This window comes from Henckelia pumila, chromosome 2 (assembly GCF_033568475.1).
Source record: "Henckelia pumila isolate YLH828 chromosome 2, ASM3356847v2, whole genome shotgun sequence".
Taxonomy (NCBI): domain Eukaryota; kingdom Viridiplantae; phylum Streptophyta; class Magnoliopsida; order Lamiales; family Gesneriaceae; genus Henckelia; species Henckelia pumila.
In genome coordinates, this window is record NC_133121.1 from 147,286,225 (window position 1) to 147,430,403 (window position 144,179).

The window sequence follows — 144,179 nt, forward strand, 5'->3', positions numbered from 1 at the left end:
TATGCCTTGGGCTTAAGATAGGTGTCGGGGCCTGGAACCTCCCGGGCTTATATATGCCTTGGGCTTATGATGGGTGCCGGGACCTGGAACCTCCCGGGCTTATATAATGTCAAGGGCTTATATATGCATTGGGCTTAAGATGGGTGCCGGGGCCTGGAACCTCCCGGGCTTATATAATGCCAAGGGCTTATATATGCCTTGGGCTTAAGATGGATGCCGGGGCCTGGTACCTCCCGGGCTTATATAATGCCAAGGGCTTATATATGCATTGGGCTTAAGATGGGTGCCGGGGCCTGGAATCTCCCGGGTTTATATAATGTCAAAGGCTTATATATTCCTTGGGCTTAAGATGGGTGCCGGGGCCTGGAACCTCCCGGGCTTATATAATGTCAAGGGCTTATATATGCCTTGGGCTTAAGATGGGTGCCGGGGCCTGGAATCTCCCGGGCTTATATAATGCCAAGGGCTTATATATGCCTTGGGCTTAAGATGGGTGCCGTGGCCTGGAACCTCCCGGGCTTATATAATGCCAAGGGCTTATATATGCCTTGGGCTTAAGATGGGTGCCGGGGCCTGGAATCTCCCGGGCTTATATAATGCCAAGGGCTTATATATGGCTTGGGCTTATGATGGGTGCTGGGGTCTGGAATCTCCCGGGCTTATATAATGCCAAGGGCTTATATATGCCTTGGGCTTAATATGGGTACCGGAGCTTGGAACCTCCCGGGCTTATATAATGCCAAGGGCTTATATATGCCTTTGGCTTATGATGGGTGCCGGGGCCTGGAACCTCCCGGGCTTATATATGCCTTGGGCTTAAGATGGGTGCCGGGGCCTGGAACCTCCCGGGCTTATATAATGTCAAGGGCTTATATATGCCTTGGGCTTAAGATGGGTGCCGGGGCCTGGAATCTCCCGGGCTTATATAATGCCAAGGGCTTATATATGTCTTGGGTTTAAGATGGGTGCAGGGGCCTGGAATCTCCCGGACTTATATAATGTCAAGGGCTTATATATGCCTTGGGCTTAAGATGGGTGCCGGGGCCTGGAACCTCCCGGGGCTTATATAATGCCAAGGGCTTATATATGCCTTGGGCTCAAGATGGGTGTCGGGGCCTGGAATCTCCCGGGCTTATATAATGTCAAGGGCTTATATATGCCTTGGGCTTAAGATGGATGTCGAGGCTTGGTACCTCCCGGGCTTATATAATGCTAAGGGCTTATATATGTCTTGGGTTTAAGATGGGTGCCGGGGCCTGGAATCTCCCGGTCTTATATAATGTCAAGGGCTTATATATGCCTTGGGCTTAAATGGGTGCCGGGGCCTGGAACCTCCCGGGCTTATATAATGCCTTGGGCTTAAGATGTGTACCGGTGCCTGGAACCTCCCGGGCTTATATAATGGAAATCCTTCTTTCATGATAAAACTCCTCCATTAATAAAACATTGAATACAAAACATTACACAAAATACTTCTTCAAATGTAAAGCATTCCATGGTCACTTGAGGGGGCGTCCCTGGCTGGTGGTCTCCAGGTGATGTTTGATCATGAGAAGCCATATCTACGTCTATAGAACAAGCTTTCCCACAGACGGCACCAATGATGATGGTTTTGTAAAACCAGGGCCCGGGCTATCAGGGTAGTGATGTGGGCCTGACGTGGTGACCGGGCTAATGGAGGTAATATATGAGTTGTCCTTCCTTAATCAAGATGATCTGTACACCAATGAAGGGAATAAAAAGCACGTTAGTGGGGCGCTGGAGGAGTTTTCGGCGGGCCACTCCGATGCTTAAATTAGACTTAAAAATAGAGTGGGCTTTTTAGAGAAATGAGTATAGTGCTTTTGAAGTTTAGATGAACATACCTCTACAAATATCTGTGACCAGGTATTTATAGGCCTTGGAGTGAGAGTGTCACTCCGCAATTTCAGGGTAGTGGCCACGATCTGGATCGTGGGTGCGGTAGTTGCCCACGTTTGCCTGTCACGTACGATGAACCCGGAAAGCTCGGGTTTATGATAATCGTGGAGATCATGCCCCTAAAATACGGGCCTTATCTAAGTCCTGCAGACCTGGTTTCCCGGGCTCCTGAGGCTCCTGGCCTGCCTTAATACGGCCCTGCCACTCCGGGGCATTCGTGGCCCTGCCCCCCTGACTTACCGGGGCATCATAAATATATTGCAACATTATTGTGCTCTTCTAGCTGCGTCGCATTAGGTTAGCATCATGATTTTTTTATTATCTGTTCGATTTGTGGTGTAGTTTAGATAGATTATGAGTTTTTAATTGAAGTTTTATTTTTTGTTGGCTTTATACTTTTGGACTTGGTGATCGTTTGCTTTTGGGCATTGTAAGATGACAGACCTGAGTAAACACCTTATTGAGGTGACCCATGCCTAGTATATATATAAATTATATACATGTCTAGTTCACGCTCTTCATCTCTTGGTCTTTGCTTTCGGCCTCTGCGGTTCTGCCCTCTCACACTTTGCTCTCGGCCTCTCGCTGGCCGATTGAAAGTTTGAAATTCCACATCTTTGTATTAATTCTGTTGTGTTTCGGGTTGGTTATTGTCTTCTTATTTTCTTTTTTTTTTTTTATTTTTTTTTTCTCTCAATTATGGGTGTTTTAGTTTATGTTTCTCTGTACCTTGTGTTTTTATATTTGAGAAGTTTGTCGGGTATCCGACAGTAACTATCCGAATCCGAGGAACCCGACCTGACCCGACGCCCACCATCATAGTAATGAATGACCAGGACTGACTCATAAAAGCTTTTATCTTAGTGTGAAGTGCGATTAGGGTTGACGAAATTGGTGGGTAAATTTAGGTGTTGATTTTTGGCAGCACACTGAAAGCGAAAGGTTTGGGTGTTAATAACACGTGGGTTACATATATAACCCTATTATTAACACTCACGCACCCACACTGAAAAAGGGTGGCCACAGTCTATTAAGCTCGAAAACGAACAAAAAGTAGGGGGCGATTCAACGGGAGCCGAACCTCTTCTATTCACGCTGTTTTCCGAGTGTTCTTTGCATTCATCCACTCAGGTATTACTTTCTTGGTTCTTATTTTGTTTGGAAGTTTCTGTGGTTTTTTTTTGGTGGATTTTAGGGCCATAATCGGTTCTTCTGGCTTAGTGCAGGTTAATGCCCCAAATTGGAAATCGTTAAACCCCAATTTAGGGTTTTACCAAGGTTTCGAATTTAAAGAATTTGCACTCTTTCAACGCACAAAACTCGATGAAGGGCATTCAATTTTCACTGAGCAAAAACCAGAATCTTAGACTCGAGAGAGCTTTAGAGCAACTGGAATCGCTATCCTCAAAAGAAAATTCCGACGCCTCCGTCACCGTGGCCGACGATATTTCTGTCAATAATGAAGACGCCATTCTCAAGTATTTTCAACTACATCTTATTCCCCCACTTTTTTCATTTACTATATGGAAGAACCGTATCTGATTTTGATTTTTGCTGGTATTAAGGGGTCATGGGACGGCTGAGATAGATGGACGCGTCGTGGCAACCATATGCGGAGTTGTTGAGCGCGTGAACAAGCTTGTTTATGTTAGGGCTTTGAGAGCCAGGTTTAATTGTTGTTTATCACCTGTAAAGTCTAATCTTTAGTATTGTATTTTTATCTTTGTGTTTCATTTTGTTGTAGGTACAAGCCTGAAATTGGTGATATCGTAGTTGGCCGTGTTATTGAGGTAGATATTTTTTTTCTTCGAGTTGTTCTTGATCGTAAGATGATACACCTATTTTAATGAGTGTGGTTGATATCTTTTAGACCTGAGTTGACATTAATAACATTTATATTCTACAATATTTTGTTCCCTGACATTAATAACATTTATATTCTACCATATTTTGTTCCCTTATATGCTATTAATCTGTTCCTTTATGTGAATTCTTAATAAGATACATCGCTCGCAGCAGATTTTTTTTTATTAATCTGCTTTTCTTAAAGAGAACCCTGAGCTATGGGGGACTACGGAGACATCAGACATGTCTATAAAAACGAAGCATGAGTACACTAAGAGGAAGCAAACCTTATTGAAAAGCTTTGTTCTTTTTTAATTTAAGGTTGCACCAAAGCGCTGGAGATTGGAGATCAACTTTAGGCAGGATGCAGTGTTGATGCTCTCTTCAATGAACCTACCCGATGGCATCCAGGTACTATTGGTGCTTGTGAGTTTAAATATCGTGAACATTATGCAAGAAGTACTGATGGTTTGGGTTCTTTTGATGGCTGTTGTGTCATCTTTTTGCTGTTTTATATGGGTCAATATGCACTTCTGAATATAAACTGTACACTGACCGGATTAAGTTAATACAACAGTCCTATTGAAGTTATCACGTGTTATCCATTTGCAATTTCTACAAGTAATTGGTTGCAATCCGACAACTGCAGTTTGTTGGGCCTGATTCATGCTTACTTCTCTGTTTCTGATCCCATGCCTTTGGCTTTCAGAGACGAAGAACTGCAGTTGATGAACTCAATATGCGCAGTGTTTTTGAAGAGAATGATGTTATCTGTGTAAGCTCCTTGAATATTCTCATGCACATACCAATCTGATCTCACATTTTAATTGTTATGTGGTTAGTTTTCTTGAGATTAATGCCGGTAAAACCCACTATACGAAGAAACCAAGGATGGCACTTATTTTCATTGTGACATTATATATTGCCTTTCAAGTTTGTAACTGATTCCAGGCTGAAGTTCGTGGCTTTCAGCATGATGGCTGCCTACACCTACAAGCAAGAAGCCAAAAGTATGGAAAGGTGTGTTTATAATTCTCGCGTATTTCCCAGAATCAATGCTTGTCCTTCTCGATAATTCTTGTCAAAATTCAAGCAATCAGACGGCGATCTCTGTATTAATATGCATATGACAATTATCGAAGGAACTATAACTAGTCGACTCAAAAGATTATAGTGGTTCAGCTGATATAACCTACATAAACTTGGAGCACTTTTTATTGATTCACTCAAGATGAAAGATACAAGGGATAGAGGCAGAAAAAGCATGAAGCATAAGAAAATGAAGAGAGGTCGATACTTTCCTATACTAATCAACGCATATATGCTTGATGTTAACCAGCTGTAGTACACTACTCTATAACTAACTTGACCCTCACTTAGCTAATCCACATAAATGGTCCAGTAGTCCCCTAGCTATTTCCCTCAACCCTAAAGCACCCAAGCTCCAAGCATTGCCCGCTCTTATATGCATTAGCCAGTGAATCCTTCTTATGTTTTGATCCCAATCTCACAATAATGTTGGCTCAAGATAGTTGCAGTAAGTTCTCAGGGTGACCATAAACTCAACCATCCTCATATCTAATCTAAAATTATTTAATTTTATGTAACTCAATTACCTTCCCTTTTTGTTTCAGCTCAAGAGTGGTCAGTTACTTTCTATTCCTCCTTATCTAGTGAAGAAACGTAAACAGCATTTCCACCATCTGGACCAATATGGAGTTGATTTGATACTGGGTTGTAATGGATTCATTTGGGTTGGTGAACATGTTGAAGTGAGAGAGGAAATGGTAGAGGATCTTTCAAATAAACCTGAACAAAGAAATATGAAATCTTGGAACATGATAAACGATGAAGAAACAGAAGAAACATACACGCCCCTTGAGACGAGAGGGCACATATGCAGGACGGCAAATGCCATCCGAGTGTTGTCTACCTTAGGTTTCATGATCACAGTTGAAAATACAATGGAAGTCGTTAATCTAAGCATAGCTTTGAATGTTGACGTACATGAGATGCTTGGTGCGGAGTTCTATGTTGTCGTTGCTGAGAAAGAAGCTGAACGTCGAAGCTCGGTAACAAAAAGGAGATGATTTAATATATCCAAAGTTTATTGGGGAAGGATGTCACTTCAGAATTTGCTTGGACAGATTTTGCAAGTCTTACACGGGTGAAACTATTTTATGGTTAACCCAATTTATTGTATGGAACAAATCTAATTTACATGCTTGCAAGTTTGAACATTTCGAAATGCAATATGCTTGTGCTTAGGTACCTAGAGTTTCATTTGAAGGGTGAAAGATGCCTTTTCGAATAGAAAAGATCTAATTTTATATATAATTGTTTAAGAAGCAGCGTGTTACCCGATCACACATTAAGTAGCATCACACTAGCTACATACTTGGTGGATTTGTTGATGCTATAGATGGTACCTCAATGCTTGCTCAAAAGGACAACAAAGAGGCCGCATTTTTATTTTTATTTTTATTTTTATTTTTTCCATGTAATGCAATGCTTGAGTTCTTATGAAAAAAATACATGTAGTTGTAGTCTTTTTAACACTTAGATCAAGATTTGGAGACCCATAAGATAGCATGGTTCTGGGTTCTCCTCTGCCTTACTATGTGCCCAACATTTACACTCGTTTGACATGGGTCCTATCACATAATTTTTGTTTCGGGTTTTGCCCCAATCTCGTATTTGATGTTTGGATTTCATCCTATTTACTTATTAATAATTTCAAATTTTTGCCAATTTAAGATTTTATGTGTCACTTTTCACCCCTAGATAGTTCAATTCAATGTTAGAACTTACTACTTATCCCCTCCCACCGACGTGTTTATTGCGTTTTTACGTTCCCTCGGAACAAATGGACTATGTAATGATATTTGTAAAATTTATGGAATCTCTCAAATTAATTCATAGACGAAATTTCTGTTTATAATGTATTTTTGTTTTTGTCGGTGTGTGTGTGTTCTTTTTTTTTTAATAAAGGGGGTGGGAGGGCTCGAACCCGAGCCAATTCATGGGAAATAGAAGGTGAAATCATTGGAGCAATCCCCGTTTCCGGGGTGTGTGTTTTTTAATCTTACAAAATATCTAGAATGTCCTTTAATGGTTCATTAATTCCATGGTAGACATTATTTAAAAAACTATTCGATTTAAGTATGTGTGTTTATGCGTATATATAAATATTATTTTCATTTATATTACGATGACAGTCGCTTTAATTCAAATGGTTAACAAAATGAATAACTAATAAAAAACTGCTTGATGATTGTAATTTCAAATAAAAAAATTATTTTGGTAATTCATTTCAAATATATACTCATTTCTAGTTTCAAATTCAATTATTTTCTTTTTGAAGTATTTCTAGTTCCAATTATAAGTATTAGTTTTTTTTTTTGAAGGCAATTATAAATATCAGTGAACTCAAATAAAGATCTATTTTTTTTATTTTTTTATTTATTTCTCCACAAAAAAAAAAAAAATTACTCGGATGAACAAAAATAAAATGGAATCCAGGTCTTCAATACATTACTTTCCTACAAAAGTTTTGAGTTTGAAACTTGCTGGAACGATATCATTCTACTTTCTTGTACTTGTAAGGGACTGTTTGGCAGTTAAGATGAGATTATTAATAGAAATATGATATCAAGGATAAATAATTTTCATATAAGGATTTTTAGCACCCGAGATAAAATAATTTTGTGTTTGGTTGATTTATTGTGAGTAGGATGAAAGCTTGGAAAATATTTCATATCACTAAATTACTCTTCTAATTTTCAAATTTACGCGAAAATATAGCCAAAAAATGAAGAAATGACACCCAAAACATCATCTCCAGCATCAGCAACACCCACGCCCCCACCAAGCAAAGAACTTGTTGCAGCTAGGATCGGAGTCGGCAACCCACTTCAGGATCTTATGCCTCAGCGGGAGGGCTCGGGTTGGGTCCTGGTCGTGGCAGCAGGTTCAATATCTTTGACGACTCGGATTAATTTTTGATGATGAAAAAGTAGCGTGGAGCTAGGGAGAATTAGCTACCAAAACTATAAGAATCAAGCTTATAAGAAAGATTGTTCTTACATGAGGTGGAGAATTTGTTGTAAGAGCCGAGGCTTGAGTTGCCAAACTCATGTTAATTAAAATTAAGCACTTCGGTGCCCGTACCCAAAAGAAGAAATAGGCAACAACAACTTGCTGGTTAGCTGCAGAATCAACATCGGCAGCAGCAAGATGAAGAAAATAGAGGTTAATATTGTACGACGACAAAATGGTACATTGGAAAGGAAAGTCATTGTCCCATTTATTGTAGAAGAAAGATGAGACTGAAAATACCTTATTCCATTAGGGATTCTTTTCTTGCATTTTCACACGTGAACAGTAAGATTATCCCGGGCCGAAGGTTCCTTCTTTTGTTAAAAACCAGTCAAACAATTGACTATTTATGTTATCCTATGCTACCAAACGTGGTCTTATATGTTGTTGGTAAAAGTGGGAGTAAGTAATTTGATAGTATGATTTGTTAATAAAAGGAGCATATGATGCTCAAATAATAATAAAAATAATAAAATGTAAAATACCGCATGAAAAGACATCAAGTTTATTATGATTTATGAGACAATCTCATAAATATATATTCGTGAAAACAGTTGGCTTGTCCATATCGTCTATAAATATTAATACTTTCGACACAACAAGTATGAGTAAAAAATTTGTGTCATAAAATTGACTGATAAAATAATCGTGTGAGAGTTTTTGTGTACCAAAAATTACCCTCGTTGTTACAGTTAATTATAAAGAGTATTTAGTAACTTTAGGGTCCGTTTGGTTTGAATGATAGGATAGTGAAAGGATATGTAATTGAAGTGATAATATATTGAGATGTAAGGACAAATAATGTATCGTGATAAAATATATGATGTTTGGTATGATTTTAATATGATTGATTAATTTTGTGTATTACCTCAAAATGACAAAAATACCCTCAATAATAAAAAAATATATAATAACTAGTATAAATAATAATAAATGAAAATAAATGTGATAATAATATGATGATATTAATATTAGTAACAACATTATCATAAATTTTAAAATTTTATTTTTTTATTATGCAGTTTAATTCTCATTTTAACTTTTAAGAATATGAAATATTTTTATAATAAATAGTGATGGAACTCTTAATATTTTTATTATTTGAAATTTAAATTATTTTTTAATTTTTAAATTTAATTTAAATATTAATATTCATTATTTTTATTATTTTATTGATATGTATTTCTTACTTAAAACGTATACTTCATCTTAACTATCTTTGTCAATATTAGTTAAATAAATTTGTTTCTTATCATCCATCAATAATTTGTTCTTATTAGATAATGGTATAATTAATAGAATATTATTAAATGAATTCATATTAATTTAATTAATATTTCTCATTATTTCATTTTTTATTATTGATTTTTAATTAATCATTTTATATGTTATTATTCTCGTTAATAATATTATCTGAAAAATAAATTAAAATTAAAAAATGGGTAGTAAATCTGTTCATTGGGTTTAGCACAATTTTCGAAAAGAACATATATTATTATTATTAGTTTTGAAGATTTCATTCACTCCCAGTAGCGTATTGTACAAGACAAACAATTTGAAAAGTTTTTTTGAATTTTATATTCATTTATAAAGGGTAAAATAGTAAATATGCACTTTATCCTTGCCCCAACATAAATAATCAGGTGGCTCAGTAGGGTTAAATTATCTGCCATTTTAGGTGTACAGTGCGGGCCATTGAGATAGCCAAAAAACGTACCAAACAAATGATAATGACTGATTATTAATTAATCAACCCCTTATCCTGTTTACCAAACAGGCCCTTAAAATCTTAATGTAAATATAATTTTTAAAATTTATACACATATATTATCCCCTGCTAGAAAATATTGTACACAAAGTGTGTTAATATATTTTTTTAATGACGTGAAAATTAATTTTAATTTTTTGATGTGTACTGAATAAATTAGAGGTGTCAAAATGGACTAGGCCCATCGGGTTGGCCCGCCCCACTATACAAAATAGGTGGGTTGGGTTGACATTTTACCAACCCGCCTAAAGGTGGGCCGTCCGGCCCCGCCTAGTGGTGGGTTGGAGTGGTTTGCGGGTTGACCCATCAAAACCCGCCAAATTATACTTAGGCCCGCTGGGTTGACCCGCCCTACCACTTAAAATAGGTGGGTTGGGTTGGTATTTTCTCAACCCGCCTAAAAGGTGGCCCGTCCCGCTGACCCGTTTTGACATATTTAGAATAAATGTCGAACTAATTCGACAAGTCATAGAAACCGATTAATTGCATACGCTACCCTGTAAAATCTTGATTTTTGAAAATCCCTATAAATATTATATTCATGTATTTTCAAAATTTGAGTACAAACACCCTTTGTACAAACAAGAGATTTAATGTTCAAAATATGAAAATATAGGCATGTATGTGCTCAATTAGAAAACACGAGTGTTAATAGGCCATTATTTTTTTATAAGAATCTTTAGCAATTTCAAAATTTTACAAGGATAACATATGCAATTAACTACACATAAATTTGTCCAAAATTTATGTACTCAACCAATTCGAATACTCAAAGTGATGGACGGGAGTGTGTTCATTCTTGATTTATCCCAACATTGTCAAGGTTAAGTCAACCCCTGGTTAGGTTACTTGTGGGGCTGGCATCATTAATTAGTGTGAAGTGCAATTAGGGTTTACGAAATTGGTGGGCAAAAATAAATTGGGTGTTGATTTTTGGCAGCGCGGTGAAAGCAAAAGGGTTGGTGGTTAATTACACGTGGGTTACATATATAACCCTATTATTAACACTCACACCCCCCACACCGAAAAAGGATGGCCACAGTCTAATAGAGGGAGCTCGAAAACGAACAAAAAGTAGGGGGCGCTTGTGGCCGTGTTTGTACCAGAAAGCACAAACGGTAGCCGAATCTTTTCGATTCACGCTGTTTTCCGAGTGTTCTTTGCATTCATTTGCTCAGGTATTACTTTCTTGGTTCTTATTTTGTTTGGAAGTTTTCTGTGGTGTTATGTTTTAATATGTGTGTGTTTTTTTCTTTTTCTTTTTTGGTGGATTCCTTTCTGAATCAGGGCTTGATATCTTTGTTTTGTAGCATTGGTTTTACTGGGATTTGTGATTGGGTTCTGTTCTTGGTGTTTTCTTTCTGTTTTAGGATTTTTATGTGTTTTTTTTGGTGAGGTGGGCGAGCTTAAATATTTTTAACCTGAGTGTGAATTTGTGTCTCTTGGTGGTTTGTAGTCATTTCAACGCCGCCGGACAATCTTGAAAATTTTTAAGATGTCAAGCATCCCAGGTGTTATTACTTATTTATTGTCATAGTGAAATTACTGATTATCGAGTGGTGTGCTACTTGATTGTTGGTTTTCTCACTTTGATCGTTACCAATTGGCTGATTGATTATAAGTGACTCATGGAATTGTGTTGGTTGGCACAGGATAAGAATATGGGTGAACATGGTCAAATTGAGGGTGGCATTGAAGGACCATCTACTGGTTTGGTCAAGGAGAAGGGAAGTAGAAACAAGAGAAAATTTTTATCTAATTTGTCGATAGACATTCCAGTTGATGTAACAACCTTGTCTCGGACAGAATTCCCTAGGCATGAAATGCTGCAGGAGAAATTCCGGAATGCTTTGAGCAATTTAGGTTCACTCATTGCGAGATCTGCAGACACAAGCGACGAGCAGGAATTCAAAAAGTTTCTACAGGCTGATTGGGACAATCCTATAGCATGTCAGCTCGAGGAACTTCTTACCAATAATTTGCTTGCCACTTTCCGTAGTGCCATAAAGCAGATAGCAGAATGCGGGTACACTGAGGAAGCTGCTGAGTGGGCTGTTTTAAATAGCGGTCTGTATCATGGAATTAAAGATGCTGTATCTAATGTTGTGGATGGTGCTTTGGCTTTACTGAGCGAGAAGGAGTTTAACACATCAAATCATCCACTATTCAGTGGACTACAGAATCTGGTAGATTACACGATACTAGAGATGATACATGTACTCCGGGAGGTTAGGCCAGCCTTGAGCATTGCCGAAGCAATGTGGTATCTTTTAATAAGTGATATGAACCTTGTAAACGCGTGTGTAATTGAGGGAGTCACCTCTGGTAGTTCATGTGTTCTAGAAAGTCCTGGAGAAAGATCAGTAGCAACCATTTCTCAGTCCAAAGATGGAGTTTCTGTAAACAGTCATTTAGGATCTAAGACTTGTGATAATCCAAGACAATTAATGCCCCATTCTCAAAGCTCTCCACCCGAATCCCCTGTTTCTTTACCGGTGCGTCAATTTCCCAATTCTAAACCCCGCGCAGGTGAACTTGCTAGTGCTGTTAAGGAAGGTTCAGTTGCTCCTCAAGAAGTCAAGGGAAAGTTTTCGGCTATCACCAGGGAGAAAATCCAGACTTCATCCCCATCAATGACAGTGGATGAGAAATCAGGAGGCAGTAAAAAGGGTCCATCTGGTAGTTCGAAAAGAGACTTGCTTCGTCAGAAGACATTTCAGTTTGAGAAAAGCTACAAGGGTCGCATGTCAAAGGGAGCCTTTAAGGCAAAAGTTGCTGCCTGGGGAAGTATGGTGTTGGACAAATCGTCAAAGTCACAATCTGGTTCTAGTGTGGTAATGAAAGGAACTTATACAAAGGTGACTGGAATTAAAGACTCCGTTGTGGAAGGAAAACGTCACCTTTCAAGTAATTCACAACGTGATGGGCATGCTGGAGTCTTGCCTACTAAAGATCCTGTATTTGCGTTGCCTGCAGTAATATCCAAATCTTCTGCATCACTGGTCCCAGATTCTAATTCCTTGTCAACTGGTGAGCCATCTGTTGCTGGCCCTCATAAATCTACTGATTATTTTGCTGCAATTCCATATGATGAAACTCTCCAGAAGTACGTCCCTCAGGATGACAAAGATGAAACAATCCTGATACTAGTACCTCATAAAAAAGCGCTGGAGAGTGAACTACAAGGTTGGACTCACTGGGCCAATGATAAGGTTATGCAGGCTGCTCGGAGACTTGGTAGTGACCAGGGAGAGTTGAAATTGTTGAGGCAAGAGAAGGAAGAGATGGAGAAACTGAACAAGGAGAGACAAACTTTGGAGGAGAATACTTTGAAGCGGCTAACTGAAATGGAAAATGCATTGTCTAATGCCAGTGGCCAGATTGAAATGGCTAACTCTGCAGTTCGGCGGCTTGGAGAAGAGAATTCTTTGTTGAAGAAGAAGATGGAGGATGCTAAGTCGCAAGCTCTACGGGCTGCCTCTAATTTGCAGGAAGCTGTCCAGAGAGAGCAGGACGCTCTGAAGAAATCTCAGTTGTGGAATGCAGAGAAGGGATTAATCCTGGAGCAACTTACAGATCTGAAGCGGCAAGTAGCTGATTTGAATAACCGACTAGACAAAGCTAAAGAACTAGCGGATCAGTTCAAGGTAGCCATTATAATAAACCATGCTGCATGTGTACTTAAGCTACATATTACAATTTTTTCCATTTGTAAGCTGAAACTTGCAAGGTTCCAGGTTCTGTTGAAACAGGAAGACAAGGAGAAAATTAAAGCTGCTACACATATAGATTCCTTGAGGCGGAAAAAAGAAGAAGATGATGCTGTGACAGAAGAAGAGGAGGACAAAATCAAACAAAGGGGAGAACTGAACTTGCAGAAATGCAAAGAAGCCATTAAAAATCTGGAGAGTGCAATCTCTGAGTTGAGATTGGAGTCCGATAAATCAAAGATAGCAGCTCTTAATGTGGGTTATGGTAGCTGCTTAACTGGTCGTGAGGATGCCTCTACATTCCCTGGATTGCAGCTTCCTAAAATCACGAAGAGATTGGCAGTCTTTCAAGAGAACTTTGGGGCTGGAAGTGTTAGACCAGAAAGGGAATGTATTATGTGTATGACAGAGGAGATTTCTGTGGTTTTTCTCCCTTGTGCGCATCAAGTTCTTTGCGGGCAATGCAGCAAACTCCATGAAAATCAAGGAATGAATGATTGTCCTTCTTGCAGAACAACAATAAATAAACGGATATCTGTTGGTTATCGTGTCAATTGATTATGGACAGCATTGGGCTGAAGCTGGTGATTTTAGAACCATCAGCTATCCATTTTGGTACTGTTCGGTAAATCTTACCTCTACATTAGTTTGTGGCCCATATTTTGGCTCTATTTTACGTTTGAAGGAGGAAAACAATCTAAAAGTTGAGAAAATGCATATAAACTTAGAAATTAATGTGTCAAAGGTGTACAGTCTGACCATCTTCTACCTGTTAATCCTTTTTTAACCAGTTTTACAATGTTGAGTACAGATCAAAATTTCCCTTTCTCTTCCTGATCTTGACTTGAAGTGTGATCCCATAGATGGAAATTATCTGTTTCCAGGAGATTGATAAAAGAATCAAACATTTCGATTGTCTGTTGAAAGCTTAAGAGGTTAGAACTGATAATGACTGCCAAGTTAAAGGTCGGTAAGGATAGTTCCAGCTGACATTCTTGGAAATCATCCCCTCCAAAATGATTAATTGCTGATGTCTTATTTTGATTTCTTTGTTTATCATGAGTTTTGACATGCTTTCTGGAAAAAAAAAAAAAAAGAAATTTGTGCAAGGTTTTTTCAAATCAAGGCTTGTTCCATGGGCAAATGATATGTGAAGTCAATCACATGCAGTTTCGTTTAAGCCTTGTTTGTTGCTAGAGTAGTGGATGTCAAGACTTGATTGCAGTTCCTAATGTTTTTCTTTTCTTTTTTGCTGGTAATAAAAAAGTGAATACACTTGTTTGTGCCACAATATGAGAGATTAAATGAGACAATAGTTGGTGATGCTTGGCTGTTTGTGGCCCTGGGGGGAATTTAGTCCATCCATGTATGGCTCCCAAGTGACCCCAAAATTTATTATTTCCATCATAGCTGTTGTACTTTGAAGACAACATTATGGGAACAGCTTCATTAAGGTTTGAAAACTGGAAAATCTAAATCCATATAGATTCTATGCATTAATGAAGTTTTGGGGACCTTGTGTGGCCACTTCTTTGTCTCCATCCTTGGTTGGATGAGTTGGTTTTCTGTGATTGTGATATCTTACAAACATGAATGAACCGGTTATTTGAAACCCGGTTCTATGAAATCCAAGGGTTGGGCAGATGGGGTTTTTCCTGTCTGCGGGTTAGCTGTTACTGTTACTGCTTGGTTTCTTGCTAATTATTCTTTTAAAAAAGTTGTTAGTCATCGTGGTTAGAATGACATAATCTTCTTCCCTTCACGGGATAGACTAGAGTAGGGGTGCAAACGAACCGAATCGAGCCGAATAATGTTAAAATTTTAAGGCTCGAATTCGGCTCGATATAAGTATTTTCGAGCTCGATTCGAAGCTCGATAATTTCAAATATTTTGGCTCGAATTCGGCTCGAAATGGAGTTCGAGTTCGAGTTCGGCTCGAATATTCGAACATATTCGTGAATTATTGCTCAGATATTATGGTTCGAAAAGCTCGAAATGTATATATATTTATTATATATAATTATATTATATTAATTAAATATTAAAGCTCGTGAACTATTCACGAACTATTGAACAAAATAATTTAAGCTCGAGCTTGGCTCGAAAAAAAAATTCGAACATGTTCGAATTTGGCTCGAGTTTGATAAGTTCGAATACGAATCAAATATTTATCGAGCCGATTTGAAAAACTCGCAAACATGTTTGGTTCGTTTACAACCGTTGATCATAGTTTGAACACCCCGGGTCCAATTCTCAAAAATCAAAACCCATCAAGAATATTATATAATCATATTTATTTACAGGAAAGGATTAAAAACAAATTAATGGAATCAATGCCACGGTGGAAATGTACGCCAATGGATTGCAATCATTTAGTGGTACGATTTATTTATTTATATGCATCGTCAGAAGCAGAATCTCAGTGAATGCTGGTAAAAAAGTTGGCACTCAGATGCACATGATTGCTACATCACATCTACCCCATCGCCATTAATTTAATTCTCTAAACTTTTGTAATTATATTATAAATTGGAAAAGTGGGAAGATTAAACTTATGCTTCTTTTGGGATCTAATTCTTAAATAAAATAAAGCATTAATGTTTTGTCTCTAAACTAATTATTACTTAAAAACGTGTTTTATAAGTGAAAACTTAAAAATATGTATTTAGATGATATTTGTACTCACTCTTTTTGATTTTTTTTTGTTGTAAAAAAATGTGTTCAAAGTATAGTTTTTAAAAAATAATTGAGATGTGCTTGAATTAAAAATTTTCGGATTAGCACAATAGTTTGCGATTCACGCTAGTTAGATAAATCGCACTGAGCGTTATTTGTGTGACAGGTTAATTCAAAAGAAATGTAGATAGAAAAAATCAAATACATAACTACTGATCAAATTATGTTCACAGCATTCCATCAACTTGAACAGCCGATCGAAGGCTCGAAGCCATTAATTTTGCTTTCAGGCTTGCAAAGTTGATATCTTGGTGTCTTTATATGGGACGACAACTGTATAGCACGTACCCAAAGTAACCATTACCGCGGCGCATAACCAGATAAGTGTTAAAGACAATTTGTTGCATTTCTATTTTTCGATATACCAATTTATTTCTGTTAAAATATAATACATTGTCTTTTAATTCTCATGTGATCATCTTTTTTGAGAAAAAAAGGTCACTATCATAAATTATTGCAGGAATTATTTTTGATATTTTATAAAAATTACACCGAATTGATAGGCAAGACAAACATAATAAACCTCAATAACTTTGTTAAATAGTGTTATTTAATTCATTAGGATCAAACGTTTACTGATAAAATAAAAATTATATGGAGAGGTGTTTTTTTTTTTTTATGTATTTTGTTATATTGTGGCAGCACAAAGCCCTGTATTAGTGATGCTTGAATAATATGGTCTATTTAATCCAACATTGACGTATCCAAAAATTAAACCTGGAGTTGACTTGAACTTAATATAATAACTATGTATTTTATGTAAAAATGTAATATATTATTATATATTATATCTTCATCTCAAATATAAATGTAAGATTTCTTTTTTATACGTCTCAAATATGCATTCCAGTTTCCGTATTTAAATACAAAAATTTTTGGCAATTAGATACTGTTTAATAAGTCGCAAAACCATCGTTAATTTCAATTAGCAATGGTTTTGCGACTAAATGACAAAACATCCATGTTTTCTTCGTCACTGAAATGTAAAGACGCGTCGCAAAATTAACGACACTTGCTTTCAAAATCTTTGCTATTTTTTGCGATTTTTATACATTTTTCGTCTTTAAGTTCGCCGTCTTTTCATTTAGCGCTGGTATATTGGAAAACCGTCGCAATTAACGACCGTTTAGCAGAAACCGTCTCTAAAGCTAGGAACGAAAAATTTATTAATTTAGTCGCTAATCACCGTGTTTTCTTGTAGTGTTTTGATTTTATTTTTCCAAAGCCATCAGTATCATCATTTTTTGCCATCGATACTATGTCTACCAAAGACCAGTCTTGCGATTTAGTGGCTCCACAAAATTTTTTAGGGATCACGCAGACAACATCGCCAACAATTTGATGCTATCTACTGCAAGAGCTTCTATAAAGAAGCCATTAATTCATCTCACTATTCTTTTACTCAACACTCTTAATCCAATACTAATTATTATAATATCAAAAATATATTAAATAAAAAATTCTGAAAAATCAAATAGGTAATCTGTTTAAATTAACTTTAAAAAATGGATGACCTTTCCAAAAGTTTTGCTTTATCATATCATATGTACGCAAGAAGTGGCCCTTCAAATTGACGTGATGGATTTTGTTAATTATATTTGTATGGAGTATTTCAATGGGAATCATGACATATATAATTCCAATTTATTGTACCCTAAAATGGAGGAAAAGCAACAGTAGACCAAAAATGAACACATATTACTAATATAATTAATAAAATTAGGATAGTTCGAAATCATATCTCAATCAATGATTTCTGTTCCTTTCACCATTAAAGTATAAAATTAATTTATGGTGGAACCATCTAGTTCTGGGAAATGTATATATAATTTATGGTAATTGAGGTTGACTTGGGCATGGTACTGTGGGCCTAGTCAACTAATTGCATGCATGCATTAATAATTCAAAAATTAATTAATTATAGCTTAATCTGCAATTAATTAAAATTTTACATTGAAATTGATGATGCTGCTGTCTAACACACAATTACTTCTTAATTAGTTAGCTGGCCTCTTACGCACCCATTAAAATAAATAAATGATGACACGCAAATACATAAATATTTAATATGACTCTAAATTAGTTTGCTGGCCCCTTCCGCACCTATATTTGGTTGTGTCAAATACGTATATCTATATGAAAGGGGGAATGGTTTTTTCTCAGATTCAGACCACGCCTTATGACCAAAGAGGGCAGATTCTCGGCTGGCCACTAACTAAGGATGGCCAAATTTTATATTCAATATAATAGTAGTATTTTTTAAAAAATTTATTCAATATAACAGTGGTATTTTTTAAAAAATTTATTAATATATCTGTTGGAACACTCATAGTTTCGCTGTTGCCAAACTATATATGTAAAATCATCAGGTGAGTGACTTTGTTCACGATTGAAATTAAAGACATCAACTATACAAGTCAACTGAATATAGCTAGCTAACCAGTCTCTAAAGCTAACTGGATTCAGTAGTGCAGAGTTAAACTAAATTATTAGAACTGGATAACCACATAAACTGATCAATTGACCAAACTACAACTGAAGTCATAAGTCTACCTTAGCGATTGGATAAAGTTTTTCGTCCAAGAATGACACTGCCGAGCTACAGAAACATCAGTGTACTTTGTGTCAGAAAAGGTACAAGTTGAATCAAGTTACCGTTGGAGTTGAAAGTTATAAATAGAAGATCATCCGTGCCAACAAGAGAGGACAAGGAGTGAACACAACAAAAGACGAGATCAATTCAAGATCCATCAAATATCACCCTGCACCACAAAACAGCTCACACCTCAACTGATATTGTACACGCTTCATAGAATAATTTGTTCAAATGTATGATCAATTTGTGCTAAGTTATCGAGTTGTAACATTTTAGTAATAGATCAGTTGATCTGCTCCAAACATCGTTGTAAGATCATGAATCAATCGAGGGTTGCATTCAGTCGAGGCTAGGAGTTTCATTTTAGGCAATGTGTAAGACCTACAATTGAATTGGGTCTGGGCAAGCTGTTGTATAGATTAAAGTCTTCTAGTGAATCATTCAAAGAGAAAGAAGGGGTGACGTAGAATCAATTGAGTATCCGAACATCTAGAAATAAATACTCAAGTTCTTACATTTCAGTCTGCCCTTTTTTTTTACATCAGTTTAGATCATTTAGAGATATTATTCTAATCTCAGTTGATCTTATTTTACAAACTTTTATATATTTGTTGTTCAATTGACATAAATAGTCCAAAAACAAACATTTCAATTGTCAACCACACCAGCTGAACTCAATTTAGTATCTGATGGTGGTCAAGCGATCAAGTCCAAAAGAGTCACTACCCGATCCTACAACATGTCGTTAACTAAATTTTAAAAAACTTATTATAATAATGTTTTCTTTACTTATTATATGCTTGTATTTACTCAGTCTCTGAAAAAATATATATTGAAAACTATAACTACCCAGCAGCAACTACTCGATAAATTATTGTATCGAACAGTACTCGTCGTGTAAGGAGTCAGAATATCGATTTTAAAAATATTTTTTGAAAAAAAATGTGTTTACTTTATTTTCTATTAAGTTAATTGGCCCAAAGCACGAGGGTCACACAAGAACGGGAAGCTAATTTCGCCGAAGGAGATTATGCTTTAATTAATTAGTTTGGACCCAGCTCAACTTCTATTATGTGATTGAGAATTTATCCTGAAATTTGAGGAATTCTTTTTGAACTCAAAAATCCACCAGCAAAAGAAAAAACGTAACATGCGTGTATTATATAATATATATCTGATTTAAAAATGTGATTGAGAATTTATCTTGAAATTTGAGGAATTCTTTTTGAACTCAAAACACTCCACCAGCAAAAGAAAAAACGTAACATGCGTGTATTATATAATATATCTGATTTAAAAATCTTGATATAGAAAATATTCTAATTCGACAATAAGATGCTGAGCACTTAAATCAACAAGAGGTCTCGAATTTGATTTCTCGATCATTTTTTTTAAACGAGCTTGCGTACATGATCACTTGCCTATTAAAACTTGGTTGGCGTGATTTGTGGACTATTTCATTAGTCGAAGATTTAATCAATATGTACTTAAAAATAGCGAATATGCGATAAGTTCTTCGTAAAAAAACAAAGAAGAAAAATTTATATTTCAACGTAGTATTATGATATAAATGTTCTATAAAATTAATACATGTTGGGAACAGCTTTGAAAAGCTGTTTGTCACATTTAATTTGTAAGTTCTGATAAAAATAAGATGATATTTTATTAGTCGCACTTGTTTAATTAGAAAGCAGGTAGTAAATGTCTGATCTCTTCTTCCTTTTTCATTTGACAAAAGCAAAAGCTAGAAAGGACAATGAATGCTGTCCAAACAGATACACACACTACACTCTACTTTTGATCTTCACCATGTTTTCCTCCTCGGAGCAGTTGGCCTTCGCCTTCCATATCTTCACTATGAAATCACAATCGAAAATTAATTAATTTTAAATTAATATCGACCTGCCAAATGGCACCCCCACATTTTCATCCATTCAACCTCAAGAACTTGACTACATACACCACCTTCACACTCCCAATAAATCATCCATTTTTCATGCTACTGATAATGGCGTTGACTCCATAACTGAACCTCCCTTTTCTTGAAGCAGCTATAACGGTAATGGACATGTTCAACGCCAAACTGAAGCGCCTCTGTTCTAGATTGGGATGGCCGGATGGCCGCCGCCGCCGTTGCTCCAAGCCTAAAATCACCGTGAAAAGGCTCGGCTCCAGGAATCACACAGTAGATGCTGCTTCTGCCGTGATTCATCCCAGTAATGACTCCGGTGGCGTGAAATCCGATAGGTCGTTTAGAGTTGCCACATTTAATGCTGCCCTCTTCTCCATGGCACCAGCGGTCCAGGATTCGTCTCACGTTAATGGGTTCGAAAATCAAGAAACCGTGAGGAGGAATCTCGGGTTTGATGATCACAATTCAAGAGGGGGGAAATTGATGATCGGCAATAATCGTCCGAAAAGCATACTGAAACAATCCCCACTGCATCCCATGAACAATAGTAGTAGTACTAGCAATGAGAATCTCTCCAAGCAGCAAAAGTTTGCCAAATCGAGATTGAGGGTCTCCATAAATTTACCCGACAACGAGATTTCTTTGAAGAGAAGCGGGCAGTTGAGCTACTACGCCGATAGTGAACAGATGGAAGGGATTCTTAAAGGAAAAGCTCCGTTGATAAGATCACACAGCATGCATTCGAGCACGATGAGTGGGAGGACGGAATACAAGAGCAGGAGGGCGATTTTCGAAGTGTTGAAAGAGCTGAATGCAGATGTGTTGGCTTTGCAAGATGTGAAGGCAGAAGAGGAGAAGGATATGAAGCCTTTATCTGATTTGGCCGATGCTTTGGGGATGAAATATGTTTTTGCTGAGAGTTGGGCTCCTGAATATGGAAATGCCATTCTCTCAAAGTGGCCGATTAAGAGATGGAAGGCTCAGAAAGTCTTTGATGACACTGATTTCAGGTTTCTTGATTTCTTCTATCTTTGTTCAAAGATATTAAACCATCAATTTTTTTTTTTAAAAGCTTCTGCAAGAAATTTTTGCTGAATGAACAGAGTACTTCATTTTCTTGATGAAATCAAAGCATGTGATTGAGCCTGTAAAATGGTGATATGGGTGTTTTTTTTAGTTGAGAACATGATATGATGTGTGGTTGTGGAATTGGATCGATGCAGAAATGTACTGAAAGCCACCATTGATGTGCCTCAAGCTGGAGAAATCAACTTCTTCTGCACTCATCTGGACCATTTGGACGAGAACTGGAGGATGAAACAGATCAACGCGATAATCGAATCCACTGAGGTTCCCCATATCTTAGCCGGAGGACTAAATTCTCTGGACGAAACAGATTACTCTCAAGAAAGATGGACAGATATTGTAAAGGTGACAACTTTCCTATCGTTTGGCGTAATTTCAAGAAATTATGTTATATATGTCTAATATTTAGCATGATCTTACTTCATATATGTTGCAGTACTATGAAGAAATGAGAAAACCAACGCCTAAAGTGGAGGTGATGAAGCACCTGAAGAGCAAACAATACACAGATGCTAAAGATTTTGCCGGCGAATGCGAGTCTGTTGTCATGATCGCCAAAGGACAGAGTATGATCGACCTATTTCACAAAACTTCAGACACGAGAACGTTTTCGAACTGCTTGATTTGAATCTATGTATGTATGATTTGTGCAGGTGTACAAGGAACGTGCAAATACGGGACTCGAGTAGACTACATACTATCATCATCAAACGCACCCTACAAGTTTGTTCCGGGATCATACTCAGTCTTATCTTCGAAAGGGACATCAGATCATCATATTGTGAAAGTTGATGTGATCAAAGGAGATAGCAGCACACAACAATGCACAAGCACGAATCTTAGGCAGCAGAGTCGACAAACGGTTAAGATCACATACTCTTCTTCTCCATCAAAGGGTATATGGAAAGTACATTCTTGAGAAAATTAAATTAGTCTCGTTTTCTTCCTCGTCTGTTGTTTCTGTTCCATGTTAGTTTAATGTATACATTGTACAATACATGTAGCTCTTTAATTTCTTTAACAGAAAATATGAGTTGAAGACATGGAAAGAAACACAAGGGACTAAGTTTTCCTATATCTCATATAAATTCTCATTCACCACAACTAAGAGATCAATATTTATTAGTACTGCTAGCAAAGATTATTAAATTAAAACAAAATCTCTTCCAAAGGGACGAGCCCTATTGGAATTAAACACGAATTAAAAGAAATGGGATTTGCTATTATTCGTGAATTTATTTGAACAAAAAAGCTGTATTGATCAAGAAACTTAATGATCGGATGATTTTTTATTTTTTTAACGATTCCTTCTCTTCATTTTCTTGAACCATTTTGAACTATATATCATGCATTAATAATGCCTAGTTTTCCTCCCAGTGGATATATGTTTGTGGGTTAATGATGGGAACCCAAAATTTATGGGTATGTATTCTTCCAATTTTATTTTTTTTTTGAGATATATTCTTCCAATAACTATAACTAAAAAAAAGGATAATCCGAGGTTTCTTAATAAATCAATAATGATGACAATAGTAGCCTCTTTATTTTTATCAACTAATTACTGACTGAATAATTATTATTTTGTGCTAATAATTAAACACTTTTGTTTTTTGAAGACTAATAATTAAACACTTCAAAACTAGTTTTCAGGAGTCTGAAGAATACGCTGCTGTTATTCCAATTTGAATTTGTATGCAGATATGTAGGGCTGAGATACCGATCTAAAATATCGACTTTTCGAGATACCGTACCGAACTTTTTTCGAAATATAGACTTTTTTTTTGTATATTGAATTTTTTTTCGGTATCTATACGGTACCAATATGGATTTTTTCCATACCAACATTTAAGAATTTCGATATCGATACCAATATAAATTTTTTTCATGTCAATATTTTTTATACAGTATACCGAAAACCCACCCCTACAGATATGTGGTCCAAAAAAGCCCCATGTGGGGGCCACTGTTGTCCCACCGTTAGCCTGTGTACTTGAACTCGGGTCTAGTTGAACGGGTCGGGGAGCCCAATAAATTTTGAAGGGTCCGATCCAATCCAATGCATCATACATATATTATTGGGCCGAACCATTTTTGTATGCTAAGAAAGCCTTGATGTTTAATTGGCTTTAATACTGTGCAAAATGTAGAGCACTTTTACAGCTGCTGCTTTAGCATGCTTGGAGTACGTTGATTTGGCTTTTTTCAACTCTTTAGGAAACTTTAATTTTTCTTTTCAGAGTTATCAGATTGCACAAAAGTTTGTTCGTTCTTTCCTCTCCATTCTATACCCAAAAACAAATCCCATACATTTTACAGCTGTTCCCAAATCGCATTCATCATTAATTTTTCTCACGAGTCCCTGCAAGCCCATCCACCAAAAAAAAAATATAAGACTTATTTATAGTATCACAAAAATAGTGAGAATGTAATAACAACATGGAAAAATTGCAATATTTGTCAAAGTCTATATATGAGTACTGTTCGGGTCCTAGTACTCCTACACACAAGAGTATTGCCAGCTAAAAACCGAAACCTGTGTACCAAAAACGGAGTATTGAAAGGGAACAGCGGTATATACGTATGGTTCAACGCACCATAAATTTTCGAGTTATTTTAATGTACAATGAACGTTACACAAGCTGTTATATGTTATTTTTGAAATTACAAAACTGAAAAAGTTATATCTTTGTAATTTCAAAATACATGTAACATTTTCCTAAATTTGATTTTTTTTCCACATACTAACAGGAAATTAATGGCAGCCCCATTTAATTACAAGCACGCCATGTTCCATCTCGTCCAAAACAAGATAATACATGCATGTAAATATGAAGAAGGTAAGTGGACACCTAGCTAGCTATTCAGTAATTGTATTTATTAAAGTGATGTAGTGTAGCTGTGTGAAAGAGACTTGAGACCTAAACTCTATTAATACTCACACATGACACCACTTTCATCGAACTCTAACCCACAAAAAAAAAAAAAAGAACAAAGAAATGGGAATTACATTGTAATATTACATTGGCTTCGAGCTTAATTCAATATCTAAATTTTGGGACATACCAAATGCGATGAGCCATTTTAAATTTGCATGAAGTCATCGACAGTAGAATCTGTTCACGGAAATCAATCATTCACAAGCCATATATATATATAATTTTATGAATAAACAAATGATCACGTTTATATAATTGTACATTTTTGTTCAAAATTAATTCATTAGAATAACATGGGATTATGAAGACGAATTTGAGTCATAACATGTGGCCATCCATGGGTACGTAGAGTTTGGGCATATCATATTATAGGCTTATTCTATGCTGCACCGGGCGAAATTCACCCGGTGCAGCATCTATCGTCTAAACAGCCCGGGTCCCACATAATTATGTGGGGCCCGGGCTCCTATTCATGGGATCCGACCTCATGAACGGCCCAGATTCACCGGGTGAAATTCACCCGGATTTCACCCGATGGATCATAGCACTTCCCCATATTATATAGCCTTGCATATTCGCATATGATGAGATGTGGGTAGTTGGGGTTTGTTGAATGATCACACTTTACCATGCAATAACTCACTGAAAGGGCCATTTGAGAAGGCTTGCCACGCTGTCACCCCACACATATATAAAAACTAGTCGAGTGAGGCACCCATGTTGCTTGTGTATTGAATTTTTTTTTTTTTTTAGTAATAGATTAATATTCAAGTAATCGTAGTCTGTAGATTAACTAAAAATAAGAAATGGCATGGAAGGAAAAACTTAAAATTGAAAAATATTCACCAAAAGTTCGTCTATATTCATTATATATACTAGCGTTTTGCACACACAATGCGTTTATTTATCAAATTATTATATTAAAAAATAATTAATGATAAAATTTGTATTTTTTTTAAAAAAAATTAGAAATTAATTATGTCATGTAGATAATATTATATGTGAGAGTTAATTTTTGAATTTTGAAATTAAAATATGTCACACGTGAAGTATGAAATAGTGAAATATTTGTATGAAAATAAATTAAAGTTCATTTGAAAGTTCATTTGAAAATATCAAAATTTATAGTTACTCTAACATGCTCTTACTTTATTAATAGTAATAGAGATATATTTTATTTCTTTTCCATTTAATCTATTCACGGAAATCAATCATTCACAAGCCATATATATATATATATATATATATATATATACTATTAATAAAGGAAGGGTCCCTTTTAAAAAGTGTTTTTTGTGAATTTTTTTTTTTTTTTCCAAAAATACTCTTATCTTTTCACTTTCAACTTTTTTAACCGGTCATCATTTTGCTTATAAGTTTTATGTAGTAACCAATTTCATTTTCCTAAATTGATAAACTTGATTTTTATTTTTTCAAGAAAAAAAGTTTCATTCTCCTTTTTTTTCACGAGCAGCGGTTTTTTTATACACACATATCGTGTGAGCCATTGTCGCTAGTATATATTAATTTGTGAATGACATATTCACAATAAAACATGTTTATTGTGAATGACATATTCGCATGAATATAGATGACATATATAAACATGTTTTATTTCTTTCCATGATATAATGAAATTTAAGTTTCCGATAATTGAAACGATATCAACTGTTTTTTTTTAAGACTGAGGGTGAATTTTGGGAATCTTTAACTAATTTGTGTTGACCAAAACTAAATATTAGTTGTTATATCTCTACTATTTTATAATAGTTGAGGACATTAGAAAAACTATTTTTGGTGTGGCATGAGCACACCAAAAATTCTTTCTTATTTTGCCCTTCTCTTAAGTAATTTTTATTTTTTTATAAAAGTCTCTTAAATAAATTTATACAAAACTTCTCCACTAAAAAAAAAAATTCAACGACCGTAAAAAAAATAAAAAAAATACATAATTATTTTATAAAATTAGATTTTCGATCCACAAATTTTATATATATATTATGTTACACGCAACACGTGTGCTGCTGTGACTAGTATCATTTAATTGTTATAGGGGTTACAAACCAATTCGATGTATGTCGTAGAATATACTTATTTTGCGTGACCACGTTGATTATTTAATTGTTTATTCATACATATCTACATGACAGCGAATATATCCTCGTTCCCACGCTTTTTTAATTTCAGAGAAGAAAACTATTTGTAGTTTTTTATGCAAATACTATGTAAAGTTTTGACGAGTACTCCTCTTTTGCATACTATCAATTTCACCTAAATTAATTAAAATAATCCTAAAAACCGCATGCTTGACTTGTGCGTATGTATATTCAAGTTTGGTAAAAATATTATATTGTACTTTTATATATATCATAAGATATATAATATATTAATAATGATGGAGTTAATAACTATTATTTGCTTCAAATTAATCTCATATTTAGTTTTTGTTAATTGAGTATGCTTAGCTTTTTTATCAAGAAAATAATGGTACGTGAGAAAAGTGCATTCTTCTTCTTCTGTTTTTTTTTGGAGTCATGGAAAAGTGAATTCTTTATTTTCTTTTCTCTCTTTTTTTTTTGTTTGCTACAATGAAAAGTGCAATATATATTTTTGAAAATGAAAAGTGCAATATTCTGATAAAAAGAAAATTGGTACTTTTTGGAGACCTAGAGTAGTGAACATATATAAATTTTTGGTTCCTAGCTCTAAAGTAGTGAATATAGGTTTTCATGTTTAATAAAACACACACACACACACAATGTTATCACTTATCAATACAATTTTTTTTCATTTTTTAAATGAATGTTTTCTTTTATGTATATAATTTTAATTTAATTTGAGTTATGTAAGTAATTAACCAATTTGGTAAGTGTAAAAAACGATTGGGAGAATAAAATTTCATATATTACAAAATAAGGAGACAAAATATGTTTATATCATCTGAATCACTCAAATATTATCTACTCGGATTTTCATATTACTTGCCTGAGCAGTCGCCCGCCCCGACTATCTGATTGTTCCTAGGCATCATCATTGGCGCCGTCTGTGGGAAACCAAGTATATAGACGTAGATATGGATTCTCATCAAGAACCACCTCAGAGGGTTCTCGGCAGAATATCGTCATCTCTGCTGAGCAGCTCGAATCACTTATCAATGCAGCTGTACAAAAAGCTCTGGCTTCTCAACCACCTCCAAAGGAGAGGGAGATAGAGGTGGAGGAGGAAGAACCCCAGGGTAACTCACACCGTGAGGATAAATCCAAGAGAGGAGGAGAGACTTCTTATATGGACTCCATGGATACTACAGTAGCAAAAGAGCTCAAGGAGAAAATTCAGAAATTAAAGGAGACAGGTTTTCGGACAGCTCAACAAATCAAAACCTGTAGTTGTCCTTTCTCCTCGGAGGTGATTAATGAACCATTACCTGCTCATTATAAGTCCGCCAAAGTTTGAGAGTATGACGGGATCATTGACCCGGAGGAGCACTTGGCCAGATTTGAAATCATGGCCATGTTGCATTGCTAAGAAGACAGAATCAAGTGTAAAGCCTTTTTGACCACCCTGGTTGACTCTGCTAAGAGGTGGTTCGAGAAGCTGGAGCCCCAAAGAATCCGTTCTTTCGTGGAATTCAGAGAAGTCTTCCTGCAGCATTTCAGCAGAAGTAAGAGATATAAGAAGACTGCCTTCCGTCTGTTCGAGGTAAGGCAGTCCGAGGAAGAGTTTTTACGAGCTTACATCTGGAAATTTAATAAGGTTTCCCTAGAGGCCCCCACCTGTGCCCAGGATACCAAAACCACAGCCTTCACCCCAAGGACTTCGGGAGGAGGAGTTCTTCAGGTCCTTGGTGAAGAAAAATCCTCGGGATTTTGAGGACCTGTTGGCTCTGGCAGAAAAATATATTAATATGGAGAAAGCCCAGAAACAGAAGAGGGAAATATCCCGAAGAGAAGAAGGGAGAGATCGGGGAGCGAAAGGATGACACTCGAGTGCCGGGAGCGATCATTTGAGGTGACTTGCCCAATATGCCCCTTTGAAAGCTGCTCGGGATTGAGTGACAATGTTTGTGAGAAAGAGCAGATATCCCAGGATCCATCTCGGGGGAAGGAGTCGAAAAACTATTGCGCGTGTCATCAAGAATGCGCCCATGACACTAGTGAGTATAGGAAGCTCAAACAGGAGCAGAAGAGGCCTAATCCAAGAGAGGATAGACAGGCAGGGAAAAAACCTCGAGTATCCTCCTGGATTCAGGGTCCTCATACATTTGTCCCCTCTAAGCCCGTTTTCTCCAACCAGGTGAATAGAGGGGATCGGGAACCAACTCCTCGGAAGAAAGATAAGCAGCAGGATGATACGATAGCTCGGGGGGTTATCAATATGATCGCGGGAGGATCAACTGATAGAGATTCTAATCGGGACGGGAAAGCATGGAGTCGGAGAGAAAGTTTGGGAATGGAAATAGGCGGACGAATAAAAAGCCCGGTCATAACCTTTGGCCCTATGATTTGGAAGAAGTATGCGCCCCACATAATGATGCCCTACTCATTCAAGCTATAGTAGCTAATTATGATGTGCGTAGAGTGGTTGTGGATTCGGGAAGCTCGATGAATGTTATCTTTCAGGAGGCATGAGCCCCTGGCACACTCTAAAGCTCGAGAAACATGAGGCCCCGGAACCTCTTAAACTCCAGGAGGCATGAGGCCCTGGAACACTCTAAAGCCTGGGAGACATGAGGCCCTAGCACCTTTTATAGAAATCATAAGGCCTCAGTGCCGTCTATCTAGGAGCACCGTATATTTTTAAATGGAAGTATCGGCATCTGTCGTATATGACTACTGCATCTAAATATAGATACAATAGGAAGAGCATTCGTACTTCCTTTTCGTCTAGTCATATATCCACACAGTCCACAGCACTTGGTATAATTCATCATTGTGCCCCGATGAAATCACATCATCCTTGGCAAACACTATGTCTCGATAGAACATTTTAGGAAATACATCTAGAATTATTCAATTGGAAACATGCATAATTCAATCATAATTATACACATGTTTAAACAAAAGACTGATCATTTATCCAATATAATCAAGATAATCCCAAAGATTACAATTTCAATACTTGAACCACTTATTCTAGGTTCTATACAATCTTTATCGCAATCTCATATAATAAACAATTACATCCAATTACATCGAAAGATGTACAATGAAAAGTTAACTGATACATCAAAATGTCTAGAATCATTAATAGATCTGATTCAAGTACTTACAACTGAAATATTGTTTACAACAAAACTTAATACAATATTTAAAACTCAATACAACCGAAATCTTACAATCTGACTAAATGCGGAAATATTTCATTTCATTTACTGATCTTGAACATGAGGTTTTCCGTCTGCTACACACAAAAGCATCAATACAGGCATGTCAACAGACCTTCTTTCTCGCAAGATCTAAAATATTATATCCTACTAGAGATTTCCAAAGCTTCCTGAGGCATTCTCTTGGCAGGATCATCGGACAATCTCTCCAACTACTCGTGGAGAGTCTTCCTTTGGTTAAAGATGGATGGATAGTCATACACCATGCGCTCCAACCAATCTTGAGAAGTGACTAGCGTTGAAAACTGGATCTTTTCTTCCAGCTACATCCTGTTGGGATCCACATAATACGAAACTCTGATGCCAACCTTGGCAATGACAATCTTGGAAAAGCCTAAGTATCCTGCTATTCCAATTCCTGATACTACTATTGTCATTGAATCCACCTTGTAATCCTACAAAGGAGAACCCAGTATCAACACTATGTCCTAAAGAATCTTATTGCATGCTCTGATATCATAAATGTAGTGACCCACACCGTGATCACCTACTAATCAGAAGCTTAAGCATGCAATTAAACAAATAAATAATCTTAATCGAAGATAACTGCGGAAACTTAAATAACTAAATACCAGCATGGTAAAACCTAGTGGCTAACCCTGCAATCCTACCTTGGTCACCACCCAATCTCCATATCCCTAGGAGAACTACCTGCAACTGCCTCGTTGAATGGGGTTAGACCTGGCCACGGGCCGGTTCCGGTCCGGTTTCGGGTCAGAACCGCCGGGTCCGGGTTGGTATTTTACCAACCCTTAACCGGCCCTCCCTTGGCCGGTTCCGGTCCGATTTGGTGAACCGGCGGTTCCGGTCCGTGTCCGGTTAACCGCCGGTTCCGGGTCCGGGTCAACCCTTGCATTTTTTTAAAAAAAAAAAAAATTTAAAAAAATTTTACAATTAAAATTTTAAAACTCTATCAAATATTTCATTATCTCAATAAAAAATATATAAATTTATTAAATAAAAATATATACATTTAAACTTTTAACATCTTCTAATATTATATTTATTCAATAAAAAATATATGACATTTCAACTTTCAACATTTTATATTAAAAACTATGTCTATCTCAATAAAAAAAAATATATTATATTTATTAAATAAAAAATATATTACATTTCTTATATTAAAAATTATATATATTTCAATAAAAAATTTATTACATTTATTCAATAAAAAATATATTATATTTCAACTTTCAACATCTTATATTAAAAACGAGTAAAATTAATTTTGATACACGAACTATTGGTAAAATGTCAAATTTGTACATAAACTATTGAAAATGGTTTAATTGGTACATAATCAACTTATAAAGTCAATTTTATCCTTCACCTACATTATTTTAAAGTCTAATATTTTTGTTAAATTAAAATAAATACACAAATTATTTTTAAAAATTATTTTATTCATACAATTATAAATATAAATTTATATTTATTTAAATTTTATATATAGAAAAGAGATCGTACTCATTGTACGAAATATTATAAATATTAATTAATACAAACATGCACATACACACATATATATAACAATTGATAAATTATATATTCAAAAATAATATATATTAAAAATATATAATAAAAGATATTTTTTTTGTTTATCTATGTTATAATATTATTATTTATATTAATCAAATTAAAAATTACATATGTGTGTGTCTTTCATTTATAATTTATAAATTTTATGTTGAATGTTTTTTCGTATAATGATATATATATAATATTCTTTTTATTGTATAGTAATTAGTAAATATGAATTTATATTTATACTTGTGATTAATATAATAATTTAAAAGACAAAATATGTATATAGTTCAATTAATCAATTTAATAACAATATTCAATTTTAAAAAAATTTAAGTAAAGGGCAAAACTGACTTTTGAGTTTTATTATATACCAATTAAACCATTTTTAATAGTTCATGTACCAATTTGACATTTTATCAATAGTTCATGTACGGAAATAATTTTTACTCTATTAAAAACTATACCTATCTCAATAAAAAATCTATTACATTTCAATTTAAACATCTTGTATACAAATTTATTACATTTAATTATTTTCAATCACAATCTAATATCAAATGATCTAATGGTCTAGTGGCAAGAGCGATGCCTCAATATCAATTGGTCTTGGGTTCAAATCCAACATGTGTAGGTTTTAAATATATTATTTAAAATTTTAACAAAATAATAAATATATTATTTAAAAATAGGCCGACCTGCCGGGTTGACCCAGGTTAACCCGCCGGTTCAGACCCGGGTCAGAACCGCCGAGTCGGCGGGTTTCAAAAGGTAATACCGTTGACCCGGTTAACCGACCGTTGACCACGGGCCGGTTCCGGGTCGGGTCCGGGTTTGACCCGGCCCTTGGCCAGGTCTAAATGGGGTGTCCAGACAAACAGAAAACAACTGGACTTGAGCATAAAACGCTCAGTATGCTAGTACAGGTAAACGCACAAATATGATGCATGCAAATGAAATGACTGGGTTAATCATATCTGGGAAGAGGCGCCTAGATAATGAGTGGTACCAAACTTGGGATCAAACCACGGGATACGTCACTCATTCCTAACTGGACGTGGACCAAGAATGTCCCCTTGAAAACACTAGAGACGGAATGACCTGTCGGTCGAGTGACTCTCAATGCCCAAAACGTCCTAACAAGGGTTGAGCACCCTCAGAAGCATAACTTATCTCGAAGGAGATACATGCTCAATATGAAATGCAAATGCATCATAATAATCTCACAGTAGTAAAACATGGATCATGCTTTCATAATAATCATGGCACATAAATGCAACACATAAGCATGCATACCCACTGGCAATCTCAGTCAGTACTTACGTACCTTACTAAGACAGATCCTAAAAGCTCTCATCTAGGTTTCAAGCCTACCATGCAGCACTACAATACATAATAACCATGCATTATCTAACATTCCAAAAATCACCTATCATGCTCTAAAAGCTTTAATTAAACTATAACATACTCCCTATTTTCTATAAGGATCCAGAGCTATACCTTCGTCCGTCGTCAGCCTGCTGATGTCGAATGCCCCAGAGCTTGGGCACAACCTTGCTACGACTCCTGGACACCTCGCCAGAGCTCCGCCGCCTGGCCACTACTACGGACATTGTCCGTTATATAAAAACTACTACCTACTCCAACTCTTAAAATAAGAGTACCCAAAAGCTCATAAAAACGAGCAAACATGGGCCAAGGAGAGGTTTGATTTTGCATCCAAATGAGGCCATTCTTGGCCCTATTTATAAACCTCGATCGGACGGTCTGATCCCCAGTTCGGACGGTCCGATCCTTGCATGATATCCATGTTTCATGCATGCGAGTCGGACGCTCCGATCTCTTACGTCCGAAACACTTGTACAATTCTTCTCGCCACTTGTCCCGATGACACATTGGATGGTCCGATCCAACACATCAGAGCGTCCGATCTGGCTAGGGGTGGCAAATTTTCAAAAAATCCCGACCCGTCCCGATTCCCAACCCGTTCCCATCCCGAATTTTTCCCGTCCCGAACTTTTCCCGACCCGAGTGTTCGGGATTTTTCCCGACCCGATCAATGTCGGGATCGGGATCAGGATAGGCAACCCTTCCCGATGGGATTCCCGACCCGACCCGAATATAAAAATAATATTTTTTTAATAATATTTTTTAATTAAATATTTTTTTTAATTTTATGTTTTAATATTAATGTTTTATAATTATATACCATATAATTTTTTTTATATTTATATTTTTTAATATTAACATTGAGTTATAATTTTTTATTTTGTTTTTTTTATTATTATGAATAATTATATGTTTTTTTATTAATCAAGTAGTTGTTTTAGTTTATTTGTAATGTACTAAAAAAATGTTTTAGTTTTTTAATGGTTATATATAAAGAAATTTTAATTTATTTGTAATGTATTAAGAAATTGTTTGATTTTTTTCATAAATTTTTTTCAAAAAAATATTTTCATAGAATTTTTTTTTTAAAAAAATATTATTCGGGATTATCCTCTCCCGACCCGACGGGATCCCGAACATTCGGGTCCCGACACATCTCGGGTGCGGGATCGGGAGAAAAAAAATATCTCAATTCCTATCGGGACGAGAATCGGGTAAGGGGGTTACGGGACAGGTCCCGACCCGATTCCACCCCTAGATCTGGCCATGTGACGTCAACCACGACATCATATCCTACACGAGATTTAGACACATGTCCTTAGTGAGTTCGGACCGTCCGATCTCTTGATCGGAGCGTCCAATCTAACCCAACTTCCAAACTAAATTCGTGCTTCCGAACTCTCATAGTTCGGATGGTTTGATCTAGGGTTCGGATGGTTCTATCTGCCCTAACCCTAGGACCCCTTTCGGACTATATTGGACATTTTGGATCCGATTTATTGGTCCGTTAAATCATATTAAAATCTTTCGATCATGATTTATTAAATCTAAACATGATTAGTAAATTAATCTTGTAAAATAAAATCTGGCTATTAAAGGCGTGACCCTCAATGCCAGTAGTCTATGCTCTGAAAGCCTATCGTGCTTTAGAGTCTGGCGGGGAAGGTACCTTATCTACGCGATTGATGCATCCTTAGAGGGTTTGGATATTCAGGAGATACCAGTGGTTTGAGATTTTTCGGATGTGATTTCTGATGAGATTTCAGGATTGCCATATGTTCAAGAGGTAGAGTTTAGCATAGAGTTGTTGACAGGGACAACGTTGATTTCTAGAGAAACTTATCGTCTGGATCCGTCAGAGATGAGAGAGTTGCAAAAGAAATTGCAGGATATTCTTGATAAGGGCTACATTCAACCCAATGTTTTGCCTTTGGGAGCCCAGTGCTGTTTGTCAAGAATAAGGATGGTTCGATGCGTCTTTTTATAGACTAGGGGTACAATCGAGCCGAGCCGAGCCCGATTAGAATATTACTCGAGCTCGAGCTCAACTCGTATTTAACTACTCGAGCTCAATCGAGTAGTTAGTTTCGTACTCGAGCTCGTCTATAGCTCGAGCTACTCGAGCTCCAAAATTATATATATATATATATATATATAAAATATATGAATAAATAAATAAATAAAATATTATATACATTATATTTGTATATATATTTATATTATATTTTATATACATGTGTGTTATCAAGTAGCTCATGAGCAACTCAAACACATATATTTGAAGCTCAAGCTCAATTCGATCTTTGACCGAGCTACTCACGAGTTGCTCATGAGGAGCTCGGCTCGTTTGCACCCCTAGTATAGACTACAGAAAACTGAACCAAGTGACTGTAAAGAACAAATATCTTCTTCCGCGGATAGATGATCTGTTTGATCAGATTCAGGAGACTTCTGTCTATTCTAAGATTGATTTGCAGTCAAGGTATCATCAGTTACGAGTTAAGAGATGAGGATATTCATATGACGGCTTTTCACACAAGGTATGGTCACTATGAGTTTTTAGTGATGCCGTTTGGATTGACGAATGCTCCTGATGTTTTCATGGACTTGATGAACATGGTTTTCTGTGAATTCTTGGATAAATTTGTGGTAGTGTTCATCGATGACATATTGGTTCTCACAGCGTGGACGAGCATGCCTATCATCTCCGTATTGTTTTGATATTGAGAGAGCGACATTTATACTCTAAGCTCAGTAAGTGTGATTTCTGGATTTATCAAGTTGTTTTCATTGGTCATGTGATTTCTAAATATGGTGTGGTGTTTTGCTCGCAAGCGCACGATTATCAAGTTTTAATATAGAGTGAATAGATATCGTTTTCACGAGGAGTATGCTTGAAAATTATATGGTACTTGTAATTAAAATAGGCTAAAATTTATTTAGAAAATTAAATAAAGATATTTTTTTTTCAAATTAAAATAAATTAAATAAAAAAACTAATGAGCAAATAACACACTTGAGAGAAAATCAATGAGAGAAAATATCTAAAGGATTTGATTTCACTTAGTTTCAACAACGACTACTTTTAATTAATTTATGCACATGAATTCCTTTCATCTAATAACAAAAAACACTTAAGTATTTCTATTTTCCTCTTCCGAGCTACAAATAGAATGTATCAAATAAAATTTTATTTCAATATCCCTATCAAAAATCTGTGCCTAATGATATATGATAAACGATGTTCTTACACAAGCTCTGTTAAAGTTATACATCCTCCTGAGCTATATAAATATTAACAATGTATTTTCTAATGATCCTATTCAAAATCCCCTCTCTCAAGCACCAATTTCAAATAAATATGACAATTCAATTATTGATCAGGTAATTGAAAGACAATCAATTTTAAAACACACAATTAAATGATGGGAATTCAATCCAATATATTAAAGAGTCGTAAAAGTCGTCTCTACTAAACTACATCATACTCTAGACTTAATAAATTTAGTTCATGATCAAAATATTGCGAAAAAAAATCATGTTCTTTAAACTAAACATCAATTCAGAATTAAAGAAGTAAAGATAAAGAGAAACAAAGACGAAGTAGCGTTCGTGTCCTTCGTTTTCGAAGTTTCTCTTCTTGTTCCAGATTGTTCTTCAAGAGTTGTGCAGATTTTTCCACCTTCAAAACCTCTCTCAATATCTCGATTTTGTTCTGTGATTTCTCCCTCTGAACGTGCGGCTGATCTCCCTTCTTAGTGCTCTTAAATTCCCTTTTATATGTGCTCAAAAGCCCTCTAAACAAAGCCAGATGATCGCGTCTTTTAATTACCAAAATCTGATTTTTTTTTCATTCTCGTGCTGTAGCGCAGAATCGCTTCCTTCACGTCAATCTAACGCAGAATCGCTTCCCTCACGTTAAGATAGCGCAGAAGCTCTTCTTTTCTTGCGATTCTGCTCTACTGCTTCATGTGTCAAGAGCGCAACATTATTTCAAAAATTATATCTCATTTTTTAACAGTCGGATCGAGCTGAAATTTTGAAAAAAGTTTTAAACATATTGAAATTTATTTTAAACGGTGGAAATTGAATTTGGATGTCTCCAGTATTTTCGATAAATTTTGAAATTTTTTTGCTCTGTAATTTCTTCTTCCGGCTCTTCTCGTTACTTAACTTCCAATCTTTGCAAATCACAAAAATTACAATAAATACGCATAAAACCCGCTCAATACATCACAAAATTCAAGTTAAATCATATACAAATTAAGTGTATAAATTTCACTTATCATGTGGCAGTTGATCCTAGCAAGACAGAAGCTATTCTTAATTGGTCACGTCCGACGACAACTTCTGAGCTCCGTTGTTTCCTGGGTTTGGCACGATACTATCGTCGATTTGTGGAGAATTTATCTCAGATAGCCAGGCCATTGACACAGTTGACGAAGAAGGATGTTCCTTTCGTATGGTCTGCAGAATGTGAAGAAATTTTCTGCGAGTTGCATCTTCGTCTGACGACAGCACCAAATCTAGCATTAACGTCTGGATTTGGTGGTTTCATAGTCTACACTGATGCTTCAATTCAGGGATTTGGATGTGTGATTCATGCATCCAGACAGCTGAAGACTCATGAAGAGAATTATCCCGTGCATGATTTTGAGCTTGAAGTCATTGTCTTTGCTCTTAAGATTTGGCTTCATTATTTGTACGGTGAGAGATTTGAAATCTTTACGGATCATAAGAGCTTGAAGTATCTGTTCACTCGGGCTGATTTGAACATGAGACAGCGTTGTTGGATGGATCTGTTGAATGACTATGATTGCGAAATCAAGAATCATCTAGGCTATTCGAATCCGATTGCTAATTCTCTTAGTCGCAAAGAGCATTTGAGTTCCCTGCGTACCAGTGTTTTGCGAGTGGTACAGATGTATTGTTACTTGGGTTTCACTTTTCGTCATAAGAAGGAGCAGCAGGGAGTTTGCATTTCGTCGGTGCTTTCCGAGCCAGCATTGTATACTCGGATCAAAGAGGCGCAGAGTACCGATTTTAAGACTAAAAAATTAGCACAATTGGCTTAGGGTGAGAATACTTCTGGCTTTCATCTTCAGGAAAATGGTTTGTTATGTCTTTTCGACCGTGTGTAGTTCCTGATGATTCCGCACTGAGAGATGAGATCATGTCGCAGGCTCATCGTAGTAGATTCTCTGTTCATCCAGGAACATGAAAATTTATAAGGATCTACGAACGAGATTCTGGTGGAAATGGATGAAGCAAATCATGTACCAGTTCGTGTCTCGATGCCTTGTGTGTCAGCAGGTCAAGGTAGAATTCCGACGACCCGAAGGTTTGCTCCAGAGTTTAGAGATTCCTGAGTGGAAGTGGGAACATGTGACTATTTATTTTGTCACCCACTTGTCGTTGTCTTCCAGGAACTGTGATGCGATCTGGGTTGTAGTTGATCGATTGTCAAAGTCCGCGCATTTTCTTTCCTATAACTGAGATTTCACATTTGATCGGATGGCACGTCTGTATGTGCAGGAGATAGTCCGACTGCATGGGATTCCACTGAGCATTGTTAGAGACGGAGATCCGAGGTTTACCTCTAAGTTTTGGGGTAGTTTTCAGTGTGCTCTAGGTACTACTTTGAGCTTGAGTACCGCCTATCATCTGGAAACCGATGGACAGACTGAGAGGATGATTCACGCTCTTGAGGATATTCTTAGAGCTACTGTGATGGATTTGAATCCAACTTGTCATGACCATCTGGTGTTGGTTGAGTTTGCGTATAACAACAGCTACCATCACAGTATTGGCATGACACCTTTTGAAGCCTTGTATGAATGTCGTTGCCGTACGCCTTTGTTTTGGGACGAGGTTGGGGAGCGTCAGGTCGAAGGTCCAAAATTAGTCCAGCAGATGACCGATGCGATAGAGTTGATTAGGCGGAGGATTAAAGCTGCTCAAGATCGACAGGCTAGTTATGCTAACACACATCGTAGACCCTTGAAGTTCTAGCCAAGAGAGCATGTTTTTCTGATGGTTTCACCTTCTCAAAGAGTGATGAGGTTTGGGCTAAAGGGCAAGTTGTCACCAAGATTCATTGGGTCATTCTATATTCTTGAGAAAGTTGAGGATGTTGTCTATCGTTTAGTCTTGCCACCTTATCTTTTGGGCATCCATAATGTATTCCACCTATCTTTGCTGAGACAGTATATTGCGGATGAGTCCCATGTGTTGCATCCGACAGAGGTATAATTAGAGCAGGATATGTCATACGTGGAGAGACCTCTCAGGATCCTTGACAGAAAGGAGAAGGTACTTTGTAATAAGCACATACCGTTAGTTATTGTTCAGTGGCAGCGCAGAGGTACTAGAGCAACTTGGGAGCTAGAGATCTGGATGAGTGCAGAGCATCCAGAGTTGTTTTGAGTTGTACGTGGTTTGTTTGATTTCGTGATTGTACCTTGTAATGTTCAGTTGTATAAAAGAACTATGTTGTTGTACTTTTTTTCATTCCTCAAGCTTAAATTTCGAGGACGAAATTTCTTAAGTAAATGAGAATGCAGTAACCCGTATCCTAATTAACATGATTAAGTGGCTAAAGATAATCAAAGAATGTTAGTTAGTCAAATCAAGAGCTTAATTGGGATTAAGATAATAAATCTAAAGATCGAGTTCTTGGGCTAGTTCGGACAATCCGAACTAAGATCGAAAGTGTAACACCCGGTATTTTTAATTACATAAATCCGCCTGCATAATTAGGATATTTAATTATTTAAATTTATGATTTATGGGTTAAATAATTATGTGAATTATTTATGCATGATTTAATTTATTTCTAAGCATTTAACCCATAATTAGTGATTTTTATGATTTTTAGTATTTTGATTATTTGATCGCGTAGACGGGACCGTGGACGGACGAGATGACGACTTTCCACCCAAATTATTTTATGAGCCTTTTTAGAGCCTTAAAATATTATTTTGAGTTTTATTATCTCAAAATTTTAAGTATTTAATTTTATTTAATTTTAGGGGTCATTTTTATCCAAAATTAGTCAAAATATTGACTTTTTAGTATTTTTAAAATCCCCTTAAATTAATATTTCGAGATTTTTCTTATGTTATCAGATTTTTAAAGTTTAATTAGGAGTTTAAGTTGTGTAGTTAATATTTAAACCTTTTTAATTATCCTAAAACCTATTTTAATTAAAACAAAACCTAATCTACCCAAACCCATCCCTCACCAAACCGATCACTCAACCTAGCCGCCACTCCCTCCCCTCCATTCTCCATCTTCATCGTCTTCCTCAAGCCTAGGAGGTTCCATAGCTCAAATTTTTTAAAAGCTTCGAAGGTGTGTTCGCCCGCCGTCCCGGAAACGTCCTACGTGCGTGCTAAATCGATTTCTACGGTGAAAGGCATGACTTTATTCTCATTTTAACATTATATCAGTGTATAATATGTAGGCTATGGTAGGCACCGAAAATTTTTAATTATTTTTCAGAAAACTTGTTGAAAGATTTTTGTTTGCACGCATGATTCATAATTCACAAATTTTTTGTTGACATGGCTTGGTTCGGGGCTGAGGGTTCGGTCAGGTGGGGTCCTAGGGTGCCTAAGGATCGAGCCATGGCAGGGCTTGGGGCTGAGAAGGGCTCGGCCGAACGGGGTTGGCTAGAAGGCTGCAGCTGCGCACGGTTTAGGGTTTGGGAGAAAGGGCTACGGCTTGGGGGTTTGGGCGTGCATGGGGTCAGGGGCCTGGTGTGGCTTGAACCGGCAGGACCCTGGGAAGGTCCTGCCGGCGGAGCTCCGGCCGGTCGTGGCCGGAGCAGGGCGGCAGCAGGCGTTGAAGGCCTGCTGCCCAAGCCTCGGCGGCCGAGAGGGGTAGGTAGGCTAGGGTTTCGGGTTCTAGGGTTAGGCTTGGTCCGGGTCGGGTTCCTGGGTCCGGGTCGGGTCAGTAGGTTAGTGGGTCGGGTTAAGTGGGTCCGGGTCCGGGTTTGGTGGGCCGGGCTCGAGTCTTTTTATTTTTAAAATATCTTATGAAATAATGGGTTTTTGAGTCAATTTAATTGAAATAAAATTATTTGGACTCCCAAATAATTTTATTTGGACTTTTAAAATTTTAATTAAGTTAGTCCATTAATTTTATGGGCTTTTGGGCCCATAAAAGTTAATGGGCCAGTCTTTGGGTTTTTGGGCCCAATGGGCCAGTTTAAGTGTTATTGGGCTTAGTGTAATTTTAATGGGCTTAATTAATGTAATTGGGCTTAGATTAATTAATTGGGCTTAAAGTTAAGATATTGGGCTTAAGTATGTTATTGGGCCAGATTTAAGTTAATGGGCTTGAGTGTAAGGCCAGCAGTCCAGAACCATCCATGAGAAAATTGCATGTGTCCTGATTATATATTTAATTATTTTTATGCATTTAAGTTATTTTAATATTTATATGTTAGTAAAAAAATTAAATTAAATATATATGAAGGACACACAATTTATTTAAGTACATGCATTCATGAAATCAATTTTTATGCTATGATTGAAATTCTATGGTTGAGCAAATAAAATATTTTAGGTGGAAATTGAAGTAGTGTGGCCATTTATGGGCAGTTTTCTGCCATTTATGTATGGGCAGTTTCTGCCATTTATGTATGGGTGGTTCGCCACCAGCCTCGTACGATGGTTTCTTAGACTGATCAGTCGCACTATAAGTATGGGTCACACTTACGGATAGGACCATTCGATGTTAAGAAAATAAATGCTCAACAACTCATGTATGTATGTTATGTATTATGTATTTATGTTTATTTAAGTAAGTTATGTTATGAAATTTTTAAGCATGCTCATTCATGTATATGTATGTATTAGTATTAAATTGTTTTAAATTATTTTGAACCCTTGTTAGTATGCATGTTGGGCCTCTAGGCTCACTACACTGATATGGTGCAGGTGAGTACGTAGAGGAGCAGGTTACTCCTACCGGTGGTGAGGACGTATGAGCAGCGCTGCAGTAGCCCCGTGACCGTGACAGCTTCTGAGTCACCGTGCATGTTGTCATGATACATTTTATTATTTTTAAGGGTTGAGATGTTTGGTATATTTTATTAAATATTTTAGTGCATGCACACTTTTTATTTATTTTATTTATGCAGTATATTTTGAATTATAGGGGTTGACTCAGATATTTATTTAATTCATAGAATGCATTTTATTTAAGTATTTAAATTGTTTATTTATTTAGTCATGAATTTATTTTAAGATTTTATTCTGTGCATATATGTATGGGCATATATGTACATATTTTATTTAGTAGTATAAAAAAAAAAAATTTCCGCATATTTATTTATTATAGAATTAGGGTCGTTTCAGTTGGTATCAGAGCACGGTCCTTGGAGGGGTCACTACTGCTATGCTAGCTCAGAAATCCACGCTACCGGTCTGTAAGTTTTAAATCTTTATAGTATGATTTAAATTTCTAGAATTTAAGTTAGCCTTAATTTTAAACACTTAGTTATGCAAGGCGATTTACGTAAATAAATATGTGGTGGTGCAGAATGCCTCCCAGACCAGTGAACCGACGTGGGGGACCTCCACCTCCACCTCCACCGCCACCTCAGCAGCACCCCATGACAGCACTGGAGCAGGCCAGTGCCACGATGATGGCGGGTATTACTGCCTTGCTGGAGCAGCAGGCTGCCCGTCCCAGACTGTCCCACGAGGAGGACGTCGCAGAGAGGTTCCAGAAGAAGGGGCCTAAGGAGTTTGTGGGGACCACCGATCCGTTGGTGGCTGAGGGATGGATTCGCTCTCTTGAGTCCATTTTCGATTATATGGGGATCACAGACACCGACAGGGTGAGCTGTGCTACGTACATGATGAGAGGTGATGCAGCCCTTTGGTGGGAGGGTGCAGTTCGAGGAGTCCATCTACCTACACTGACGTGGGCCGAGTTCAGGCGTATCTTCTACGCCAAGTACTTCACTGAGGATGTGCGTAGTCGCATGATCCGGGAGTTTATGAGTCTCCGTCAGGGGGACAGGTCTGTTGTGGAGTATGTGAGCCAGTTTGAGAGGGGCTGTCACTTTGTGCCCATGATTGCTGATAGTCCGCAGGAGAAGCTGCGACAGTTTGTGGAGGGCCTGAAGGCTGAGATCAGGCATGACGTACGTATGGCAGACGTCTTTACATATGAGTCTGCAGTCAGCAGGGCCTTGCGTTCCGAGGAGGGACGGAGGGAGATACAGAGAGAGCAGCAGGGTAAGAGGCAGTTTGTGCAGACAGGGTATCAGCGACCATCTTCGCAGCCACCTGCGAAGAAACAGTCTACAGGGCCATCTAAGGGCCCGAATCAGCAGAGGCCTCAGGGGAAGCCACAGCAGCAGACTAGGGGCGGGGCCCCTACTCCAGGGAGATATCCAGTGTGTCCGAAGTGCCAGAAGATGCATTCCGGGCAGTGTCTATTGGGAGCAGGAGTCTGCTATCGTTGCAAGGAGCCAGGGCATCAGATTGCCAACTGCCCGCAGAGGCAGAATGTCAGTGGGCGAGTTTATGTGATGCAGGCTGAGGAGGCAGACCCAGATACCTCCTTGATCACCGGTATACCTAACCCCTAGAACTTTTTCAATTCTTTGCTTTTGTTTAATTGCGAGTATATCTGAATGCCTGTTACATGAGTTTAATTATCAGCATGCTAGAATAAGAATTTTGTTTCTTGGTGATTAGAATTAAGGATTTTAGTGTTTTAACCTTGGGAGCATAGTGGTGTGAATTGTTGGGAATCTTCTGCGTGCAGGGAGAATTCTAGTTGGAGGCAACTCCACGTTTGCGTTGCTAGATTCAGGAGCCACGCATTCGTTTATCTCCCGAGATTTTATCAGACGGATAGGCATTTCACCGGAGGTTGTAGACAGTGGTTACGATGTTACCATGCCATCCGGACAGATTATCACTACCACTAGTGTCATCAGGGATCTGGCATTGGAGTTGCAGGGACACTCCATTCGAGCAGATCTAGTGGTTCTTCCATTGACTGGGTTTGACTTGATTTTGGGTATGGACTGGCTATCAGTTAATGGAGCTTCGATTAATTTCCGACGTAGGACAGTGTCAGTGAAGCCAGCAGGAGGTGAGATGTTTACTTTCTTTGCATCTCAGTCTAGCAGTATTCCTCAGATGATATCACTTGTTCGTGCGAGGAAACTGTTGCGCAATGGATGTCAGGGTTTTCTTGCTAGTGTGGTCACTACCTCGGATGTTTCTAGCAGATCTTTATCAGACATAGAGGTGGTACGTGACTATCCAGATGTTTTTCCTGACGATATGGCAGGAGTTCCACCAGTGAGAGAGGTGGAGTTCAGTATTGAGTTGTTGCCAGATACTGTGCCTATCTCTAAGGCACCGTATCGACTTGCTCCTACAGAGATGAGAGAGTTGAAGGAGCAGATTCAGGAGCTGTTGGAGAAGGGCTTTGTTCGTCCTAGCTTTTCTCCATGGGGAGCTCCAGTGTTGTTTGTGAAGAAGAAGGACGGCAGCATGAGATTGTGCATTGACTACCGAGAGCTCAACAGAGTCACAGTGAAGAATAAGTATCCGCTACCGAGGATAGAGGATTTATTCGATCAGTTGCAGGGAGCTTCGGTATTCTCCAAGATCGATCTGCGATCTGGTTACCATCAGCTGAGAGTCAGAGATTCAGACGTGTCTAAGACTGCCTTTAGGACACGATATGGGCACTATGAGTTCTTGGTGATGCCCTTTGGGTTGACCAATGCTCCAGCAGTTTTTATGGATCTCATGCATCGTGTCTTCCAGCCGTATCTAGATCAGTTTGTCATTGTATTCATTGATGACATATTGATCTACTCGAGGAGCATTGAGGAGCATACACAGCATTTGCATACAGCCTTGCAGACTTTGAGGGAGCATCGACTATTTGCAAAGTTCAGTAAGTGTGAGTTTTGGTTGGAGCAGGTGGCGTTTCTTCTAGGGATGGGATTGCAGTGGATCAGTCCAAGGTGCAGGCAGTGAGGGATTGGGGGATTCCAAAGAATGCTTCGGAGATTCGTAGCTTCTTGGGTTTAGCAGGATACTATAGGAAGTTCATCAAGGGTTTTTCCTCTATTGCAGTACCCTTGACTTCCTTGACCAAGAAGAACGCGAAGTATAGTTGGAGTCCAGATTGTCAGAGGAGCTTTGATCAGCTGAAGGATGCACTTACTTCAGCACCGGTGTTAGCTATGACAGTGCCACATGAGGAGTTAGTGGTTTACACCGACGCGTCCAAGCTTGGGTTGGGCGCAGTACTTATGCAGAGTGGCAGAGTTATCGCATATGCGTCGCGACAGTTGAAGATTCATGAGCAGAACTATCCGACACATGATTTGGAGCTTGCAGCAGTGGTATTTGCGTTGAAAATCTGGAGGCACTATCTTTACGGCGAGAAGTGCAAGATTTTCACAGACCACAAGAGCCTCAAGTACTTCTTCACCCAGAAGGAGTTGAACATGAGGCGGCGTAGATGGCTTGAACTTGTTAAGGACTATGACTGTGACATTAGCTACCATCCGGGTAAGGCTAATGTAGTGGCAGATGCTTTGAGTCGGAAGTTGTCAGTGGTATCATGTTTGACTGTACAGTTACCACTACAGACCGAGATTCAGAGATTTGGTTTGGAGTGCTATCCGAGCGGCCATGCACCGAGCTTGTCAGTGTTGACGGTGCAACCAGTTTTGCGAGATCGGATTAGAGAGGGACAGTCCACTGATGAGGAGCTACAGCGATGGAGACAGAGAGATGAGGCCAGAGGTAATCTCTTGTATACAGTGGAGGATGGCATCGTTCAGTACCGTGGGAGGATGTGGGTACCGAACGTTGATCAGTTGAGAGCCGAGATTTTAGCAGAGGCTCATGCATCTCCGTACTCCATTCACCCCGGAAGTACGAAGATGTACCGAGACTTACAGTTATTGTATTGGTGGCCTGGGATGAAGAGTGACATCGGGAGAGTGGTGTCAGAGTGCTTGACTTGTCAGCAAGTCAAAGCAGAGCATCAGCGTCCAGCAGGACTTCTTAGACCTCTCCCTATTCCGGAATGGAAGTGGGAGAATATTACGATGGACTTTGTGGTTGGCTTACCGAGGAGTACCAGAGGGTGTACAGCGATTTGGGTGATTGTGGATAGACTCACCAAGTCAGCTCATTTCTTGCCGGTAAGAACTACTTACACTTTGACACAGTATGCAGAGCTTTACGTCAGAGAGATTGTTAGACTGCATGGCATACCAGTGTCTATCGTGTCAGACAGAGATCCGAGGTTCACCTCAGCGTTTTGGAAGAGTCTGCACACAGCTTTGGGGACTAGACTTTTGTTCAGTACAGCATTTCATCCCCAGACAGATGGGCAGTCCGAGAGAGTGATCCAGGTTCTCGAGGATCTTTTGAGAGCTTGTGTCATCGATTTTCGAGGATCTTGGGAGACTAGACTGCCATTAGTGGAGTTTACCTATAACAACAGTTTTCAGTCGTCTATAGGTATGGCTCCTTATGCAGCACTTTATGGGAGGAGATGCAGATCTCCTGTGCATTGGGATGAGGTTGGTGAGAGGATTTTGTTGGGTCCAGAGATTGTGCAGCAGACAGCTGACATCGTGACGCAGATTCGAGATAGGATGAGGACTGCGCAGAGTCGGCAGAAGAGTTATGCAGATGCCAGACGACGCGATTTGGAGTTCGCAGTCGGTGATCACGTATTTCTGAAGGTGTCACCTATGAAGGGAGTAGCGCGTTTTGGGCGGAGAGGCAAGCTTAATCCGAGATACATAGGGCCATTCGAGATCTTGGAGCGAGTTGGCACGTTGGCCTATCGTTTAGCTCTACCTCCAGGGCTAGCGGCAGTGCACAATGTTTTCCATGTATCCATGCTTCGGAGATATGTCTCCAATCCGTCGCATGTATTGGATTTCGAGCCCTTACAGTTGCCACCAGATCTTGTATACGAGGAGAGACCAGTGCGGATCTTGGCTAGAGAGGAGCGGAGGCTTAGGACGCGGGTCATACCGATGGTCAGAGTCCAGTGGCTGAATCACTCGGAGGAGGAAGCTACTTGGGAGACCGAGGAGGATATGAGGACTCGCTATCCGGAGTTGTTCGGGTAAGTACTTTAATTTCGAGGACGAAATTCAATTTAAGGGGGGGAGAATTGTAACACCCGGTATTTTTAATTACATAAATCCGCCTGCATAATTAGGATATTTAATTATTTAAATTTATGATTTATGGGTTAAATAATTATGTGAATTATTTATGCATGATTTAATTTATTTCTAAGCATTTAACCCATAATTAGTGATTTTTATGATTTTTAGTATTTTGATTATTTGATCGCGTAGACGGACCGTGGACGGACGAGATGACGACTTTCCACCCAAATTATTTTATGAGCCTTTTTAGAGCCTTAAAATATTATTTTGAGTTTTATTATCTCAAAATTTTAAGTATTTAATTTTATTTAATTTTAGGGGTCATTTTTATCCAAAATTAGTCAAAATATTGACTTTTTAGTATTTTTAAAATCCCCTTAAATTAATATTTCGAGATTTTTCTTATGTTATCAGATTTTTAAAGTTTAATTAGGAGTTTAAGTTGTGTAGTTAATATTTAAACCTTTTTAATTATCCTAAAACCTATTTTAATTAAAACAAAACCTAATCTACCCAAACCCATCCCTCACCAAACCGATCACTCAACCTAGCCGCCACTCCCTCCCCTCCATTCTCCATCTTCATCGTCTTCCTCAAGCCTAGGAGGTTCCATAGCTCAAATTTTTTAAAAGCTTCGAAGGTGTGTTCGCCCGTCGTCCCGGAAACGTCCTACGTGCGTGCTAAATCGATTTCTACGGTGAAAGGCATGACTTTCTTCTCATTTTAACATTATATCAGTGTATAATATGTAGGCTATGGTAGGCACCGAAAATTTTTAATTATTTTTCAGAAAACTTGTTGAAAGATTTTTGTTTGCACGCATGATTCATAATTCACAAATTTTTTGTTGACATGGCTTGGTTCGGGGCTGAGGGTTCGGTCAGGTGGGGTCCTAGGGTGCCTAAGGATCGAGCCATGGCAGGGCTTGGGGCTGAGAAGGGCTCGGCCGAACGGGGTTGGCTAGAAGGCTGCAGCTGCGCACGGTTTAGGGTTTGGGAGAAAGGGCTACGGCTTGGGGGTTTGGGCGTGCATGGGGTCAGGGGCCTGGTGTGGCTTGAACCGGCAGGACCCTGGGAAGGTCCTGCCGGCGGAGCTCCGGCCGGTCGTGGCCGGAGCAGGGCGGCAGCAGGCGTTGAAGGCCTGCTGCCCAAGCCTCGGCGGCCGAGAGGGGTAGGTAGGCTAGGGTTTTGGGTTCTAGGGTTAGGCTTGGTCCGGGTCGGGTTCCTGGGTCCGGGTCGGGTCAGTAGGTTAGTGGGTCGGGTTAAGTGGGTCCGGGTCCGGGTTTGGTGGGCCGGGCTCGAGTCTTTTTATTTTTAAAATATTTTATGAAATAATGGGTTTTTGAGTCAATTTAATTGAAATAAAATTATTTGGACTCCCAAATAATTTTATTTGGACTTTTAAAATTTTAATTAAGTTAGTCCATTAATTTTATGGGCTTTTGGGCCCATAAAAGTTAATGGGCCAGTCTTTGGGTTTTTGGGCCCAATGGGCCAGTTTAAGTGTTATTGGGCTTAGTGTAATTTTAATGGGCTTAATTAATGTAATTGGGCTTAGATTAATTAATTGGGCTTAAAGTTAAGATATTGGGCTTAAGTATGTTATTGGGCCAGATTTAAGTTAATGGGCTTGAGTGTAAGGCCAGCAGTCCAGAACCATCCATGAGAAAATTGCATGTGTCCTGATTATATATTTAATTATTTTTATGCATTTAAGTTATTTTAATATTTATATGTTAGTAAGAAAATTAAATTAAATATATATGAAGGACACACAATTTATTTAAGTACATGCATTCATGAAATCAATTTTTATGCTATGATTGAAATTCTATGGTTGAGCAAATAAAATATTTTAGGTGGAAATTGAAGTAGTGTGGCCATTTATGGGCAGTTTTCTGTCATTTATGTATGAGCAGTTTCTGCCATTTATGTATGGGTGGTTCGCCACCAGCCTCGTACGATGGTTTCTTAGACTGATCAGTCGCACTATAAGTATGGGTCACACTTACGGATAGGACCATTCGATGTTAAGAAAATAAATGCCCAACAACTCATGTATGTATGTTATGTATTATGTATTTATGTTTATTTAAGTAAGTTATGTTATGAAATTTTTAAGCATGCTCATTCATGTATATGTATGTATTAGTATTAAATTGTTTTAAATTATTTTGAACCCTTGTTAGTATGCATGTTGGGCCTCTAGGCTCACTACACTGATATGGTGCAGGTGAGTACGTAGAGGAGCAGGTTACTCCTACCGGTGGTGAGGACGTATGAGCAGCGCTGCAGTAGCCCCGTGACCGTGACAGCTTCTGAGTCACCGTGCATGTTGTCATGATACATTTTATTATTTTTAAGGGTTGAGATGTTTGGTATATTTTATTAAATATTTTAGTGCATGCACACTTTTTATTTATTTTATTTATGCAGTATATTTTGAATTATAGGGGTTGACTCAGATATTTATTTAATTCATAGAATGCATTTTATTTAAGTATTTAAATTGTTTATTTATTTAGTCATGAATTTATTTTAAGATTTTATTCTGTGCATATATGTATGGGCATATATGTACATATTTTATTTAGTAGTATAAAAAAAAAAAAATTTCCGCATATTTATTTATTATAGAATTAGGGTCGTTTCAGAAAGATCCGATCTACTTGAGTTCGGAATCCCTGAAGTGGTTCGGAAGTTTAGGGTGTTCGGACGATCCAATCAGGGAGTTTGGACGATCCGAACCCATTCCAGCCAAGTGTCCAGATGACATCAGCAAAGTGACATCAGCTTGACGATGTCAAGGTGGGATCGGACGATCAGAAGAGCAAGATCGGACCTTCCGAAGTTTTGTTCGGACAGATGGCAAGATTGTGTGATATGTGGCGATTGGAGGGGGATTGAACGATTCGATCACTGGGATCAGACCATCCGATCTCACTCTATATATAGGAGGACGAGATCACCTCATTCCTTGCTCATTCCAATTCTCTTCTCTCCACTTCCCTAGTAGTTTTAGGTGTTTCTAACCATCTAGTAAGAAGCCGAGAGTTGGCGAGGCATTCCGGAAGTCATAGCGGAGCTGTGTCCAGATTTGGGACTTCGAAAACAAAAGGCTGACGACAGACGCAGGTATAGCTTGAGACCCCTATTAGAATTAGGGAGTATCTATTAGCTTAGTTAAGTCTTTTAGAATAGTAATAGTGATATGGATAATATTGGCTTGTAGGCTTGGATCTAGACTTGTGGTTCTAGAGATTCTGGTTTTGAGGTACCTAAAGTTCTGACCGAGATATCCGGCATGATATATACACTTATATGTTGCATTTTATGTGCCATGTTTTACTGTCTTTTGCACATGCATGATCATATTTGACTCGTATCTCCTTAGAGATGAGTCATATCGGTAGGGAGGCTCAGATTTACATTTATTTTGTTTTATCTATTATCGGAAGATGCCGTGACAACAAAGACTGATGATATGGTGATAGGGCAAGTATGTGGTTGTACCCTGCAGAGTGGCTTCCAGCCGGTACTGCATATTCGATTGGCGCCCCTGATCTGACTGGTTTTTAAATTCCTTGCATGCATCATATTTGTTTATATATCTAAACTTTTTTATTGAGAGTTGTCGCTCACGTCCGGTATTTCTGTATTTTATGGACACCCTATTCGACGGGACAGGTCTTAGACTGGGCGACGCTGAAGGATCACGGCAGGGTGGAGACCAGGGGCCAGGGTTGCAGTTAGTTTCCCTTAGTTGTTAGGGCTATGATACTCCATTCGATTTGGTTGTATTATACTAACTTTATGGTTTTAGTTTCGGTTGTATTTCGTCGATTGTGGGGTATTTTAGATATTTAAACTTTTCGTATTTATTTCTGATTATGTTTTTCTTAAGTTAAAATTCATGATTAATTAGTTCGGTTTAGTAGTTGATCCGAGTTGGGTCGCTACAGGATATCTCCTGAAGTACAGATCTCCTCGATTTCCCCACTAGACAGGGTGCAAGGCAAGTTGGAGAACCAGAGGAAAGCAGAAGGGTTTCTTTTTGAGAGAATACTGGTCAGGGGAGTGGGGCTTTGTACTTGTGGCTTTTGAGAAAGCCCATTTTTGCCCTTCCTGAGAGGACTCAAAGAATGAATAGGCGATTGACGGGGTTTCGATGTAGGAGAATATTGGGTGGTTGGTTCCCTAATTCGAAGGGGAGGAAAAATAGGGGTCTTTTGGGAACTGGCAGTGGAAGGAATAGTGGAGATAGATTGGTCGTCGCTCGAGCTTTTACCTGCTGATTCATACGCGGGTGAGCCTCAAGCGTTTTCACCAGAGGTGGAAGATGTATAATTATTCATGGAAGCAGAGAAAGAAACACGTACAAGGATAGACACGATCGACTAAGAATTGCATAGTGTGAGTACCGGGTATCTTCAGAGCAGGAGGAACTTGAGGAATAAGGGGATTAAAGTAAGACGAAGGTGCGGGCAAAGATGGAGTAGAAATCTTAATAATTCGGTAATCTTAGCCATTGGAATGGGAGAAAAATTGATGGATGAGATATCAAAGTACGGGTAGTTGAAGCGACGTCTGACAGTTTCTGACACACGCATACCTTTGCAGCGGTTATGGCTGACGTTTTGCTTAGGTCAGCCCTAGTTGGATTACGGTTTGGGAAGAAGAGATCACCTCTACCTAGGGGTTTGATATTGACTACTCGGGACAGCGAGCCAGGCTCTAGGTCGATTATTTTATGGGGAAGTGGTGATGCCCCGGGATATCCCATGTTATCACCGAACCCGGGTAGTGGTGAGAGTCCCGGGTAGGGAGGATAGAGAACTGAAGCTATCAAACATCCCAGGTAAGGGTAGTGAGGGCCCGGAGACAGATATCTGGTAGGGAAGGCTAGTAAGCCAGAGTAGAGGTGGACAGATAACTGACGATAATTTTAAGACTGGGTCAACCTTAAACAAGACATCACCTATTATTCAAGATCACCTTTTTCCCACGTCGCCCTATTCTCGAGTACTTCTGCAGTACAAGCCAAGATTCATGTTCGTGGCCACTACTTGGGAATTTCTGAAATCCAAAATTAATGATTAAGTGGTAATTAATCCAGTAATCATGTTTAATAAATGTAAAAATGATTAAGAAATTTTCTAATGGGTTTATGGAGTTGAGAAATGGATTTAGAACGATCGAAATTGGTCCAGTAAGAGCTTTGATCTTCGAGTAGGTCGGAAGCTCCGAACAGGGTTCGAAAGGTCCGAACAGATCGGAGCTGTAGTTCCAGTTCGAAAGATTTGGGGAGCTCGGATGCTCCGAACTGCAGTCGGAAGCTCTGATCGTCGTCAAATGCCAGTTGTCCCGAATATTACGTAAGTAGTGACGTCTACAGGATCGGAAGCTCCGAACGTGATCGGAAGTTTCGATCGGACTGTCGGTAGAAGGTAGGACACGTGGTTGGCTGAGAGATATCGGAAGCATGGATTGGAAGTTCCGATCGGATCGGAAGCTCTAATCGTGCGATCGAAGGTTTCGATCGTTGTCTATATATAGGTGGCCGGGAGTTCATTTTCAAGTGCAGCTTCCAAATTTTCTCTCTCCATTCTACCTAGTCTTTTAGGCTTTTAGGAGTTTTTAGGCGTTCTACTGGAAGTCCGGAAGTGGTGGAGCGCTACGGGGATAGTAGCGGAATTGTGCCCAAGTTTTGGGGGCTATTGCCATTAGCGGGCTGACGACGAACGCAGTTATAACTTTGGATCCCTAAAAATATTAGGGAGTATGTAATAGATTAGTTAAGGCTTTTAGTGCATAATATTTGATGCATGTGTATTTTGCATTGTAGTACTCGATGATAGACTTGAAACCTAGATGGATGCTTCTAGGACTGCCTTAGTAAGGTACGTAAGTACTGACTGAGATTTTCAGCGGGTATGCATGCTTATGTGTTGTATTTATGTGTCATGATTTGCATGGATATATTATGTTGCATGTGCATATCATATTGAGTCTGTGTCTCCTTGAGATGAGCCAGTGTAGGGTCTTTCAGCCCTTGTTAGGACTTTGCGACACTGAGAGTCCTGCAGACCGATAAGTTGCGCCAACTCTAGTGATCAGTGGACATTTTAGATCCGCGTCCAGTTCGGAGTGAGTGGATGTACCCAGTGGTTTGATTCCCTGGTCGATACTGCTCATATCCTAGGCTCCAGTCTGAGCAGTTTGGATTTATATATCTCATATACGGATACCCGAACATATTCATATTGCATGCATCATATGTGTATGTTTACTCGTACTAGTGTATCGAGATTTAACGCTCATGTCCAGTATTTTCTGTGTTCCGAACACCTCATTCTACGGGGCAGTTACAGGTGTTGCATCAGGACTCGGGATTAAGTTGGGGACCCAGCAAGAGCTGCAGGAGTAGTAGTTAGGCTATTGAATTATTTTAATTGGGTTGTATTATTGGAATTTATTTTACCAATTGTATTCTGGCGGTCTAGAATTTATTTAAGTTTCTGCAATTTATCTCTGATTATTGTTTATTGCATGCTTATTTAAGCGTTAACCTCTGATTAGTTGTGAATTCGGGTTGGGTCGCTACAATTTCGGAGGAATCACTCCCTCTAGATCTTATTAATACCGTGCAACCAGGTATAACCGGGGGTATGTTCAATAAATAAATTTTCCGAATTAGAATTACCTACACTCTACATTTTTTAGCGTACACACTTTCTCTTTCGCTATCTTAGGCATCGGATTGGTCACACCGAAAAATCTTTCGGCGCCTCACTAACGTCCTTTTTGTTTAAGTGTGTGCAGACCCATACACAGAGAATAACCATCATTTGAATCACTCAAATATCATCTACTCGGATTCTCATATTACTTGCCCGAGCAGTCGCCCACCCCGACTACCCGATTGTTCCCGGGCATCATATATATATATATAAACCACAACTGTTGCACACACGATACGTGTCAACAAAATATAAAAATAAATTCAATAGAGTTTATAAAACTCCAAAAAAATAAAATTTATTGTGATGTTGAAATTTTTCTGTTCTGGATGATATCATATCAAGAAACAAATTGAAAATTCCCACAGAGGCATATACGAGTTGGTAAGGTCTGAGGTGACGTGAGAAAAATTTCTCAACGTTGCAGGTTCGATCCTCATGTGGAGGATATTCCTGCTGAAATATTGTAGGGTATGTTCTGGGGTTGGTAATGTTGTTCCCTCCCTCAGTTCTCTGCCGCTCGTGCACATCCCTCGATTTAACCATGTATGAGTCAATGAACATCTGACTCATGTGGGATAGGGTATCCTTCGGGGTCAACCCTTTTAAAGAAACAAAATGAAAATGATTTCACAAAAAAAAAAGACTAAGTGTAAAATAAAAAAAATAAAATAAAAGATAATTTTGGAATATCGAAAATGACTTTCACCGAAATTTTGTTATACTCGGAGCTCTTGCTTTATTAAACCTGATATAGATATATGGGACAAATAAAAACGATATTTGCTTGAGATGGAAGTTTTGTCTATAGTTGAAGGCAAGGGCTATATATATTATTTATATACATGGAAATCTTGGTTAGCGTGCCGTTCACGTGTCTAATGCTAATGCTAAAATGCTTTTGGTTCAACTTCAACATGTAATTGTCTAAACTTGTCCTCTTACATATATAAAACAAAACTGTCTGCTTTAAATGTATTTAACCTCATTCCATATATAATATCAAATACAATTAATTTCAATTTCCTCTTTCATTTATAAATTCCAAATTCAAGATGGCGACACCACTAATTTATTATATTTTTTCGTGTGTGTAAAGCCAAGTCGTTGTCATCATGTTCACTCAATTAGCCCAACTAGCTAAATGCAATTTAATTACAATTTATGCATTCAAATTTAAAGCTTCATGCAACTTAGACCAATCCCAAATTCTTATTTATTAATATTAATCTGTATTATCTCTCTTTTATAAATATGATATGATATAGAGCTAACAATTAAATGGCGCCAAACTTTGAGTCACCATATTAAATATAACAATATTTAACGATATATTATATTAAAATTTTGTATCGCATACCATATATATAATCATGAGTCCCAACACCTGACGTAGCTCATGACACCCTTTCCCAAAATAAATAAACAATGCTCGTGGATTTCAAAATTTATATCTAAATTCAACAAATTTATTTGATTAATTAATAGTTAAGTTCATAAATGTCAAATTATTCGATTTGAATTTATATATGAAACCCTTTCAAAAGTAATTTCAAATCAGATCACTTGAGTCCACACTTCAAATTAGACATTTAATGCAGACACGAGCTTATAACTAATATTATATATATATATTTCTTTTTTCTTTCTTTTTTTTACAAATATTTTAAGTCTCGTGAAAGAGTTTCGAAGATTTATATATGTAAGACGTCCCAAATTGGTGAATTAAATCCATGAGAGTTGTACGTATGGAGTTGGGAAGTACTCCCCTCTTGAACTAGCTTTTGGGGTAGAGTTAGACCAAGTTTACCATTTTAATGGTTAAAGAATGAAATTTGGACCTAACTCAACCCCAAAAGCTAGATCAAGAAGGAATGTTTGTCCAAGCCTATATATTAAACTCTGAGATTATTTATCCAACCGATGTGAGACAAACTAAATATACCAACATTAACATGGTAAGCTCAAATCTACCATTATGTGTTAGAATGTCCCAATGGGGCCACACGTTAACATCTTGTAAATCCATGCTCCAATTCTTCATTTCTTAGGGTGAGAGATGTTGTTAAGTGTCCCACGCTTAAGTACTATGATCATCAAATATTGAGCTAACTTTTGGAGTGTGTTAGATGTCCTACATCGGTTGGATTAAATCCATGATAGTTGTATATATATATGGACTTGAATAATTCTTTTTCCTTGAGTTAGCTTTTGATCGGATGAAGTTAAGTTCGAGTTCACCATATTAAAAGAAAAGTATATCTAGTTTTCATTTTTTAGTTTACATAAAAATTAATATTTTTTTACATACATCGAGTTAGAGATTCCTCTCCTATAGTTTTTGTGTACAATGTACTTATAAATGACAGTTCCTTTTATAAAGTGTTGTGCTATTATCAAACCATGACAAAACATCGCAATCTCACATATCCCAAATCGCAATCAATTTAATGGTAAAACATTGTGAAAGACGACGTTAAATATTTATTCATGATATTTTCTTGTTTTCTTTTATTTTTGGTGACTTCAAATAAATTAAATAAGGTAAATCGAATTCCATCCAAAATTGAGGGAAAAAATAGATATGGAAAAGTCTAGTAGAATTAAAAGTGTATTTCATGATAACAGTATTTGCGGACGATTAGGCCACTTTTATGCGTGTTACGTGATGGACAAAGTTGTTGGATGATTATGTAGTGTTTGGGAGAACTTTTAAAAAATATTCTCGGCTTTTTCTTAAAAAAAATTAGTAGATGTTAAGATATTGTGTGGGTGGCTTGGTTGTTTGATTGGTAGATGTTAAGGTACGTACTGTGTGGATGCGTGTTAGGTGATGGACAAAGTTGTTGGAGAATTAGGTAGTGTTTGAGAGAGTTTTTAGGAAAAATTATCAGTTTTTCTTTTACAAAAATTTTGTTAAGTAAAAGTTGAAAATGTTTTCTAAAAACTCTCTCAAACATTACCTCTTAGTAGTATAGTTGCTGAATAGTGTTGTTAGATCATCATGGTTGCTGGATGTCATCTTCTATTTGCTAGCTTCTATGAGAGCATGCTGGACCATATTAAGATAGTGATTGAGAGAGCTATTACGAAACACTTTTCAGCTTTTTTATCACAAAATTTCAATTTTTTATGAAAAAAAAGCTGAAAATGCTTTTTAAAAGCTCTCCAAAACACTACCTAAAAATCGACGAACCTCGAGCTTAATTCTTATATGATCTCTATAAAGATCTACTAGCCAGAAACATATACAATGATTTGTAGAGATATATGCTGAGCTACTCCTAATTCAATCGAGAATTTTCCTAGAAGGCAAAAGACGTTTACTCAATTTTCTCTCTCGTATATCAAACAAAATTTATTAACTGTTGAGTGTCGGATTCTTCTAATATCCAATAAAATTTATTGTCTTATATTATTTTTGGACACTTGGTATTTTGATCCGCATTAAAAAGTTGTTGACCGTACATCTGAAATCCTTTTATAAAAATGTAAACATTTAAAATGTCGTGTATTTGATATTTTTTCTATTGAAGAATATTTTTGTTTTTTTTTTATATCTATATTGAAGAATATTGAATCACTTGAATCTTTCTATTTAAATTTTCCTATCACTAGAAAGACATTTTATTACTTCTCGCATACAGAGAAAAAATGTTATTCGAACATGGATGATCTATCTATGTTATTTTTATTCACTCTATCGTTGTATTTGAGAGCTAAAAGAAAAGTTTTGATAAGTTGTTAGGTAAATCAATAGATTCTAATGGATTTGAGAGCTAAAATATAAAATTTTTGATAAGTTGTTAGGTAAGTCTAGGTCTGTCATACCGGATCAAAATATCAAATTTTTGGCATACCGTACCGAATTTTTTTTGATATACAGATATTTTTTTGGTATGCCAAATTTTTTTTCAGTATCTATATGGTATCAATATGGATTTTTTCCATACCAAAATTTTGAAATTTCGCTATCGATATTAGTATGAATTTTTTTTATACTAACATTTTTAGAACGGTATACCGAAAAACCACTCCTAGGTAAATCAATAGATTCTAATGAATTTGAGAGCAAAAATAGAAAAATTTTGATAAGTTGTTAGGTAAATCAATAGATCTAATGAATTTGAGAGCTAAAATAGAAAAGTTTTGATAAATTGTTCGGTAAATCAATATATTCCAATTTCGCAATTCAGGAAACGTTGACCGCAATTCAGGAAACGATGGACGGATGTAATTTTCCCCATGAAAGTACCAATTGTAGTAGTTAGGAACAAACCCATACCAACACAGGTGTACCTTGATCGTATTCTCGTCTAAGTAAGTTAGATTCTGACATTTCTTATGGTTACATGGACATCTTATAGTTTCATCAGGTAAACATGTCGGATTACTCTTTGTAAAAGCAACAAATACCTCGATCCCATTAATGAATTCATCATTCAATAATCCATTAACAAATCGTCAATCCATCCAACTCCGATCATAAGCCATGCGGTCCTACAGTAAATGAAATATACCAATTGAATGTTCGTATTATAATGAGGTACCAGAGACTACTTTTATATAATAACATGATATATTATATATATAATGTATATAGAATAAAAAATTACTAGATAGTATAATTATAATATAATCACACCACGTTATTGTAATGATGTGACAAAGACTTCTTTTATATAATAACATTATATTATATACTAAACATGTATACAATAAAATTGACTAGATAGTTAAATAATAGAATCACAAAAACGTTATTACAATTAGAGGTTAGCTAGAAACTCTTTTTATATATATAATAACATGATATTATATATTATATATTAACTATATATACACACAAAAAAGAGTAGATAGTAAAATAATATAAAGAGGTGTCAGAAACTCGTTTTATATAATAACATGATATTATATATGAATTTATATAAAAATGGATAAATAATGAAATAATATAATGAGGTGTCAGAAACTCCTTTTATATAATAACATGATATTACATATTAACTAACTATATAATAAAATAAGTACGTAGTAAAATAATATAATCACACTACGTTATTATAATAACATGATATTATATATTAACTTATATATATATACAAAAAAATGAATGAATAATATAATATTATAATGAGACGTCAGAGACTCCTTTTATATAATAATATTATAATATATATAACACAATATCTACACAATAACAATAATAAAATCACATCATGTTATAATAATAATTATGTCGCAACGTTTCTATATTTTTTTTGTGCATGTACAAAAAAAAATGTATAAGGAAAATTTAAATAAAAAACTCGTATATATGCAAATTACGTACCTCTTCTATTAGCTACCGGATATTGAAGAAGAAAATCAAAAATAAACTTTTATATTTATATATATATATATATATATATATATGTATCTCAATATTTATTTTGTTTATGCATTTGCATTCGATCAATGGGCGAATCGGTGTATTTATAGGTGATTATTTTGCCACGGTTTTTGTAAAACCGTTGCAATATAAAGCATAAAATACGCATTCAATCATTAAATTAGACGTGTAATGGACACGTTAACGTGTGTTGGACGCGTAGAATATTATTTGCAACGTTTATGAAATAACCGTTGCAAAATTTTGCCACGGTTTGACTACCAGCGTCGCAAATTGTGACGGTTGTATTACACGTGACAAAGTAATTGCCATGGTTATAATTAAGCGTCGCAAATTGTGACGGTTTTAGAATAATTGTTGCTAGATATTGCAACGGTTAAGTGTAACTGTCGCAAATTTTGACGGTTTATACAACCGTGATTTTATTTTTGCTACGGTGATAAAAAAAACCGTCGTAAATTGCCACGATTGTACCAAACTGTTGCAATTGGCGACACTTAAGTCAAACCGTGAAAAAATTTTCCACTAATATTATATAACCGTGACAAATAACCGAGTTTTTTTTTGTAGTGAAAACTTCTACGACAAATTTTGCCTTATTTACTTGCAACTTTTTTCATATGTCATTTATTTATTCTCCATTTCTGGATCTCCCTTTGACTATGATATCCATTCACCCCCACTCTAAAATCAATGCAAGTTTCCCGAAATATCCAAAGTACTGACAAGAGAGAAAATAGTGTTCCAATTAGTCAAATGTAGGTGATTTTATTCTTGACTCGCAAGTCACTCCTTTTTTTAAGGTCCTATTATTACATAAATGGCAAAAACTCTTATAAAACTATTTTAGGGGTCATTTTTTTGAGACGGATCTTTTATATGGGTTATCCATTAAAAAGTATTATATTTTATGCTAAAAGTATTACTTATTATTATAAATATGGATAAGATTGACCCATCTCACGAATGAGACCATCTCACAGGAGTGCTACTCTACATAAATAAATAAATATATAAGAATAAGTAAGTGATATTTGACCAATGCTTGCTACATATTCTTCGAATTAATATAAAAAAAATTCATTCAATATATATATTATATTTATAAAAATAAGCAAGTGATATTTATTTTTTAGTAAAGAAGTAATGTTCATTGTATCTACCAATCAAATAAAATTCGCTGTATAAACAAAAACAAAAACAGAATTAAATATCATGAAAAAGTATAATTAAATATTAAAATTCGATTAATTAATTTCATTGTTATTTTATATGATAATTAATAATTTATTCATTAAATTTTATTATATTCATTCAATCATAATTTTATAGAAGAATCTACCAAGAAACACAAAATTTTTTAAATTTAGAACTACAAATGACACTTATTGTAAACAAAAAATTACTCAATATTAATCTTTTAAAAAAAAACATCATCGATCAGAATTAACCTAAGGATTTTTCCCTCGGAAATAAAATTAGTTATTATCTTAAAAAATATTTGAATTCAATAAAAACTTTTTTTTTAAACTTTATTCATAAATATCACAATAGTAAAAACTTGCATCGTGAAGTGCACCACATGACCGCGCGGGACGAAGCAGGCAAGGTTAGGTTCCCGTAAATATGTTTCCGTTCCGCCACGTAGGTTCGGACAACCGTTACCTATTCCTAAACCAATAAACAAAGATATCCTCATTTTAATACTAAAAAATCAACACTAATTAATTATTATCCCATAAAAGAAAATAAAGAACTTTGGCTGCACTGCAGACACTGTCCTTGTACTTGGCACTAGTCCGCCGCAGTCAATCCTCCCATTTCCCGTTTCTGTTTCTGCATCTTCTCCAACAAGCTAATTCCACCCATATATATATATTCTTCCATTTTCCTTTGATTCACTCTTTTCTCTGTTACCTTTCATGTGAAGCTAGCTTCAACTTTTCATGTTGTCTCCATTAAAGCAGCTAGCTTCACGGAAAACAACTCCAAAGCAATCCCTTTATACACTTTTCCTCCTGCATTGCCTTCGATCGGCAGATGAAAATCATGAAGTGCTTGTCCAAGGTAATCAGCGTTTACGGTTTCTTGTTTCTGGCATATTCCGTTTTCGCGAATGCGCTGCTGGACCCCGTTGATTTCTTGGCGCTGCAAGCCATTCGAAAGAGCTTGAACGATCTGCCCGCCTCCCATTACTTTCAATCCTGGGATTTCACTTCGGATCCCTGTAATTTTGCGGGTGTTTACTGTGATGGAGACAAAGTGGTTGCTCTAAACCTCGGAGATCCTCGGGCGGGTTCACCGGGTCTAATGGGTCGACTGCATCCCGACATTGGTAAACTATCTGCGCTCGCCGAGTTCACCATTGTTCCGGGTCGGGTCATCGGGACTTTGCCACGCACTTTGTCTCAGTTGAAGTATCTTAGACTTTTAGCAGTCAGTCGAAATTTCATCTCAGGCGACATTCCGGCGAACTTGGGCCAGCTGCGGGGGCTGCAAACTCTGGACCTCAGCTTCAATCTTCTACATGGAACCATCCCCTCTTCGGTCGGAACGATTCCGGCGTTGTCCAATGTAATCCTCTGTTACAATCGGCTCACGGGTCCGGTTCCTACCTTCATATCCCATACCCTGACCCGGCTCGATTTGAAGCACAACGATCTCTCCGGTTCTATCTCGCCGCTCGGACTGCCTCCCTCTCTACGGTACCTTTCACTGTCGATGAACCGGCTCAATGGCCCAGTAGACCGGCTCTTATCCCGATTGAACCGGCTAAACTACGTCGACCTTAGCATGAATGAGTTCTCCGGCAGCATTCCTGGGAAGCTATTCAGTTTCCCGATCAGCCGCCTGCAGCTTCAGAGGAACCGGTTCTCCGGCCCGGTGAAACCGATTCATGACGTGAGAATCCCAACCATTGATCTGAGTTTCAATCGTTTGTCCGGCGGGATATCTCCCATGTTATCGACGGCCCAGAATCTGTACCTGAACAACAACCGGTTCACGGGAAAGATACCGAGCAATTTCGTGGACCGATTACTCTCCGCAAGCATACAAATACTGTATCTGCAGCATAATTATTTGACGGGGATGGAGATCGATCCAACGGCTGGGATTCCACTCAGCGCCTCATTGTGCCTGCAGTATAATTGCATGGTCCTTCCCCTGCAAACTCCTTGTCCTTTGAAAGCTGGTAAGCAGAAGACTAGGCCAACTGAGCAGTGCACACAGTGGAGAGGGTAAGATGAGGAATTCACTTTTTGGACGAATCAAGATTCAATTTTTAATTATCATATCATATCGCTAAGTAATAAAGTCAAAACTGTTGATACAAAATGGGGTTTTTTTTTTTTTTTTTGTAATTAAACATTTTTAGAGTTATAAATTTTTTAAATTTTGTTTTGTTATTTTTCAGTTATGTAATGTTATATATAAGAAAGCTCCCATATATGGATGGATTGATCTTGTCATTCATATTTCATACAACACTTGTGTCCACTAATTATTACTGTTGCTATTGATTTCAATTCAGTACATCATTCCTTTTTCTTTGTCCCTCGAAATCATTCTTCTTTTGGTGCTTTTGCATTTGAGCTAACATGGAGGCACCAAAAGACGTTGTGAATTGTCGGACGTGTGGATATATATTCGTGGAGACTTCACAAATTAGTTCATTTCATTGTGGGTATGGCCACTTTGTCTCTTGCATTTCACTAGGGAATCATTTGTTAATCAAAGATATTGAATGTAGAACAAAGTGATTTATTCCTCTTTTAACACTTGATCGAGAAAACAATAACAGAACTTAACTATTTGTCATATTGGTTCTTGCCGCAAAGCAAAGTGGTGGCCAATGGGTAGGGGCCTCGAATCACAAGGAAACGCTGTGTTTTTGTTGAACTTTCAATCCATTTCTGATGGTCCTTTTTCAAGTACAATCATGTTTACGATATGACCCATCTTCAAATAATGTATTATATACTCAAATTTTGCTTTGCCGGGGCCAACTTGTGTTATTCGTTCAACTTGTTCAGCACATAACCTGTGGTTACTAAACCGTAGAACAGGGCTATGTAAATTTCACTTTATTATATAGACAATTACGTATGCAATCTACATCATAAAATTATGTCACATGTACTTGTTTGATATAGTTATTGCGGAACGTTCACGGGATGTAGGAATACTGATGCACTCGACTCAGTGATAGTCATAGAAATCTCCCCTCCTTGGCATATTCGTGGGTTGAGGTGCAGGTGCTGGCGCCTCTTCATTCCCAGGGAATTCCCATTTCACGACGTCTCCATCCCAAGACGAGCTCACAAGCATTGGATAAATCGGATGCCAACTACAATCCCTCACCGTTGATTTATGGTGTCGCAGCTTCGCAACTTGTGCTCCGGACACCTGAAACACCAAGTCGACACACGTTCATTGTCAACAAATTAAGTGCAGAAGTAGCTCAATATTAGTTTTTCTTTTAAAATAGACCGTGTTAGTAGACATGTAGAACCTACCAGGTCATAAACATAAATGCAAGAATCATGGGATCCTGTGTAGATGTACCTCTGGCCGGTGCTGTTAAATGGTGACAACGAAATGATCAAGAGGCATATTGAATTTTAACACCGATTAGAGTGAAGAAATTGTCGAGTAAACGATTACTTCTATGCATGGCACTCACCTATACTCAGGTGAGAAGTAACAACGAATCAAAGTACGCAAGACTGAGTGCCCTTTATATGTAGAAACCGACTGATCATATGGATGCTTCAAGTCTCTGGCTTGGACTGGATAATCCATCCATCTGTAATCCCATTCATAGTTTCTGTAACCTTGATAGCTGAAAACGAGAATTTAAAAAAAAAAAAATTCAATTCAACAGGCCTTTAAACCCATTTATCAAAATGTCGGGCAGTAGACTGTCAAAGCCTCAAAAAATAGTACCCAGTAGAGTTGGATGACATTTTCCGTATATCCCACAGTTTGATGGCTTGATCTTTACCATTGGATATCATGTAACGACCATCTCCACGGCTATCAATGAACGTAATGCCTTCAAGATGGCCCATTAAGATCCCCACCGGCTTGCTTTTGGTTGCAAAGCTGCGTCTGTCCCAAACCTACACGAAATATAGCTAAATCCATCGAATACGTCCGTAATTTACTTTGGACCTGGAATTCCAAAGTACAAAATGAAGAAAAACCATTTTTCTGTACCAAGTTTCAAAAGATGACACAAAAGAAGCGCTTGTGTAAACATAAAAAAGATGAAGCATCTTTCAAATAACACATTCATTGCATTCAACACACGATTGCATTTTAATGTGATTCTCACTTTGGAAAACAAGAAAACTGCAATCATATATTGATCCCAAGGCGGAGTGGCTGCGGCGGATGAAGAGCTCAAATGTCAACAAAATTTTTTATTCAAAGCATAATAGCCAACTCGATCATTCATATCTAATTTATGCATATGTTGCATTATTATATATAGTTGTGTATAAAAATAGTAAAAAAATTAAACCGCCTAGACGGTCGCTGACCACCCCGTCGCCGCCTACCGTCATTTACAACACTGATCAGAAAGAAGAGAATGGACAAAAGAACAAACCTCAGATATTTTTTTCACATACAGATAGAGGATATACTCATAAAGCAGCGTCAGAGCCAATAACAGATTTGTTCGTCTATACATGTGCAACAATTAAATGGAAATCATAATGGGCATTCAAATTGCTGCTATTTTGTACATTGGCCTTACAGTAATGAATAAATATATCACCTTAACAAAATTGTCATCACTTCCAGAATAAAGGAGAGAACCACTTTCATCAGCAAAACACACGGTGTTGACATCGGACTGCATAGAAAGAGAAATGATCAATGGCAACCATTTAAAACCAAAATGCTGATAGCTACATTGATATGTTTCATTACCGAAACCAACCAGAAACCACTCATAATAATATAAAATCCATTGATAAAGTGTGCAAGAAATTTTTTTATCACCTAGGAGCTAGGTTGCTTAAACAAGAATAGAAAATGAAGGGCTTATAGTTAGCAATGAAAGCAGTACCGCATGGGCTCGAATTCTAAGAGTAACTTTTTTGGCTTCAAGGTCGTAAACATAGATATCCTCATCGCTGCTTCCAGCAACAATTTCTCGCCCATCAGTTGAAAATTTAAGAGAGAAGATTCCAAAAGAATATCCCCCATCGTCGGGCGAAGAGAAATCCAAGCCATCATGGAATTCCTGGATAGTAAAGAAGTTAGCTAGGCTCGAGTGCTTTCAAAGCTTAAAAGCCTAGAAAAATCAAATTAATAGCTCAATTTGAAGAGGAATGAACATTAGCAATTAGACATGATCAGGATGAAATATGAAAAGATCAATCGAAAAAATTCACAAAGAATACAACTATTTTATTTTCATTTTTTCCTTTTCGTTTCCTTCGAGCAGCCCAAGCTGTCACTCCTTGTGACAAACCTGGTATTATTAACATAGTTCATTTGTCAGCCAAGATAAACCAGTTTGATAGGATTGCTAAAAGAAAAAATGATTTAACACAAAAGGAGCAATGCAGACACTAAAAATGATATGTGATGTTAACATTTGGAATACCAAAAATAAAAAAGTTACTTGAATTTCATACAGTGATGTTTGCAAGGGATTCTTTTGTTGAAGATCCAACGTTGAGAATATGTACAATAGGCGACATGCTAGCATAGATCTGCAATAGCAACAGTTACGAAAATGAGATTAATGCCAAGAAAATAAAATGTGCACAAAATTTCAATACAAAATAATATCACTAAAATAAAATGTTAGGTGCACCGAACCAGAGATGGAATGCATACAATTAACTATTGTTAACCCTTACCCACAACGAAACCCCTCGAATGCTTTGTATCTGATTTACAACAAGAATAAACAGAATGCACACTGACGAGAGAATACTATAAACTGGTTCTTAAGTGCTGAAGAATATGGTCACAGATCTGAGTATAACTTGATACATAAATATTAATCAGGTTTATGGGGAGCTGCAGTCACCTGCAGCCACAGAACTTACAAGGTGCCGTTGATCAGGTGAAAGGGAAGTATCAGTGATTGTCCATCTTAAGCTTCTAGCAAGAATGTTCTTCCGGACTTTCCACCCTCTTTCAACATCATATATTCTAATTTGACTTCCCTGTAACGGAAAAGATCAAAAGCCTCAAAGTTAATATTTTTAAACTAGAATAACTATTCCGTTCAAGAAACTATGTAACAAGACAGGATCAAGTTAATGTACATATAATTATATTATAAAGCCTGTCTCGTGAGCCAAATGTTAGAAGCTCTTAACCTCAAAAGCTATAATACCTGAAATGCAGCAACGAAAAGGGATCCGTCGGAAGAAAACTGTGATACATATGCCCTAGTTGACATCCGGTCCACAACCCACGGACCGTTAACGGGCAAATATTTACTCACAACATGACGGCAATCTCTTGATGAGAACCTCCCTCTTCCAGAAAGATTTGCCTCTCGACCCGCCAACATCTTCACTGTAGGAAGGGGATACTCATTCTTCCCTGGAAAAACTCGCCTCAACTTCTCATGAGGCCCTGATTGCAGCTTTGTTAGCTGAGAAATATCATTATCTAAAATGTTGGACTCTGTACTTGGAGGAGAAGTACCACCACCAATGCTAGTGGAACTCGAATCTTCAATAACTCCTGGTTCTACCTCCAATTTACTGAAAGCATACCCCATATCCCTGGTGGTAATGCCTCTAGCTACAAACCACATTTCACACCACAGTATCTGCAGAAAATTCTGGTGTTGGACCTACCAAATACATTTGCCTCTTCATATCATCTATGTTTGAAGTTAGTCCAAGTCGAGTTGAACCAGCGAGGACCTGTTGATGGGCAGCCCCAGGCCCAAAAAAGATATTTCATTTCTATGTATGAGCATATGGAGTAATCATAATCTGAGCAAATTTGAGTAAAACATGCACGATGACTATGTGATCATTTGGCTTTAATCAGAAGCTCAACAGGTTAAACGAGGCATGACCAGAACCGAAGAATCCTAGCAAAACCAAAGAATTTCTAGTCTAAGAATAGTAAACTCGCGGATTTAATTCCATAGAAATCAAAAAACTCTATTTCGAGAAACTCCACCCACAACACAATTCAGCAAGCAAGAATCCTAACAGAAATCGATCACCAAATTCTGAAGTATGCACACACACAGCCAATTAAAACAAAAACTCAAAGAAAGAATAGAGCTTTCAATTACTCATCGTTAAGTTGACTCACTGACCTCTAATTAAACAGCGGCTCCTGAATCCGGGCGAAAATCTCGAGAGTGATTATGATAAAAAGAATTTGGATTTATGCACTTGAATTTATCCACTTGAAACAGGAATTCAAACTTCCTTGTTTTGACACAATCAAATTCAGTGGATTAAAATAAAAAGAATAAGAATAAAAGATCCCTTTCACATATTGAACAAGAAAAACTGCTAGTATGGTGAAATGGGGTCGTCTGAGGAATGAGCGTGGCGGACTCCAGCCGGTTCGATGCAGCCAGTAATCCGAAAAATCCACGTGTCACCATCACAAGAATCCGTAGTCAGCAAAGGTGGGTGAGGTGAACTCGGACCATGATAATTGGGCCAACATAGAGTAAGATTGACTATTATTGGGCCTATAGAGGAAAGGCCCAATGGGCACTCTCGGTGAACCGGCTTTGTTTAATCCAACAATGTCCATGCACCAGTTCCCACAAATTCATGAGTTGAGATTCAAAATATTTTCAGTACTATTTTCATTTAATACGTTTATATAATCCAAAGCTGAAAATATTACGCTCGTGCTTACAATATTTTATTTTAAGTGCGATACTCACTAAAATTGGATGGTCTAATCTAAGATCCAAGCCCAACCTAATCTAAGCTTCAAGTTCGAAATAAACGTAAAACCAAATAAAGAGTGTTAGATTGAAATGGAGGGTGTCTCGGTGTAGCTCTTTCGCAAAGACGACCCTATCCCAAGGCGGACAGAGCCCATGCCCAGGGTGGGGCCTAAATTTATAATAAAATGTATTATTTATATAACATAATTATTCTATATTAATGAATTTCAATTAATTATTAAAAAATTATTATATTATAATTAATGTTAGTATAAAAAAGGAAAATCCAACAACAGTCATGTACAACTTGACTTACAATAAATTTGTCGTCCAAACCTATATTTTAATATTCGCTCCGTTCATCACTTGTCATTCTGGTGTTGGTTTATCATCGACTATTGCTCCCCATCGTCCCTCCATGATCATCGATGTTTTTAGCCTCGAGTTTTTAGCTTGAGTTATTTGAGCGATTTTCTCTGTTGGGTGCGTTAAAATTTCACATTTGAATTGTTCAATTTAATTTTGATTTCATGTTAGATGTTAATATTTGCTGTTAATTTTATGTACAGGTTGAAAATTTGCGGATTTGAGGCATAAATTTTGAAACCTAATTTTGAACATTGGAGTTTTTGTTGAATTTAACTTTAAATAGCTAAATTAAATGCTTATAAATTAAATTTGTACGTGAATTGTGGGTTTTGATAGTTTATTGTATTTTTTTAGGATAATTCATGATTATGAAATATGAAATAATTTCGTATAGTTCAATTATATTTGACTTTTCAAATTAATGTAAGAAGCTCCATAATTTAAACTTTCCCGAGGCCTCATTTTTTTTAGGACCGACCCCTGCTCCTTCGATGCTCAAGTCAGAGTCAAAAAATAAATAAGTGAAGAGGAGAACTTGAGCGCCCTCACAAAGGAAAATAATGAGTTTCAAATAAAGTGGGCGAACCCGGTTTTTATAAGGGAGAAGGTAGGGGACCCCACATATTCCGCATGAGATCACACGAGTAAAATTCACGCGCTTGTTCATCCGAAACTTGTTTTTTAGGGCGATTTAAGTGTGACCTCGCCCTTGAGGTGAGCCTGAGGCTAAGGGTTCGCTCACCTCGGGAAGCTCTACCTTAGATACTCTCATCGTCATCCTCAATTCTTTGGCTCATCCTCACCTCCTCACCTTCCCATCTCATATGCTCCCCTACTCTTAAATCCATCCTTAATTAACTCCTTAGCAGCTCATCACCTTTCCAAACTCTCAAGCTCGTCCTAAACTCTTTAGCCATCTCTTATCTTATCTTATCTTATCTTCACCTTTGTCACCTCCTTGGGTACAACTCCAACTCTAATTCCAACATACTTTGGCACCGTCACCTACTCTCATGGGCAGATCTTACCACTTAAAGTTAGATCCGAGTTTTGTTTCTTGGTTATGAACTCTAATTGAACATATGCATGTGATGAGCTCATTCATGGAGTATCAAAATGTTTTCAATCTTCTAACAAATAAAATGTTTGAACATGATACGTAGAAGTTAGAAAACACTTACTTAAAATATACTGTCTATTTCGCAGAATTTAATCAAATTATTAATTAGTTTAATTTATAAGAATTAAAGAGAATTTATTAATAGAAAAAAGAAAGAATAGTAATAAGACAATGGCATGTCTTGAACAAAACCTCCAATTCCACGACAGGGACTTAAATCTTTCTTGTCCGATACTCACACAACTTTTCAAACACGAAACCATCTCTTCTCATGACAAGACATAACAAAGGAGAATAATCATCAATATATGTATATTATAAATAATGCAACAAAGTGATGTTTGTTCACAAGATTCAACTTTTCTTGCCAAAGGGACACGTAAAAGTCAATTATCAAACAGTAGGGATCGTGGTATCTTGTACATATTATATACATATATATTGTGTCATTGTCCAATCTTAGCTGTTTGTATTATTTATTGGGCATTAAAACACCCTCTAAACTCAAACCCAACCACTAAAATTTAAAACAATTATGTGCGATTTTTTCAGCCTGGTCCCCATTTTGAGTACAGCCAAATGGAATACGTTCGTAAGTTACACATGCACATACATACATACATACACTCTCTCAAGTTTGAATAATGCTTTGTGTGTATACACAACCGCAAACATTAATCAACAACTCTATATTAATGTCATTTAAAAAAAACATCTACATAAGTGTTTCACTTAAATACTGCGAGAAACAAATATTTTTTAATGTTCACACGAAATTTGAACTCATCAAATTGTTGGTGTAATGTTCGTTGTCTCACGTTAGTTGAATAAAATGAATATGAATTTTCATATATAGGAGTTAAACAATCATCTCTCATAGAGCTACATTTTGGGATTGGAGTTAGTTCTAAGTTTCAACTCCGATCCAAAAATCTAGTTGTGATCGACAGAGAAGGCAATCCATCAAAGATGGAGTCGAGGGGGGCAACCATCCGCTCCCCTCAACTCATTTGCTCCATCTCAATATGCTATTATCCAAATTTGCAACATCAATTCCTTTTTTAAATGATTGACTCATATTTATCTCTTAATTGATTTTTTTTAAACTTCGTCCCTGCAGTTGACATGCTTGGGGACATGAAATTTTTCGTTTTTAAGGTTTTTTGGGTGAAATGCAAAATGTATCCTCTTACCGTTTGGTACGTTTATTAGTAATCTCGATATTACTTATCTTGTTCAATCTCGTGTTATTTTCGTCATATTATTTATCTATCTATTAATTATTTATTTTATATTAATTAAATTATTAATTATTTTTTCCACATCAATCAAATCATTGAATTTAAATTACTACATTACTCTTTATAAATAATATTATTTATATATTATTTATTGTTCAAAATGATAATTTATCATTTATATAAAATTTAATCAATCAAATCAAATAAACTATAATTTATCAATCAAATGAAAAATTATATTAACTATCATTTTTTATTTATTTGTTATCACGTAACATTACTTTTTCATGTATTATTTATCACATCACCGAAATCAAACCATACTTTCCTAGAAAATGTATCATCTCTCACGAAAACAGTAGTTCAACGTTTTCCTATGAAAAGTGTTAATAGATGAGAGTAATTAAGAAAAAGATTATAGAAGAAACATAAAGAATGGTTGCAAAATCAATCCATGTCAGATGAAAGCGATGACCCAATCACGCGTCTTCTAATCATTTTTTGGCTGGGGTGCCATTCCAAGACAAAACGCTGTTCACTTATTACTTAGCAACGTTTGGTTTGAAATATGATATAAATAATATATAAATAAATAAATAATAATAGTTAAAATAATATTGGATTTAGTTGATAGATTATAGTATATTTGATTTGATTGAATTTTTTATAAAAATGTTAAATAACTATTTTGTTTTTTTAATAATAAATAAAATAAAATTTATATTATTTATAAGGGGTAATATAATAATTTAAATTAAATGATTTGATTGATGTGAGATAAATAATTAATGATTTGATTGATGCAAAATAAATAGTTAATATATACATAAATAATATGATGAGAAAAACGTGGGATGAGATGAGATAAGTTATACATATATTAGTAATATGGTGAAATGCATAATATTATTCTTAATTATGTAAATTTAAGCTTGTGAAAATTATGTTTCCTAAAAGTTTATTTAGTTCTTGATTATTTTGTACTCGATCGTTCTTTATTTAGATTGGAACTTGGCGGGGTGACCGAGTATACATATAGAAACAACAAAAAAAATTGATATATTTGGTTTCTTGCCGTGTTGGCTTTAGGGTAGTGATAGGGACAAGTAGCCCATTGTGGGATACAAAAGAACTGATCCATGCCATACAAGTCAGAAAAAAATACAATCAATAGTAAGAAAATACTACAAATCATAAAAGCAAGGGTTCGAGTTCAGCAAACTAATGTCAAAAATGTTTGTTTTCTTTTGAACAAAATATCAAGTTTTAGAGATACGCCACGGGTTGACTGAGACTCTTGATACGGTTGCTATCCTCAAAAATAGGTCATCATGCAAGATTCAGATTCATGCGTTACATGTGTATATTGAATTACAAAATTATCTTTGCATTTTATTTGAATTTTTTTTTCAAAAGTACATTTATAAATCTCATGGATTTTCGACTTTCAATTATCTATCGAAATCCAATCCGGTCACAAGCGTTTTTGTTTTATGTAGCATAACCCAAAGAAATAACGGAGTGGAGTCTCCCACTTCCCTGTATTAATATGGTGGGTATAGATACAAAGAGCGTACGAGTGTTAAAAAAAAAAAAAAAAAAAAAAAAAACCGAAGTACACACGCTTTGGTGGACTGAAAGATACTAAAATTGCTGCATCAGAATATTTTACCATGTTTCATGGCCAAACTAACAAAGGTATCGGTCCCGTGCTTTCGAGTTATACTACATTTTGCAAAGCCAAAGCCAATAAATCGCGTGGACCCTAATATTTATATGTATAGTCCATTTGAGGGACAATTTTTCTACTCTCGTTTGAGATCAAGGTCAAAAGGCAAAAAACCAAAAAACAAAAAAAAGTACTACACATTTCAAGAGTGCGCTACACATGAACCTTGAACCTATAGCCAGAGAGATGCTTTCTTCAAAGTGGGTTTTACAGAATCAGATGCTCAAGACAAGAGACATAACGAAGCCCCATTGCATATACGTATGAACAACAAAATTATATATATATATATATATTATATATTTTCAGATCATAAAGTATAAAATACAGATCATAACCACATGGATTTCCTCAACCCATGTACTAAATTAGCTTTTCTATAGTAGCGCCTAACATAGATCGGACAACTGACCTATCAGCCATCCGGTAGAGAACCCAACAGCCCTAAACCCGAACCTCCGTTTTCGGGGCTGAAGTGAATACAGCACCAAAAGCAGACATCCCACGAGATGCAAAATAGTGTATAATGCTACGTTCTATTCTGATCATATACTAAATACCACTGCTAAAAGAAAGGGGGAATTGACCCTGCGCATATGGCCTCCGCAGCCGGTAATTGGAGTCAATAACTAAGATATCAACATGTTAAGAGTGGATGAAGCTCGTTATTTCATCCATTAGGCAATGGAAGTGGTCATTGTTAGGCAAGAAATAGAACCCAATTGTTGCTTTCTCCAGATAAAGAAGATTAACTTCTTTCCCGGATTTCTTGAGCCCTTCAACATAGCGCAATTGCCAATCTTGGAGTAGATCCAATCCAGCCACAACCACCAAACTTTTAGGGAAGTGCATTCCCTCGAGTGTTCTACTCCTCGGTCCGAAAACATTACACGCAGGATGGTCCCTATCCTCTCCTTCTGGCAGATAAGCTCTCCAATACCAATCCCTATCCTGAATCGTCACAAAATATTTACCATCTAATTGTCTTTCAGATTCCGTCCTCTCCTGACCACCAAACATCGGGTGAAGAAGGATATTTCCCAATACATCGACGCCCTCCTCCGCTGCTCTTACAGCAACATGATGTGCGATATTACCACCTGAACTATCGCCAGCCAAATACACATGAACCTTAGAATCATGCCCACTTTGAAGCCATGATCTCGAGTGAACCCACTTAAGAGCTGTCCAGCCGTCGTCGTAAGCACAAGGGTATCGGTTCTCGGGGGATCTCCGGTAATTCACAGACACAACAGCGGCCCTGCAAGTATTGACGAGGCGGCGACAGAAAGTATCATAGATAGCCGTGTTGGCTGAGGAATGAACAAAGCTTCCACCATGGAAGAACAAAATGACAGGCACAATCTCAGTAGTATTCAAGGGCTTTTCAAGTTCCAAGATCCCCCACTGAGTCTCGTTATCTCGGGCAGCTAAATAAACCCTGTTAAGAAGGCTTGTGGCCCGATCCACTACATCGAAAGAGTAAACCCCATCGACCGGGCTCGCGTTTGCAGGCACTTTCCTGTCAAGAAACTCGTTCAATTCACGGTTAAAGGTGCCATCGGGCCGCCGGAGCATAGTATAAGCAAGCTTGAAGTTGGAAATAAGGATCCATGTATTAAGAGGAACCACCCTCTGCATAAAACAGGAACCATCAGTCAATCAAAATCCATAAATTTCAACACAAAAATGTAAAACCACAAGTGAGAAAATCAATTGATTAGATATAAAAGAAAATTCCTCAGGCCAGATCAGTATTAATATCCCAGTAAAGAAAGATCTGAAAAAGGAAAAAATAATTCACATCCTTGAAAGAGAAATGAACCAAGAAAATAATAAAACCAACCAAGAGAAACACTTAACAGGAGAGTGCCAAATGAGAAGCAGGGAGCAAGGTAATAGTAAAGTGCATGTAATAGAAGTGAAACAGGAAATAAAACCATAAAGGGATCGATAAGCAGAGCCCAAACCCGGTAAAATAAAAGTAAAGATTCAATCTTTTAGCGTTTATCTCAGACCTTTTTCCCTCAAAACCAACTCTTTATTGAGCAAGCCCACCCTCCAAGATTAACCCCAAAAATTCACAAGAAAACAAACAAAATAGTAAGGAAAAAAAAAAAAACCCTCCCCACAAAAAGACCGTAAACCCAAATCAGAAGTCGTAAACAAAGAATTTTAAGAAACACGAGTAAGAAAGAGATATGAATAATTTACCTTTGATTCATTGGCATTTACTTCATTACTGCCTGCCATGAGGGATTTCTTTTTAAACTAAACCTCACCCAACGATCTCCTGCTCAACAAATGAAGTTTCTGAAATACACCCTATTATTATTCAAGTTGCTGAAATTCGACACCCTTTCTTCCCCTTCTATCGAATTTCTTTTCCCCTCCCAAACAACAAACACAACAAAAAAGGGATATATCCCGAAACCCAGCAAAGACAGAGCAGAGCAGCTTCAGTTTTCTTCACTCCACAGAACAAGAAAGATAAAAAACAGAGACCATACAACAACAACAACAACAAAGACAAGTATGGGAGGTGAAAAATAGCATAATTTAACATTACAGACGCGGAATGATTTATGGTAGGAGATAAAGAAGGTAGAAAAACGAAGATGGCGTGTGAAATTACTTAAAAAGACAAAGAGGAGAGAGGGGTGATGGGGGATGGAGTCAAATGCTAAAGAACGACGGTAGGAAGGAAGAGTCGAGAGAGACGACAAAGGAGATGGCCGAATTAAAGTAAATTAGGCAGCCCCACCAATTTTATTATTCAATAATAATAATACTCACATACTTCCAATTCTTGTCATTATTATTCTATTCACTATTCATGCATATACACTTTTGAATTTGTGCAACACGTATATATAATACTATTATATTAAAATTTCTAATTTTGACCATTTTGATTTCAAAGTTGAAAGCTTGGGTTTTGTTGGCAAGAACTGTGAATGGCATGGCGCATGTATTCAAAGCTTGGTTTTTCTGGTGGCAAGAATTGTGAATGTATACCAAAAAGTCAATTTGGTGGACTGATTATTTTAATCTACTGTTAGCAGTATGCATTTAACTAATGGGTATAGTCCAGAACCCTCTCCCCCCTTTTGTCCATGGTTTTCCATGCACTATTTCGACAGCTACATTTATAATTTCTTCTTGTTTTTTTCTTTGGGCTTGCTTTGCTCCACTCCCCTTGTCTTTTGTATTTTTATTCTTTATGGTAGTGTTTTGTGTTCCCAAGCCATCCCAAGGAAAAGACAAGGCAATAGGGCGTTTTTGGGATTACCACTTTGAAAGGCATCTCCATTTAAATTTTGGACATGTATATATATGTTACAAGAGCAATAAGTAGATAGTCCGAGACAAGTATATATATATCTTGTGCTTTTGTTTAATATCAGTTAATCATCATCGATCACGAAATACACACGCATCGTTTGTGTCACGACGTACATAAATATGAATATGAATGGTTTTAATTAACTAGGATATGTGTGTTGGAGGGCAGGTGGTGACAAAAGAAGTGCATGTGAATTGGGGGGGAAATGACGAAAGAAGGGCTAAAGGGTTTGGTCGAAAGCACAAGGCACAGTGGAGAGACACGTGTTTTGTCAGGTAGCGTGACGACATGGTATTTTGTCAGAGAGCGGTGGGACCCACGCTCCTGCTTTGCGCTGGGGGCTTTGAATTTTGTCGTTCTCTGGTTGGGCTGTACTCATTATTATTATTATTGAATTTTGCCATCCCACTGACTCACGCGCGTCCCCGGCACGTGGGGGTCCCACGCCCCGAGCCTTGGGGGCCTTCCATTTTTAGAGCCGATACTAGGATCCCCCATTAGCCTCCTCATCCTGCCCTATCGATTCCACAACGTGGCCTCTTTTCGTATCACTCGTCTTTCATACGTTCTTATTAACTATGCCCTTTTTTTATTTTTATTATTTTATTATAAAAAAAATCAAAGATTTTTTTTTAATTTTTAAAAACAATATTTCGATTAAAGATAAGCTTGATCGAGTTTCAGATTTCTCCATTTGTTTGGATAAACATCTAAATCGAGAGAATGACGTTGAATGTTACTCCCACGATCAATTATTTTTAACATATACTATTTAAAGATTAAAAAGGAAACTAATTTATTGGACTAAAAATCAAATTTCAATTACCAAAGCAAAAAATATATATTGTCCTTCGAATTCTAATGTACCACTATGTTCCATTTTTTTATATATATTTTCACGCAATAAACATGTCATGAATAAAGTCATGCCCAGCCAAGAATAGCAGATGTATCTTTCTTAAGTTAGAAATGACCGACTTAACTTTTTATTCTTAAACCAACTAAGAAAATTATTTATAAAACAAAATTTTATGATAATAAATTTAAAAATATTATTTTTTATGTTAAATGGATTATTTTTTAATAGAGATATGAGTCAGTTCGACTCTATTCACAAATCCATCTCACAAAAGATCTACTCAAAACAAAATTATCGGTATCACCCTCAATTCACAAAATTAAATTACAGATCACCGCAAATTTTGATAATTACATAATGTACCTCGTTCAACAGTTAAAATCACTATTAAAATCCTCGGTTTTAATTAAATTAATCTTTAAAAAAATTCATAATGTATACAAGATATGATATTTGTAGAAGTTAGTTTATATACTAATAGCATACATATACAAGACAAATCGAAATGCCAAAATTAATTAAAGATTAGAAATATAAGATTCTTAGGCACTACTATAAAATGGGCACGCCCCTTTTGTAACCCCGAGATGAGATAGTGCTCCCGTTTTTCCTTCGCTCTTCTTTCCATACGCATTTTCTTTATGTCAAAAACCAACTAGTCCTAGATTGGGTTTGGATTTAGTGACATCCTAATTTAGTAATTCTTTTTTCCAATTACTCGGCTTACACGAAGATTTTGGGATAAGTTATCGAGACTTGGATTATAACAAATTTTTTGCTCAAATTCAAATAAAAATAGCAATTTTTTAATTCAATAAACACATGCTAATAATAATAATAACACAAAAATTAATGTGAGATGGTTTTACGAGTTTAGTTTGTGATACAAATATAATATTTCGACTCGATGCATAAAAAATTATTACTTTAATGCCAAAATTATTACAACTATCTGATGAGGACAAGCCGTGTTAGCTAGTTGGTGATGCTTTTATTTCAAGGTTGTGATGAGTTTATTGAAGGTATGACTTAAATCGACCAATTTCATGAAATAGATTTTGATGATTAGAGTCGTCAAAATAGATCAGTCCCGTCGGGCCAGCCTGTCCTACTATGAAAAATTGACGGGTTGAGTTATGGTTTTACTGACTCGTTTGGAAACGGGCCTAAACGGGTCAACTCAAACGAGCAATGGGTTGGGGAGGCCCGACCCGCCATTTTTTGAATTTTTTTTTTTTTCATTTTTTAAAAATATTATAGCATAAAAACAATTATTTTTAAATTATATATATTTTAAAAAATTTATAACTAGTATTTGATGTGTTTTAAATATCTTACATCATTAGTTTTTTATGGTTAATATTATGGATATCTGATTTTTCTTACACAAAATATAATAATTAAGATCAAAATTTTATATGTTTGTTTGATCGTTAAATCTATTATGTGTTATTGTATAACATCGTCAATATATAAATTTTTTCAATTCCAAATACTAGTGTTAATTGTTTTTAAATTATTATTTTTTTTACTATTTTTATTTTTTTTTTAATTTTCGGAGTTGAACAATCTAATCCATAACACGCGGCGAGGCGGACATGTTGGGGTTTTAATTGTCCGTTTAACGATGAACCTAAACAGACCAACTCAAACGGACTGCGGGTTGGGAAGGTCGAGACGGGGCGAACAGCTCATTTGACGACCACAACAACAATAACAACAACAACAACAAGGTCAAAATATATTATTTTATAAGGCCCGTTAATCTTGCATTTATTCATGAGTTAACGTTGACCAATTAAATTGGTGAGCGTAAAAAAAAACAAAAGTGAAATGTCTAAATTGTTGTGCAATTATTTTTAGTAACCCCAAATCAGAATTAAATGATCATATGGCGTATGCAAGTAGTTCACGGAGAACATTATTCTGATGTGAAGTACTACCGCACATGCCTCTTCTCATTGTTAATTAACTTTTATCACCAACAATAATTAATACATTTCTAAAAGCATTATCATGTGGTCCATCTCTATTTTTTAAAAATGATATTTAGGTATAATTTGGGAGAGCTTTTAGGAAACACTTTTCAGTTTTTCGTCATCGAAATTTTACAAAATTTCAAAATTTGTTAAGAAAAAGCAAAAAAATGCTTTCTAGAAGCCCTCTCAAACACTACCTTAATCTAACACGACAAAATACGTTTTTTACAACTGGGTCTTGGATTTTATACATATAAATAATCTTAAACTTGATACATCGATATCATATGTACTATAAGACATGGACTAACTTATGTTCTTGATAACACTTAAAAATGTTGATCTTATATAACATTTATATGGAAACTCCACATGCAATTGTTAGTTCCATGTAGGGAGTAAGGACATGTATAGTTTGGATTAGAGGTTAATTTGAATGATATTGTAATGGGGAAACATCTCCCCTTGGATAATTTACATTAAAACGCAAGAGTGGTGCATGTTCTCTGTTCTGACAACGTCCATTATTATGGTTAAGGTGAGGTTGTCCCAATTAAATTATTATATATAAGTATAAACAAATGTAAATGCATGTGTAACACACGGAATTACATGTAACCCTGGCGTTGATTTTTGACTATACAAAACCTATAACAAATATGTAGTACCCTCTTGTCTCACTAGTTATTGGGAAACGTTTAAAATAGTTTTAATAAATGTTTATACCCGCTTGAGTGAGTTAATTTCGTAAATCGAGAACAAAAACAAAATAGTTTCTATAGTTGTCTATCATGGAGTCGTGCTTGCACGGGCTAGACTCGAAAAATTATACAAGATGTATAATTTTTATATGCCAATTTTAGATTTTTTTTTAAAAAAAATTAAAGATCTAAATTTTATATTTATATAAGATAGTGAATATATACAATTATGCAAATACTTTTAAAAACGAGATTTTTGCACAAAACCCCAGTGAAATATTGAAAATATGCATTTCTCTCTCCGTGAACTTTTAATAAACATCTTAGTCAGTGGTGGAGCCATCCTATGGGCTAGGGTGGGCTCCAGCCCCACCAATTTTTTGAATTCTTTTTTTACTAGTGTTAAATTTTTTTTTTCACCCTCATGATTTTTTATTTTTCAAAATTCAGCCTCATATAAAAAATTAAAAAATAGAACAATTTTCACAAATCACATTTCATTCTCTTCTATTGTTTGATTTATTATCGTATGTTTAAATTATATGACTTTGAAGTAAAATTTTACAAGTCAAATATTATGTTGAATATTTAATTGCTATTATTTGAATTGCGATAATATTGACTAATGGCGTATATGAAATATGAATTTCGAGTTTGAATTTAAACCGTAACAATCTATAGTTGCAAATTTTGGGGAAATTAATCAATTGGTTGAAATAGTTGAGAATTATTGATGTTGCAAGTATTATTAGGTTTGTGCCTTGTATTGATATTTTTCGATTTAGAATAATCAAAATTGAATAATTATGAGATTCAGAAAATAATTATGTGTTAGAAATTTTTGGATGATTAGATTTATAGTGCGGTAACTTAGGAAATGAAAGAAAATAAAAAAATATTAATTTGTTTTTAACTAAAATTTCATACATCAATTATAATCTAGAGGTGAGAGAACTATTTGTTTAAACCGAAATAATCGACCGAAATGAATTAACTGACAAACTGAATTTTATTTAAAAAAATTAAAATTATTAAATTTTACAATAAATTTTATTAGGAGGCAATGTAACTACATTTGAAAAAAATATTGTTTAATAAATAAAAATTTAATATATTTAATTCAGCTTTTATATTACATTTTTAAATTAAAACTTGCTTTTTTTTCTCTAAGTTCGGTTTGGTTTGTTCTGTTTTGCAGTAAATTTCAGAGTATTTGATTTAATTTATCGATAATTCGATTTTAAAAAAATTTGATTCAGTTTAATCGAATATTCACTTTAATTAACTAACACGCGCGCGGGCGGAGCCAGCCCCAGGTAGTTTTGAATCCTGGCTCCGCCTCTGATCTCAGTCATTAATGTTTTGTAATAGTTGCACGTTTAACTTTTCGCAACGACGAGTTTGTTAAACACGCGTTGTTTTTGCGTCAAAATAACACTTTTTTTATAATATTAGGATTACGATACGAAAATGACCTTGTATTATTGTAATAATTTTTATATTTACTCAAATACATCACCTACATTAGAATATATACCTAGTTTTTTTTTTTTTTTTACAAATACACGTGACGTATTTGAGTAAATATAAAAAATACTACAATAAAATAAGAACATTTTGTAATATAGACATAATATTATCAAAAAATGGTTGTTTAGGCGTCGTAATAACGTGTGTTCAATAACTCGCCGTGATAAAAGTTAAACATGCAACTATATTACAAAAAGTTAAGAACTAAGATGTCTCTTAAAATTTCATACGGAAAAAGTATTTGTTTTTAATATTTCACTAAGCGGTTTGGTGCAATAAATTCTTTTAAAAACAAGAGAACTCTAAGGATATTCGTGGGCGTGTGTTAAGAAGAAGAAAAGCCCAGACAATATATTTGCGGATTGTGAAGTATTTTGATTGGGCCTAGAAATTACTTGGACCCATAGATTCACGTGTTTTATTTTAATGAAAGCCACACTTTTAAGTTTTAATTAATGACCATGTTGTTCGAGAGGATGTGGTACCATCTTGTCTCAAAACCACAATTTAGATAGATACCGACGCGTTCGCACTCCGATGCATGTATTGCATGCTTAATTTTATAAATTTTTTAAAAACTTTTTTGGAGTTTCGTCGAATTTGTGTAATGATTAGTTCGATTTGTATTATAAAATAAGATAATATGATATAACTAACAATAATAGTAATAGAAAAAACTGAGTTCGATCTCAAATGATAACGAAAAAACATCATCTCATATGAAAGAAGAAAACGATAACTAAATTTACAAGCAATAAAAATTTTGTGACTTTACAGTAACTCGTAATTCAATAACGTACGTATATTTACTCATATGTACTTTTTATTAATTAAATTAAATTACATCAGTTATAAACTAATCCACTCAAAGGCTACAACATTATAAAAACACTGAAATAATGGATTTATTTAAAATAAATAAATAACAACAAGAAGAAGAAATTTATATTGTTGGATTATTCATTATTTGTAACTTGAAATTAAGTAAAGAGTAAGATGTAACAATTAAATACACAGGAGGACTTTAAAATCTAGCATAGTAAACAAGATTATTAATGTCTTTAATAAATTATTATAGGTGATGTAGTAAAAAAAATGATATTACTTGATTGGAGAAAATCAAGGTAACTTGTGGAGATTTGGATAGCCGGATTAATACTTGAATTGTTCCAAAGACCAAACATTGTGGGTTGTTACCTGCATCACAAAGAAAATTGAGTGGCGTCAGGGGTTGCCCGGCGAAGACACTCCGACGCTCAAGTCAGTATTTGCCCAATAAAAGTTCTAGAGAACTAGAGCATGTGACTATAGAGAGCGTACCTTAAGAATGAAAGAACTTGAGCTATTTATAGATAGTCGGAGAGCTTCATTGCCTTGAGCCTCTTATGGGCTTTTAGGAATTTATGGGCCTTGATAAAGTGTCCAAATAAATAACTAAATAATATGGGACCCAAATGAATTAAGTCACTAGGCTTGAGCCCGGGAAAAATTTAAATTGAGTAATAACGCATCAGCAGGAATGATATTATAGGCAATATATTCGTTTTAAAAAATATTTATCTATCAGTTTATCTTTCATAATAAAGATTACTATTTTTCAATCTTTTTTTCCATATATGCATAAACACAATGAATAACGTACGCATATCTAAATTCATCTCCAACCAATTACGCTATCTTGGTGTAACACTAACTTCAAAATAGTGTAATTACTACATCAAATACAAAACTCATCTTCAACTCATTGGACTCTAAACTCTACAATAAATAGAATATTCTCGAAATATTCTCTGTTATTTTACTCACAACAACTAATTTATTCCACCAAATATTTTTAAACACAATAATTAAATATCATTAATATCTAAAATAATAACTTCTATATAAATATTCATTAGATATATTAACGAATTAAAAATTTTAAATAAATATATTATAAGAATAATTTTAAATATTTAATTTTATTTATTTTAATATTTAAACTTATTATTAATTTTATAAACACAATAATTTATATATTTATTATTATTTTATTAATTAATATAGTCTTATAAAAGAATAATTAAGTGATGTAATTATCTATAAACAATTTTTTTTTAAAAAAAATTATACATTTATTAAAAATATAATCTCTGATTATTGAAATTTTAAATCAAAATATCCTAAAATTATACAACAAATAGATTATAATTTAAAGATATGAAAATTAAAAAAAAAATAAGAAAACAACAACCAGAATCTATTACAAAAGAGAAGGAAAAAAAATTTAAAGAAAAAGAAAAAGCTTAACGTTATTGTTAATTTGGTACAATAGCTGTAATATCAAAAATTCAATTTACTAAATCGCATGTATTAAATTAAATAAATATTATGATTATTATTTTTAAGTTTAATTGATTTAAAATCTTTATTTGAATTACGTGCTATTAAAATATTTTATTATTTATTCAAATGATTTTATTTTACCAACTATTTAATTAATGTTTTCAAATGTTTAAGTTTATTTGTCTAAATGATTTTATTGTGCAATTTAACTTGATTTAAATATTTTAAAGGTTTAAGCTTGCATATTTAAATAATTTTAATTTTTAATTGTTTAGTTTATTCTTTTAAATGATTTTAACTGTTTAGTTTATTTGTTTAAATATTTTCGAGTATCTAAATTATTTATTTTAAATAGTCTAAGTTTAGCGGTTAGTTATTTTAAATTATTTTAAATGTCTAGCTTATTTATTTAAATCTTTTTTAATTGTCCAAATCATTTAAAAAATTTTATTTCTGCTTGTGTATTTATTTAAATTACTTTTAAACGTTAGTCTAGCTTGTTTAAATTATTTTAAATCGCGCTGCTTGTTATTCAAATATTTTACTCGTTGCCGTGACATCGGAATATTTAAAGTGTTTAATTCTTGGATTTTCAAGCTTGTGCTTTATTTAGTGCAATTTAATTTATGATCTTAGTTGCTATTTTGAGAGTAGCACTTTTAATTAGTGGGTAGCACTTTCCTATACCAACGCACTCAAACATTTCCCTAACTTAAAGATTTAACCATAGCCTCCAACATTTTACACACACAATTCACACTCAAACACACACACACCTCACGACATTTCCCTTCTTCTTCCCTAAGCATTTTCCGTCGGCTTCATCATCTCCAACCCGCCGCAGCAGCTTCCATTTCCGGCAAGACGCCTTCAAGAAAGCTAGGCGAGCTCTTTCCTTCTCTATTGAGCTCGATTCCAGCTTCATTCCAGTTCCCCTTCGATCGACCATAGCTAGCTCCAAGCTTTTATTCCCTTTCGATTTTTTCTTAGCTTAGGCAAGGATAATGAGTTTCTTTATTCACCATGTGGATCATTGTAGTTTATGTGCTTGCATTTCATGCTTTTAATTCAGAATTTTAGTGACCTGTTTTCGAAAGTTTTCAGTAGCTCTTGCATAGATTGGATCGGTTTCGTTGTTGTTATGGTTTGTAGAATGAGTTATGCATTGATTGTTGTTGTCATGAGGGACATGTGATGTTCGAAACTATCCAGAATTTTATAGCATATGGTTCGAGCGTTTTTCCAGCTTTTCTTCATGCCTTGAGTTCGAAATTTTCAAAGTTTTAATAGCATGATGTTCGAACACCTTCCAGATTATTTCCTTAGCATGTTGGTTCGAAATGTCCAGAATTTTCATAACATGATGTGTTCGAATTTTCAGATTTTTAGTTGGCAAATGGTTCGAATTATTTTCCAGATTTTCTACATGGTATGGTTCGAATATTTGGAGTTTTGTTGTGTTGATTTGGATGGTGAATTAGAGACTACCATGGTTGAAATGTAGTCACATTGTAGTGCTTAGGATTGCTTGGAATTAGTTTGTGGATTGGAGTTGAGGCATTTTGAACTTGAGGATGGTGGGCTCGGTCATGGTTGTGTGTAGGGGCTGCCATTTTGTAGCTGAGGTTAAGCAGGTCAAAGGCGGGTTTTAAGTGTTGAAAATGAGTCTAATGCATTGGTAATGGTCCTAGATTATTGGCTTGGGAGATGAAAATCAAATAGTTAAGGTTTTGATTGAATATAAGACTAGGACATGAGCAGGATTTTAGGTGATGTTTGAGCTGTCCATAAACTTATGGCTAAGGTGGGGTTAAAATCAGAATTTTGTTATGGGCTCGGATATGGAACTTGTCAAGCGGAATCAATTCGGTTAAGTTTGAGTCGAGTTCTAGATTTTTGAACGAATAGGTGCAGAATTTTGAAATTGTAGGCTTGCTGCCCGGAAATAGAATTTTTATAAAATGATTGCTTAGGAATAAAACTCCGAGGATGATTTCCTTACTTAGTTCTATGTGTCATGGAGTCGTGGTTTCAAGCGGAATCCTTTTTAAATAAGAAACGAGCAAGTTACAAATTTTACGGATGAACTGCTCGAATTGTCCTAAGCACAAATTATGGGTTAAATTTCCATCTTTTGGTTTGTCTCCTAAATCACCATTCCGATCATTCATGTGTGAGTAATTTGCCTGATTATCGATCAAACATTTACATGTACATCATATTTACATATGCATGCTAAGTCTCATATTCAAGAACGAAAGAAAAATATTTTTAGGAATAAAGTGAGATGATTGTGACTATAGAAAGTATGGGTTTGGACGAGTTGAGAGACGTTCTGACTTTTCTTACCAAATTTATGGGTTTGGGCGAGTTGGAAGAAATCCTGGCTTCCCTTACCAAGTATGAGTTTGGACGAGTTGGTCTTGGCTTCCCTTACCAAGTATGGGCAAGACGAGTTGGGTGTTATCCTGACTTCCTTGCGGCATAGTGCACTGCAGCCATGATCATGATTGAAATCACAGAGTCACAATCCAAGGATCTAAGTTTAATATTTACGACTATATTTCAATATAGTTTATTCAGTTATTTATGTTCGACTTAGCCATACATATGTTTCATTCATGTTCACTTCATTCTTTTAGAAATCAATTATTTAAGTTAAGGGCACAAAATATTTTACTACAAGATATTTTTAATCTGGTTCTCGTTCCTTTCTCGGTCTAGTTTATTTAGTGTTGTTGTTTGCATTTTAAATTTGTTGTCTGTGACAGGTGGTTTGTTATATGAATGGATAGGTCATGCCGAAAATTTTGAAAAATCTGTATTTTATTTAGTTTAACTTAAAGTAGAGTTAGGGTCGTTGCAGTAGCATTCCTCCAACATAACACTAAATATAGCTCTCGATTAGAAGAATTAATCCAACACCAATTTGGTGTTTTTGGTGTAGGGTTGGAGAAACCCTAAGAAATTGTAGCTATATATTCTCAATAATGCCAAACGCAAAGACAAAACTCAATGCAAAAGGAGGTCCACTCCATGTTCAAGATTCATTGTTTCATTCTTTTAAAAATTCTAAAGCAATAATTCTTATTATTGTAAGTGAAATTGGCCAACACATGAAATTTTTAAATAATAATGACAATAATAATCATATATATATATATATATATATATATATATATGTGTGTGTGTGTGTGTATATAAATATTTTACTATATTATAATTGTTCCACCCTTTAGACAAATTATTTTGATAATTTAAGTGTTCTCACAAAATTGTTCTTTTTCTAAAATTATAATTACATGCATTGATAACTGAAAAAAATAAAAACATTTGATACACATAATCCAAATTAATCATAAAAATCCACATGTGTTCATTTCTTAATATTAAACACACACATTCATACCACAAACCCACCAACTAACTTCTCCGTTTTTTTTAATAATTCATAGTATTTGTTTCTTCAACATCTTCAAATTGCCTATCTAATTTTCAAAATAAATTTTTATCTCAAAAAAGTGCATGATTGCCTAAATTTTTTCATCATATTAAGAATTTAAAAATAATATATATTAAAAGAGTAAAAATTAATTTAGTACATGAACTATTGGTTAAATGTCAAATTAGTACACGAACTTTTGTTAATGGCTTAATTGGTACATGTCCACCTAATTTTGACCAAATTATGATGAAGAAAATGGTATAATGGTCTTTTGATAATACAAATTAATTAAAATATTAATATTAATTATTTTAGTTTCAAAACCAGCTTCATCATTTTTATTCATAATAAAAACCAAGAACAACTTTCAATTTTTTATTAGTCATGTTCTCTTATAAAATTGTTGTGATTAAATAAAATTTCAATTTTTTATTTGTTTTTTTTAATGATGTGGAAACTCGCAGCTGCTACTTTTTAGTGCGCACTGGGTAAACCCTCTTACTAACGCAATTCAATTTTTTATTTGTTGTAAAAAATATGGCCCATTATAGCGAAGTTTAATTGGTGTTTCGATGAGTTTTTATTATAAATATGATTTTAAAATTAAATTAATTTTTAGTAGAACTTACATAATATTTTATTAAAATATATATTCAATAAATTTTTACATAGTTAAAATATTAAAAAATATTTTATCACAATCACTATTTATTTAATATTTTTTTAAAATATTATCGAGAAAATTATGTATACAAAAATCATAATTTTAGCTAAAAAAATATTTATTTATTTTCTATGATATCAATTTATTTATTTACAATTATTTAGATAATGTATGTCTTAATATAATTTATCTAATTCTTCTCGTTGAAATATATAATCAATCTAATATAATAAATATTATGTACAAATAAAAATTTTAATCAAATCAATTTTTACGTATAAAATATAATATACAAATATATCTAATTAAAATCAAAAATAAAATATGCATTTTTTTTGTAATAAATGGCAAATTGGACATCTACATAAATGTCACCGAAAATTGACCGGAATCCGGCGGACATGTACCAATTAAGCCATTAACAAAAGTTCGTATACCAATTTGACATTTAACCAAGAGTTCGTGTACCAAATTAAATTTTATTCTATATTAAAATAAAATTTTTATGTACACGTACAACACATGTGCTTCATTGCTAATCTATTTTATTTTATAAAGGTTGAGTCTTAGAGTAACTATTTTTTTATGTGTCATATCGACACATCAAAAATCATCTTTCAATTCTACACATCGTCGTCTCACTTTATTGCTTTGTTTATATAATTTTTTGGTAAATTTCGCACGTACATGCATGTCCACCTTTTCCCCAACTTCTTTTTTTTACTAACCTTTTCCACATTTTCTTCAACCACTCTGCATCATGTTTGCTTCTATGATTTTTCACACATATATATCTTAGTTATCAATTTGATTATATATATTAGCATATTAATTTTATATTCTCTTCCCAATAATTAATTTTCAACTACTAAATAATACATTATTTCATAAATAAACACTCATAAAATATTTATATATATATATATATATATATATTATCACACACGCAGTTGCGCGTTCTTTTGTCGCTAGTATCTTACAATAAAAGACATGTATCATAAAAACTAATTTTGGCATTTTAAATGAACATCCTAAAATAACCTAATTGTACTAATTGAAAATTTTAAAAAAACCAGTACAAGACGGGAAATTATTGTTTCATTTTCATTATTCCACTTTCTCAACCTTCCTCCGGCCCCACGTTTAATCTCTACTATATACTCTAATATTTAGTTTTAGTTTCACTCCAAAAATAATTTATTTACCTCATCAAAAGAAACATAAAACAACACATATTCTTTATTTTTCTTCAAATTTTTTCTTTCATGTGTACATTTTTGCTAGTTATTATAATGCAAGAGGTTCACATAATAACCTTTTTGGTTATTTTAATGATATACAAAAAATAATCCTATCATTTTCACTAAATTTAGAAATACACAAAGAACAAAATTTAAAGATCACTACCCTCACTCTTTCAATTATTACACAATGTTTTTTTTAACTACCAATGTTATAGAAGTGAGAAACAAATTAGATTAATAAAAAATATCTTTTATACATATATATATATGTATATAATATTTTTGTATTATATCACATACGTACGTGTACATTTATGCTAGTTATTATTATATCTAGAAACAATGCATCAATTTTAATGAAGGATCATAAATCGATCTTACAACTATATATATTTGTCTCCTATTCCGTCCCTTTTCAGTACAATTTATGTCGCTTCTGGGAGCCTATATATCTGCATAATTATTAACTTGCATCCATCCAACGGTTAAGAGTTAGAATATTGTAATAACAACATATAAGAAGCAATCTTAGTAAAAGAAAACTTCAAATATTGCTGCTCAACCAGTCATCCAATATGTCATTTCATAATTGATACCACGTACAATTTAATTGCATCACTTAAATTTTTGAATCTACCACTGATATATGCATATCATCGTCGCTTTTGGATTAGACGGATCATAATTGAGAGCTTCAAATTTGAATGAACTTGAAACTAAATCATTCATGTTACAATAAAAAAGGAAATCGACATAGAAGAAAATTGGATGTCACCGAACTCTTCAACTATGGATAGAAAATTCATCGATGATTGAAAATGGCCTTGACAACACTTTTAATTTTAAGAAAAATTACACTCGTTTAAATTTTTATGTAGGAGCAATACATCAAAATATTGTTATATAAAAGTCGAATGTGATGCGTCATATGACTTTTATACGAAATTTGTTTCAGGAAATTGTAATAATAGCATAGGAATGGACTGATGTAATAACGACATAATGCCTTTATACTTCTAAGAATTTGCACCATCAATACACTAGTTGATCAAGTCAAATTGATTGAAATTTTCAATGTTAATATTTCTTTTCGGTTTTTTTTTTCATTCTTCTATCTTTCCATTCATATTTATATTTTAATGTCCAATTCTAAGTTTGGTAGCTTGTTAAACGATGTTCCAAGAATGTATCACGAATGTTTATATTTCTTCTTCAGATTTCGTTTCATTACTAAATGAATTCTCTCTACCAAATCGAAATCATACAATTGACAAATTAGGAATACTAGTCTATGTATCCAAGAATGTACGGAAAAAGGCTATATTTGTTTTTAAAAATTACAATTTGCTATCTATATACTAGTTTATTTTATTTTTTTTTTCGACGTGAAAATTCTCAACTGCTAGCTTTCGGGGTGTACTTGGTGAACCTCGAGTTAACATAATAACCTACAAACCAGCTAACATAATGGTGGCTCGTTCGAGAAGATAAAATTCCGACCAATAGTCAAACGCTCATCTATTCTACTAACTCTATCCGTTGGGCCATTATTGTCCATACGCTAATTGATTTTTTTTTTTTTTGACGTAGGAACCCGCAGCCGCTACATTTCGGTGCGCTCTGGGTAAACCGTCGGACTAACGCTATTCCTGCAAACTACGCTAGTGAGATAAACAACACTAAGCAAGCTCCGTGTGACAGGCTAGTTCAAGAAGGTGTTGGCAGGAAAAATCGAACTCCTGATCTATGATCAAAAATTCACCTACTTCATCAACTTGGACACCCATGGAGGCCTACGCTAATTGATTATATTGATGTTATGTGTATGATTATCATATCATAATAATATAAAAATAGGAGAAAAGTAATAGTTGGCCTGGTCAAGAAGTTGGAATTGTTCCCTCTTTTCTCACTAATAAGTTAAAAGAAGCTGGTTTGTTTCTCCCCCACCATCAATTACAGCCCAACCAGAATATTCATAAAACTTAAACATCATCATACGTAAACAATGAAGATATAATAATAATAATACTAAATAACCCCACATTACATTAATAGCTAACAGAAACAATCAACCCCATCTCTCCAATTCATTCACAATTAATTTAGTTTCCTCCATGGACAGATTGATCAAGCCCGATGTGGAGGTAATCGAGGTGTTCTTCATCAGAGGCCAAAAGTGTAGCCAAGTTTTCAGGTTGAAGAATCTGATGCACACCATGTCTGTGGCTGTTTCGCTCACGTCTTCCAACCCCTCCATCTTCTCCTTTTCGCAATCCTTTTCCATAATCCCACCGCTTTCATCTGCTTCCTTCACCCTTTTCTTGAACAAGCCCACGGATCGGCCTCCTCTGTGTTCTCCCCCGGACACGCTTCTTGTTCGATCATCCATGCTCCCTACGGGGAGAGCTCACCAGGACGATCTCCCCCACCATTTTTCCAAACCAGGGCCGCATATTTTCAAGGACGCCACTCTCCCTGTTTCATTCGTCGGCCCACATGTCGCCGAGTTTCTTCTCTCCCCTTCTCCCGCGTCCCAGCTGGAAACCAAGTTTCTTTTCTCCAAGGCCGTTTCTTGCTGCGACGAATCCCAGCTCACCGCCCTGCTTCGAGTTGCCGCAGAGAATGGGACGCCGCAGTTCATTTCCGCCCTGATCGAAGCTGGGGCGGATGTTTCCGAAGCTGCGGGTTCGGAAGAAGAGTCCCTGGTTTCGTTGGCTGTCAAGTCTGGAAAAGCCGAGGCTGTGAAAATCTTGATTCAATCAGGTTGCGAGATGAACAAGAAGATGGACCGGGTGGTTTTACACGCTGCAGCAGCAATGAACCGGGTGGATTTATTGGAAATCCTCTGCTTGGGATACGCGGATATGGAGTTGAATTCGGTGAATTCCCAGGGCCAAACGGCACTCCACCTCGCAGCAATCCATGGCCAAGTTGAAGCCCTCCAGTTTCTTGTTTCGATAGGCAGTGAAGTTGATGTCACGGATCATCAAGGCTGGACTCCTCTACACTATGCCGCAAATGAAGGGCAAGCAGAGGCCGTCGAATACTTGCTAAACAACTCCGTTTTTGCAAAACACGCCGTCACCAAAGAAGGGAAAACCGCCTTCGCTTTGGCGGTCGACCAGGGCTATTCGCACCTATATGATTCGTTGCATTTAGGCGATTTGTTGCACCGAGCTGCGAGAATAGACGACGTGCACACGATGACGAGTTGTCTAGCACAAGGGGCTAAGGTGAATGGGAGGGATCAGAATGATTGGACCCCTCTGCATAGGGCAGCATTCAAAGGGAATTTGGAGAGCGTGAAGCTTCTGATTAGCCATGGAGCCCGTGTGGACCTGGTCGATGGCACGGGGTACACGCCTCTGCTTCGGGCAGTGGAGGCGGGTCATGTTCGAGTGGCTATGTATCTTCTGTCACATGGGGCTAAAGCAGGTTTCAAGAGTTTGAAAGGATTAATGGTGGATTTTGATGCAGAGGGTTTCAGGAGTCATCCTTCTTTATTCAATCCTTTGCATCAAGGGAAAGAAATGGCTTAAACTTGGTTAACATAGGCATCTGCATTTTTCTTTCGATATTTGAGTTTTATTATATATGTACATACATTTTTGTTTTAAGTTTTTGCTGTATGGATTTTCAAATTGAATCCAAGTAGGTGATTGATTGTATATCTGGATTTTGAAACCCTTCACAAGTCTTGATTATTTTGATCAAGTGTTGGTTGATACACCTAATTGTATGAATTATGTTTGGATTGCTTCATTTGAAATTATGAATTTCAAACATATTATCATCGTTTTAGCTAAAATTTAGTTAAGATGATTTTAAGTTGAGCTCATTTTTATTGATCAATAATAATTATGATGGATTTCAAGTTTATTTTTTGGATAATTTCATTTGACAGGTTATACATGGGGAAATAATTACATGCAGTAAATATAGTTTCACCATCAAATTAACAGCAAGAGTTTAAACTTATCTATACCTTCCAGCCAAAATACTTGGCTTTTAATGAGTTATATTGTGACAAGAATATTCGGCGAAATATCAGTTGTCTCTTTCAATGACTTTTATATCTTTGGTTAAAATAAGACCAATTAATTAAAATATATATATAAAAAAATTACATACATATATAGGCTGGTGTATGATTTGAATCCAGCAACACCTACTAACAAATTTGATTATTCAATTGAAGTTTGTGTGTGTGTGTATATGTTATTGTCGCATACGTCTGAGTGACAATTAATCAAATAAATTGAAAAGTATTTAGTAATAATATAGAAACATTAATAGTTTTAGTTCAAATGTTGTTATCAGTTGCTATAAACAAAAGTCCACTTTTTGTGCTTCCGTCATGACTTTAAACTATATATTAATTTATTCCGACATATGATCAAAATTAACAATTCCATGAATTTTGATTGGGTTGGAAATTGGAATGAAACAACGTAAATTACGTTTTCCCACTAATATTTTCAATGAACTCGAGCGTAAATTAAAAATTTTAGCCAGTTAGAATTTGGTGGAAATAAATAAATAAATGACATTGTGGTGGTAAATTCCGAATTAACCAATTTCGTCAATCTACAATAAGCTGTCATGTTTTTTTTTTTTTTTTTTCATTGTTTAACTTAACAGGTATTGTCGTTCTATTTTTTTAAATTTAACTTTAGTTATATTTTGGAAATTGACATTGAAATATATAAGTTAGCACATTTCTGGTGTTCCGTAGCATTTTTTGTTCATTGTAAAATTTTAGCAGCACGTGACCGTCTTAGAGAAATATGAATACAAACCAATAATAAAAAAGAAGAAATTTATTGGACTAGAACCCAATTTTGACAAATTGGTTGCCGAAACTTGAAAACATAACTTACAGGATCCATGCAACAGTTATTTATTTATTTTTTATTTTTTTGACATGGGAACATGCGGCCGCCATCTTTTGGTGTGCACGAAATAAACTTCGGACTAACATAATAGTCTGCAAACTACGTTAACCAACCCACACTAGGTAAGCCCTGTGGGGCATACTAGTCCAAGAAAATGGATAAACCCCAGACTAACATAATAGTCTGCAAACTACGTTCGTCAACCCACACTAGGTAAGCTTTGTGTCGCAGACTAATCCAAGAAAATATTTGTAGAGGGGATTGAACTTCTGACCTCTGACCAATAATTCACCTGCTCTATCAACTTGGACACTTTTTTTGGGCAGAAAAAAAATGTTGCAAATTCAAATATGTTAGTCAGCTACTCGAACTATTATTTAAAACTCGAAAACTCAAAATATATTTATATTTATTAACAAAATATCAAGGTTTGCGAACTATTGAACAATATAATTTTGATTCAAAGTTGACACGAGAAAAAAGATCGAACATTTCGAGTTTGATTTGAATTTGATAAAGTCAAATACGATCAAATACTTTCGAGCTAAAAATATAATTTGATTTTAATCAATTGTTCCAGAGCCATGACCAATTGATAACTGATTCCATAAATATTTTCATTTGATTTTTTCTTTCGGAGTTTAAAACACATTTAAAAATCTGGGTACATATTAAACATATATATAAAATCTAAATTGTCCACCATTAATTGGTAAGTTAGATCCTACCTATACAAGCACTGCCTTGAGGTAGATCTAACGGTGGACACTTATCAATATGTGGATTTCATTATTTTTTAGAGGACCTCGCATATATTGATAAATGAGAACCCTTAGATCTATTACGAGGGTAATGCCTTTAAAGGTAGGTTGAAATAAACCCCGTTAATCAATGTTTTTATCTGAGTCAACAAAGGTTTATTACGGCTGCCTCCCTTGAGGTTTTCTGGTATTACAAAAAGATCCAATTAATTTTAAAAATTACGCCTACCTCCCTTCAACTTTGTAGGAGTGTACAAAATATTACAAAAATGAGAAATGTCTATTATATCCTAAAATAATTTCATAAAAAAAATCCAAAAATAATAATAATTAAATCATGGTTAGCCTATTAGTTGATTTTTGTTATGAATAATTAGAAATAGTAAAAATATGAGAAGAAAATAGAAAACTGAAATCAGTCAAATTTACAAGAGTATATTTTTTTTCCTTTTCAATATGTAATATTTTAAGTTAAATTTAATTTTAATATATAAAACTGTTAACTTTTTTTATAATTATTTTAGTTTTATTATATATAAGAGATATTATTGTCACTCAATAAAATTGATTAAAATACATTCACATTTGATAGTAATTTGAAGTCAATTTTTCAAATTTTTAAAAATATTTAATCTAATAATTATTAAAACTTCAAAAAAATTAATTATGAAAAATAAAAAATTAACAAAGGTCAGCTGTAATAATTTAAGTTAATAACAGGGTAAATTTGGAATATCATAAAAATATGACCAAAATATATTTTTTTATTAAATTGTTTAATGGAGGGGCAGTATTTAAGATTATTAAAAATTTTAAGGGGATGTTGTTATTTTTAAATTCATTCTAAAACCTAAAATTTAAGATAATTAATATACAAAATAAATCCCATTGAAACACGGGGATGTAGCTCAAATGGTAGAGCGCTCGCTTTGCATGCGAGAGGCACGGGGTTCGATCCCCCGCATCTCCATTTTTGTTTTTGCCTTTTTTTTTTCCTCCTCAAATCGCTTCTAGTTTTTATTCTATCTTCGACGGCAAATTTTTTTTTTTTTCAGCCTCCGTGCGCGGCTGCCAACATCCACCGTCCACCGGAGTCCCTTTTTGGAAATGGGTTTCGGCTGACAGAAGAACCCCCAGCTTCAGGTCTCTCACTTCGTTGCATATCTTCTTCGATGATTTAATAGTTGTAATTTGATTTCCGTGCCTTTTCATTCACTTTTTAACTCCTTCTCCAGTTTCTTTGTAAGCGTTCAGGAACTTAATGACAGAGAGAGGAATGCGTACATATTGGCCGTTGGGTTTATTCCCTAAAATTCCATCCAAGTTACGGTATACGAGTTGTTATTTTGTTTCAATGTTAGAGACGGGGATTCACCGAGCTGCATATGACAAGAGTTTTATTTGTCTCTGGTGATTTGTTTTTGGATCATTTGTTTCAATTATTGTATGTTCCATTGCAAAAGTGTGGTATTATTCTGTATATCTCTTGATGTATTTACATGTCTTGCGATTATTAATGTGTTTATGGTAGTTAAATCTATTGCATTGTTGCTCATTTAAATTCTTTAGCAATTAATTTCCATATGTGATTCCTTTTATGTGTGAGTTTCTTATATTTTCATCCTCTGATGGATTTATTAGTTTTAGACTTCATTCAAAATTTGAAGGATAGTAAATTTGGAAGAAGTTTTGGGCATCAATAACTTAAATGACATTGTTGATTCGATAATTTGGAAGAACACTTCCTCAACGGCATAGAAGGCCCTCTGTTTCCTATGGAATACATCGGAAATGGGTGAGAAAACTTATGGATTCAATCCATTACATACATAAGGCATAAAAACAGAAACTTGAAACTAAAATGTTGCAGATTCATTCCTTTTCTCCAGATTTCTTTGGCAGCAAAGCACCATGAATCTTGGGTGGGGCACTAGCACTTGGAATCATCGCGCCATCGCAGAGGCCACTCAATTCTTTGTCAACCGTCACTGCAAACCGTATGTGTGATGGTGATATCCGATTCTTCTTCTCGCTTTTAGCCTGATTACCTGCAATCTCCAAGACCTGAATCGACAAATCAGGTAGCTAAGAGTAATACCGATCAACCAATTCCTGAAATTATAACCAAATAAAGAAATGAAATAATAGATTGAGTTTAATTAACTAACCTCAGCAGCTAGATATTCCATAACAGCAGCAAGGTACACAGGGGCTCCCGCACCGATGCGTTTCGCGTATTTGCCCTCCTTCATATAACGTTTGATTCTTCCAACAGGGAACTCTAGCCCTGCCTTTTCTGACTGGCTAGACTTGGATTTCCCTTTGCTGGCCTTGATTGTGGTTGCATTAGTGGAGTCCATATTCAATTCTTTTGGTGAGAAATTTTAACTCACGGAGATTAGGGAATTTCAGGGGATGTGAAGCAATGGATGGTGGAAGGGGGGGGGTTTTATAGGAGAGAGGACAGGTTCATTTGGATTGGTTAAAGTGGTGTCGGCGCGGTTCTGAAATATTTTGAAAATTAAATTTGGAGAGAGGTGCGGGAAAAATGGCGCGGCTACAAAATATTTTGAAATTGAAATTTAACGGAACTTGTAATGCTAATAGATCAGAAGCGCGAAAGTAAATGATGGCGAAACTTCCTAAATTACTTTTAGAAGAACCATTTTGGCATATGAACAACATGAAGAAACATATGTTTCCCAAGATAGACTAGTTTTACTATACTAGGTTTTCTTGTCCTGAAAGATAATTTCTTGCTACATCATATATACTGGTTATGATTGTCCATTACTTATGCATCATAAACTTTAGGTTTTACTTGCTTTATGCTCATGCTTCCATCCTTAAAGATAGGTTTCGTAAAAGATGAGACCTTGTAGTGGCAGATCAGATGGTTATATGTTTCTTTTTCCCCTCTCTGTTATGGAGTCGAATACTACTCTCTTACTGAAATATAAATAACCGTTTTCTTGTACAGAGAGTTGTAGCATAATTTTTTATATTGGTTTGTCTATTCAAGTTGGATATCAGGATAGAACTTGAGTTAGGAGGTTCATTGTTCTGTTTTAGTTCCTGGGCTGTAAGTCCATGTCGTTTATATTTTCGGAATCCGATTAGAGTTCTGAACTGTAAATCTTGTTATGAATTGCATGCTTGGTACAAGGATTTCTACCAATATATTCTTTGATGGAGGAGTGATTTGTTGTTACTTGTGTAAAATTTGTGGTGGCATCTTACTTTTTGTACAACATGGTGATATGTTCCCTTTGTTAAGCTATGATGCACAGATATGGATACAGGGAGGTGGATACAACATGACATGGATACAAGTTTCATCAAGTTTAAAACATGATATATAATTATACGCTATAGCCCGAATTCAAATGTATCTGTTGAACTTTTTAAAATTTGCCCATAACTCTAATTTTTTTTTTAAAACATTCACCATGGTGCTTAATACATTCAGAAGACAGTCATTGATTTTGCTTTTGGTGTATTCTCAATTCTCATCGACTTCTGACATTTCGAAGTATTTGTGCAGATTTTGTTATGACATCTACCTGATGTTCTTTTGGAGCCATAAAGCTGTGGTGAGTACGCTACTCCTCGGCGGGGTGAGACTATGCTGTGTATCGAGATCTTCTCCCTATGTAGGGATAGATTGGACCGCGTCCTGTGCAGAACTCGGTTGGCATAGCACGGGCGACACTGTTCGTCAGTTGAACAAACAGATGGAAATAACTAACATCAAGTTCAAAAGAATGTTTAATTTGGGCTATAGAGGATGGTCTTCTCTATTATAATAGAACCTCATCCTTTTTGGCCCAGACGTTATCGTTGGTCAAGTAGATATTTGATGCAAACACGGTGTATGTTATATTGAAAATTACAATTACAAGGATTGTTATATTTTTGTAGATAGATAGCAATTACTACTCCCCAAAATTTTGATAAAATGCAGTGGCATTTAATCCAAACAATGTATTTTATATTGTAGAATTATCTTTACACTTGTACCCTACTCACATTTATATGGATTATTTTTTCGAGAAAATTTATATGGAATTTATGATGGTAAAAAAAAGAGTCCTTCCAAAAAAAAAATGAAAATGAAAGATAATGATAAATATTATATTATGAGAAAGAAAATTGATATTTGCACTTATTTTTGTTATTTGTACTCAATTTGCGAATAAATTTTTACGTATGAAATATAGTGTAAATAATACAAATATAAAATGAAGTGTTTTCCATGCGAAATAAAGTGTAGATAATAAAAAAATGAAATATTGGAGTATAGATAACACAAAAGAAAGTGTAAATGTCTATGAATGTCTTGTTCTTGTTAATTAATAGCATATACTTAAATAATAAGACGAATACATATTTTAAATATTAATTTATTAAAAATCATATTAATTTACATATATGAACAAATAAATTTAAAATATCATATTTAATTTATATTAATATTATAACTTCAATAGAATTATAAAGCTAAATCTAATTCACATAGTGTGTGTGTATATATATGTAATATTTTTTTAAAAAACCATGTTTGAATATTTTATAATAGAATATATCTCCTATGTATATCTATGAGACTATGAGATGGTAAGAACTTGTTCATATTTACAATAAAAGTAATATTTTGACATACAAAATAGTAATGTCTATCATTGGTTGAGTCGATAAGAAATGTGTCTTATAAAATTTATTCATGATACCGTTTCATCGGAATTTTTGTATTTGTGATATAATTATTAAACAATCGTATTCAATTAATTTAATTATTATTATTATTATTATTTGGATCACTTTTAATTTGTTTTCTGTTTCATCATCATCATCATCATCATCATCATATCACTTTATTTCCCAAAATTTATTTACTATTATTCTTATCGTCGATATTATTTTATTATTATTATATGATTATTACTAATTTATTTCACAAAATTTATTATTATTCTTCTCGTCAATATTATTTTATTAATTTATTAGAGAGAGATCTAATTGTTGAGAGAGAGAGAGAGAGATTATGTCATTGAATATTACTACCAAAAAATGAAAACTTGTTACAAGTGAACAAAATATCAATACAATTAATTATAAGCATATATATATATATATGTCTTTATTATTATTTGATTCATACCATACAAACAAATTGGACATATATATATATATATATATATTTCTTATTTTTTAATATTATTATTTTTCTTATGTTAGGCTCGAAAATGTGTATAGAGGGGAGGGAGATGATTACACATTTTAAAATATTTTTTGAGTTACAATAACTTGTTTTTGAAATGTTCAAAAAATGAACTAACAACGAGAGATTATATCAAATTAGATTTTCAAACCGAGTAGAAAATACTCAAAATAATTCATCTAAAAATAGATTAAATATTTTAGAAATCATTTGAAAATAATGAAAGTTGAAATGATAAAAACAGTTTTGTTGAAACATTTTATGTAACAGTTTGGTTGAAGTATTTTATCAAACACTTTGTATACAACATTTTGATATTTTATCAAACACATAAAATACTTCAACAATGCAATCCAAAACAATAGCAAGAAATAAAAGCAAAGAAATAAAGAGACATGAATTTGTTTATGGAAGTTCGAATGCCAAATCCTTCTACATCTCTTCTTCTGTTTCCGAAAAGATTCCACTAGAAAAATTTGATTTATACAAGCTATTCGTACAAAACTATTTCGAATTAGGACTTGCCTCTCGCCTAATCGAAACTTCTAGAAACACTCTCAATGTTATTCACAAGTCAACTACCATTTACTATTCTTTAATGTTTTTTGTGCAAAGACTATAACTCAATTATTCTATGAAACTCATCTCTCTTTTGTGTGAGTGACCTCTCTTCAAATGATATATTTTCAATAATTAAACATGGAAGAGTGTTCCACAAACTTTATTTGGTGTGTAAGATTTAATTTTGAAAGTTCATCTCTCTTGTTTCTCACATGCACCTCACTTTCTTGAGCTTGCTTTCTAGATTATTTTTCTTCTATAATCTGTCCATGTTTTTAATCTTCATCAAAAGATTGTAAATTATGATCTTCAAAATATTGTATTTATGGACTCCAAGAATGATATGAACATTATATTCAAGAATATGATCGTTTGGGAAGTTCTAGACATTTTTCTAAATGTTGAAACAGTCATATTTGCATTGTTGAAAATTTTCTGAAGTTGAGCTGATTTTACTATTCATCGGACTGGTTTGACTGAGCTGGTTGACTAATCTCGTTTGGTTAAAATTTTGATCTGGTCTGCTCAAACTGATCTGGTCCATTTGAACTTTTTAGTTGAGTTGGTTCAATTCAAGATGGTCTGGTCTGGTCCAAATTGATCCGATTTGTTCATTGAATATATCTCTAGATTCATCGATTTCTGGGTAATATGATGAATACAAAAGTTGTAGCTCTTTGTCTTATCTTTCTACAAAATCAAGAATTACTTGTTTTCGAGTTAGTAAGAGAGAGATAATGAAACGACCCGCTCTATAATTAATAAATAAATATGCGGAATTTTTTTTTTTTTTTATATACTTACTAAATAAAATATGTACATATATGCCCATACATATATGCACAGAATAAAAAGATGTAAAATAAATAAATAAATAAATAAACAATTTAAATACTTAAATAAAAATGCATTCTTTAAAATAAAATAAACATCTGAGTCAAACATTTAATTAAAAATACTGCACAAATAAAAATGAGTAAAGTCTGCATGCACTGAAAATACTCCAATGAAATATTCAAACCACAAATACTGAAAAATAATAAAAATGTATCATGTTAAAAAAAATACTCAAAACATGCACTGTGACTCAGACATCTATCACGGTCACGGGGTCACTGCATGTCCGCTCATACATCCTCGCCTCCGGTGGGAGCTACATCCTCCTCTATGTACTCACCTGCACCATACCAGTGTAGTGAGCCTAGAGGCCCAACATGCTAACATAACAAGGGTTTAAAATAATTTAAAAAAATTAAATACTAATACATAACATATACATGAATGAGCATGCTTAAAATATCATAAACATAACATAACTTAAATTAAATAAACTTATATAACATAATACATAACATTGTTGAGCAAATTAATTTTCTAACATAGCATGGTTGTATCCATAGTGTAACCTTAAATCATACATTAAATACTGATCAGCGTGGAAACCAACGTACGTGGCCGGTGACGAATCACCTCTTAAATTGGCAGTAAACTGCCCTTCAATCATATGGGGACGAATCCCCCTTAAATTGTCACACTACTTCAACTTCCAACATAAAATATTTTCTTGCTCAACCTTAAACATTAAATCATGCATAAAATATTATTTCATGAATGCATGTACTTGAATAAAATGTGTGTCCTTCATATATATTTAATTTAATTTCTTACTAACATATAAATATTAAAATAACTTAAATGCATAAAAATAATTAAATATATATTCAGGACACATGCAAATTTCTCATGGATCGTACTGGACTGCTGGCCCTAACTCTCAAGCCCAATTACTTAAATCTGGCCCATTAACAAACTTAAGCCCAATAACTACTTAAACTGGCCCAATGGGCCCAAAAGCCCAAAGACTGGCCCAATAACTTTCACGGGCCCTGAAGCCCATAAAAATTATTGGACTCACTTAATTAAATTAATTAAGCCCAAATAATTTAAACTTAGCCCAAAATAATTATATGGAGCCCAAAACATTTTATTTCAATTTAAATGGCCCAAAAACAATTAAATCATAAAATATTTTAAAAATAAAAAGACTCGAGCCCGACCCATAAACCCCGGACCCGGACCAACCTAACCCGACCCGCTAACCCACTGACCCGACCCAGGCCTCAACCACCCGACCCGGTTCCTTCCTAACTCTACAACCCGAAACCCAATCCTCTTCCTCCTCTGCGCAGCAGCCCTTCTAGGGCTGCTGCCGCCCTGCTCCGGCCGCCCTGGCCGGAGCCCCGCCACCCAGACGTAGCCCACGTCTGGGCGGTGCTAACCTGCCCAAGCCCCGACTCCATGCAGCCCCTGCGCACCGAACCGAAGCCTCCTTCCCTCAACCCTAGCCTGTGCGTCCGAGAGAGCCGAACCGCACCAGCAGCCTTCCTGGGGCCGTTTGGCCCGAGCCACTCGAGCCATTCGGTCCAGACCCTTCTCACCCTATCTAGAACCCTTGACCAGCAGCTAGAAACGAACCATGGCTCGAGAAAACGATTGAATAGGAAGCAAATCCAACATGAACATGACTCAAACCATTAATCCGATTGTTTTCTGAAAAAATTTCTAAAAATATTCTGATGCACACGCACACACCCGCATATACACTGGTACGACACAAAAATATAGAGAAAAGATCATGCCTTGCACCGTAGAATGGAAAGACGTAGGCGTAGATGACGATTCCGGGACGACGGGGCGACGAGAAACCTAAAAAAAAACTTGAGGGGATCGGCTATGGAGTCCTAGGGACTGTCTCGGCCGATGGAGAGGATGGTGAATAGTGGGGTGTCGGCTGAGCTTAGGGAAATCGTGGGGTTGGGTAGCTTAGGGTTATATTTTAATTTAAAAATAGGTGTTAGGTTAATTAAAATATTAATAAGGATTTTAATAGATAAAATATATAACTTAAAAAAACTCTAATTAAGAAAAAAATTCTGATAATAAATTTAAAAATCCCGAAATACATAATTAAGGAAATTTTAAAAATAATAAAAAGTTATTATTTTGGCTTATTTTGAATAAAAACGGACTCCTAAAATTATATAAAATTAAATACTAAAAATTTTGAGGAACTAAAACTCAAAATAATATTTTTGGGCTCTAAAAAGGCTCATGAAATAAATTGTCTAGAAAGTTGTCATCTCGTCCGTCCACGGTCCCGTCTACGCGATAAAATAATTAAAATACTCAAAAATCATAAAAATCACTAATTATGGGTTAAATGCTTAAAAATAAATTAAATCATGCACAAATAACTCAAATAATTATTTAACCCATAAATCATAAATTTAAATAATTAAATACCCTAATTATGCATGCGGATTTACGTATTTAAAAATATCGGGTGTTACAGATAAGCTCGAAACACAAGACTGTATACAAACTTAAACTCTTTATTCATTATGTGCAGAACCAGAAACTTTATCGCGATTTATCATCTTCTTAAGCTCCGATTAAGACTTCAACTTATGAAGATGATTTGTAGATAATTGTTTTCACCTTAATGTAACACATACTGAATCGTTCTATTTGGATAACCGATCTGGAAGATATGACCAAATACTAGAGCTAGTCATTTTTTCCTGGTTTCTACATCAATTGCATCCAGCTCGATATTGTGACCTCCATTTTGCCTAGATAACATCTGAACTAACCGATCTAGTTTGAAATATGATTTGTAGATATTTGAGTTAGATTTTTCAACTGTTTTGGCTTATGGTCATTTGGATCACCAAGCTATGAGATATGTTCGAAACATTAACTGCGCCAAACTTTCAACTTGACTAAATTTGAGTTTTAGCTTCTCAAAAATTCAAACTTTTGATCTACCAAATACAAACTTGAATAAATATATTAGAAATACAATAACAAGATTTGTCATCATAAAAATCAAGATTGCTTGTATTTTCGAATCCAATATTATCAGTTTATTTATATTATGTTATATTATAATTTATTAAATTGACCACATATTATGATACAAATATACACTAATTCATACCAATAAACTATTAGAATGTATTTTATAACAAATTAATAAAAATATATATCATTCAAAAAAAATTAGTAATTCTTCAATTCATTTCTTAAGCAACTAAATTGGTGAATTATTAATTTAACATAAAAGTTAATATATCGAAACTAATAATTTGAAATGCCAAAGAAAAATTGTAATTTATTACTATCATTATATTAAATACATTTAACTCAAAAAGTAATAAATTGTAAAAAACTAACCGGTAATCTCACTATAAACATCCATATGGATATAATAATTACAATAAACTTGTCATTTTCACAATGGATCGTAACGGGAAAAAACATGTGTCAAAAATAAAAATTCAAGTCTCTTGTAGCACGATTTCACGGATCTATATATGATAAACGAGTCGATATGGGTTATATTTGTAGTAAAAATTAATATTTTGATATAAAAAATATTTTTCAATTCTTCGGGTCAAATCGAATATATTTCTCACAAAATATCCGAACGATCTCACGAGTTTTTGTGGAGGGAAAAATATGAAACTATGTAAATAATTTCTGGTAGAATAAAAAAAAATAATAATATTGGAGTGATTTATTTATAGTCGTAATAAAATGAGATGAATAAAAGCTGAAAAGGATAACAAAAAGGTATTTTGAGATATTCTATAACACTCCAAAATTTTGAGATATTTATAGCTCATTGATTTTAATTTAATAAAGAAAATACAAGTCTCATTGATTTTAGTCTAAGAAAGAAAATAATATAATTCTAAATAGTAATAATAATAATTATTATTGATGACATTTTCCAGTATTTATAAAATACATACAATTCATGTAGAAATATATATAATGGAATAAAACTAATAAACACACTACAGGGAGGTTGTGCCGAAATGTTTGTAGGCCGAAAAGAAATTTTTAACTCGTTTTCGTTGTTTACGTTAATTAATCGTAATTGGTTGTTTATTAAATATTAATCAGAACACGGTCCTCACAAGATATTACGTACTATCATCAATTTTTTTCCGACGAACTAATATTGATAGAAAAAATAAATTTCAAAATGTGTTCAAGAAATATTCTTGTTTTGTATATAAAAACAATCATAACTAAACTAATTTAACCTAATTTAATTATTTGAAAAAAGGTTTATTTCATATCATATGAGCGGTGATAATTTATTTGGGAAAAAAAGGGTTTATTTCATGTGAGTCATGTCATATGTGTCGTGATGCATTGGATCATAATTCATAGCTACAATACTCCAACTTTGGTTCATCCAAATATTTGTGGAATTACCACCAAAAAGAAAATTATTTCTGTGGAATTTGCTTAAAAAATATATTTTTGTGGAATTAACCAAAATGTAGCTAGCATTTATACACAAGATATATTTATGTAATGCTTGAAAATATTAAAAAAATTGTTTCTCAATATATCTCTTCACAAAATTTTGGAAATTTTGCAAAGAACAGTTGATAATCAATTATTATATATGAAGTATTTAGGAACAGTACCTTAGTATAAATGGTAAAACACCGTATAACATAATTAATTATGAACGTGTTTCGAAGTTAATTTTATCTGTCATGTTAATTAATTAGCTCAAATTATTAAATTTTAAAACTAGTTATGTATAAAATTTAAACGACAAATTATGATCTAATGCAAATAATTTTGAAAAATAAATAATTAGACCATCATAACTAACAACAATCAAGAAATTAATTGAAGAATGCTTAAATAATTATTCATAATTAGCATTTTATATCATATTAAACTAGTGACATGAAACGCCAAACCAAACCGATACAACTTGATCATCAAATAAAACTAAAATAGTAATAAGAACGAAAATAGTACTGATTATTAATTAATACTGAATATTATTATATCAGAAAATAGACAAAATGTTTCAACTTTGAATTAGCCAACTTCAGTACTCGTCGATCATTCGCGAAGACTGCGAAAATGGGCTGCGGGATCATGCTCGAAATCGTCCCTAAAAATCCTGTAGTCTCTTCCAGGAGCTTTCATCGTCTTCTTCCCCGAACCCGAGCCAAAGAAAAGCCAGGCCCCCAAGGATACGACTGCCACTGCTGCTATGGCTTTTATCAACTCATCATCCCTCTTTTCTTCTGATTTCTGGCTTGTACAAACACCTTCGCGGCTTTCGCAGGCACCCATTGTTTGTTTTGTTCTGCCACCGAACCGATTCTTTCTTGACTGCCTGTACGTGGTTGGAAGGATTTATTATATAGGCGCAAATTCGATGGGATTCATTCAACACTCAACCAATTTCCAATGAGACGCGCTGTGGTATTAAGTATTATTTGGAATGTAAAGAGCCCCGAGAGAAGGTGAAAAGACTTGGAAAGTGATATTTGTGTCACGGCCCGTATTATTAAATTAAAATATCATAAAACCAATTTATTACAAAATAGAATTGTCTTTATTTATATATATATATATATATATATATATGACAAACACTTGCATGAGACTGTCCTACGGGTTATTTTTGTGCAACGGATCCGGGTCGAATTAACCCATTTTTTAACCCGTGAGATTAAATGGATGTTGGCGTTCTCAATGGCTTGTTCTATCCTTTCTCTAATTTCATCTCCATTTTCCCAGCTTCTCGATCACTTTCGATCACTTCCAACCATCTCGAGAAACAAGCTCGAGAAATCTATGGCTACATTGAAGAATGAAGATCGAAGACGCTGTCATCCACTGAGTAGATCGCTGCTACATTAGAGAAGAAAGAGTAAATATCTAGGTTTCCCTTTTTTTGAAAATCTGAAATCGAAAAATCGTAAATCAATTTTTCCTGAAAACATTTCATGATCGTTGTAGTGAGATAATTTGATAGGGGATTGATTTATAATGTTAATTTTTGAGCTTTTAGCATTTACGATCGACAGTAGACCTATTCTTGCTAATCTATGATTTTGTTAATTTGGTTCTTTGCTTATATTTAACTTTGTTTTTTTCCTTTCTAAAATGATTTGGGTTGTAAGCATCACTTCTAAAATTGAAATTGTGTGTGCTTCGTTGCATAGTAATGGTGGAATTGACGAGGCATCATGTTCATGTTTAGTTATCAAAGAAAATGGGTTTCTTTCAGTTTTTAATGAGAAAAATTTATGGATAACATTCAAAGATTTTCTCACAATATTTTTTTACTTTGGTTAGATGGAATGATTGATGCATAAAACTTTCTCATCTATTCAAATATATTTTTCCGGCGCAAAAAATTTATCTAGTCTTGATTCTTGTTTTCTTATAAAAAATGTTTTATTGATTCTGTTTTTTGGGTTTTCCGTGAATGGTCCCATGTTTCTTTTCTAGGAAGTGCAGCAAATTGGGTCATGTAAAAGAATTAAAAAACGATGAACTAAGTTTGACGAAAGGGTCATACAGGGCTATAGAATTTAGTTTGTCATGAAGTTTAACATATAAGAATTCAAATTGATGTTCACACGGTTGATTATTTTTTTGAATAGTTAGATGTATGGGGAATGAAATTTATCTGGTTTGTTGTCATTTTCTTGGCATAGTTGTTTAGCTAGATTTCGAACCAAAACTTCTTGATGAATTTTGATTTTTCATTAGCAAGATGGAGCATATCACTTGTGAAAATGGCCAATTCAGAATCTTGCTTTAAATATTAATGATTAGAGTTAACCGTTTTCATGCTATGAGTTCTGTCCAAGTTATGTCTAAACATGTGCTTGCTTTCCCTGTTCTAGAACGGCCAAGGAGGAACGAGCCCTAAAGACTGATGCAAATGTGTAATGGTCTGGCTATTAATCAACATTTTTACTAAACCGGCTCTTTACCAACAAACCATGGGCTTGCTTTCACTGTTCCAAAATGACCAAGGATGAGACTCTGTGGTTTGGTACCGGACCAGCATACATTTTGCGCGAGCCTTAGGGCATGTTCCTCCTTGGCCATTCTGGAATAGGGAAGTCAAGCCCATGGTTTGTTGATTAAGAGCTGGTTTAGTAAAAATGTTGCAGGCCACAATGGGTTTGTTGAAGCCTATGTTTCCCACACTCATAATTTTTTAGTGCGTTTGTTTGTTTCAAAAGAATGCACAAGCTTCACTCTTGTTAATTTTCATATAAAAACAATCAAAGTATTTATTTTAGAGGAACCCTTGTTATCTGTTATTTAGTTGATTATATTGATGAAATCCTTAATTATTTGGCAAACACTTGTATGAGACTGTTCTACGGGTCATGTTTGTGCAACGGATCCGGGTCGGATTAACCCATGTTTTAAACCCGTGAGATTCAAGTCTTATTATTTACTCTATTTTCTCCCAATTTTTTGTGTCGGCTTTCTTGATTTTGAGATTCCGCATTCGCCTACTTAAGATCGCTGCTATTTTCCCATCTCAGCTTCTCAATCGCATGTTTTTGATACGATGTCACTGCAATCTCTACTCTGAATTCGCAGTCGCACCGAGGAAATTTTGATCGATCACTTGGCAGCCGAAAGGAGATCGAATCTATTTTGCTTTCGTGTTGGGGATTTTGATCCGACCATCCTTCATCAAGCCATGAGTTAGTTGTCGTCTGTCGAGCGGTGATAGTTTCTGCTACTTTTTCCGTGCAATCATATGGATTTTTACTAATTTGCCTTTAAATTGTTTCCCACTGGGATGATCTTGAAGACTTGAACTGCATTATGATTTTCATATGAATAGTCAAGTTTAACAATTAACATTACTGTAGCCAATCGTATGCCCTTTCTCTTGACAACTAATGAGTTTCTTTTGGGTTTTCTTTTGCTTTGTTAGTCTTTGATTGTTTGATTCATTCAAAGAAGTGTGCGAGAATGGGCTATGCATTTGTTCTTCTTGATGAAACATCTAAGAAAATATTGGTTTGCTAACCTTTAGCTTATGACCTGTTTTGATACTCCTTAGAGATTCTTCTCCTATTTTGTTTGTGGCCTTCACTTCTATATGCTACATTTAGTGGCTGGATTTTACTTATTGTTTTAAAATATGTCATGAGACTGCACATGTTTTTATTTTCCTTTTGTTTCTGTTGTATGCTTCTATTATTTGTATTTCTCGGATTGTGTTTGTGTGGTTATGTAGATTCTCATTTGTTTTGGTGCCACATCACAGCGTGTGTTTTTCTATTTTACTTTTTTTGCACCAGATCCTCCTATTTTGATTGAAAATCCAAGCATTTAACTGCAGGTACCACCAGTCCTTGCTTTTCAGAAATTCTGCCGTTTATGTTCAAAATGAAAGTGATTTTTATCCTTCTTGTTTCCTTTCCTGGTTGATTTGGTTGGAAATGATCTTTTTTCAGATTGATTGCACAAAGAAAATTTTGGTTGATTTGTTTCTATGTCATTAGAAAGGGCTAGATCATCTCAGCGGCTGTCATACTTTTTCTAGTTTTCTTGTTGGATAATTAAATTCGGATATGGAGAATGAAGCTGAAACTCATAATCAAGAAGGTAATTTTTTTTCATTTTAACAAACTATTTAACTTTTTTAAATACAAATGTTTTTGTTTATATTGAAAATGTGTTACTTTCATTTGTTGCAAAGAATTGAATTATGTTTCCAAAGCATCATTTTATTTTAGTTTACACAAACATTGCACAAAAAACATTACCTTTTAAATTATATTTTAATGCTATTTTTTTAATTATTTTGTCATTGTAGGTCAAAATTTAAATTCTATTGTCGTTGTTTCTAGCGATGAAAATGAGACAGACATAAATAAAGGTAAGGTTGACATAACTTCTAAAATCTCTTATTATCTCAAATAAAGTCCATTAAGAAAATTTTGGGGCGTTACAACTTACGAAGTGTAATATGTTTATCAAAAAAAATAAAATAGATTTTCATTTTAGTTGTTTCTTGTAATAATATTTGACACTTGTTTGAATTTAATGTAAATGAAGATGTTGATCCGGCAGCTAGTAGTGAACAAAATATGATTCCAGCCAGTGAAGGTAACATTTCTCAAATTAATGAGAAATATTTGGTTTTGGTTAAAACGTATTAGTTTTTATTAATGCTAGATATATGTTTTGAAATTATTACAGATGACAATACATATTCTGTTGATATAACTGGTTCTCTGATTGGTTTGACGAGAAAAACAATTGATGAAATGTATCAATTGTATTCTAACCATGCAAGGGCCGTTGGTTTTAGTGTTCGTAAATCAACCACGAGGTACTGTAACAATCAAAAAGTTGTAATAGAGAAATATTTTCTCTGCTCTTGTTCTGGAACGAAGAAAATAGAAGATTCAAATCCAGATAACTTAAGTGGTGGATCAGTGGGAAAGATAGGAAAAAGATCTTGTCTGACACGAACAGGATGTAAAGCTTTATTGAGAGTTAAATTGAATGACGAATGCCTTTATGAAGTTGTGTCCCATGTGATGATACATAATCATGCATTCACTAGGATAGAATGGAGTCATCATCATCGATCAGAAAGGAGAATTTCAAATGTGAAGGGTAAAGCTATTGAAGATATGATATCTTCTGGGATGAGAGCTACTGATTCTTATCGTTATATGGTACATGAAGCTGGTGGAGAGGAAAACGTTGGTCATACTTTGATGGATCACATGAATTTTGTGAACCGTTGGAAAATGAATGCAATAGAAGGAGGGGATGCACAGAAAGTAATTGAAATGTTACAACAAGAAGATGCTAAAGATAATGACTTTTTTTTCAGAGTCAAATTAGATGATGATGGGAGATTGTGTAATGTATTTTGGAGGGACTCAATGATGAAAGAGGATTATGACATATTTGGTGATGTAATGGTTTTTGACACAACTTATCGCACTAATAAGTACAATTTGATTTGTGCTCCTTTCGTGGGTATCAATCATCATTGGAAAAATGTGATGTTTGGTTGTGCATTTTTATCTGACGAGAAGGTCGAATCATTTCAATGGCTCTTTGAAGTTTTTAAAAAATCGATGGGAGGAAAATGTCCTGTCAGTTTGTTCACCGACCAAGATCAAGCAATTTCAAATGCAATAGAAAAGGTCAATAAATTTTGAAATATATTTGTTGAATTTTTATTTTGATGTAGGTTTTTTATGTGAATTACTCATGTGAATATAACAAGTATTTCTTATTTTGATGTAGGTTTTTCCGGAAACAAGACATAGGCTATGTCTTTGGCACCTTCATCAAAATGCTGTAAGTAGGTTTGCAAAGTTGAGAAGTCAAAATTCTTTTAAAGATGCATTTAAGAAATGCTTGTCAGGTTGTGTTGATGAAAATGAATTTGAAAGCTGTTGGAGTTCTATGATTTCAGACTACAAACTAGAGAATCATCCTTGGTTTAATCGTTTGTATGGATTAAAAGAAAAATGGTGCACTGCATTGAGCAAGGATTTATTCTCTGCTGGAATTCTGTCTTCCCAAAGAAGTGAAAGCACTAACCATGCCATTGGATTCAGTGCAAAGAAAAACACAAGCTTGACTGACTTTTTTGGAATTTTCAAGGAAATGTTAAAGAATTGGAGGAACAAAGAACAAAAAGATGAATTCCAATGTTCAAGATCAATACCTGAATCTGCCTTACCATTGACTGGGATGTTGAAGCATGCTTCTGAGGTATACACATTGACACTTTTTAGAGATTTTGAGGCTGAATTTTTAAAATCAATCTCTAGTTCTTCTACTCTTATTCTAGTTGAAGACATAATGATGGTTTATAATGTTTCATCACACGATAATGACGGGCTATCTCATCGTGTCATATTTGATTGTTTGAGTAATCTAATCACGTGCTCTTGCAAGAAATTTGAAGAGTGTGGCTTCTTGTGCTATCATTGCTTAAGGGTCCTTCATATAAATTCGATAGTTTCCATACCAGAGTCTTATATTAAGAAAAGATGGACAAAGTTTGCTAAATCAGAAATTTGGGACAAGTTCAATAGTACAGTTGGGAGGTCAGAGAAGTTTAGGGATTGCATCCCTTGGCGTCATGAAATGGCACGCAAGTATTATAATTTGGTGTTGCAATGTCAAGAAAATAAGGAGGCTCAGATGATTGTTGAAGAAGGATACAACAGAGATTCTGTAGCTATTAATGCTCTGATGAGTTCATTGACTATTACAGAGCAGTCAGATACTTCCATTCATTCAAATTCTTCTCATATTGTTCAAGATCCTACTCATTCTGTTACAAAAGGAAGAAGTCAAAGGATAAAAGGACACTTTCAAAAAAGCAAGAAGAAGAAAATTGATGCATCAAATTCAATTCAAGCAAAGGAATTTGGTTCCAAGACTCCAAATATTCATTTATTATAGTGAGATTTTTTTTGGTCACATACTTTCATAGATACTATTAGTTTACATGAATGAAGTTTACGAAGTTTAATTTTTACTAACATTTTTTTTGTCACATACTTTAGAAAAACAATTGTGTCTAGCTAAAAAGGGTTTTATTTATAAATGTTGATCTAAAAAAAATTATTTATAACTATTTCCTGAACCATATTGATTTATTTTTTGAAAAGTGAATTGTTTTTAGGTAGTGTTTGCAAACCTCTAAAAATTAGTGATTATGAATTTTTTTTAAAAATTATTTATAACTATTTCCTGAACCATATTGATTTATTTTTTGAAAAGTGAATTTTTTTTATTAACAATTTGTCAAAAAAAAGTCCATAATTTTGAATAAAGTCTATACAATAGTGTGTATTGATTTGATCTTAATAAATCATAATTAAGAGCACTTAACAATTTAAGAACCGGGACCAAATTATAATGCAACATATAATATTTAATAAAATCAATACATGAATGTGTAAAATCCCCCTTTGTGGATGGGAAGATGCACCATATAATTTTAAATAAAATCAATACAATAATGTGAAAAATCACCCCTTTGTGGATGGGAAGATGTCACTGCAAAAGCAAGAGACATTGCTGCAAATTAACATAATATATTTAACACCACACCATTTATTATCTAACTAAGCCATGAAAGAAAAACACTTGATGAAACTTTATTTGAATTAAAATAAAAGTAATTGAGTACTAAAATTCTTCAAACCCAAACAACTAAGCTAACTAACTTGCGAATGGATATTAAATTCGACATAAATCTAAACTGCTGCAAATGAAATCTGTTCCACAATGAAGGAGCTTAATCAAAATAGTCATAAAAACAAACTAGTTCATTTCTTTTGTTTCTTTCTCCTCATATTTTCTGCTCCATCTCTCTTCAAATCTGAAACCTTGGCTTGAAGTTCAGGCTTTTTTAGTAGAAATCAAACAACAAATTTCCAAGCCACCATTTTTTGCCGATTCTTTTCTTGTCTTTAACTGAATAAACAACAAGAAGTAACATTAGTTCCTGTCAGCTCACATGCAGTGTATCTGCTATGATTAAAAGCATCATAGCATAGTTTTTAAAATTAAAAACAAAAGGTTTTCCACCATAATCAATATTCACTAAAGCAAGAAATCTACTCATCACACAAAATTATAACTACATCAAACAAATACTTGGTCGTGTCGTGTATCCCAAATCGGTTTCACAACAAAAACTAGAGTGACTAATAAGCTTAAAACACTCTCCCAACTAAAAAGGCAGGATTTTTTGTACTTGAATCAGAAGAGAACACCATCGCTCCACGAGTCATATGTCTCATGTTAACATTACATGCTGAACAGAGTGCATATGCTGAACACTGAGCTGAGTAAAAAACCATCTAGAACGGCTAATGGGCGTGAGGATTCAACCAGAAGTCTACTCTGTGGGTTTAATACAGACTCTAGTCCTTACAGTTCTATTCCACTTCCCTACATATACGGTGGCATAAAAAGATTTCATTAAAACATTACACCGAACAGTTTATCGTCCCCACATACATTCTCCAAGTTCGGCTTCTAAACCATGCAAGAAATTGTAAAAAAAAAAAAAAAAAAACCCATGTCAAATGGGCACGCAGGAGCGAATCCTTGTACATTAATCTACCGACACTTGGCATAACAAGTGCGTATTTTTAAAATAATAACTAATATTTATCACATAAAATCTAATACCTATTACATAAAAACTAATACTTATCACATAAACTCTAATCTTTTTCACATAAAAACACATTCCACAAATAATTTTTTCAAAAAAAGATTTTATTTATTACAAATTAGCAAACAAAGGAACTAATACTTTTAATATAATAACTAATACGTATCACATAAAAACTAATACTTATCATATAAAAACTAATACGGTTAACAGAAAAACCATTCCACAAATAACTTTTTTCAAAAAAATATTTTACTTAACAGAAAGACTTTTTAACAGAAAAAACTAATACTTTTTATCGAAAGAGTAACACTTTTTACAGAAAAAGTAATACAAACACTTTTTAACAGTTTGATCAAATCCAACTGGTATGTCTCGATAGGTGTGATATTCAATCAATTCTAGTCTTTGAACTACACACACATAAGAAATTTGTAGAACCACGAGAGAAGGTTAAAAAAAATATAAAAATTTATAGGGGTTCACAAACTTTTCTCCACAACCCACAAAGTAGTATGCCACCAACATATTTGGGCACTAGCAATAGCAAATTATCTTAATCTTAAACAATAAATTCATGGTGAACAATAGATAGGCAGGAGAAACAAAAATATGACAACAAAGCCATCAGGATTTGCCAATCACTAGAAAAAGTACAGTTGCATCCAAGAAGCACTAAAAATTATGGGGAAAGGAGAAAGAACATAGGGCTTACGATCATGGCCACCGCGAACTAGTTCATTTCTTTTGTTTCTTCATCCTCCTATTTTCTGCTCCATCTCTCTTCAAATCTGAAATCTTGGCTTGTAGTTCAGGCTTTTTTTTGTAGAAATCAAACACTTTGATCAGCACCTCCAGCCTCAAATTATTGACCTTACTAAGCACAATGGTTGCACAGATTTCAGCTCTAATTACTCGTCTTACAACAGCCTAGAGTCAATAAAACAAAAAAAAAATTAATTATAACTCAAGATTTATAAAGAGAAATTTATTTTACAATCTCATTCAAAATTTCATACCTTTGACAAATCTGGAGATGAGTATACTATACCCTCAAAATACTTCATATGATGCATCAAGTACACACCCCCATCAACATCTCTCTTTCTTGTTTGCCAACTTAAAGCAACATTTTCAAACTCATACATCAAAACCTCATCAGCTTTCACATGCTTTTTTTCTTTCAAAAACTTGGACATTTGATTATGCTACAAATTGAAAACATACAAGACAATTAAAACGTAAAAGAGATATTTTAGATTTATTAAAATTATATTAGATACTTTACCACTATTTGGGCAGCATGAAAGAAAGAATTTTCACCATCCTTATACTTCCTGTTATTCAAATATTGAATTTTTCCTTGGTCCAAGTTTATAACAACAGCAGCAAAGTGATCATCTAAATAGAGTGGCACAAAAATCTATGTTTCCAAAAAATAAGATAACTTCCAATTAGTGAAACATTATTATTTAATTATAATAAATTTCAAATAAAATTTAATTCTTTTTACCATGTCCACAAAGCTCAAATCACCACCATGTTCACTCAACCATGAACTCCAAATATTTCTCATAGCAGCTTCATTGGTTTGCAAATCAGAATCATCATGAAGCAGCTTATGTAAATAAGTCTATTGGAAAGCAAAAAATATACTATAAGATTAACAATAACATATTAAAATCAAGAATCAAATTACAAATATTAAAAACTTACAGAATGTGCGAGGTTGAAACAAAAACGCATATGCTGCGTGTTTTTTGTTTTTTCTTCTTGATTGATTAAGAGACACCATGCATCAATGATAGAAACATATATGTTTGAAAAACTCAATGAAATGATGTCCTTCCTTTGAATAGGACACATAAGATGATGGTGAAACAAAATCTCCCTAATTGTAGCAGAAAGAAGAAAATCAAATCATCAAAAGAGAGACAAACTAAATTCAGATATAAAAATATAATATGAATTATGGTTCATAAACACTTACTCTTGATTCAAAGCTTCATCAACAAAGAAACAGTAATCGATGATCTCTTTGTGTTTTTGATCCATATCAAAGACAATGTCCTTGTTTGCCTTCATGAAGTCCGACACATATCCCATTTCTTCATCAAGCCGCCAATATTCATTTGATAAAATAGCTTCACTTACTTCTTGGTCAGACAAGACATCATTAGACCTCTCTTCATTATTTTCTGCAAGGACATTTCTTTGTTCCGGTGTCAAAAGATCAAAAGAAGGAAACTCTTCAGCCAACTTTTTCATAGCCAAAAAATTATCAACCACATCATCTATATACTTCTGAATTTTTGGCTCACAAAAGAATTTTTGACTCTCCGATAAATCAGGAGAAGCTGCAGCACGTTTCTCTTCCATTTTTTTCTTCATTTTCAACAACCTCTTCATGTGATGATTGGACACTACAGAGATATCCCTCTTAAACAACAAGAGTGTTTCATGTACATCCTAAAAATTATGAGATAAATTAAAGAAATATAATGATTAGTGACTTTACACATCGTAAAAATAAATACTATTGAAGAATATGGACAAAGTAACTTACATCTTCTGTCATCTTCTGTATATCTGAATCAGTAGGTTCGCTATCAGGCAACTTATATCTGATATACCTTGAAGTTTCATGCACTGCATCAAAACTTAATTCATTCTTCTCTACACTTTGATTTTCTTCTTCTTCATATTTTTCTCCCACCATTGTCCTATCATTCAAACCAGTTGGATAGATCCCGACAACCCATTCCCCTTGTCCATAATCCCCAGCTTCGCTCTCTTCTCTAATTCTTGTTCGGATCCTCTCACTTGTCCAATGTTGAATCAAAGGTGGCATACATGGTTCAGCAATGCCATGCCACTTCAGCCTATGGAAGTATATAATTTGCAACAACAAGACACACCCACTAACATTCTTCAACTTTAAATTGGAATTATATTTTTTCACAGCTTTACAAAGCTTGTTTAGGACATAACTACACCAATCATACTTTGATATCTTATCAACTTCAACTAAAGATTTTAAGGTACTAAGATCAATCAAACGATTTGAAGTTGGAGTTAAAAATGATGACAAACTATAAATAACAAATAGTATTTTGAAATCATTTCCTCCATCTATCAACTTTGTGAGAAAAAGCTCCTTCAAAGAACTCAATGTTGAATTGTAGTCAATATCATAATCATTTTTCAGTTTTTCCAGCAAACAAAGAGTAGTTTCATCACATACCAACTTTAACTCATTCCCATCATTTCTTGGCAGTAGAAACACATCCCTAACATCGTCTGAAGTTATGACAAAGCTTTTGTTGTTGTTAACTGTAAACATTTGACTTGCTCCATTGAAGTTTTTCACCAACCATCTCAACATCGTATTTGGTAAAGATGTAACACGCAGATGGAGCAAGCCACCAAAACCAATGCTTCTAACTGCCTGCTTTTGTTGTTCATTCAATTGTTCCACAAGTCTACACAGACCTTGTGGTCTACATTGGGTAACGAACCCTCTAACTTCACTACAAAAAATAAAATATATATTTATATATGAAATAACGCCAAAATTAAATTTAATTGCATGTTACATTAACATCAAAAAAAAAAAATAAGACATTGACAAGATAATACAAAAGATAATACCATTGACAAGAAAAGCAATACTTTTTTTTGTCAAATTAGCACACTTTAGAAAAAAAGAATTTTTAACAGAAAAAACTAATACAAAAGATTACAAAAGTAACACTTTTCACAGAAAAAATAATACGAAATTATATAAGAAAATACTAAGCACGTAATACATTTTGTCACATTAGCATACATTAGAACTAACACTTTCCCCTACACAACTAATACTTTTTATTGAAAATGTAATACTTTTCATGGGAAAAGTAATACCTTTTAAAACAATAACAAAGGAACTAATACTTTTAAAATAACAAAAGAACTGATACTTTTAAAATAATAACTAATACTTATCACATAAACTCTAATCCTTTTCACATAAAAACACATTCCACAAATACTTTTTCAAAAAAAGATTTTATTTATTACAAATTAGCAAACAAAGGAACTAATACTTTTAATATGATAACTAATACGTATCACATAAAATCTAATAGTTATCACATAAAAACTAATATTGTTAACAGAAAAACCCATTCCACTAATAGCAAATAAAGGAACAAATACTTTTAAAATGATAACTAATACTTATCACAAAAAAATTAATACTTATCACATAAAAACTAATATCTTTTTACATAAAAACTCATTCCACAAATAACTTTTTTCAAAAAAATATTTTACTTAACAGAAAGACTTTTTAACAGTAAAAACTAATACTTTTTTATCGAAAGAGTAACACTTTTTACAGAAAAAGTAATACAAACATTTATAAAAAAATAAATGCACATATTATCATCAGCATAATTCTATTCATTGAATCAAAGTTCAACAAACTAACCATATTTCCTTGTTAGTTTGTTTTTCTGCTTCAACATTTTTAATAATATTAGCAAGCTGTTTTCCTTTATCTTTATCTTTCTCCTTTTCCTTCATCTTTATTTTTCCTCCCTTATTTTTCTTTTCAGGAGGCTTCCCAGAAGTTCCCTCATTCTCCTCCAGGGAAATAGTCCTCTTTTTTCGAACCGGCTCTTTCTCCTTCATACTTGTATCCGCCTATAAATTTTCAATCATTTTTAACACTAAACAACCATATATTTCATTTTTAACAGTAAAACAACCATGTTATTAAAATCTGTAATTAAGATGGAAACTTGTAGAATTGGCCCACATTATTATCTAAACCATATTAGTTTGCAGTTAATGATTCTCACATTCTTGAAAGGGTTAAAACTTAAATGAGATAGATGCTAAAGTAGATTTTTGAAACAATAAGAACAGATAGATTTTTTTAACCAAAATCTATAGGACCCCATGAAATTGACAAAACATAAGCTTCGTGTTTCTAAGCTTTATTTACAAACTGTGTCCCCAAATACGTAAGAATAAACAAATTCAAAAGATAAACTTGTTCACCTGTCAAATGATAAAAACCAGAACACAAAAGTTTATAAATGTATTCCAGATTCCAGAAAGCAAATTACTCAATGAAAGATTAAAGAACAGAAAACCAACGAAACTAAGAACATGGTGGATTGGTATTTCGTTCATGACTTCCTTCGAAATTAATCAATTTTTTTACGATTCGAATACAAAAAACACAAACCAGCGAAACCAAAATCAAGAGAACTCTGAACTTTCACCTTATTTTGCATGAAAAATTTGTGGAAACGTAGTAACAGCTACGATATATAACTCAAAACTCTGAAATCGAATTTGAAACTAACCGGAGAAGAAGCTACCAATATCAGTCGCGACAACACTTCGATCGCACGAAAATGCCTCAAATCAGTAGATCTTTGTCTCAAAACGAAGACTCTTTTGTGTGGAACAAAACCTATAAACAGATTTGTTGGATTCGTCGGATAATGGAATATCGAAGAACCCTAGTAAACCGAACTTTGTTGAGTTTAAGCCCAATTAAAGAATCCGCCCAATAACAAGGATCCGATTGCTAGCTTGGGTATTTGAATTTAAAAATTGGGTTGACCCGTCTCCTGTGAGACAGTCTCGCAGGAGAGTTACTCTATATATATATAGTATAAACGTGGAAGTGATAGTATAAGAAATAAAATACAAAACAATACCATAAATGTTATAAATATATTATATTGTAGATGATTATCTTATTAAAGATATGTGATCAAGATAAATATGTAAATATAATATTTGTAAAATTTTGTATCTTGTAATATTTCTCTATAAATAGAAATGATTGAGTTCAATGAAAATTGCACCTGAGTATTGACTCACATGAATTCTCTCTCATCTCATGAATTCTCTATACTCATCTCTCTTATTCTTTTATGATTTATAACACGTTATCAGCACGATGTTGTAACCAAATGAGAATGAAAATAATTCTCATTTTATTGATGCTATTGGAATAACTCAACGTGTTGTCAATACTCGATTTTATGAGTGATGTTCATTGGTGCTCTAGAAGTAACACAATGAAATAATTGATATATTGGTGCCCATGAAATATCATGAATATATTGATGGCTATAAAGTAACACAACATGATTTTGTATTGAGAATTTGAAGAAATTCATGATCATGATATAATATATTGAGAATTTTGAGAGATTGATGATTACAATTTTGATATATCGAAAGATATTCATGAATTCAAGATATAATATATTGAATATTGAGATATTCAAGATTAAGATCTGATATAAGATCAAATATATTGAGAATCTGAACAGATTCACGATAAAGATGTGATATATGATTTCGTATATTGAAAAAGTGAACAAATCATGATTGATATCTGATATAATATCAAAGATATATAAATATCATTGAAAATATAGATCTATGTAAAAATATATCAATATTTATAAAGAAATATTGATCAAAGATGCAGATTTGATAATATTCATGAAGAATATTAATATAAGATCCAAGATACAACAATATTTTTGAAGAATATTAATCTAAAATGTTTTTGGTTGAATATTTTTTGAGGATCTTATAAATAAAGAAATTTATCGAATTTTTTTAAAGAATATCGATGTGTGATCTAAAATTGTCAATATCCATAAGAAAATATTATTAAAGATATATATGAGATATATATCAAAAGATATTGACTTGATATCGATTCAAATCATATATTTGTTATTAATGCTCTAGAAGAAACATGATATATTATTTGTCACTATTTTTATGAATAGCGACTTGATGTTCAATGATGAACTGCATAGGCTATTGATTGACGATTATGAATGTGCGGTAGTAAGATCGCAACACTATCAATCGAAAAAAAAAAGAAATGTTAAACCCAATGAAATGGACCATCATCTATATTGGGCAATGACGATGGTGGATTGATGGTAGCCTATACATGATGGTGTCAATGGGTTAATATATGAATAACTTCAAGTCATTTTATTTATTTATTGAACTAATTTATTTTTGACAAATTGAGTTTTTATTTCTGTTTAAACTAAATTTTGGAAAACTCTAGCATGTGTTTTGATTCACATAAATTATTTTGATGATATAAAATAAGAACTATAAATTTTGTGAATCTATTCTATTAGTCAATATATTGCATGCGTTATTGCATTAATTGAATATGCAATTTGGTGAAAATTTTTATAATTTTATAATTTTTATATTTTAAGAATATATTGGGTTGTTACATCTTTATTTCATAAAATTTGATTATGAATTTTAAATTCCTCAATTTTGATTGTTGATATAAATTTTGAATTTTTTCAAAATCATTTGATTAAGCTATCACTTTTTAAATGAATGATAGAGTATTTTTATTACATGAAAACATGAATTTAATGTGAAATTATATTCGTGTCACTGTTGAAAGTAAAAGATCTACTTGATGCATACAGGTATTTGAAAAGGTACGTTCGATTTTTTAATTTCAATTATTTTATTATAATATCTTATTTATAATATTTTGTTCAAGGAAAGAAAATTATGAAAGTTGTCTGATTAATGTGGTCCATTCTTTTAAGTGAATGTGACAGTGCCAATGAACACAGTTGATACACTATAGTTTAATTCTTCAAGAAAAAGAAAGAATATGTCATCTCGTATGAAGCGAGATATGAATTATAAATTCGGCACAAAATATTGAGATATACATCATAATCAAGTATTGTACTAAACGTACATCGATATCTGTATCACTATCGTACCTGAAGTACGTAAAAGATTTATTGATATCTATCAAGAAAGATATAAAAGTTTGTGGAGACCGTTGATGTCTATCCAAATAATATGTTTCATCGTATGTTGATATGAATGTATGAAAGATCTTGAAGATCGTTTGATTGACGATGAAAAAAAATGATATGATGTGCTTGATATTATAAAATAGTGATATACAATATTGACGTATATGGATTTTTGAATCTAGTAGATATTGATTTGGTTTAAATAGTATATTACAAATCAATATTTCTAGAAGAGCTAAATAGCTTCAAAAGTATCATTGATACAAATACTTTCAGAGTTTGGAATAATGGATTTAATTGAGCATTCAAATTATATAAATAGTTGAAAAACTATTGATAGTGTACATGTTAATGAATAAGCCAAAAGTTCCTGGATCACTAATATGGATGTTTTTTGAATCAAAGATCCAGAAGATTTTATGAAATTCTTATTTATGGCTTAGCGAAATTGATAGCACTATCATAAAAGCTCAAATTGATAGAAAATCTCCATATTATCTGGAATGAATAAATACCGTGGGCCCATGAAGCGCAACATGATGTTTGCGAAAATACGTATTGAGAAAAACTTCCAGAATATGTAATCAAGACAAGCTTGATCAAAAAAGAGGATATGCATATCAATTTTATGATTATAAATACGTTGGTTCAGTTGATTTATTTTGCCTCCAATCAACTATTAAACCATTAAAATAAATGCGTCATATTTGGGGATATATGAAAGATATATTATAAATATTATGTCAAATGCTCATGTATTGAAATTTAATATTTGTGCGAGAAATGCACCACAATAAATCTCTTGAAGGGATTGTCAATATGTTGGAAATAAATTGAATCTTATGATCAATTATCTTGAGAAATGAGATTTTATGACGCGAAATTCTCATTTATTATTCTTGTAAAACAATGTTTCCAATATTGAGTGGGAGGAAATAGAAGCTACAAGAATATTTGAGATCGATCTCAATGAAATATAAAGTGAACATGATGTTCAAAGTTTAAATCTCAAATACATTATTTGATCTTGTGTATAAGATTGTTTAGCTTCATTTATGTTCAAGTTGAACAATTTAAATTGTCTTTAGTGACGAAGAACCCCTTTAAAGAAAATGAGTGAATATCTCAATGTGAAAATAATAATGGAGGCTGGTCGTTGTGAAAAGAAATTAATGTCCTGCATGACCATATCTTATATTACTTGCAAGTAAATGAAAAATACGCTAGAAGCGTGAACGACCAATTATTTCAATGAATCCAATTTGGATTATATTATTCTTGAGAATAACAAGTATATAAAAGATGAGAATTCACAAATTATTTGGGATCGAAATGATATAATCATTCGTGTGTTTTGCTATTATGCAAAATGATGATTATTTTGAACAACAATTTGTAGAGATTGTCAATAACAAATGATTGACAAGTGACATGTTGCATATGAGAAAATATTAGCAAAGTTTCTTAAAATATTTCAATTAGATTATGAGAAAATATTTGCACTTGTCATGAATGCACTGATTTGACGGTGATATATTTAGAAACATCCTCGAAGGATTTGATGCTCAAAATATTGTTTTTGCCAAAATTGAAGAAGAAAAGATATTTGGTCTTGAAGTACTATATCTATGGCAAAATCAACATCTAAATCAATTTTTGACAAATAAGTGCATAAGATTGAAATATTAAGTGTTAATAATTTCAATTGATGCTTGCAAGAGGGGGAGCAATTAAAGTTGTACTCTTTTTCCTTGTCTATGATTTTTCCCGCGTGGTTTTTCATAACAAGGTTTTTAATGAGGCAATTAACAAGTATCGCAAGATATCGTACTCTTTTTCCTTCATTAGGATTTTGTCCCACTGGGTTTTTCCTGATAAGGTTTTAACGAGGTGCATCCATCGTCGGGAAGATATCCAAAGAAAATATATGTTGTTGTACTCTTTTTCCTTCATTCAGATTTTTCCCACGGGGTATTACTAAGGTAACACTTGAGTCCCAATGAAGTTCCCAGACATACATCTTTCCAAATGGAGATTTTGAAGAATCATTTCTTGTGCAAATAATCATCTAAGAGGGAGTGTTATAAATATATTATATTGTAGATGATTAATATCTTATTAAAGATATGTGATCAAGATAAATATGTAAAGATAATATTTGTAAAGATTTGTATCTTGTAATCTTTCCCTATAAATAGGGGTGATTGAGTTCAATAAAAATTGCACCTGAGTATTGACTCATATGAATTCTCTCTCATCTCATGAATTCTCTATACTCATCTCTCTTATTCTTTTATGATTTATAACAATAAATTTTTTTTTCTTGAAACTTTATCACTAACCCTAAAATATGTCTGTTGGATCATAAATCCAACGTTGAGCTTATATGTAAATAATTATGTATTGATGATTGTCAAATAAAGTTAGCCCATAAAAGTGATTTAAATAAGGCTTTGATTTATTTGGGCTTTAATGTATCTAATATGGTGTAACCTTTAATGTGTAGATACTAGTGGGTTTTTCTATTTGATTGATGGACTTAAATAGAATCCCAAATTATAAATAAATGGTTATGGTCCCCAGATCACACGACGTTGACAACACTATCATTATGTTCTATTCTATTCTCATCGATAGTTAGAAAGCGTGAGAGAATTGAAGGAACTCTCAAGGCAAATCGTGTTGGTCTAGAAGGTCAAACCATGCAGATCTACATCATTATCAATTGTTATGAATTAAGGTACGCTTCCGATTCAGTTTACAGTTTTTTCTTGATGATTTAACATGATGATACTGGATTTAAGTTTATGTGGATTAATTTCTCCAACAAGTGATATCAGAGCCACTCATGTTTAAATCATTGAGATACAGTTTATATTCAGTTTGGTCTAATCGAAAACAGAAAATTATGTTTTTTGAATCGATGTCAAATTTTCAGTCCAGATTTAATTTTAAATTTTTGGAATTTTTTATTTTAAAAAAACTGGAAATTCGATTTTGTTCGATCAAGGGTTTGTGGCTGCCGGATTAAGGGCCGATCGGCCAACCTACGAGCCGTTTTCGGCAAAATTAGATGAGGCTTTTTGTTTCCCATGTTCAGGCGCCTCACACAGCATGATTTATTGACCGGATTCCGTCTCAGAGCTGCCGGATTTTGAATCCAAAGCTTCGACTGCCAAGGTCGCGAGCTTCGAATATTTCGGGCCAATTTTTTGGCCGTTAAAAGGACGATCGGGACAGGTGATGGTGCTTTGGTGGTCACTTCCATGTGCACTGTCACTCGCCGGTCAGAATCGGTCGAAGGAACGGTGGCCGCGGCAGCAATAAGTTGATGAAGATGATGGGTTAGGGTTTCGGCCAATTTTTGAAAATTTAAATAAATTTTTTTAAAAAATTCAAGGAAACAAAAAAAATTCAAATTTTTTAGGAAATTTTTCTAACCCATCACATATTTTTTGGATCAAGTTTAATTCGGTTATAAACCCATTTTGTTTTGGGTTTTAAGGATAATTTGACTTAAATTTTAAATTTTCAATTATTCAAATAATGATAAGGTTATTTTTATATATTTTAAAATGAGTTGATTAAAATCAATTTATTTTAAAATATAAAAAGTTTTGTATATGTAAATTTTATGAGTATTAATCGGCCCAAATGAAGATTAATATTTAATATGATTACATATGTGTTTCTACAAGGGTAAAAATGTGATAGTTATTCGGTTTTCATGTGAATAATAATCGGCCCAAATGAAAATTATTATTTGACATGTTATTTACTATCAATTTTCGATATCCCTTATAAGGTTTGAATTATTTGAATTAATTGATTATTTTCTATGGATTAAGTTTATCGGGTCAATATACATGGGTCAGTTAATTTTTTAAATACACGGGAATCCAACCCGAAAAGATCACCCATGACCAAAAAACATTGTTTGATTTGCCCGCCAGTCGGCATTGATTGTACGATCAATGGTTAAATAATTAAATTTGACCAAAATACTTAAAATTTATTTTTTATGAAAAGGGTCAATTTTCTTTGATATTAAATTTGAATAAAAGAACATTTAAGATATATATATATATTATATATATATATATATATATCTTAAATGTTCCTTTATTCAAATTTAATATCAAAGAAAATTGACCCTTTTCATATATATATATATATATATATATATATATATATATATATATATATATATATTTATTGAGATAAATCTCTATTGTGGAAATTAATTTGTTTTGGAATATAAAAAGTTTTGTACATGTAACTTATTTGAATAATTAATCGGCCCAAAGGAAGGTTATTATTTAACATAGTTACATGTGCAATTGTGGTAATAAATGCGTGATTATTATTCGATTTTATATATGAATAATAAATCGGCCCAAAGGAAGATTTATTATTTGATATGTTCTTATGATCAGTATTTGATTATTACACCAAGATATCATTTACAAGTTAATATTTTGTCCAAAGATGAAATATTAATGGAGTTTCCGGTATCTTAAGATGGGGATTGCCTTTATTTGAATTTAATATTACTTATTTGGGAATTTTTGTGAGCATATTTAATTTATTGATAATTTTCTGTTCAGTTATTACTTGAATATTTATGCTAGTTTTACTGTCCACATCAACTTTATTCTGACTTTCAAAGATGATCGTTACTTCAAGTTATGAAAAAGTTAACATCTTGATAGTTTTTGGAATAATGATCAAAGATATTGCAATAAAGATTGATTCAATTACACCTTTATGGACTAGAGTACCTCTTTTGAAAAAAGGGAGATGAAAAGGTAGGAGAAATTAAATTGCATATCTGATGATCATTAAGATAAGTCATTGAGGAATCCCTAGAGCAATATGTCGAAAAGACATAACTACAGTTAAGAATCACATTCAGAATATTGAAACTGAGATTTGTCAAGAATGAAAGGACGAATTTTGTACATTCTTGACAACTTCACTTTCAATGAGGTATAAAAATAAAGGATATGGATAAAGTAAACTGCAGATATAGCACCTCAGAAAGAACAACAAAAGAAACCGAGTGATTTTGAAAGTAACAGTTGTTTCTTCTGTAGAGCTAAAAGGCTCATGAAAATAAAGTTTCTAAATTTGATTTGTTTTAAGGTTAATTTATCTTTTATGTCTAGACACATGTGGTGAATAGATTTTAGTGCTACCATCAGTGTGTCTATGCGGGGCTATTATTATTGCTAAGGTTCAAATGATGATGAAAGATTCATCGGTGTACAATGGCAAAACAGTTAAAGTTTAAATAATTGAAAATTTTAGATTATTGATAAGGACTGAGTTTTATTTGAATCTGAATGAAACATTTATTAAACCGACTTTCAGGCGGAATAATTTTTATTTCTATTTTGGGCAAATTCGGTTTCTCTTGCTCATTTGGAAATGGAAATTTAGGTTATTTTATGATTCAAAATTGGTTGGCTCTGGCTCTTCATTTCGTTAAAATAATCATTTTTTCGGTTGATACAATCGTTACAATTCAGTTACGTTGTGACATAAGATATTATGTTATATCTCCGGATGGAGATAAAAAAACTTATGTATGACGAAATTCTCAATCTTTTAAATTTAACAAATTTTTATATTTGTGTTAAATATATAAAGGAAAAACAAACAAATTAAAGGAGATTTGAAGTCAACAAGAATTTGGGCATCTTTGAACTTATAAATACGGATATTTGGGGGTCTTTCATATGGTTTTTTGGAATGATCAACAATAATTTATACTGTTCATAGATGATTATTTTAGATATGATTTATTATATCTCATTTATGGAAAAACGATAATGACTGCAGCATATATCCTTCACAAAATTTGATTAAAGCTTAAAGATATAAGGGGTAAAAGTTTTATGGTCCCACAATTTGATTCTCAGTCAGAAAAATATTTGGTTTTTGAGGATGTCGAGTTTGTGGGGGAAGATAAAATATTACCTAAAAGATTTCTTTCTTATCCAATCTTGGACTTGAGCGATGCTTTTAGTTTTTCAAAAGTTTCATCAATTTGATTTTCTTCAAGATTATCATCTTCGGGATCTTGTCCATCTTGCATATGCATTAATTTGATAAACTGATTATGGCTGTCATTTGAAGTCATGAACTGATCAGATTTTGAATCAGTACTACCAATATTTTTAAATAATTGTTTTTCATTTCTTAGACATATAAGTCGATCATTTGTTCTTTTGAGTAGATTTCTTGATATTTCTGAGTTATAATTTTGAAGAGACTTATCACATCAGATTGATTTCCCTTCTCCTGTTGCGTAAAGTCATTTTTGTATTGAGAGATATTTTCTTCCATTTTTTGTAATATCTCCATACCATGTGGTTTTCCAGTTTCAGGATCATTTATGAGCAATTTTTCCCAGAATTTTGATAAACATTTCCTCCATAAGCAAGGGATTCCATGATCATTATATCCGAATTTTGGTTGCCATTTCCAGATCCATGGGATGCCGAATTCAATAAAGAAATTGCAGGATAAATTATTGTTGACCCAATTTGTAGTCATGCTCTATATAACCTTTGGAGAGAATCTGATCCAATCTTCAAAGTAATTTTTGAAGTCTTCAGGAAGGATTTTTTATGAAGGCCCAAAGAAGTGCCACCAGTTTATTAACCAGTTAGGAATATTATCATGTGAATTATTTTCACATATTTTCAAGAACCAAGAATGTTTTCTTTTTGAATTTTCATAGAATAGAGTTGTATAAAAACTCTGTATATAATCCCAATAATTATATTTAAAAGCAATTTGCTTTTGAGTAGAATAGAATTCTTTTTCTGCTAATGGAGAAATTCTCCATTCTTCAATAGAAATAATTTTCTTAATAATAAATTTGGAAAAGTTATAACTTTTCGTTTGCTGAGTATTACTCTGAAAATGGGTAATTTCCACAAATTTGGATTATGTTATTCTTGAGAATAACAAGTATATAAAAGATGAGAATTCACAAATTATTTGGAATCGAAATGATATAATCATTCGTGTGTTTTGCTATTATGCAAAATGATGATTATTTTGAACAACAATTTGTAGAGATTGTCAATAACAAATGATTGACAAGTGACATGTTGCATATGAGAAAATATTAGCAAAGTTTCTCAAAATATTTCAATTAGATTATGAGAAAATATTTGCACTTGTCATGAATGCACTGATTTGACGGTGATATATTTAGAAACATCCTCAAAGGATTTGATGCTCAAAATATTGTTTTTGCCAAAATTGAAGAAGAAAAGATATTTGGTCTTGAGGTACTATATCTATGGCAAAATCAACATCTAAATCAATTTTTGACAAATAAGTGCATAAGATTGAAATATTAAGTGTTAATTATTTCAAGTGATGCTTGCAAGAGGGGGAGCAATTAAAGTTGTACTCTTTTTCCTTGTCTATGATTTTTCCCGCGTGATTTTTCACAACAAGGTTTTTAATGAGGCAATTAACAAGTATCGCAAGATATCGTACTCTTTTTCCTCATTAGGATTTTGTTCCACTGGGTTTTTCTTGATAAGGTTTTAACGAGGTGCATCCATCGTCGGGAAGATATCCAAAGAAAATATATGTTGTTGTACTCTTTTTCCTTCGTTCAGATTTTTCCCACGGGGTATTACTGTCAAGGTTTTAACGAGGCAACACTTGAGTCCCGATGAAGTTCCCAGACATACATCTTTCCAAATGGAGATTTTGAAGAATCATTTCTTGTGCAAATAATCATCTAAAGGGGAGTGTTATAAATATATTATATTTTAGATGATTAATATCTTATTAAAGATATGTGATCAAGATAAATATGTAAAGATAATATTTGTAAAGATTTGTATCTTGTAATCTTTCCCTATAAATAGGGGTGATTGAGTTCAATGAAAATTGCACCTGAGTATTGACTCATATGAATTCTCTCTCATCTCATGAATTCTCTATACTCATCTCTCTTATTCTTTTATGATTTATAACAATAAATTTTTTTTTCTTGAAACTTTATCACTAACCCTAAAATATGTCTGTTGGATCATAAATCCAACATTGAGCTTATATGTAAATAATTATGTATTGATGATTGTCAAATAAAGTTAGCCCATAAAAGTGATTTAAATAAGGCTTTGATTTATTTGGGCTTTAATGTATCTAATATGGTGTAACCTTTAATGTGTAGATACTAGTGGATTTTTCTATTTGATTGATGGACTTAAATAGAATCCCAAATTATAAATAAAGGGTTATGGTCCCCAGATCACACGACGTTAACAACACTATCATTATGTTCTATTCTATTCTCATCGATAGTTAGAGAGCGTGAGAGAATTGAAGGAACTCTCAAAGAAAATCGTGTTGGTCTAGAAGGTCAAACCATGCAGATCTACATCATTATCAATTGTTATGAATTAAGATACGCTTCTGATTCAGTTTACAGTTTATTCTTGATGATTTAACATGATGATTCTGGATTTAAGTTTATATGGATTAATTTCTCCAACAAGTGATATCAGAGCCACTCATGTTTAAATCATTGAGATACAGTTTATATTCAGTTTGGTCTAATCGAAAACAGAAAATTATGTTTTTTGAATCGATGTCGAATTTTCAGTCCAGATTTAATTTTAAATTTTTGGAATTTTTTATTTTAAAAAAACTGGAAATTCGATTTTGTTCGATCAAGGGTTCGTGGCTGCCGGATTAAGGGCCGATCGGCCAACCTACGAGCCGTTTCCGGCAAAATTAGATGAGGCTTTTTGTTTCCCATTTTCAGGCGCCTCACACAACATGATTTATTGATCGGATTCCGTCTCAGAGCTGCCGGATTTTGAATCCAAAGCTTCGACTGCCAAGGTCGCGAGCTTCGAATATTTCGGGCCAATTTTTTGGCCGTTAAAAGGACGATCGGGACAGGTGATGGTGCTTTGGTGGTCGCTTTCATGTGCACTGTCACTCGCCGGTCGGAATCGGTCGGAGGAACGGCGGCGGCGGCGGCGGCAATAAGTTGATGAAGATGATGGGTTAGGGTTTCGGCCAATTTTTGAAAATTTAAATAAATTTTTTTAAAAAATTCAAGGAAACGAAAAAAATTCAAATTTTTTAGGAAATTTTTCTAACCCATCACATATTTTTTGGATCAAGTTTAATTCGGTTATAAACCCATTTTGTTTTGGGTTTTAAGGATAATTTGACTTAAATTTTAAATTTTCAATTATTCAAATAATGATAAGGTTATTTTTATATATTTTAAAATGAGTTGATTAAAATCAATTTATTTTGAAATATAAAAAGTTTTGTATATGTAAATTTTATGAGTATTAATCGGCCCAAATGAAGATTAATATTTAATATGATTACATATGTGTTTCTACAAGGGTAAAAATGTGATAGTTATTCGGTTTTTATGTGAATAATAATCGGTCCAAATGAAGATTATTATTTGACATATTATTTACTATCAATTTTTGGTATCCCTTATAAGGTTTGAATTATTTGAATTAATTGATTATTTTCTATGGATTAAGTTTATCGGGTCAATATACATGGGTCAGTTAATTTTTTGAATACACGGGAATCCAACCCGAAAAGATCACCCATGACCAAAAAACATTGTCTGATTTGCCCGCCAGTCAGCATTGATTGTACGATCAATGGTTAAATAATTGAATTTGACCAAAATACTAAAAATTTATTTTTTATGAAAAAGGTCAATTTTCTTTGATATTAAATTTGAATAAAGGAACGTTTAAGATATATATATATATATATATCTTAAACGTTCCTTTATTCAAATTTAATATCATATATGAAAAAGGACAATTTTCTTTGATATTAAATTTGAATAAAGGAACGTTTAAGATATATATATATATTTATATATTTATTGAGATAAATCTCTATTGTGGAAATTAATTTGTTTTGGAATATAAAAAGTTTTGTACATGTAACTTATTTGAATAATTAATCGGCCAAAAGGAAGATTATTATTTAACATAGTTACATGTGCAATTGTGGTAATAAATGCGTGATTATTATTCGGTTTTATATATGAATAATAAATCGGCCCAAAGAAAGATTTATTATTTGATATGTTCTTATGATCAGTATTTGATTACTACACCAAGATATCATTTACAAGTTAATATTTTGTCCAAAGATGAAATATTAATGGAGTTTCCGGTATCTTAAGATGGGGATTGCTTTTATTTGAATTTAATATTACTTATTTGGGAATTTTTGTGAGCATATTTAATTTATTGATAATTTTATGTTCAGTTATTACTTGAATATTTATGCTAGTTTTACTGTCCACATCAACTTTATTCTGACTTTCAAAGATGATCGTTACTTCAAGTTATGAAAAAGTTAACATCTTGATAGTTTTTGGAATAATGATCAAAGATATTGCAATAAAGATTGATTCAATTACACCTTTATGGACTAGAGTACCTCTTTTGAAAAGAGGAAGATGAAAAGGTAGGAGAAATTAAATTGCATATCTGATGATCATTAAGATAAGTTATTGAGGAATCCCTAGAGCAATATGTCGAAAAGACATAACTACAGTTAAGAATCACATTCAGAATATTGAAACTGAGATTTGTCAAGAATGAAAGGACGAATTTTGTACATTCTTGACAACTTCACTTTCAATGAGGTATAAAAATAAAGGATATGGATAAAGTAAACTGCAGATATAGCACCTCAGAAAGAACAACAAAAGAAACCGAGTGATTCTGAAAGTAACAGTTGTTTCTTCTGTGGAGCTAAAAGGCTCATGAAAATAAAGTTTCTAAATTTGATTTGTTTTAAGGTTAATTTATCTTTGATGTCTAGACACATGTGGTGAATAGATTTTGGTGCTACCATCAGTGTGTCTATGCGGGGCTATTATTATTGCTAAAGTTCAAATGATGATGAAAGATTCATCGGTGTACAATGGCAAAACAGTTAAAGTTTAAATAATTGAAAATTTTAGATTATTGATAAGGACTGAGTTTTATTTGAATCTGAATGAAACATTTATTAAACCGACTTTCAGGCGGAATAATTTTTATTTCTATTTTGGGCAAATTCGGTTTCTCTTGCTCATTTGGAAATGGAAATTTAGGTTATTTCATGATTCAAAATTGGTTGGCTCTGGCTCTTCATTTCGTTAAAATAATCATTTTTTCGGTTGATACAATCGTTACAATTCAGTTACGTCGTGACATAAGATATTATGTTATATCTTCGGATGGAGATAAAGAAACTTATGTATGACAAAATTCTCAATCTTTTAAATTTAACATATTTTTATATTTGTGTTAAATATATAAAGGAAAAACAAACAAATTAAAGGAGATTTGAAGTCAACAAGAATTTGGGCATCTTTGAACTTATAAATACGGATATTTGGGGGTCTTCCATATGGTTTTTTGGAATGATCAACAATAATTTATACTGTTCATAGATGATTATTTTAGATATGATTTATTATATCTCATTTATGGAAAAACGATAATGACTGCAGCATATATCCTTCACAAAATTTGATTAAAGCTTAAAGATATAAGGGGTAAAAGTTTTATGGTCCCACAATTTGATTCTCAGTCAGAAAAATATTTGGTTTTTGAGGATGTCGAGTTTGTGGGCGAAGATAAAATCATGAAATTTGTTTTTAAGGAAGAATATTTTACAGGTGTTATTGGCATTGATCAAAATTCTATTTTTGACTTTGTTCAAAACACAATACGGTAAGACAATTTAGGAAGATATCTCATTCAATAAATATTCTAAAAAAAACAAACTCTTACATCTCAATAACCTTGTCATTACGGAATTCCACTCGAGAGAGAAGAAGTGCAATCTTAGGTAATTTGATTGTACTTCTTCAAGAGAATAAGGTCGATATTTGAATGATAGAAAACGATTTTATCAATTTCTGTCATATCATTCAAATTCTAATTCTCAAAGTGGATTTATATATGCCAATAACAAGGAGATAAAATCTCTGAAAGACAAAAATATTTGGGATCTTGTCTCATTACCTAAAGTTTGACATTCATTGGTTCTAAAAAGGTATTTAAAACCATGAGTATTCAAAAGGTAATGTGAAAGATATAAGACTTGTCGTTCATTAGATTTTACAAAGTAAGGACAACAATTGTAAAGGGTCTTTCTCTTTGGTTTCTTTGAGGACTCTTCAGGAATATATTGGCATAGTACTGAATTTCAATCAATAAATGATATTTTTTTACATTTCATCATATGGTCATCTCGTTCGATTTTGAGATGAATTTGGTCGATGATTGTATATATCATAAGGTCTGTGGAAGAAAATATTTTTTATGGTTTTGTATGTGATGATAGCCTACTCGCTGGAGACGATATTGATATGTTTCATGATACCAAGATATTTCTAGCTAAGAATTTTGAGATGAAAGATCTTGGTGATGCATCTTTTGTACTGGGTATCCAGATACACCGGGATCGTTCTCGAGGTATTCTTGGATTATCAGAAAAAAGCTATATCAAGAAAGTTCTCAAGCGATATGAGATACAAGATAGTAAACCAGGTGATACCCCTAAGTTAAAGGAGACAATTTAGTATCAATAAGTGCCCTAAAAATGATTTTAAAGAAAAAGAAATGCAAAAGAATATAATGCATTGCTAAGGTTTATACACGTAAAGTTTTTATATACGTGAGTGGGATGTTGGACAAATATTTAAATAATTCAGGAGTAGACTATTGAAAAATAGTCAATTACGTATTATGGAATTTACAGAAAATAAGGAATTATATGCTCACATATCAGAGGTCAGACCGGTTTTGAGATCATTTGGTATACTGAATCTGATTTAAGGGATGCCTAGATAGTGTGAAAACTATGTTGGACTATTTAAATCTACTGCCAAAAGGTGTCATCTCACAAAAAAGTACTAAAAAGTCACTTGTTATAGTCTCTTTTGTCATGACATTAGATTTTATAGTGTGTTATAAGGAATCCAATCAAGATTCTGATTATTGAAGTAAGAGTTCAGAGTGAATAATGTCTATAAAGCACATCGGTACAAATTTCATGATTGTGGATCCACTTGCTAAGGGACTATCACCCAAAAGGTTTTGTGTGCACATTATTTGTATGGGTGTTTTGTCATTTAAGGATATTCAGTTTTAGTGGGAGTTTGTAATTTTAAATGCTTTTATAGACATGTTCGGTTATTTGGTTTTTGGTTTATGGATACATAAGAAAAGGTTATTTTTGCAGAAATAAAGGTTTTGGTTTATTCACACTCTAACTCTGTTATGGTTGATCTCACTAAAGTTTAAGGGTGGACCAGTTGGAAATAGGCATGTTAAGATCACGTTACATGAAATTTCCATGCTACACATCCACATCATAATCCATGTCGTTCAGTTATATGGCGTATGTGACCATTGATGGGTCGAGTTACGATAAATGTGACAAAGACCTCTTTGATCCTATGTTAGTATGATTGATGGACCGGATTAGCAGTATATACATTTCGGTAATGACAGCGAAGTTGAGCTCATTTGGTTATTTTTGCAAAACATAATTATAAAGTTTCATATATAGCCCAGTGGGAGATTGTTGGATTATAAATCCAACGTTAGACTTATATGTAAATAATTATGTATTGAGGACTATCAAATAAATTTAGCCCACAAAAGTGATTTAAATAAGACTTTGGTTTATTTGGGCTTTAATGTATCTAATAGGGTGTGCCCTTTAATGTGTAGATACTAGTGGGTTTTTCTATTTGATTGATGGGCTTAAATAGAATCCCAAATTATAAATAAAGGGTTATGGTCCCCAGATCACACGACGTTGACAACAGTGTCATTCTGTTCTATTCTATTCTCATCAATAGTTAGAGAGCGTGAGAGAATTTAAGGAACTCTCAAGGCAAATAATGTTGATCTAGAATACCAAACCATGCAGATCTACATCATTATAAATTGTTATGAATTAAGGTACGCTTCCGATTCAGTTTACAGTTTATTCTTGATGATTTAACATGATGATTCTGGATTTAAGTTTATATGGATTTTGTCCAACAATGTCTTGTTCATCCTCGTCCACTTGATCTTCGTTCTTATTTGGGAAGGGAAGTAAGTAGGGCCGTCGCCAGAAAATTGGAGGCCCTAGGCTAACTTAAGGTCAATATAATTTTTTTTTTATCACCAACATCTAATTTAATATACTAATATACCACGTAAATTTATTAAATATCAAAAAAGACATGTATAAACTAAATCTAATAATAAAATGTTCAAACTCTTCGCGCTTTCTGTTGTAAAAAATTGTTAACTAAATCATCATAATCAATATATATTAGTTACCATCTTTTTTTCAATAGACAATATTGCCAAACCATTCAATCTATCTTGTGACATAGTTGATCGGAGGTAGTTCTTTATCAACTTCAGCTTGGAAAAACTTTTTGTTGAAAAAACTAATTATGTGAACTTTTCTTCAAATCAAAAAATATTGTGAACATGTGAACATAATCGAGGCTTGTAAAATTACAATTTTCTTAAAACAGATTCGTCCCCTTTGGTGTGTGCTTCGAGGATGACAACGGACGTCTGTTTCCCAGGATACAACGGCAGAACCTCGTAGTCACCTAGCACGAGGAGACTACGCTGGTGAACTGAATATGCACCTTCACGGTATCATGTAGAAGATCAGTTAGAAATTTTGAGACGAGGGGCTGTGTATGCAAAAATGAAGAGGGTAGGAAGTAAGAGATAATCGAATGATTATCAGTAGAAGTCAAGACCGAGAGTTTATAGCAACAACTCATTCATGCAAGTATTTTGCATGTAATTTGAAAATGAAAGGTCACAAATCAGCCAGACAAGACTCCATCGAATTAGTTGGCCATAATAAATATGGAGGGTAGCCAAGCACATGGAGGGAATTAAATGAAAATTCTATTCACATCTGATTATTCCAAAGCAAAACATGGCCAATTAATATATACATGTAGACACTAGGGTATATTCAAGGAAGGCGGCCTACAACCATTAATTTCCATTCAATTATTCCAAAAATCCCCCACATGAATGAAAATGGAAAGATAAACAAAGATAATCGTGATAACTTTCAACATTTGAATTCTGCATAGGATAGGTAGGTGTTATCCTTTGAACCTTTCCTTGTGAAAGCATAATAATTTAATGGTTGACAGTATATGCAATGTCTTTGAACTGTACATCCGTTTTAGTAAATTAAGATATACTTCACACAGGACTCTCCCTGATACAATTCAGTTCTCATGATCGTGTTCGTTTTTGCCATGAACACTTGCCTAGTTCTGTGAGAGGGTCTAGAATTGTGTCTTGCAATTCCTTCGAAACGACCTCACTTCTCTCTCACATAGGTGATTCTATGTTTATTTCCATCAGAATCATTAAAAGCTATATGCTTATCCTTTACACTCACCGTTTGAAATATGAATAGACTGGGGATTAACCCCCCACATTGATCTACCAAACCAGTGCGATTAGGTTTTCCCATTGAACCTAGTTCTTGTGATCTCCAGTCAGCTTAGTTTGGGTTTCCTTCGCACCAATTTATATTATAGGCTTCAGTCCCATTTCTTTTGATGATTTTGCAACTAACTCTTTGTTTAACCCTTTGGTTAACGGATCCGCTACATTATCCTTTGAATTTACATAGTCAATAGAGATAACCCCAGTTGAGAGTAGTTGTCGAATGGTATTGTGTCTACGACGTATATGTCTAGACTTACCATTATACATATTGCTTTGTGCTCTTCCGATTGCAGATTGACTATCACAATGAATGCAAATAGCCGGTAAAGGTTTTACCCATCCTGGAACATGTTCTAAGAATAGACGCAACCATTCCCACTTCAGCACACTTATCAAGTGCTATAAACTCAGATTCCATTATGGATCTGGCAATTACAGTTTATTTAGAAGATTTCCATGTAATTGTTGCACCTCCTAAAGTGAATACAAATCCACTTGTAGATTTTGAATATTTCATATCAGATATCCAGTTTGCATCACTGTATCCTTCAATAACAGCAGGATATCTAATATAGTGCAGCCCATGGTCACGAGTGTATCTTAAATACATTAGCAATCTTACAATTGCTTTCCATTTTTTTGCTCCTGGATTACTTGTGAATCTGCTCAATTTGCTTACTGCATAGGCTGTGTCTGGTCGTGTACAACTCATTAAGTATATCAGACTTCCAATTATTCTAGAGTATTCTAACTGGGAGATACTCTCATCCCGATTCTTCGATAAATGTTGACTTGTATCTATTGGGGTCTTAGCCAATGCAGAATCATCCTTATTGAATTTCTCGAGTATTTTTTCCACATAATGTGAATGACTTAGAACCATCCCTTCTGATGTTCTATGGATTTTAATTCCAAGGATGACATCGGCTAAGCCTAAATCTTTCATGTCAAATTTTGAGTTCAACAATTTCTTAGTGGATTTAATCATCTTATCATTTCTTCCGATGATAAGCATGTCATCTACGTAAATACATAGAATGACATATCCACTTTCAATGTTCTTAACGTATACATATTTGTCACACTCATTGATTTTGAATCCATTTTCCAGTATGATTTTGTCAAATTTTTCATGCCATTGTTCTGGTGCTTGTTTTAAGCCATATAGAGACTTCAACAATTTACAAACTTTATTTTCTTGCCCAGGTGCAAAAAATCCCTCAGGTTGTTCCATGTAAATATCTTCTTCTAAATATCCATTTAGAAAAGCAGTCTTCACATCCATTTGGTGTACTTCAAAATTCCGCAATGCGGCAATTGCAAGCATCACTCGGATTGAAGTTATTCTCGTTATTGAAGAATAAGTGTCAAAGTAATCAAGCCCTTCACGTTGACGGTAACCCTTGATTACCAATCTGGCTTTATACTTTTCTATTGTTCCACCTGATTTCATTTTTCGTTTAAAAATCCATTTATAACCTAATGGTTTGCTTCCCGAAGGAAGGTTCACTAGTTCCCATGTTGATTTTACAAAATGGATTATATTTCGGAATTTATAGCCTCTTTTCATTGAGGTCCTTTAGATGAATTCATAGCTTCCTTGAAGCTTTGAGGTTCACTTTCTAACATGAAAGTGATGAAATCCGGACCAAAAGATTTCTCAGTCCTAGCTCTCTTGCTACGTCTAGGTTCAACCTCATGGTTAACCTCTTGTTTCATTGCCTCGTGTAATCTTTTGGAAGAACTTGGTTCTTCATTAGATTTAAAAGGGAACATATTTTCAAAAAAAACGAAGCATTTCTCGATTCCATTATCACATTCTTATGAATATCAGGTATTTGAGATTCATATACAAGGAAACGATAAGCGCTACTATTGTGTGCATATCCAATGAAAATGCAATCAACAATTTTAGGTACAATCTTTACCTTTTTCGGAGTAGGTACAACTACTTTAGCAAGACACCCCCATACTCGCAAATATTGATAGGAAGGTGTTCTTCCTTTCCATAATTCATATGGGTTTTATCTTGCTTCTTTCGAGGTACCTTATTTATAAGGTAATTAGATGTTAGAACAGCTTCCCCCCCACACATTATGTGGTAAACCAGAACTCAATAATAGTGCATTCATCATTTTTTTCAAAGTTTGATTTTTCCTCTCTGCAACCCCATTTTGCTGAGGAGAGTAAGGTGCAGTTCTTTCGTGTCTTATGCCATGTTGAATACAAAACTCAGCAAATGATGATTCATATTCACCTCCACGATCACTTCTTAACACCTTAATTTTCTTGCTAAGTTGGTTTTCAACTTCACTTTTGTATTGGACAAATTTTTCAATAGCTTAATCTTTACTTTTAAGAAGATATATATAGCAATATTTTGTGCTATCATCAACAAAATTAATGAAGTATTTATTTCCACCTCGTGTAGGCACTCCTTTTAAATCATATACATCAGTGTGAATCAAATCAAGGGGTTCACTATTTCTTTCAATAGTTTGGAAAGATGATCTTGTTAACTTTGCTTCGACACAAGTTTCACATTTGTGGTTTTTATCAATATGAAATGTGGGTATGTTTTTAAAGTTAATTAATCTACGAATTGTATCATCATTAACATGTCCCAGTCTACCATGCCACAAATTGGAAGACTCAAGAAAATAAATAGAAGCATTCACTTTATTTATTTTCGACTTAATAGCCATTACATTGAGCTTAAATAAGTCATTACAAACATAACCCTTTCCGACAAACATTCCACATTTTGACAAAACAACTTTGTCTGACTAAAACACAATACGGAAGCCATGCTTATTCAAAAGAGAACCAGACACCAAATTCTTTCGGATTTTTGGAACATATAACACGTTGTTAAGGGTCAGCTCTTTCCCGAAAGTCATTTTCAAAATAACCTTTCCTTGTCCCTTGATATCAGATGTAGCAAAGTTTCCCATGTACACCTTTTCACCATTCTCAAACTCATCAAGAATTGCAAACATATCTTTATCGGAGCACACATGGCGAGTGGCACCGGTGTCAATCCACCATTCTCTTAGGTTTGAACCCACCAAGTTCACCTCAGAAATTACAACACAAAGATTCATATTAGAAACCTCTTGAGACATGGACTCCACCATATTTATCTTCTTATTTTTCTTCGGTTTCTTGCACTCAGAAGCCTTGTGACCCGGACCACCACAATTGTAACATTTCCCAGAAAATTTTCTTTTGAAATTGTCTTTCGTGGGTCCCAACTTGGAATCTCTCCCAAATTAACCAGTGTTTTTCTTGATCTTTGAGCTTTGACCGTGCTCGATCACATTTGCTTTTGCGACATCAAGATTAAAAAAATCTTTTCTCAGAACCCTTGTTGTCTTCTTCTATGCGAAGCCTGACAACAAGTTCTTCCACATTCATTTCTTTTCTTTTGTGTTTCAAATAATTATTGAAATCCTTCCAAGCTGGAGGCAGTTTTTCAATAATAGTTGCCACTTGGAAGGTTTCATTTAGTATCATGCCTTCCGCATGTATATCATGCAAGATCACTTGGAGTTCTTGAACTTGACTGATCACTGATTTAGAGTCGATCATCTTGTAGTCCAAGAATCTACCAACAATAAACTTCTTAGCCCTGACATCTTCGGTTTTGTATTTCCAATCCAAAGATTCCCATAATTCCCGAACCGTCTTTTTCTCACTATACACATTGTACAGCGAATCAGCCAAACCATTCATTATATAATTTCTACTCAAGAAATCTGAATGGTGCCATGCATCAACAACACTAGTAGTCTGCACATCTCCCTAAACATATTTGGGAGCAACCTCAGAGAGGAACTTTGCTAGATTCAAAGTGGTTAGGTAGAACAACGTCTTTTGTTGCCACTTTTTGAAATTCAAGACTTCGAATTTTTCTGGCCTGTCATCATGGGTCAGAGACACCGTAGCAGCAGGAGGAGTCACCTTTGTAGCATTCAAGTGAGTGGAATAGGCTTCCATAACTGAAGTTGATTCACGTAACGAAACGACGAAAGATCTGTTAAGTTTGTTGAAAAAACTAATTACGTGAAATTTTCTTCAAATCGGAAAATATTGTGAACATGTGAACATAACCGAGGCCTGTAAAATTACAGTTTCCTTAAAATAGATTCGTTCCCTCCGGTGTGTGCTTCGAGGATGAAAACAGACGTCTGTTTCCCAGGATACAACGGCAGAACCTCGTATTCACCTAGCACGAGGAGACTACGCTGGTGAAATGAATATGCACCTTCACGGTATCACGTAGAAGATCAGTTGGATATTTTGAGACGAGGGGATCTGTATGAGAAAATGAAGAGGGTAAGAAGTAAGAGATAATCGAATGATTATCAATAGAAGCCAAGACCGAGAGTTTATAGCAACAACTCATTCATGCAAGTATTTTGCATGTAATTTGAAAATGAAAGATCACAAAGCAGCCAGACAAGACTCCATCGAATTAGTTGGCCATAATAAATATGGAGGGCAGTCAAGCACGTGGAGGGAATTAAATGGAAATTCCATTCACATCTGATTATTCCAAAACAAAACATGGCCAATTAATATATACATGTAGACACTAGGGTATATTTAAGAAAGGCGGCCTACAACCATTAATTTCCATTCAATTATTCCAACACTTTTTTCAGCAAAAGCTACCGTAACCAGTATGGTTAATAATATTCTATAAGCTATCCAAGCATCATGAAACCCATGATGCAAATTTTTGACATACTTCAAGACTTCAAGTGGTTTGGTAATCCAAACTGGTAATGTGTTCCTCAATAACTGCAATTCAGAAAATATTTCAAGCGCATTAATATCATAAGCATCCTCATGTTTCAAACGCAAAGTAAAGGGAGCAAAAACAAAAATTTATGTTTAATATTTTTAAACAAATAATTAGAAGCCCATGACCTAGGGTTTTGAATAGAAGAATAAAAAAATAGATATATATATATTTATACTATATATATATAATATAATATATTTTAAAAAAATTGAGGCCCCACCCAAAGGGAGGCCCTAGGCACCCGCCTAGGTGGCCTCCCCTAGGGCCGGCTTTGGAAGTAAGACCATCTTCAACACATTACACTATATTGGTGTAACACTCAGTGTACTTCCTACATCAATTCAAATACAAAACTCATCTCCAACTCATTAACTCTAAACTCTACACTAAAAATACTATTTTTGGAATATTCTCTATAATTATTTATTCAAAACAAGTAATTTATTCCATAAAATAATTTTAGACTCAATAATTAAATATCAATAATATCTAAAATAATTTATAAATATAAATTCATTAAAAATATTAATGAATTTAAAATTTTAATTAAATATGTTATAAGATTATTTTAAAATATTAAATTTTATTATTTTATTCAATTGATAATATAATTCAAAACATAAATTTAGTGATTTATAGAATAAATAAAAATTTTAAAATAAATAGTTAAATATTTACTTGAGTTATATAATTAAATTATTAATAAATAATCTTAAAATATATATTATAATACATAATTAGAGGGAAAAAACGAAAAGAAAAAGGATAGTGTAGCTACAAATGTTGCACCAAATTCGGTGTATCAGTGTAGCTTTGCACCAACCTAGCGCTAGGTTGGAGCAAAGAATCCAACGACATTTTGATGCACCAAAATGACGTTGGATTGAAGATGACCTAAGAATTGAATTTTTCGTGAAACACTCAGTAGATGGGGGATGCTTGTATACCCAAATAACAGAATTTACGTACAAAAATAATTTCATAACGTGACACGTCGTAGAACATGTCACGAATAAGTCAACACATGACAGTTACATATTTTAAACGAATAATTAAAACATATCCGAAACGAAACATGAACGTGTGTGTGATATATATATATATATATATATATATATATATATATATTAAAATTCATCTCACCATACAAACCAAATTTTGGATGTGACTTGTCCAGGGACATAACCAGTAATTTCTATTTTGGGAGGCTTAATTCATTATTAAAAGATCAATGCACCAAAATATATAATAAATTTAATGGTGTTAAAATTATAAAGAATATGAAGATGAGAGAATGAATATAAATGTTTTATTCATCATTGGAGGCCTCTATTTATAGAGTGCATTTACAGATTTGAATAGTAGATAACATGATAAACCTAATCTCAATGATCATCTACAACAAATTATCAACAACACTTTCTCTTAGATGATTATTGAATTAAATCGCTATAGAGAGATATGGGGGCTTGAGTGATGCCTCGTTAAAACCTTGTCAGAAAAATCCAATGGAAAAAACCTGAACGAAAGAAAAAGAGTACAACAATAAATGCTTTCCCTGATCTCAATCATCTAAGGTCCTTTAACTGATGCATCCCTATTTTGTGCACCAATTTCTTGAAAGTTGATGTTGGCAGTGCCTTTGTAAACAGGTCAGCTACATTATCACTTGAACAAATTTGATGGACATCAATATCACCATTTTCTTGAAGCTCGTGTGTGTAGAAGAACTTTGGTTATATATGTTTTCTTCTATCCCCTTTGATATAACCTCCCTTTAATTGTGCAATGCATGCAGTATTATCTTCGA

The 144,179-nt window shown here is 34.2% G+C and overlaps 8 protein-coding genes, 1 long non-coding RNA gene and 1 other non-coding gene across 12 annotated transcripts; 8 read left to right on the forward strand and 2 right to left on the reverse strand.

Moving 5' to 3' along the window:
- Positions 1 to 2,560: 2,560 nt before the first annotated feature.
- On the forward strand, positions 2,561 to 6,130 carry LOC140882646 (exosome complex component RRP4 homolog). 2 transcript variants are annotated; one of them, XM_073288772.1, is made up of 8 exons: positions 2,561 to 3,051; positions 3,142 to 3,398; positions 3,486 to 3,587; positions 3,665 to 3,710; positions 4,087 to 4,176; positions 4,475 to 4,540; positions 4,717 to 4,785; positions 5,400 to 6,130. In XM_073288772.1, the coding sequence occupies exons 2-8, from the start codon at positions 3,244 to 3,246 to the stop codon at positions 5,853 to 5,855; spliced, it is 984 nt and encodes a 327-aa protein (XP_073144873.1). In that variant the 5' UTR covers positions 2,561 to 3,051; positions 3,142 to 3,243; the 3' UTR covers positions 5,856 to 6,130. The 2 variants fall into 2 exon arrangements, with proteins under 2 accessions (XP_073144873.1, XP_073144872.1); XM_073288771.1 differs by having other exon boundaries at positions 2,563 to 3,051; positions 3,147 to 3,398; positions 5,400 to 6,129.
- Positions 6,131 to 10,617: 4,487 nt separating this feature from the next.
- LOC140882048 (putative E3 ubiquitin-protein ligase RF298) lies at positions 10,618 to 14,394 on the forward strand. Its single transcript, XM_073287788.1, has 4 exons — positions 10,618 to 10,809; positions 11,284 to 13,278; positions 13,369 to 14,256; positions 14,317 to 14,394. The coding sequence occupies exons 2-3, from the start codon at positions 11,293 to 11,295 to the stop codon at positions 13,897 to 13,899; spliced, it is 2,517 nt and encodes an 838-aa protein (XP_073143889.1). The 5' UTR covers positions 10,618 to 10,809; positions 11,284 to 11,292; the 3' UTR covers positions 13,900 to 14,256; positions 14,317 to 14,394.
- Positions 14,395 to 20,418: 6,024 nt separating this feature from the next.
- On the forward strand, positions 20,419 to 22,696 carry LOC140884430 (uncharacterized). The gene is made up of 4 exons (XM_073291181.1): positions 20,419 to 21,595; positions 21,809 to 22,016; positions 22,108 to 22,237; positions 22,325 to 22,696. Exons 1-4 carry the CDS (start codon positions 20,736 to 20,738, stop codon positions 22,588 to 22,590), a joined length of 1,464 nt encoding a protein of 487 aa, XP_073147282.1. The 5' UTR covers positions 20,419 to 20,735; the 3' UTR covers positions 22,591 to 22,696.
- Positions 22,697 to 61,029: 38,333 nt separating this feature from the next.
- LOC140879906 (uncharacterized) lies at positions 61,030 to 62,668 on the forward strand. The gene has a single exon (XM_073283868.1). It carries the CDS (start codon positions 61,275 to 61,277, stop codon positions 62,475 to 62,477), a length of 1,203 nt encoding a protein of 400 aa, XP_073139969.1. The 5' UTR covers positions 61,030 to 61,274; the 3' UTR covers positions 62,478 to 62,668.
- A 636-nt stretch (positions 62,669 to 63,304) lies between these two features.
- On the reverse strand, positions 63,305 to 67,792 carry LOC140879904 (LEC14B protein). Its single transcript, XM_073283867.1, has 10 exons — positions 67,549 to 67,792; positions 66,601 to 67,141; positions 66,308 to 66,427; positions 65,888 to 65,965; positions 65,314 to 65,490; positions 65,020 to 65,097; positions 64,182 to 64,357; positions 63,919 to 64,077; positions 63,752 to 63,812; positions 63,305 to 63,641 (listed from the first exon to the last, which is right to left on the reverse strand). Exons 2-10 carry the CDS (start codon positions 67,027 to 67,029, stop codon positions 63,435 to 63,437), a joined length of 1,485 nt encoding a protein of 494 aa, XP_073139968.1. The 5' UTR covers positions 67,030 to 67,141; positions 67,549 to 67,792; the 3' UTR covers positions 63,305 to 63,434.
- A 4,975-nt stretch (positions 67,793 to 72,767) lies between these two features.
- LOC140880985 (gibberellin receptor GID1B-like) lies at positions 72,768 to 75,307 on the reverse strand. Its single transcript, XM_073285912.1, has 2 exons — positions 74,816 to 75,307; positions 72,768 to 74,236 (listed from the first exon to the last, which is right to left on the reverse strand). The coding sequence occupies exons 1-2, from the start codon at positions 74,852 to 74,854 to the stop codon at positions 73,247 to 73,249; spliced, it is 1,029 nt and encodes a 342-aa protein (XP_073142013.1). The 5' UTR covers positions 74,855 to 75,307; the 3' UTR covers positions 72,768 to 73,246.
- A 15,504-nt stretch (positions 75,308 to 90,811) lies between these two features.
- On the forward strand, positions 90,812 to 92,236 carry LOC140878649 (protein VAPYRIN-LIKE-like). Its single transcript, XM_073282263.1, has one exon. The coding sequence runs from the start codon at positions 90,812 to 90,814 to the stop codon at positions 92,234 to 92,236; it is 1,425 nt and encodes a 474-aa protein (XP_073138364.1).
- A 3,014-nt stretch (positions 92,237 to 95,250) lies between these two features.
- On the forward strand, positions 95,251 to 95,323 carry TRNAA-UGC (transfer RNA alanine (anticodon UGC)). Its single transcript has one exon. It is a non-coding gene; the product is annotated as a tRNA-Ala (tRNA).
- Positions 95,305 to 98,398, forward strand: LOC140880395 (uncharacterized). Of its 2 annotated transcripts, XR_012149647.1 has the most exons (4): positions 95,305 to 95,496; positions 95,589 to 96,148; positions 96,243 to 96,434; positions 97,898 to 98,398. It is a non-coding gene; the product is annotated as an uncharacterized lncRNA (long non-coding RNA). The 2 variants fall into 2 exon arrangements; XR_012149645.1 differs by having other exon boundaries at positions 95,305 to 96,148.
- Positions 98,399 to 108,594: 10,196 nt separating this feature from the next.
- On the forward strand, positions 108,595 to 112,453 carry LOC140878650 (protein FAR1-RELATED SEQUENCE 5-like). Its single transcript, XM_073282264.1, has 6 exons — positions 108,595 to 108,724; positions 109,513 to 109,615; positions 109,827 to 109,889; positions 110,069 to 110,119; positions 110,213 to 111,177; positions 111,281 to 112,453. The coding sequence occupies exons 2-6, from the start codon at positions 109,582 to 109,584 to the stop codon at positions 112,451 to 112,453; spliced, it is 2,286 nt and encodes a 761-aa protein (XP_073138365.1). The 5' UTR covers positions 108,595 to 108,724; positions 109,513 to 109,581.
- Positions 112,454 to 144,179: the final 31,726 nt, after the last annotated feature.

Coding starts and splice junctions, on each gene's coding strand:
- LOC140882646 (XM_073288772.1), top strand. CDS start 3,244: ATGAAGGGCATTCAATTTTCACTGAGCAAAAACCAGAATCTTAGACTC. Junction 3,588..3,664: donor GTTAGGGCTTTGAGAGCCAG/GTTTAATTGTTG, acceptor ATTTTGTTGTAG/GTACAAGCCTGAAATTGGTG. Junction 4,786..5,399: donor GAAGCCAAAAGTATGGAAAG/GTGTGTTTATAA, acceptor TTTTTGTTTCAG/CTCAAGAGTGGTCAGTTACT.
- LOC140882048 (XM_073287788.1), top strand. CDS start 11,293: ATGGGTGAACATGGTCAAATTGAGGGTGGCATTGAAGGACCATCTACT. Junction 13,279..13,368: donor AACTAGCGGATCAGTTCAAG/GTAGCCATTATA, acceptor GCAAGGTTCCAG/GTTCTGTTGAAACAGGAAGA.
- LOC140884430 (XM_073291181.1), top strand. CDS start 20,736: ATGGACATGTTCAACGCCAAACTGAAGCGCCTCTGTTCTAGATTGGGA. Junction 21,596..21,808: donor TTTGATGACACTGATTTCAG/GTTTCTTGATTT, acceptor GGATCGATGCAG/AAATGTACTGAAAGCCACCA. Junction 22,017..22,107: donor GATGGACAGATATTGTAAAG/GTGACAACTTTC, acceptor TATATGTTGCAG/TACTATGAAGAAATGAGAAA.
- LOC140879906 (XM_073283868.1), top strand. CDS start 61,275: ATGAAAATCATGAAGTGCTTGTCCAAGGTAATCAGCGTTTACGGTTTC.
- LOC140879904 (XM_073283867.1), bottom strand. CDS start 67,029: ATGTGGTTTGTAGCTAGAGGCATTACCACCAGGGATATGGGGTATGCT. Junction 66,428..66,600: donor TTTTCGTTGCTGCATTTCAG/GTATTATAGCTT, acceptor TTTCCGTTACAG/GGAAGTCAAATTAGAATATA. Junction 65,491..65,887: donor AATCCCTTGCAAACATCACT/GTATGAAATTCA, acceptor TTTACTATCCAG/GAATTCCATGATGGCTTGGA.
- LOC140880985 (XM_073285912.1), bottom strand. CDS start 74,854: ATGGCAGGCAGTAATGAAGTAAATGCCAATGAATCAAAG. Junction 74,237..74,815: donor TAAATGCCAATGAATCAAAG/GTAAATTATTCA, acceptor TGTTTTATGCAG/AGGGTGGTTCCTCTTAATAC.
- LOC140878649 (XM_073282263.1), top strand. CDS start 90,812: ATGGACAGATTGATCAAGCCCGATGTGGAGGTAATCGAGGTGTTCTTC.
- LOC140878650 (XM_073282264.1), top strand. CDS start 109,582: ATGGAGAATGAAGCTGAAACTCATAATCAAGAAG. Junction 110,120..110,212: donor TATGATTCCAGCCAGTGAAG/GTAACATTTCTC, acceptor AAATTATTACAG/ATGACAATACATATTCTGTT. Junction 111,178..111,280: donor TTTCAAATGCAATAGAAAAG/GTCAATAAATTT, acceptor ATTTTGATGTAG/GTTTTTCCGGAAACAAGACA.